General features: G+C 37.9%; 1 protein-coding gene across 1 annotated transcript; it reads right to left on the reverse strand.

The window, feature by feature from the left end:
* Positions 1 to 22,606: 22,606 nt before the first annotated feature.
* SLC6A3 (solute carrier family 6 member 3) lies at positions 22,607 to 119,435 on the reverse strand. The gene is made up of 15 exons (XM_020976729.2): positions 119,282 to 119,435; positions 116,184 to 116,511; positions 108,394 to 108,525; positions 97,801 to 98,032; positions 84,476 to 84,614; positions 81,795 to 81,929; positions 73,873 to 73,976; positions 69,868 to 69,992; positions 44,065 to 44,177; positions 42,603 to 42,731; positions 41,261 to 41,360; positions 37,015 to 37,115; positions 32,926 to 33,093; positions 29,647 to 29,718; positions 22,607 to 25,701 (listed from the first exon to the last, which is right to left on the reverse strand). Exons 2-15 carry the CDS (start codon positions 116,431 to 116,433, stop codon positions 25,678 to 25,680), a joined length of 1,824 nt encoding a protein of 607 aa, XP_020832388.1. The 5' UTR covers positions 116,434 to 116,511; positions 119,282 to 119,435; the 3' UTR covers positions 22,607 to 25,677.
* Between the last annotated feature and the right edge of the window lie 2,461 nt (positions 119,436 to 121,896).

The raw sequence follows: 121,896 nt of genomic DNA on the forward strand, positions 1-121,896 counted from the left end.
TGGTCTTCTAAAACCAAGCCCCAAAAGCAGTATCCTTCACATTCCAAAATGTCATGCTTCCTCACTAGTTCCAGGCTCAAATGTGCTGACTACCAACTTTGATATCTTTCTCCTCTGATACTTCCAGCCTGAGAGAGTGGTCCCCATTTATTTTGGAACTAATCAAGAACCTCAATTCCTCTATAACTAGCAACTAGATGGGATTGTTCAAGTCATCCGAAGAGGCCAACCAACTCTGCTAGTCGTCAGCACTGCCTAATGTGTTTTCCCCTTTCCTCTTGGGCAAACTGCATTCCTCCTTGGAAAGAGGGAAGAGGGAAAGATCCCAACACCTATTATATGGGGAATCCTGATCCACCTAAAGAAAGTCTCTCTGTCCGTCTCTCTCTGTCTGTCTCTGTCTCTCCCCATAATCTCAGGGAAAATTATTTAAAACTTAGGTTTACCTCATGACTAAGATCTCCCCAATGCAGGGAATATAAAGATATAGAAATATGATATTCAATGTACAATGTAAATCATGTAGGGCACTGCTACTTATTTCCTCCAAATGAAAAAAAAATGCTTAACACACAGATTTATAAGTGCTCAATGACTGAAGACTTAAAACAGAAAACAGTACCTTATAGCTACTATCGTACTTTACAAGGAAGCTCTTAAATTTCAGAACATGAAGCAATTTGTGAGACCTCTGCATAATTTCACCTTGGCTCTGCCCTATCCAAAACAGTCTCCAGGTCCATGTCTTCTGGAAGTCTGGCCGTGAGTTGAATTCTGCTTTTCAATGATCATCCTTTACAATGCAGAAACTAATACTTGGGAGTGCTTACCAAAGGGTCTAGAATCTCTGAACCGCTAAAATTCACAAAGTTGTTTCCAAGGCTAGACACATTTTTTTCAGAATCGTTGGTGTTCAGTCATTCAGTCACCTACCATCAAAGAAAGAAACAAAAAGCCAAAAAGGCAGTCAGGAGTCCCAGGTCCAGTCTTAGCTCACTTAGTTCAGTACCAGTTTTAGCTACCACATTCCCACAGTTACCACATTGCTAGAGTAGGAGAAAGGGTGCTGACCCTGACCCATTACTTCATGCAACGTCTATTGGGGAACTGTAACATTAGGCAAACTAGAGAACTGGGGGAGAAAGGGAAGAGGAAAGGGAAGGGAAGAGGAGGGGAGAGGAAGAGAAAGAAAAGAGAGAGAAAGGGAAGGGGAGAGAGAGAGAGAAGATAGTTCTCCTTTTTAACTGATGCAGCAACCCCCTTCCCATCCTATCCTTTCTTATCAAAGATATGGAGGAAGATCAAGGGACTACCTGAGGTTTTCTGTTTCATATAGAAGTGCCACGTCTTTTCAGCTCTTAACCGCCTATACAGGCAGGGCAGCTTAGTGTATGCTCAATGGAGTGCAGCCCATGTCACACTTAAATAGAATAACTTCCAAAATTTACCTCTTTGACCTCAAGTTGAAATATAATGTACAATTTTGAACAGCTTTTTTTACCTTCAAATTATAATTTTTCTGCTTTATTTCATCTGTTCTGGGTGCACTGAAACTGAGTCAGGAAACCTGGTTTCTAGTTCTGACATTATTCAACTAGTTGTGCCAAATTAGGGATGTTACTCCCACTTTCTGGATTTTAGTTTTCTCATCTGTAAAACGTGTAATATCACAGCCCCCACCACCATCCAACTGCCATCTGCTTGAGAGGGTTGCTGTGAGGATAAAATGAGGTTATGATGTGAAGATGCTTTGAAAAAGCTGAAAGTTAACAACAGATGCAGCAGTAGTAGCACCATTTTCTCCTCCCTGGTGCTTAGGAGGGCCAGAAGAGTGCTTTGGCACTTCCATTTACCTGGATGGCACAGGAAGTAGCTCTGAGTAATTTGAATAATCCCACCCACTAAGGACCAGAGAAACTCACAGGCTCAAAGGTACTATTGGAAGTGAAAATTGGGCAGTACTGCTAAATCTCTAGACTTTCAAAGAGTGTTGTACATTGCCCAGGTGTTGGGGAAAGAAGACACTAGACTGTGAAAATTCCTCTGAACCAACATAATATTAAGCATGAAGATCAGCTTGGGATATTAGGGGCAGAATGTTCCTGGCTAGTGGCTTTACTTCCTTGAGGTTGGAAGTTGGCAGGAGTGAAAGAGAGAGATAAAGCCTTAATCAATCAAATAAATAACTGTTTATTAAAAACCTACTATGATCAAGGCACTGTTCCAGACACTGGCAATACAAGGGCAAATAATGAAACAATCTCTATTTGCAATAAGTATACAGAAAATAAGTATGTATAAGTATGTATGGGCAGCTAGGTGGCACAGTGGATAGCATGTCAGGCCTGGAGTGAGGAAGATTCATTTTCCTGAGGTCAAATCTAGCCTGAGACACTAGCTGTATGACCCTGGGCATGTCCCTTAACCCTGTTCCCCTCAGTTTCCTCATCTAATAAAATGAACTGGAGAAGGAAATGGCAAACCATTCCAGTATCTATGATAAGAAAACCCCAAAAAGGGGGGTGGGTCACAAAGAGTAGAATACAAACTGAAAAACATCTTGAGTACATATACATATGCTTATATATAATAAATATAAAATGAATAGATACAATTATATACAAAGCATTTAAAAATCATTTTGGGAGGAAGAATGCAATTATTGGGGGCAGGGGGTCAAGAAAGTCTTCATGCAGTAGATAGCATCTGAGCTGCAGCCTAAAGGGAGAGGATCTCTATGAGGTGGAGGCAAGGATGGAGGGCATCCTAGGTGTGGGAGATGGCCAGGGCAGAGCACAGAGATGGTAATAATAACTATCATTTATATATTGCTTTAAGCTTTACAAAGCTCTTTTAAATGTTATAGCATTTGTTCCTCACAAGAACCCTGTGAAGTAGGTGATGTTATTGTACTCATTGTACATATGAGGAAACTGAGGCTGAGAAAGATTTAAGTTATTTGCCTAGCATTGCATAGTTAGTAAGTGTCTGAGGCAGGATTTGAACTCAGGTCTCCCTAACTCCCAGTCCAACATCTATCCATTAAACCACCTAGCTATCTATTGTAATATAAAACTTTAAGATCTACAAAGATGGGAAATGCAGTGTTGTGTGTGAGGAACAGATTGGAGCGTACAAATATAGGGGATGATTTATAGGTATCCTGGCTTGTTCTTCTATCCTGTGCACAAAGGAAAAAAGTCTTCCTTTGCTGACTGCTCATGCTATTCTGCCTGGTCAAAGGAGAAAAATATTTTCAGGCTATTAGAAAAAGCCTGTGAGATTATAAGCAAAAAAAAAATGCTTTTGCTGTGGGACTATTAAAGTAAAGACACAAAGTCTCTATCAGAAAACTAAACCACAGCCTTTTTGTTAGCATGAAAATCATTAACCACAAAGCAACTGCCACCTTCACTGTGGCAAACTCCATCTCTCTCTCCTCATTTCAGTTCCTTTATTCTCAGAGGATAGTGCTGTTTTATCTAGTGACTGTGTGCAGAGGCATTCTACTAATAAAAACAAAAGCTGTTATTCATGGATAGTTGTTTATAATGTTCATAATGGTTATAAATACCTTTCTTCATAAGGACCTTTGTGAAGTAGATTGTAAATCTCATTATCCCCATTTTAGAGATGAGGAAACTGAAACTCAGAAGAGGTTAATTGACTTCCTCATGGTCACACAGCTAGTTAAGTGTCAGAGCTGGGATTTGATCCCAGGTGTCTAGTGCCCTTTCCACTATGCAAAGTTGCCTTCCTGTAACAGCATGTGCTCCAGGGGCATTGCTGCTTTGTGTTGGGGCATAGCAGCAATTGAATAAGAGGCCCAGCACACTCACACATAGTCACACTACTGCAAGGGAGAACACAGGGATGACCTGGAGGTCATGGGAGGTGACTATCCGAAAGCTGTAACCCGTCCTAGTCTCAGTTCTGAAATCCCACTGATTTGCTAAAACCTTCTGTCACTAATGTCAGAATTAATTGAAAGGAAGCCAACCTGCATTTAAATGGGTAGTGTTTGATTTGTAGCCTTGGTTGTAGATGAAATTGCCTTGAGAATCATCTATTTGGGGCTAATATTCTGCCAATGCTAGTGCTGCAGCTAAGGCACAAGCCCACATGTTAAAGGCCTGTTGGAAGAGCTGACAAAAATCAATGCTTTCTATATTGATGAGACCTGAATTTTGAGCCCAGGATCTTAGAAGTGCTCCTTTAATGAGCATTTTTAAGAGAAACATCGGTTTGAAGCCCAGTTTCAGAGTAAAGTAGCAAACAGCTATAGGTGTGGAAGAGTTGTTCAGAGAACACCTGTTGGATTCTACAGTGAAAGGAAGTCACTAGCTGGGTCACTCTAAAACCTTCTTCTTCTCTTCATTAAAAGGGAGCCAGGTAGCTCAGGGAGCCTGCAGAAGAAAAAAGATTCTAAAAAAGAGTTAACTGAATTTTCCTCATTTCACCCCACCTTACTCCAACCTATGGAAGTCAGATAAGGACATCTTGAGAGGCAGCATGGAGCAGTAGATAGAGGGTCTATCCTAAAGTTAGGAGGTCCTAGGTTCAAGGCATGGCTCTGACACATTCTGGCTATCTTAATCTGGGGAAGCCACTCTTGTAATTGACCTCTTAGTGCCTTGACAACTCTCTGACTTTAAGTTACAGATGATTTGCTAATTTGCATTGTTGGAGGGAATTTCCATAATGGGAGTTCACCACTCTAAGGAAATCATAGGTTCATATCAAACAAACAAAATTTAATGGCCCTAAGGGGGAAATGGGAAAGTCACTCTCCTATATTCTATAATTAGTGCACCATGAAACAGGGCTGGTTTTATCTCTGGGTGGATCATGAAATTTACAGAATCACAAAACCTCAGAACTGGACTTCAGAGACCATCTGGTCTAATACTTAGGTAAAGCATGAATCTTCTCTGTAACTTATCTGACAAATGCTTGTCTTAACCTCTGTCTGAAAATCTGCAATAATGAAAGTACTTTTTTTTTTAAGGCGATTGAGGTTAAGTGACTTGCCCAGGGTCACACAGCTAGTAAGTGTCAAGTGTTTGGTCTGAGGCTGGATTTAAACTCAGGTCCTCCTGACTTCAGGGCCAGTGCTCTATCCACTGTGCTACCTCACTGCCCCCGGGAAGTACTTTTTCATGGGCAGCTTATTCCATATCCTAACACAGGGCTAAAATATGGCTCCACCCATTTTTCCTATTCTGCTCTCAGAAGAGACAGAATTGTTTTAGTGTCAATGGTCCTAGAATTGACTGAAAGTTAGGAAACCGGCACTACTTCTGCCACAAACTTGATATGTGATCTCATATAGGTAATTTTGCCTTCTAGACAACTGTTTATTCAACTGAAAATGAGGTTCTGACTACCCTTTCTGAAGAAGAATTGTACCTCCTAGGACTGCATAGCAACACATGAGAAGTGATGTATATTTCCTCAGGGGACAGCCTGCATAGTAAGTGGAACATAGAACCAGAAACAGGAACAGGAGTATGCTGGTAAATGTTTAACAATCATCTTTCTGAGAAAAAAATACTGGGACAGCTAGGTGGCACAGTGGATAGAGAGTTCCTGCCCTGGAGTCAGGAGGACCTGAGTTCAATCTGGCCTTTGACACTTAATAGCTGTGTGATCCTGGGCAAGTCACTTAACCCAACTGCCTAGCCAAAAAAAAAAAAATGCACATGACACACTTTTAAATGTGATCTGTGTTATTAACAGCTCCTTTTATTAACAAATAGACAATAAATCAAATAAATAAATAAATAAAACAATAAAAATAAAAAATAAAAATAAATTTAAAAATCAAATAAATAAAACAAATCAAACTCTGGTTTGTACTTTGCATATTTCAGAGGTGTAAATGCTTATACTGAAGTTTTAACAATTAGCTCTCTGAAGCTGGTTGGAGCTGGCTTTAGCGCTCTTGCTTAGGAAAAATGAGTGATGGTGGAAGTAGAGTAGAACTAGACCTCATGACTCATGGCAGAAAGCGACTTCTACCACCACACTGCTTCCTTCAAGAATCGATATTTCTAAGAGTGAAGCACAAAAGGAGGAGGGCCCAGTCAAAACAAAAGAATCAATCAATGAATGTACAAGAGAAAAGGAAATATGAGGGGAGATCTACAAATGAAATCACATAGAAGTGGGATAGAGCAGGAAGTTCAAGTTTGGCACTACAGAAGCTTTACCTTCATGAAGGATATAAAAAGAATGAAGAAGGGACAAGTAAAGGGATAAAGAGCAGACTAGAAATCCAAATAGCCTAGAAGGGGAGGGAAACAAGGAAGAGGAGGACAAAATAAATGAAAGCCTCTTGGAAAAGAATGTTGTTTAAGACTTTGCAAGGTGGGGAGGGAGGGGGGAAACCTATGGAAGTAGATTAGTATCAAATTAATTAATATCAAAGTAATATAAGCAAAATGAATTGTCAGAATAATGTGCTGACTTAAAGAATATTAATACATATTTTCTGAGATACACTTTTTTCCTCTGACAAGTGGTTTAGCTATATTCCAGATTTTCTTTTTATTTGTTGTCTTATCATTGTTCCCATATTTGCTAGTTGTTTCTGTAATTTGTTCTATAACCTACTCTTTATTCAGGATGACATCATTAGATTTCTATTTAGATTTCTATCTTTTATGAAGAGGGATGGGGATAAAAACCAGAAAAGAAAAAAATAGAGGAAAACACAAAATGAAAATTGAAACCTTATGTGTAAATGAGTTAATTTTAAAAAAATTTAAAATTGGCAGAATGGATAAGGAAACAAAACCTGACAGTTTATTACAAGCAAGAAACACCTAAAAAATACATAATGAAAATGATAGGCTGAAATAAAATTTACTATTCAGCAGGTGATTTAAAAAAGCAGGAGTTGCAATCATACTACCAGAAAGTGAAATAGAAGTTCACCATATTCAAGAGAGATGAATGGGGAGACTACAATATGCTTAAAGACACTACAGGCAATGAAATAATAACAGCATCAAATGTATATACAGCAGATGGTAAAGCATCTGAACTCACAAAATAAAAATGAACTGAATTGCAAAAAGACAAATACAGTAATAATACTTGCAGAAGTCTTGAATCTTCTTTCCTTAGAGCCAGAGAGATAAACAGAGAGGAAAATACAGAACTGAACAGACTATTGGAGAAGTTTGAACCAAAAGATATGACTTTTTTTGGGGGGGGGTGGAAATAATAAAGAATAAATATCTCAACATCACATAGTAGCTTTACAAAAACAGATCATATAGTAGAGACATTATAAGTAAATATAATAAGGCAAAAATATTAAGCAGATCCCTTTCAGACTATAACATAATACCAATTTTAGCTAATTCAGGAAACACAAACAAAAGTAACAAATCTAAATGGAGATTTAATAACATCCTGAATAACATGTGGATCAAAGAACAGATCATAGAAACAATGAGCCAGTGTATGAAAGAGAACAATAATGATGAGACAACATATCAAAATTTATGAAATGCAGCTGATTCTAAGAGGAAAAATTATGTCTCTGAAAACATACTTTAACAAATTAAAAAAAGAGGATTTATGAGCTGAGTGTATAATTTTTAATAATTAGAGAATAAAAAACTTAATAAAACCTAAATAAGGATATTTAGAAATGACCAGTGTTATAAAGTAGAAAACAAAAAGACTATAAAATTGATAAATAAAACTAAAAAGTGGTCTTTGAAAAGACTAACAAAATTGATGAAACTTTAATCAAATTGATTTTTTTTTGAAGAGAAGAAAATCAAATCATCAAAACAAAAAAATCCAGTCTTTTGGCCATTCAAAGAGACTTTGTATTGATTATGTAATTTGATTACTGACTCTGGCCCTGGTTATGTGCTGCGTTCAGTTTTTATTTTTTCACGTACAAAACATAGTTTGGTTGGATTGGATATACTTCATTTTATGGCTCATTCATCAGGAAAAACATTGACCAATTATTGTAGGTGGCTCTTTGTGTGTGTGTGTGTGTGTGTGTGTGTGTATGTGTGTGTGTTCTAATCTTCTAGTTAATTCTTTCTTCTGGAATAGGGAGACAATGATTTTCCCCTAGTGAAGCATTATATTTGCTCTTCAATGTTATCAAAATGCTTTTTGCAAAGGCATACCCACTTCCAGAAAAATCAGATAATCATTTCCATCTGAATCTGGAGAAATTCACTGTGTCCTGCCACATTCTGGCAAAAGAAGACAATAAATAATGTAAATAAGCAGGTCCCTTAAGTAGGGTGACCCTTAAGGTTAAGAAACTTTGCTCTAGAATCATAGGATGTCAGCACCAGAAAGAACCTTACCCATCATCCAAGGGTCCTTAACCTTTTTTTGTGACGTGGAACCTTTAGCAATCTGCTGAAGCCAATGGACCCCCTTCTCTGAATAGTATTTTAAATGCATGAAGTAAAACACAAAAAAAGGAAACCAATTATACTGAAATATAGTTGTATAAACATACATATTTTCAAAAGTTCAGAACCTCTGGAGAGTTCAATGCCTTTGTTTTATAATTGAGGAAACTGAGGCTCAGAGAGTTAAATGACCTGCAGTAGGCAGTGGCAGAGACAGGATCTGAATAAAGGTCTCATGGTGGCCAGGCAGGTGCTTTTTCCATTACTCCACACTGTCTAGCATCCTTTTTTGTAGAAAATTTAAAGGCGGCACCATAAGCAGGGTTTGTTAGTGTTCTGAGGCTCTGCTGTGTACCTTTGCTCAGGAGCCTATTGTCTCTTCCAATAGAATATGTGCTCCTTGAGAGGAAGGATTGTTTCGTTTATGTTTTTGAATCCCCAGCACCTGGCAAATAGTAGTACTTTATGCTTGGTCATTTGAAGTCATATTCCTAAATTCTTGTCCTGATTTTGAGGAACTGATGACCATATTACTTAGGGTGTGAGCATCAGTATTGAGTAATTTATTCCAGCTATATCCACAGAATGTTTATAGGCTATGAGATGCCCTGGAAGGTCAAGGAAAAACTGTTAACTCCATAGTGCAGCTGCCTGAAATGATCTAAGCATCCAAACTATGAAAAATTAGAAAAAGCAAAACCTTGTGGTCATCCAGAATGCAACAGAAAGAACAAAGAGTGCCAGCATTTTGGTGAAACTGGGAATGAGAATCAATAGCTTGTTGTATGGTAGGGGTTAAAAGTGTTGGTGGAATTGTAGTTGAGAATCAATAATGGTATTACCTTTAGTAAGAGGTCCGGGCAAATTAGAATGTGCTCCTATGTGAGTAATATAAAGAGGACTGGTATGAGACTGAATAAGGGTTTGTAACTGTTGAAAAAGGGAATAGAAATTGGGGGACAATATGTGCTTTAATTTTGGTGTTTCTATATGTTGACAAACATACATAGAATGTTTACTCTCTGACTACATTAAGAGGTTGAAAAAAATCTTGAAAAAGGAGTATCAAAGCAAAAAGTTCTGCCTTCTGGGCAGAGGAAAAGGAAGTTTGAATTATTTTGTGACAGTGTTGAGAAATATAATAACCAGCTTTTCCACTACTTGAGCTGTCAGTAAAAGCAGTGAGCATTTGGGGTATAGGGGTGTATTGTATGACGTTTGGGAAAATCCAAAGATAATTAGTGAAAAAGAATAATATCTTAAGTGAAGGAAGATGATTATCAAGTTTACTCGTAAATATAGAGAGAGCAACTTGACAGACTTCAGAGGAGGCTATTAGGGAATTAAGCTGTTGTTTATTGTAGGGCTGATGAATAGCGGGAAAAAAATGTCCTGACAATCATAAATATCTTTTTGACAGTCATTGAACTAATAATGCTACTATTGTAGTATAGGAAGTAAGTGAACTAGGGAATTGGTGAGGGAGATAAATCTACTCAATTACACTAGCAGTTTGAAATAAGACTGTAGTAGGAGAAATAGGTGTGACTAATATAGCTGTTTGTACTTTTCCTGGGGATTAATACAAATCAATTGGGCTTTAGTTATCTTTTATTCTATTAGTTTAAATTCATCTTTTGTCTGAGGTGTAAATATTCTTGGTGAGGTGTCTGAGGGTGGTAAAAAGATTAGGTAATTGATTAGTGGTGATCTGCAGGCTGAAGCTAATTAATATCTCTAAGAAGTTTTTGAAAATCATTAAGAGTTTTTAAGGAATCTTGACTGAGTTGTAACTTTTGGGATCTAATTATAGACTCTGAGACAATATGTCTAAGGTAAGCAAAGGGTGATTTCTTTTGTACCTTTTCAAGGGCAATTATGAATCTATGAGACTGAAGGGCTTGTTGAAGTTCACGCATTAATAAGGAAAGTTCACTAGTAGTATAACAACTGCAAAGTATATCATCCATATAATGAATTATTTTTGTCTGGGAATATCTCTAACAGGTTTGATAGTGCTATGAACAAAATTTTGGTACGTGGTGGGAAATATTCCTTCTTAAAGGAACACAATAGGGAAAGTGAGCCAGGAGGATCCCATTCTAGATTTAGGCTAAGATTGTCCTCACGGTTTTTTCCCAAATGAATTACATTCCCTCTGAGTAAACAAAATTAGTTATAGTCTCAAGAGCCTTTTACCTCAAACAGCAAGTTTCACTAATCACAGCTTAAAGTCAGATACAGTTAATTTTACTCTCATGGAGTTGTAATAAGCAATAAAGATTTAGTAGGGCTCACATAAGAGATTTCACTTAATGTCAATTTTTTCGCAAATTTAAGGTTGTTTTGGTGTAAAAGCCAATCATTAGAAATCATTTCTATACATTTGCAAATTCTTAGCAAGCCAAGTTCATTATTTAGGAACTCTATAACGCAAACAAATTCTTTTCTCAGGGCAGATGACCTTGCCCATACAGATGGTTTCCAGGGACCTTGGCAAGTTTATAAAATAAACTTGTGCCCCTCCTTTTCATACATAAGTAATTAATTAACAATTCTAGGTTTTAACATTAAAACAGTAACTTCAAATAACTTAATTAACAATCTGGTAATTTTCATAAGTGATAGTCAAATTATTTTAGCTATAAGCCGTTTAATTACAGGTAAAGGTGGAAATACCTGATTTTCTAATTGACAGTTATAAAACATCATAAGACAGGATTAGCAGGGCTTGATAAAGTAATTTAACTGGTTTTACACAATTTTCTCACTGTCTTTTAGTTTCTTTTAGTTCACATTTTAATGATATCCAAATTATGAAAAACTGATTGACATAACTGATAACAAAAGTTTACCAATTTGAAACAATACTAAATGTTTAAAACTTCAAACAACTACATTACCAATCAGGTGACTCCAATTCTGTTGAATGCATTTCCAAATTTCCTTACACAGAAAATCAGGCATCTCTTTACCATTGACATTGTATACTGGTCACATCTAATTAAGGAACTAATAATAATAGTTAATATTTATAGTGTTTGCATGCTGTTAGGCATTGTGTTAGGCATCTTTTAATCATATGAGATAAACTGAGGTAACTTGCTTAATGTCACCCAGTTAACAAATTTCAGATCTATACATTTTCCTAATTTACTTTAGTGACAAACAATATAATAAATTCTGACTTAAGCATTAAATTAAGAGCATCACATTTCATTTGAAATATTACCAGAATGAACTAAATTATCTTTTGGTTGTGTTCCAATACATAAAAACTTTTCTTTTTGATTTGAGGGGAAAAAATTCACCCTTCTTTCCTCTTTGTCTTTCTCTCTTCCACATTCAACAACTTGGCCAAAGCTGGAATGCAGGAGTGAGGAAGACAAAATTTTCCAACAACTTTTCTTTCTTGTCTTTCACTTCACATTCAAAACTTGGCCAGAGCTAGAATGTAAAGAGAGAGAGAAAAAAAAATTTCCAACAATTCTTTAAAAGTTTCCAAATCTTTTACTCTCAAAACCTCTGTTCACACTGTTCATGCAAACAGCTTATGCTTTTCTTTCTACCCATACTTCTCTCATTTCTACATGCTTAAACTTTCTTGCCTTTTCTTCTACCTACTTATCCCTCTGATGGACTTTGATTAAAGTCCCTTTAAAACTGCACAAATCTTATTTCTTTCTAATTCTGATCTGATACTTCGAGGATCCTTCTCAACCTGCTTTTTACCAATCATATAACCTAAATAACAAAGTATTTTTCTCTCTTTCTCTCTCCTCTGAGGTGGCTGGTATTAGGGAGGGAGAAGGGGAGAAAGAAAGCAGCATTCCAGAGTCCAGCTGCAGCCCTTGGAATGCTATTCTTGCTATGTGGTTACAAAGGGTATCAGATTACACACAGACACTCACTCATACCACACAGACAAACACAGAACAGATACACAGTAATGACAGGGAGAATCCAAAAGCTCAGAGGGACTTGTTAGAAATTCCTTGCACAAATCAAACAATTTTTTCTTTTCATGGTTCTCCAGATGTTATGGAGACCAGGCAAAATTTTCCTTAAGATCTTGGAGAGTGAGCTTTCTCCAGGGAGAACACACTTTAGCCAAATGAGAGGAAAGAAAACTTGAAGGTATTTGCTCTCGATCTTTAAGTTGAATCTGACCCATTCTAAAGGAGAGCAGAAAAATCCCTGAATAAGCCTAGTGTCGTGTTTCTTTCAACATGAAATGAAATTCCCTTACCCTCTGTCTCTTGTTGTAGTGGAGCTCTGATCCGGTAAGGCACCACTGTGTCATGTTCTGTCTTCAATCTTCCAGGTTAAGTGGTCCCCGTCCAAGGCTGAAGTGGTCCTTGTTTAGGCACCAACTGCCAGCAGCTGGCATGATGTAGGACAGAGCAGTGAGGAAAAACGGAGAAAGAAAAGTTGGGCTAGGTGAGTCTTAGAGGTTAATGCTCAAGACTAGTTTATTTCAGGAGTTTTCTCATTATACACCCATAGAAAAACAGCTTTGTACCATGAGAAATGATCTACAAGTGCTAATTAATAGCAAACACAAACTAAGCAACTAAAGATCCTTATTTTCTCATGAGAAAGTAGTTTTAATGCCAAAATTCATATCTATTGTTTCCCTGCCCAGTTCTTAGTATTATCTGTCCGAGTCAGCCACCTGGCCTCAAGGCTGGGCATGAGTTGATTAGAATCAACAAACTGAATTGGGGCAAGAGTCATGGTAGCGTTTATCTCGAGGCAAGCCTCTATAAATCCTGACCCCTTAAGTTCATAAGGACTTAGAGATTTTCCATAAGGTCTCGGCTCCCAACAAATGAGTGAAACTCCTCAATAAGATTATTAACTCCTTAAAAGTAAGGATATTCAACTCTTTGTCTTTGTATGGATAGCACTTAGCAAATTCCTGGCACAGGGTAAGCACTAAATAAACACTTGTTGGTTGATTGATACATTTCATGATGGCAGGCTGTTATCAACAGTCATGCTAGGTACTAGTATGGCAGAAAGACAGACCCTTTTAACTAACAGATTGAATCAAGCCAGGTCATAAACAGCTACTCTTAGGTCTAAAGAGTCAATGAGGCCCCCAAAGACCCAATTATTCAGGAAAAGATGGAATTGGTGTTCAAGATATTCTGATATTTAGTGGATTTGTGTTCTCATGAGGAACACAGGTCTGAAAATAAATTTTCAGTGATGAGAACTGCTATCATTTTTAGAAGACAGTTGGCATGATAGAGGGCCTGAGTTCAAGTCTTGCCTTTGATGCATTCTGGCTGTGTGATCCTGGACATCAATTAACCTCTCAGTGTTGCACACAACTCTCTAAGACTAGAAGCTGCAGAAAAGGTGTTGCCTTGCATTGGTAGAGGGGGTTTTCTCATTTCAAGGTCTCTGTATCAGTGAAACCACAGGTCTAGTTCCTTGGCCCTATCCTCCTATTATCTTTAGAAAATAAGATGGACAAAACTACAGATACAACCTTTCTACCTTCATTCACTGGTTTTGTAAAGAAAGGACATTAGATAAACCACCATGAAAGAGGACAGTTCCATAGGAATAGTGGATATACAATTATTGGGTGACGGGTCAACATGATAACACATCCATGACATTAGTCCAAAACAAAAACGTTCAGGACAATATTAAGGGGGATATGCCAGCACATGTTGTTGAGGATGATAGTATTTTAATAACTTCATTCAATGTTTAGCCAAAACGGGAATATGGAAAGAAGGAAGTAGGTATTTGGGAACTGGGAGCCTTTCCAGGAAAGCCTCAGATCATATCAATTAGGTTCATAGCTGCCGAATTCAGTGAGCCTTGCATATAACACTAACATAGGATTTTTAGAGTTGGACAGAACATTGGGGATCATTTAATTTATGAGGTTGATGAACTTGGAACTTTTAATATTTTGATAACTTTATTTCAATAAAATTGATTTCCTTTTTAATCCTATGCATTTTACTTTATACATTGAAAAGTGTAATTTCGAGGACTCATAAGCTTTACCAGATTGCCAAAGGGATCCATGACAAGACAAAGTTAAAACCCCTGCTCTAATCTAGTCCTCTCTTTTTCAAGATGACTTAACTGAATCTCTGAAAGTTAAAGTGATTTGTAGAAGGTCCCACCTTCAGAGTCAGGATTCAAAGGTCTTTCAAAGTCAAACTCAATGTTCTTTCCACTACACCAGGAAATATGGGTGGATAGCAGAGGGAAGTACTTAGAAAACCCAGTTCAGTATCTTTAGAATTTTCTTGGGTGGAATGAAACCATATAATTTGTCTTGGTTCTTTTTTCCCCCCAAGGTGGGAGAGTAGAAAATTTCCCACACACACAGACACACACACATACACATATACAAGTAGAGATTAATTATCAACTGGCAGTGCCTCTAAGTGTTATTGAAATGAATGCTTTGCCATATCTGAGCATAGTTGGAAAATAGCTATCACCTAGATTATTATTATGGGGAGAGTACAAAATTAATGCTATTTTACCATTTTAAAAGATATAATTTATATACTTCTAGATTAAGTTTCTCAAGTTTTAGAAATTTCAAAGGGTTTTAAAATACTTAAATATGTATATTCCTTTTGTCTATCATCTATAGATTCATTCTTCTACTTATATATTTACTTATTTGTGTATGTATGCGTGCATGCATGCATGCATGTATGTATGTGACTCTCTAGCTGTTTGTCTTTGGGCTAGACCTGCGGGCATTTTACTGATGTGGGGAGTTGTGGGATTGTTAATGTAGATCAACAATTCATCCTTCACTTGCAGTCTGAGAGAGTTGTCAAGGTTAAGTGACTGAGAGGTAAAGTGATTTGCCCTTGGGTCATACAACTATTATGTATCAGAGTTAGAACTTGAACCCATGTCTTCTTGACTCCAATACCACTGTACTATACTGTATCATTCCACAAATTTACTATGTATGTATGTTTTACACATCCAGAATTTGAACTGTGTAAGATTGTTGCCCCAAATATTAACATTTCTGATGAAATGATATGAATCACTTGTTAAAGCCAACTGTATTGTGAGATTTAAACCACAGCAAAAATATATTAGCGACTATGCCCAGCCAGAGTGTGCATATTAAAGTAGCTATTTTTATAGATCTGAAACATAGTGTAAATACCCCGAAACACATAATCCTCAAGTCTCTTAATAGTTATGACTAAGCATAGCTTTTGGAATTTAATAAAAAAGAAAATAATTGTCCATCCCATTGAATCTTTCAACTCTATAACAAACAACCTTCCATAAAAGGAACTCAAGGAAGAAAGTTTTTAGACTATTAGTCACTACTCTACCTTATTGTTTCTCTCTGCCATTGCCCATAGCAACTTTTCTAAACCTTCTCCTCTCTATTTAATCCTCCAATAGCAGCTCCTATTGCTTCTCAACACATACTTATGACTGAAGGTCAATTCTCCCACTTTATACAGATTAAAGTCATTCCAGCTGACCTTTCGTATGTCCCTTCCTTTACTCCTTAAAACTTCTTTGTATATTTTTAATTCTTTCCTATTTTCTTCCCATCATAGAGAAAGGTGTGTGTGTACATACATACATTCACACATACATACATGTACATGCGTATACACACATGTATGTGTGTATACCATGTGTATACACACAGAGACACACGCACACATACACAGATCTTATTACTTCAGGTCCACAGTGAATAATTATGCCCTTGTTTATAAGAGGTCAAGGGATGCTCTTGAAGCAGAGTCTTATATTCAGTTCCGAGTACCAAATGCAATAGGGGTGCAGGTCCTATTACTCCCAGACTCAATTTCATTTGCTTATATGTACAAATCTCTCTGGGATTTCCTCTTAGATCCTTAAGATTGTTCACAAGTAACTAAGTCTCAGATTTATAACTAAACATTTTAATTAGAATCCAGAAAATCAAGAAGCATTAACTCTTCATAAAATGTGACATTCCAATCACTCGTAAGTTACAACCTTTCTTTCTGGTTGGAGTCTATTTTCAGTCTCTTCAATCTCACAAGTTACAAGAGAGACATAGCCTGGAAAAACAGTATTTCTTTTTGTAAACCTCCTGTATTCCAGTAAAACAATAAGGGGATCCACTGTTAACTCATAACAGGCTATCACACATGAATCGTAATTATTATAGAAACTTTAGGTGATCCTCTTGGCTATAATTTCAAGGGCAAATAAGACAATAGGGTGACTGGCTCCATGGCCCTATGTATGGCTCTAAATCTAAAAATTATAACATTGTTGTGGCTTGTGCACCTGCCTAACCCTGTAATAGTTTCATTGAAAAGAGACAGTGCTCAGATATACATGGACTGTCACACTTCTAACCCATGGGGGATAACTGGTAAGGGTGCCAATTTTTCTCCTTTGGCTTTGTACACCTTCACATACAAATTACGTAGCTTAAACAATTAAAAAACAAAAACAAAACCAAATCACATAGCTTGTGTCATGCCTGTGGAACCGTTCAATCTAAACTCACATCCTGAGATATTTAGCATTTTAGGAAGAAAGGGAAAACCAAGCTATATAGAAATATCAAAGTCTTAGCAAAGTATTTAAATATTCCCTTTGCACTGTAAAGCAAAGGGATATGAGGAAAAGAGAACCTGGTCTGAGTCCTAAGCTGAGAGAGTCAAGTGAAGCCTGATCTGGGGTATGCCAAAGGTTTCTGGACTATCAAGTCCAGAGAGGGCATGACAGGACTGGAGTTTGACTTAGCTGTTTCAAAGGCATGGAGGTCAGGTCAGAGGAAATAAGTAAGGTGGTTTGTTTTTCCACAACTTCTCCTTCCAAGATAGCATTCAGACATGGCAGAAGTATGCAGCCTGCTCTTCCATGGTGCCATACACTCCTTGGCATCTTAGCCTTTTTTTTTTTTAATCATTTGGTGAGAATGGACTTGTGGCTCATGGCCTTTACTAGAACACCTGTGGGATCTTCATACAAACATGGGTGGGGTAAAATTAGAATTTTTAAGTCAATAAAATGGGAAATAAGTGTCAGATGAGCACACTTACCCTTTGAATTACTTATTCCATTGATATCAAACAATTATTAAGATGGATTTTCCTTCAGGAAGTATTATAAGGCTTTGCTTGATTTTTTCCTGTTAGATTTTAAGTCTAAAGGTCAGACTCCTAAAGGTGTAAAATTCTATGTTAAAATGTAATGTGGACATTAAGACTAAAGCCCGCTCTTCAAATAGGATGAATGATGATAAATGGGCAAGATACTTCCTGCATTCATCGCAAGCTTATTTGTTCATTGTGTTTAATATGAAAAGAAGCATAATTCTTTGGCCAGTATAAAATTAACATGTTTTATTTATCTGAAATATCCCTCTTCTAGAGAGCAAATACCAGACGTACCATTTCTTTGCCTAGCAAGAGAGGAGATTGCAGGTTTGGATTAGAATTACATGAATGTAAAAGGGACATAGGAAACAAGACTGACTTCAGAGTCTAAGGACTTGTGAATTCCAATTTTGCTGCTCTCTACCTCAGTGACTTGGGTGAGTCTCTGGGCCTCAATTTCATCTTCTAAAACTAAGGGTCTGGAACAGATATTTTATATCTCTAAATTCTCTGATCTCATAACTTCCCTGGCAATGTAGAAGATTCTGTTACAACATCTTTGACAGGTAGATATTCAGCCTCTACCTGAACCTTTCCAGTGAACAACAATAACAATGATAGTAGTAATAATAATAGTTATTATTGTTATTTAAGAATCCTGAAAACAAAAGAATACCAGAAATTATTGATAATCTCAATTATCATAGGTGCCAACCTGCATTGGTATAAAAAATACTCTCACCTGGGAAGTTCCCTGTGCAAATGAAACAACAGTCCTGGTCTCTATCCCTCAATCAACAATTAATATCAAAAGACAAAAGATTAAAAGAATACAAGCAATTAAGGCAATTCAAAGAACAAAATAAGCAATTCAACATCAATAAATATTATATAGAAGTTTGAGAAGCAAAGTAATTATCAGAGAGAAAAAACTGAAGGAGGAGGTGACGAATTTATTTTTTTAATATCAGTGGTCTGAAATTATATTTGGTTATACACCCCTATCAATAAAAAACCCTTTTTAAACACCCTCCAATGTGTTTATTTATTTATTTACAAATTATTGAGACATACTATTATACTGATAAATGTCTATCAAGACATAAAAAGGGAATCTAAAAATGATGAACTAAAGATGAAATGTTTTAAAATAATATTTATGAATAATACAAAACATTTTTACTCACATCATGAATAATAGTATTTTTAGCAAGAGCAATGGTTATAAATATGCTTTTAAAATATCTTTAACATATTGTGATACAGTGATTCATCAAAGGCCTGGTACCATTTAATTTAAGACTTGGTTTTAATTGCTGTTATAGTTGAAAAAAGATAACTCACAAGGATATGAGATCTGTTTTGGAGGTGCTGAATTTGAGATGCCCATTGCTCGTCTAGTTAGAAATGTCTAGTAGGCAGTTGGTGATACAGGACTGGGGCCTGTAAATTGCATTTCTTCTCCTTCTTTTCTCTCTGTCACTGGATGGCAAAGCTATCTGTCACTCCAGCCAATGACAGCTTCCAATGGTGTTTAACTAAGTGGCCCGCTGCTGGTTGGAGGAATGCTAGAGGCCACAGACAAATTGACAGTTTGCCCAGCAGCTCCCTGATCACTGATAGAAGCAGGAACAAGTTTAGCTGCTCATGATTCAGAATAATTGCCCAAGACGAAAACTTAGATTCAGTTTCATCATTGCTTGCCCCATACTGGTATGTGCTGTACTGGGGGTTGACTGGGGAGGAGGGTAGGGGAAAAGGAGGGACAAGCAATTAAAATCACAAACACTCCCCTTTAAGCAAGTACCACAACAGCACATAAAAGAACAGTTCTAGAACAGCTAGGTGGCGCAGTGGATAGAGCATCAGCCCTGAAGTCAGGAGGACCTGAGTTCAAATCTGACCTCAGACCAAACACTTGACATACTTGCTAGCTGTGCAACCCTGGGCAAGTCACTTAACCCCAACTGCCTAAAAACAAACAAACAAACAAAAACGGTTCTATAATCAATCTGAGGCCCTGGTGCTTTCCAGCCTCTGTCCTCACCCTTAATACCTTCACTTGTCGGGGTATGCCTGCAATTTACCTCCACGGAATCAAGCTTTCATCCTACACATTCATTCATTTTGCACCTCTCTATCCTTTCTTAGGTTATTGCTTAAATGTATACCCACTAAGGATGCTCTGAACCTGCTTTCTGGCTAACGGTATAGCCAGAATACATGCTGGCTTTCATTTCTCTTCCGTTATACTGTACTGACAGCACCCAGGCAAGCTCCAACCACCTCCAAACCAATTATGCCAGTGTTCTACTCACTTCCTGATGCTCCTAAATAAAGCCAAGGGGACTGCAGTCTAGTGCACCCTCTTGAAACCAGCCCTACTAATTCTCATCAGCTGGAGATGAGAACCTTCTCACACAAGGGGCAACCCCCTTTTCTTATCCCAGCAGCCTCCTGAGGTTCTGACAGACACTTTCTCCTCTACCATTTCCTGTTTGCTGTTTTAATACAAGAAGAAAGTTCTAGTACAAGAATTCTTAGTCTTGTGCGTGTGTGTCTGTGTGTGTGTGTGTGTGTGTGTGTCTGTGTGTCTGTGTGCCATGGTCCCTTTGGACAATCTGATGAGGACTATAGACCTCGTTTCAGTATGTTTTCAAATAATTGAAGGAAATATAAATTTCAATTAGAGGTTAGTGAAAATAAAGATATAGAGATATATGTATATGTACATATTTTTCCCCATTCATATTTACCCCCTGAGATCTAGCCACAGACCTCCTGCACTCCCAAGTTAAGAACTTCTAATCAGTGATATCATGAGCCAGTAGATAGGACAATAGACTTGGAGTCAGGATTACCTGAGTTCAAATTCTCTGACATTTACTAGCTGTGTTATCCTAGACAATGTCTTTGTGTCTTTCTTTCTGTTTCCTCATCTGTAAAATGAGGGGGTTGAACTCAATAAACTAAATCTGTCTATCCATCCATCCATCCATCCATCTCTCTCTCTCTCTCTCTCTCTCTCTCTCTCTCTCTCTCTCTCTCTCTCTCTGTATGTGTGTGTGTCTCTCTATCATCTCATTACTCCAAATGATGTTAACCAATTTAAAATGTATCATGGGAAGAAAGATTACTGTTAGAGCTGTTAAAGATCCAGGACCCCTGGGGCATCTCAAAGAGATGTTGGGGACATTAGAGAGACCCTCTGGTAACCACTGGGAGCAGAGGACATTCAGCTGGTGAATGGCTGCCATGTAGAACAGTCACAGCAGGGCCAGCCACAGGGGGTTAGGGAAGGCACTCTGTAGGACAGCTATTACCTGGATGGAGGTGAAGCAGAGATCTGAGACATTTTCTGGAGCAGCATAGCATCGGGGAGTTTTAATATTGTATTGTTTACATTTCGCAGACCATTAATTACTCTATATGCATACTACCTCTAGTGAGTGTACATTTTTTGGGTCACTTGAAGTTGGGAAGGTGACAAGAGTCTTAATGGGATGGGGATAAGGTGAACCAATTTGAATTAATTTATGAAATACTGTAGTATAATGACATTTGAATTTTTAAACCCTACACTGACCTGAGGTAAAACTGGAGCAGGCACTGGAAGGCTAGGAAAGCTTTCTGATAATTGCACAGAGGTCCAAGCAGGCTGTGAGGGAAGAAGGTGGGCACATCTGCTTACCTACATGTCTTTTAAGTCCAGTACCTGTGTAAAGGCGAGTGTTTCTGTTTAAGGGAAATGTACTTCTACCACTACCAATTTACATGTGGGTAGAAACTCCAGTCAAATGATACTTCTGCTTTGGTTAGCAATTTTACACCTCCTGCTCTTCTAATAATTCCTTGGATTCAGTTTCTAGCTGCTGACATACATCCTCCCCATCCTGTCCGCCTTCTACCACTGACTTCCATTACTTCTATTTTACATCTGCTTTTGTTGTTGTTCAGTGATGTCTGACTCTTCAAGACCCTGTGGACCATAGCACATCAATACTGTCTGTGGGGTTTTCTTGTAAAGATACTGGAGTGGTTTTCCATTTACTTTTCCAGTGAATTAAAGTAAACACAATTTAGGTGACTTGCTCAGGGCACACAGCTAGTAAGTGTCTGAGGTTGAATTTGAACTCAGGTCTTCCTGACTCCACTGAGCCATGTAGCTGCCTCACCTCTGCTTTACCTCTCTTTAAATACTATCTTGCTCTGCCTTCTTCCATTGTGCCTTCTTCAATCTATGTCCCTCCAGCCTCTCCCTGTTCATTTTTTCTTCCTTTTAAAGAACTTTTAAAAAAGTTTTTAATTGACTTCTTTTCCTTACATCACCATAGTTATTCTGAGTACTTCTCCCCATCCTCTCCCAGAGGTCATCCCATATAACAAATCTTATTTTAATTTTTTTAGAGAGGAAAAAAAATCAGCACAACTGATCAATACATTGAAAAAGTTTGCAAACCTGTGCAATGGGTAACACCTGTGGACCTCCCACCTCCATAAAGGGGTGCACTGGGGTTGTTCTCTCATATCTCTTCATTTGAAACCTACTAGATCTTTGTGATTTCATTACATTCACTTTTAATTTCTCAGAAAGTAGTTGGTTTTTTTTTTCCATTTACATTGTTGTGGTTATTGTATAGATTATATTCTTGGGTCTGCTTACTTTACCCTTACTTCACACCCACCCACCCATCTTCATTCTAAAGTTAACGAATTTCCCTTCACTTTAGACCTTTTTCTTTTCATACTCCTTCAGCTCTCCTAAATGAATCTCTTCCATAGGTGCACTGGGCCAGGAAGAAGCACACTTCCTTGCTCCTTCCTCACTGACACTGACTTCCTCCCTCTGCTGCCAAGCGTTTTCCTTATTTAAGCTTTCCTTCTTTTCAAAGAGATCTCATTTTAGTGGAATGTCCTATATTCAGGTGTGGACTATCTTTAGTTACGTGATAGTATCAAAGGCCTCATGGTTTACTAAAAACTCTGGTTAACTGAACTTAAGTGAGAATCTTTAGGCATAAGAGAAACAACAAAAAATTGAATCAACAGAAACAAATAGTACCCATTTTCCTAAGACAGTTTTTCCAATTTAGGATTTTATTGTTAGTAGTGACCCGTACAAGATATTTATTGAGTAGTGAAATGTGAATCAACATTTATGACATCAAGTTTTCTACATAAAGTACACAGAAACAATCAACTTAAAATTGAGAATATATAAATTGGATTCCCCTCTACCACAAGCACAAAACAAAGTTGTAGACAACAAACTATGATGTCACACAAAGTTCTACAGGCATTGGTCAGACTCCATCTTCCACGTGCATTAGACAGCTGAGAAATAGACTCATGGGTTCAGAAATCCACAGGTAAGACATAACTAGAAGTTGCTTAAAAAAAAGTCATTGGTATTTTTCCACATTCATTAACAGCACCTCGATTTTCAACAGCTATTGTTCAAATCCTCATAGACACAGTACAGACTCAAAAGCTTTCAGCATGTGCTTAGAATAATGACACATGTATTCCTCCATGGAAAACGTCACATATGATGTCCAACAATTCTTGAAAAATTTCCTTGATGAGACATTTTTGTTAGGGACATTTAAGTAAATAAGGATTGGAAGCAGCCATAATTAAGTGCTAAACTTTTAGACCCACCAAATACATTATGTATTATTTCTGCCTGTTTAATATGATTTCTAAAAACATTCTCCTAATATTAAAATGAATACTGTTGCCTAGTGTGTATATTTAAAAGAAATAAAATTAATAATTATTACCTTTCGCCTTAAGTCAAAGCTGTTTAGTCTAGAATAGAGGTTCTTCCTTCCTTCCCTCCCTCCCTTCTTCTTTCCTTCCTTTGTTCCTTTCCTTTTCCTTCTTTCTTTCGGTGCAGCACCAGGATGAAGTATTTTTAATACAAAGGGTTCTTTCCATTACTAGTTATAAGGTAGCATGTTCTACCTTTAACTGTGTTAGAAGCCAGCACTACTCACAAATCAATGAATAATGGGCATACAAGTAAATTATTTGGTTCTCACAACTCTGAGAAGTACTTGTCCTTTGTCATATGGGTGAGACTCTGGTTATAACTTATTAAAAGTTCACAGAATAGCAAGAGATACAGCATGAACCTAGAATCCACGTCTTTTGACTCAATACAGATATTCTATGGTATCCCATATTTTGGGTGTGTTCTAGGATTGCTTGTTTTTTATATAGTTATAATATATGAATGTATTGCTCTTTAAGAGTCATTGTTCTCCTATGTCAACTTTTTTTCTTTCAGATCTTAGAATCCAGTTTTCGTATGTGGATCTGCAACATGATGTGATGTTCTGTGATGTGAATTGTGACTAGACAATAGAGGTTCTTAACCTGGATGCATTAACTTGAGAATTTTTTGATAACTGTATTTCAGTATAATCTATTTCCTTTGTAATCCTGTGCCTTTTATTGCATGCATTTAAAAACATTCTACGAAGGGTGCCTGTAGGTTTCACCAGACTGCCAGAGGGATCTGTGACACAAAAAAGGTTGAGAACTCCTGGTGTAGAGCAACATGAATTACATGGGCTCTGGCTTTGTTGTGCATGGCTAGATTATAAGGCATCTCCCAGTCTCCTGGTTGTCCTTTTAGTTTGCCCTACAACCTGTCCTGACTCTCCAATGTGGATGAGTCTAGGGTTGGTTAACTCGATCACGATAAAACCATCTTAAGACCAGCATAAAAAATCTTCAAGCTAAATTACTGCTCAAGCAATAGAGGATGAAAATGTACTTCTAAGCTGTCAGGCATAAACTGATGGCGGATAGCTCAGTCAAAAAAACCCAAAACTATAGGATATGAGCTGCGCTATTCTGGGTTCCTTGGTGGGATCTTGGCACTCAGTGTCAACTAATGATTTTTACTTCATCTCTGAAAGATAACAAAGTCATAATTTCAGACAGGCTCCACCAATCAAGCTGAATTATTACAATACAATAATTTTTAATCAATACACTCAAAAGGTGAAGTGTACTTATGTGGCATTTCAAGATTTTGTCTCATTCCATCAGCAAATTAAAGCCTGTGGCATGGTAACAATACTGTTACAAAGACAGACATGCAAGGAATGAATCAATCAAAAATGGAACCCCATTTCTGAGGAGAGGTTGCGGTTGGGAAATCGAGACACGTTAAGTGAGCAGTTAACATTCTAGAACACATTTCTTGCTACATTATAAAACTGGGCATAGACTGGCCGGCCACTTCATAATTAGATGGTCCTATGATGATGCACAGCTGTCCTGAATTTGTCAACTGCATGCCCCTTCTGGTCCAGAAACTCTTGCTGTGTCCATGAGGATGCTCAGTAAATATGACTTGCTGCTCTGTCAACTCAGTTCAGAGACAAGCCATATTGGATTGTTCTGGCTTCCTCAACCTACCAGATATAAAGTTGGATAAAGCTAATTCAACTTATCTTTTTCTCTCAACTAAATGAAAATAAATTTTTATCCATATCATACTTAGCATATGTTTGACCTTGATGGCTTTCTACATACCACTGTTATGTTACACACAACCGTATTCTTATTTTTTGTAGCCTTAACTTTGAACTAGAGATTTTTAAAGTGCTCTAAAATCAAGAATTACTCTTTTGTTTGTTTCACATTCTCCACAATTAAACAAAATGGAATACTTGGTTTCTGTAGGTGAGCAGAAATCATCTAGGAAGTTGATAACAGACAATCAAATTTGCCTGATAGCTACTGACTAGGACATTCCTTTCTCTCCAAATTCACTAAGAAAACATAAACAAAATGCTGCCGGTTATGTTCCTGTGACCTTAAGTGAAGGGCTGTGCATGAATAGCATGAAGTGATTTACTCTTTCCTCTTAGTAGTGATTGAGCATTTGAACCAAAGAACTCACCACACTAATTGTATGCTATATTTAACCAGCACAGGACAATGACAATAACTTATCCCTTGGTGCAGACGCTGTGTAAACAGTCAGAAGAGAAAAGCTTTTTTCTTTTTTTCCTCTTTGCAGTAAAGAAGAGGTTACATAATAAAAATAGGCTTCCTTTCTCCATCAGTTCATGTTTTGGGTCTTCTCCTTAAGCTAATCTTCACATTCCTTCTTTCTTCATATCAGTCTACACCATTAGCCAATGGCGGAGCTGGGAAAAGAGAAAATGGATTTCCATTGAAATTGAACAGCGCTTTACGTAGGGACTCTAACGAGTGGATGGAAGTAGTTGGTGCCAATAGTTCTCAATCTTTTTCAGTCTATAAACCATTGCAGCAAGACTAAGCACTCAATGGGTCACTTAGCCCTCTTCCATTCACTTCCCCTATTCTGCTCCTACTTACCAAGTGCAAAAGAAAACTCATCATAAAATCACAGAACATTAAAACAGGAAGGGACCTAGTCAGGGGAGTGTTGGTAAATATTTAACAACTAGTTCTCCAGGAAAAAGAAAAGGACCCACTATGCCCTTTTAAGTTTAATCTGCCTGATTAATATTTTCTCCATCACTTTCTTAAGTCTCAAGCCCTGTTTATGGCATTTGCTGATTTCAAAGATACAAAATGCTCACACTTGCTCATAAATGCCAATTGGCTTGCTGCTAGAAACTGGCTTCAGCATACCGGTTCAAATCCCTCATTCTAGAGATGAGGATATGGTGGTCCAAAGAGTTCAAAGGCCTTTCCCAAGTATGGAAAGACTTTCTTGTTTTGTGCCTCTGCTGAGTGGGATATTAGGTGCCTTCACTGAGGAAGAATGGCCTGGCTATGGGGTTGGAGCACAGCAGAGGATGGGATGATATCCACGATTCCACTGCCAGGGGGAAACTTCTCTTTGCATCCCACCTTCTTTCCCCCTTCTTCCCTTTCCTCTTCAGCGACTTCATCCAATGTCCTCAACTCAGGGGAGGCTGGTGCTTTAAGATAGCAAGGAGGCTGTTGGTGTCAGAAGGTTTATCAAAGCTCTTACTGCCTGAGGGAATGCTTTCCTGACCTAGTGGGGCCAGTTGCCATGGTGATTATGGAGCTGGAGAAGAGAAGCATTTTATATCCTTTTAAACTAGGAGTTGTATTCTTTTAAATTTTTTGTGATCAGTAAAGTTGTTTTTAATCACATTTTATCATATATGAGTGCCTCAGAAATATTATCCTGATGTGGATTAAGCCTGGCCCAGAACACCAAGGTCACACAGCTGAAATAAATGGAAAGACTAGCATTGTTTTTGATGGGATGAAGTAACAAAAAGGGGATCTTTTATTTATCGCAGCCAAATGAAATACACACACACATGCATATGTATACACACACATACAAAACACATATACATACACACATAATACACACATATTTTACATATATTTTAATTATGCATATATACATATATAAGTATTATGGAAATGCCAGTTATTAATTCATAAACAAAAACATATGGATCCTCATTATAAACTTGTGACAATAGACCTCTTGCTACCTGTGTGACCTTAGGTTAACTTTTTTTGTTTGTTTCTCAAGACAATCTGGATGAAATAACTTGACCCGACTCACACAGCTAGAATGTGTCTGAGGCTGGATTTGAACTCAGGTCCTCTTATTTCTAGGGGTTGGTCTCTATCCACTGCCACCTAGCAACGCCCACCCCTCTCCTTAGATTATCTACTCTTGGTCTCAGCTTCTTTATCTGCAAAAAGAGTGTTGGACTAAATGACCTCCAAGGCCCCTTGATTCTCTGAGCATTCCTTGGATCACTAGCCCACAGACCACATTTTGAGAACCCCTAGTCTACTGAAAGGCATACATCCTCAGGAGGTGGCTGATGATAATAATAATGATAACTTAACATTTACCTAGTACTTTAAAGTTCCTGAAGCGCTTTGCAAATATCTCATGTGATCCTTACAACAACCCTCAGAGATATATGCTATTACTATTCCCACTTTACAGCTGGAGAAACTGAGGAAGACAGATATCAAGTGACTTGCCCGGGTTGATATAGCTACTAAATGAGGCCAGATTTGAACTCAGGTCTTCCTGACTACAGGAAACCAGGTGGTCCAAATCTGGCCTCAGACATTTACTAGCTGTGTGACACTGGGCAAGTCACTTAATGCTGTTTCCTTATCCCTAAAATGAGCTGGAGGAGGAAATGGCAAACCCCTTCAGTATCTTTGCCAAGAAAACCCCCAGTGAGGTTGTGAAGAGCTGGATACAGCACTCTGAATTTGCAGTCAAAATAGAGACCTGGGTTTGGATCCCATCTCTAACATTTCATTACCAGCACGGCGCATCATCTCTCTGAGCCTCAATTTCCTTATCTGCGCACGAGGATACCAATATGCAAACCTCCTATTCCACAGGGTTGCTGTAGGAATCAAATAATAATTCTTGATCCAATTTTGTCCCGACTAGTCAAATAACAGGGCTGGTCAGTTACTGTGTGGCTGGGAGCTTAGGATTTAGGCCTTGAAAAGGATTTCTAAATCCTCAATCAGATAACAGGAGAGGCTCAAAGTCTGTATCTCTATCTTAATTTTATGGATTAAAAAAAAAATCTCAGGCATACAAACCAGTGACAATGACTCTCTGCTCGCCTGTTTCAGTTTCTTGAGATGGATGCATTTGAACAAATAGCTATTTAGGCTTCGAAGGACATGTCATACCCTATTATTATGGCAGTTCTTGGTTTGGTCTAATTTTGAACCTTATCCAGTTGACAACAACCGTGTCGTCAGGACCTCAGCAAATCAGCACGTGCACAGTTGTTGGCTAATAATAGCCAGGATTTCTATAGCACCTACTAGGTGTCAGGCACTGTGCTAAGTGCTTTACAAATATTACAAATATTTGATTTGATTTCATTTGCTTTACAAATATTATTTCATTTGATTCTTACAACAACCCCAAGAGGTTATTTTCCTCATTCTACAGGTGAGGAAACTGAGGTTAAATGACTTGCCCAAGATCACACAGTTAATGAGTGTTTGAGGCTGGATTTGAACTCAGATCTTCCTGATTCAGGCCTAAAGCTTCATCTACTGTAGTACCTAGCTGCTCTGGCCACAGGAATGTTTAAAGCAGCAGCCATGGCAAACATGAGGATAGCTGATCTTTCTCTTTATGTAGAACCTAAGTTTATAAAATATACGTTCATCCTCTCATGCCTTAATTGGGGAATAGAAAGGGAGAAAAATTCTTGCTCTTTTAGTAATAGTGGTTTAATCCAAAATGGCTATCTCTGAAGTCAGGAGGGTGGTATCTGTGTACAATTCTGTCGTAAATATTAGAAGTCTTCCAGAGTGACATGTGTCCCAGTTCTGCCTCTAACTCAGATGTGTCACTGCAGCTTCTCTCAAGAGGTTAAAATGGAGTGTTTAAGTCAAGGCAATGACAGGGTAAATTTCCTGAGTTTAAACTGCCCAGAATTGTTTATCCAGTCACAGGAATGGAAAGTTTCTCAATAATGAGCAAGCTAGGTCATTACTCTTTCTAATTAGTGCAGCTATTATTATATGTGTAAGTGATTCCAGAAAGATGTCTGGTAGCTCTGATTTGACATGTTGCTCTTCTAACATGTTCAGTATATATATAAAACATTGTGGCTTGTATAGGTGAGCATTAAAGAATGTTATCTATATAAGGGAATTACATTCCACTTCAAACAGTTGAGATTATGGATAACTAGTTACACATTTTTAAGAATTTTATCATTCTATTTGATCCTACGTAAACATACTTTTATTAATTTAATATATAATCCCAGCCCCCTCTGAAGCTTCATGCCCCATGGTGGGTATCTTAGAAGTGATCTTGGGTTCTCAGAGGCACACAACTTCTGGCAGGTCCTACCAAGCTGGAAAGGCATTGGGTATATGTCTAGCGATGGACTTTGCACCTGTTACCTAAGGCTCAGCCTAACTGTGGATAGGTTTGTCATCAGAAAGTAGGCCACCAAGCAATGTGTGTTTTCATCAGCAGTACTTAATGAAAGTCAGTAGAGAGGCTGCTACTGTGTCAGTACATCCTCAGGCTCAGGAGGCACTGAAACCTCTGCCACTGCCCAAGGTGAAAATCCCTTCTCCTCCAAGCAGTGATTACTTACAGTGAATTGGCGCACTTCTCCATTCTCTACCAGGCCATGTTCTTTCTCAGGAGTGATTGCATAAGCTAGTTTCTGAAAGAAATCCATGGAAGATACTAGTTAGCATTAGAAGATATCCAGGACTGGATTGAGATTGGCTCAATTTTTATACCAATGTCTTTTCTGAAAAGGCAAACAAAAGATCACGATGATCTATGAATTGATCAAATTAGTAGATTGTCAGCTTCCCAGAAACAGTTTAATGAATTAGAGGTCCATAGATTTAGGGCTTAAAGGGGCTTTATAAGACATTTAGTCAAAAGCCTTCATTCTATAGATGAAAAGCTTGGGTCAAGAGAGGATAAGTGATTTGCCCAAAGTCACATAGGTACTAAGTGGCAAAACCAAGATTTGATCCCAGGTCCTCTAACTCCAGGGCTGATGGATCTAGTTCCTTGTACAACTCAGCTAATTATATTTAAGACTGGTCCTACCTATAACTTTTCTTTTTAACCTACATCAAGATTTTACAAATATTAGAAATCATGTTGCCTTTTCTTCATTTCGTAGGTAAAGTGAAACATTTTCTACTATACTATAGTACTTGTAAGAACAGAATAAATAGCCATTCAGATAGTTAAAGTTTATGACTTCTGTTATCGGAATACCTTCCCTACTAACCTAAAATTCTGTCACCAGTGACACCTGACTTTGATTTAAATAGCTTTCTCCAGATATTTTGTTTAAAAATGCTAACACCTCTTGGCTGAGAGATTGTCACTGACATTATCAAGACTATTAAATAAATACCTGTAAATTGATAGGCCTGAAACAGAATGAAAACATACAAAACAATTATCACATTGACCAATAATTGGATTTTTGTAGAAAGAGTTGTGGATTGTTGGAGGAATTCAAAGGAACCCACCCAAGGGCCTCCCTTAATCTACTATCTACTACAATCTAGCTGGCCTAGATGATTGTTTTTCTCTGGTTAAGGGTTCCTGGGCTCAAAATGAGAGGAATGCATACTAGAAAGCACTATACATTATCTTGTGTATCACCATTACCACAAACTGGATATATATACACAATAAATCACAAAGCAAAGCACACACTTCCATTTGTCAGACTTTGTGAAGATTTTTCCAGTTTTCCCCTTATACAGTTCTTTGGAAATGACAGCTGTCTTGCCAAAAACCTTAGTCTTCTGAGGAAGAGGCAATTACTCTCCCCACTTTTCTAGCAAAGCCAGACATGGCTCGACAGTGACTTCCCTTGCTAAACAGATGCAAGAGTGGCAGATTCTTAAGTTCATAGCTTTCTTCTTATTTCTGTGTAATCTTGGACTTGACCTTCTTGAGGCCCAGGTTTCCAAACTGTAGTGCTTGTCATTCACCTAAATCATGAAGAATCATGACAGGTACCTATTGGGTACATAAAGTGCTTTTAAAATCAATAATTCTTCAGTGTTGTTCCTCAATTTTGATATCTCTCTCCCTTTTATAAAGTGAAGGCAGCATAATTTTTGAGTGACTGTGTAATAGCCATTGATCTCTTTCTTTTTCTTTCATCACAGTACTGCTTCCAAACTTATTTGTTTAGGAATAATAGTAGGGAAAGGAAAAGGTGGGAAGAGTATGTGGAAGAGACAAGTAATTCCCAAGAGGATACTCTAGCCACTCCAGATCAGTGTTTCCCAACTTTGATTATACTTTGGTCTGGTAAAATATTTAAATTTTATGGTGTTTTATTCCTTCCCCATTTTAGCTTCAGCATAATGTCTCTCTAGCTGTGTGTGTATGTATTTATGAAGGGGTGCAATGATTGGATATGGGGACCAAGAAGAGAAGGAAGGCAGAAGTGGGATAAGCAGAATTCATAGAGAAGGAAGAATCTTTTTTTGAGTTCGTAGGTTTTTAGAAGGTCCTTTAGCAATAAAAATTTTGTTCTTGTTGTTCAGTTGTATCTGATTCTTTGTGACCCCATTTGGGGTTTTCTAGGCAAAGATAATGAAGTGGTTTGCCATTTCCTTCTCCAGCTTTTACATATGAGAAAACTGAGGTAAACAGGGTTAAGTGACTTGCCCAGGGTCACACAGCTAGTAAGTGTCTGAGGTCACATTTGAATTCAGGTCCTCTGGACTCCAGGCTTAATATTCTATCCACTGTACCCCTTAGTTACTTCAAAAGTTTTGTAGATTGGTATAAATTTGCTACAAACCAGAACTGGCCCTTGCACTGGTGATTTGAAACCCTTGCTCTGGACAGCTCTGTCACCACATACAGTTTAACCCATTCAGTTTGTTTTTCCAATAAAACTTCAAATCAGTTAAACAAAAATGAAAGTCACACAAAACAGTAACACAGCTGTTTCAACTCTATATCAGCTGGTAGATGATTAAAGTAATTAAATACCAACCTTTGGGACACTAAATTTTAGTTTTAATCTTTATAAACTAAATCTAAGCCCCACAAGAAACCCACTGGCCCTTTAAGGAGGCCCCTTGGGTCACTGCAATTCTTGTCCCACTTCTTCTCTATTCCCTCTCTCCTCTAGAGACATTATCCCACCATTTGTCAGAACCGATGTTGAGCAACATTATTTCAATGCTCACTGTAATTTTAACAATTTCCAAGAAATATCACAGTGTGAAAATTCAGGATTATTTCTAGGAATCTCTAATTTTCCTGCATGTTAAAATGGGTTTCATGTTCCTTTAAAGAGAATATTGGGCCTCAATGTTGTTTTTTCTCCTAAGAATTATGTGTTCATAGAATTTTAGAGCTGAAAGGGATCTTTGAGATAATTGGAGATCCATTCTGCTCAACTGGTAATAAGTGAACTGAAGTCCAGGAAAGTTAAATAATTTGCCCAAGAGTACACAACTGTCAGAACCAAGATTAGAACCCAGTTTCAGTCCAAGATGTGTTGAAGAATGTTAGTGTTGAAAAATGCATATATAGAATTCTCCAGACCAATGTTTCTCAAATATGTTTCAATCTGTGCCATACCAATGGACCTGCTAGAGGGTGAGGTGGTGATCGATTTCCTTTTGCTCTCACCTGCATTCAACCATCGGTCTATCTATACCAGCACTGCCAAATTCATTTTACACACACGTATGCATTCTATATTCCCCTCCATGAGCATTCCCTTCTCTTTCTATTATTTCAGTCATCTCCATTCTTTATCTTCCTGACCAAAGGGAGTACTGAAACCCAGGATATGAAGACACACCATGCCCACATCTGGAATGTACCAAAGTACCCAGTGCAGTGCCCCAGACCAAATACACACCTCACGAAAGGATCCAGGTAAGCTGCAGAATTTGTAGGTGGCATAAATTGGTACCATTGCCATGGAAGAAGTGGCTATTATCCAGCCCACTACATTGGCCCAGTCTGGAAAGATATATGTTCCATAGTTGGGTGGCCTGAACGTAACAATGCTGACGACCACCACAAACTGAAAACAGGGGAGGGAGAGAGGAAAAGTCAAGAGATAACCAATTTAATTTAATTCAACTAGCATTTATTAGGTACCTACTGTGTGCAAGACACTGGAAAATATAATAAATAGCTGACTGTCACTTTTTGAAGTCTACATGGTACTTTACATATGTTATCTCATTTAAATTACATGATAATCTTGGGGGAAAAATGGTGTTTCAGGTATTGTTATATCCCCATTGTACAGATAAGGAAACTTAAATCAGAGAGGTTAAGTGACTTTTCTATAGTCACATAGCTATACAAATCAGAATTTGGTCTGCCTGAATCAAAGACCAGAACTGTATCCAATAGGTCCCACTGCCTCAGTATCTGATTATTTAGCAGGAGAAAATCACTTTACTTGCTAGAACATGTTAGATTTTTTCCTTAAGCAAATTTTCAACAATCAAGGTATTATTCAGTTAAATATACTTCGTAAAAAAAAAAATGAAACCAAACACTGGTTCTGATAACTAGGTTTGTTCCTGAAGAAGAAAAGAGAAAATACACCATTCTCTGTTCTTTGCAATGCTGAAAGACTATGAATGTGGAATGTTAGTTACATATGCTGTCAAATTCAGGTTATGAGTTACTTAGTTTTGCTGAACTTCCTTCCCACCCACCCCTCTTTCCTTTTAAATCTCTGTTACAAGGAATGGCTCTTTGGATAGGATAAAGAGAATAGATACATTAAGAGAGGAAGGAGAAGAGATATATTTTAAAAATGAGCATCATGCAAAAACAAAAGCTATCAGTAATATTTAAAAGCAAAATATCTTTTTGCTGTTCATTTCTTAACAAGACCACCTACTCAAGCAATCTATACAGGAATCAGTTTTTCAAATTGATCCTAGAAATCCTAGAAAGTTATTTATAAAATATAAAAAATAATGAATAGGAAAATTGGTCAGGAATTCATATGTGTTTTATGATGACACAGAATAATGTGAAGTGTGTATGAAGCTGGTACTACAGGTAATATTATCCCAATTTTACAAAACTGAAGCTCAGAGAGAATAAGTGTTTGACCTGCAGTTGGCCAGCCAATATCAGAAATGGGATTTGAACTCAGGTACTTGCTGACTCCAAGGTCAGCACTCTTTCTACTATGTTAACTATAATTAATCTCATTTAACAGATGAAGAAATTAACATTCAGTATGGTTAAGGGACTCATCCAAAGTCACACAGCTTAGAAGTGACAGCCTGGGATTTGAATCTAGGTCTTCTGATCTTAAGTCCAGTGTTCTTTGCCGTATACTATGTGGCTGTTTGGTCTATATCAAATGCTTCCAGATTGATAACAAAGGAAAATAAGAGCCCGAGGAGCTTGCTTGGGAGTAAAGTGCATGAATTTTAGTGCCTGGACTTTGCAATTATTTTGGCTGCTCACAAGCTGTTTGGGCTCATTTCCTTATTCTTGGCTATGTTCTGGATAGATGAGGTTATGGTACAGCTGAATTTCACATCAGTTGGTAATGTAACAATTTTTCTTGGTTCATTTGACTAGTTACACCCATTAAGCATTACATTTATGAAAAATAACTGTTTTCAGCAGGGCTATAATTTCACATGTCAAACGGCTTTGATCTGGTATAAATTATCTTTCAGATGAGTTGCCAATTGTGACTCTGATTGAAGTCAGAGAAACCATCTGGGGGAGACTTGTTCCACATGTGCACCATTCTCAATAAGTTTGATTTTTTGAAAATCTCAAATGATCGGCCACATAAAAATTATAATAAACATAGAATAACAATGATTTGTTATCCCCTTCTACCACACAGCAATCATGTTATTATAGAAAATAGTATTGCCATGGACTGTAGTTTCAAAATTTTGTGATATTTTGTCTACAACAAGTAAAATTATTAAGATTTCTTCTAAGTTTTGAAAACGAATAGCTGATAAATTCATCCTGTGAGGCTTACCAAAACCTCCTGATATTGTCTTTCATGTGCCTCATAAAGTGTGACCTGAATTCTGTCTCTCACAAGGGAAGATCTCCTTGATCTCAAATAAGTCTCAAAAACATTACTATAGCTTATCAAGTATTGAAGGGTTAATTCTTAAAGAGGACAGAAAAGCTCTGTCAGGCAAAAATCATCACATTTTAAGAGTTTAGACTGAGAAATACAAAGGAGAGTTAATAAATAGGGAAGGAAATTTCAAATGAGAAGTTTTAGGAGTATTTTACTCTTCTTTTGAACTTTTCTAAAACTAGGGCAGCCAGGTGGCACAGTGAATAGAGTGCTGGGCCTGGAGTCAAGAAAACTTGAATTCAAATCTGCTCTCAGACACTTACTAGCTGTGTGAAACTGGGCAAGTCATTTAACCCTGTGTACCTCAGTTTCTCATCTGTAAAATGAGCTGGGGAAGGAAATGGCTAACCACTCCAGTATCTCTGCCAAGAAAACCTCAAACAGGGTTATAAAGAATCGGACATGTACGAAATGTTTCAAGAATAAAACAATGCAGGAAAATTTAGAATTATTCCACTAATTATAAAATGGCTTTTAATGAAATTGCTTTGTTTTAGAAGTAAAATTAGCATGCCTCTGAACTACCATCACATAGAGCATTCCAAAGTATTCACTCACTCACTCACTCACTCACTCATAAATACTTATTGGGTGCCTCCTATGAACATGTTAATATGCTAAGTTCTATGGGGGAACACAAAAACAAAGATAATCCTTGTTCTGAGTTGTTCCCTAATTGCTTCACATATGTTAATTTTATTTTCCTGACAGTGTAAGAATTTTCCTTTGAGTCCCCTTAGAACTTAGCATAGGGTTGAGAATTTAGGTGACTGACACTAAATAAATACCTTACAAAAACAACATTAATGACTCATTAGCAGAAATATGCTCTGAGTTATTTTCATGATGTTGACAGGTTTACCCTCTATTGTGACCCCCCCTTTGTGACCACTGGATGGACCAGGGTTAAAACTCCATAGGGCAGCAGAGGATAAAAGCATTTTGTTATTTGCATAAATCAAACTGGACAGTACCAGGACTGAACCACTGACCTTTATTTCAATAACCACAGTGAAACTATGGGAACTAACCTGCACTGACAAAAGGAAATGATAAAGGTGTTGAGTTTTTAGAGCTACTTATGCATTACAGGATGATTTTCCAAGTTTACTATAGTCCATTTTGAAGATTTAAATTCTTCTATTTTGATCATAAATGACCATGTTTTGGGTACTCTCCCACTCTGTCCCATCTCTTCCCCAATGACAATTCAGTATCAGTTATTTCTGATCAAAAAGGAACAAGGACAGATGGCCAGTAACTACTAAACAAGCTTATCAGATTAGGAACGTAATCTCTTTTAAGATTTAAAAATTTGTATTCTTCTAGGTAGGAACAAAAGGAAGAAATTAGAAAATAAAAGCTCAGAAGGATCCAGGATATATGGCCTTTAAAAAAATACTAATACTGCACCACTTCTGGAGATATCACTAAGAAAATGTGACAAATTCTACCTATAAATTCCTTTCTTTCAAAAGATCCCTGGTAACCCTTCTAAAGAATGCTCCAAATTCCTTCAGTTTACTTATTAGAGAATCGGAGAGTTTATAGCAACTTTAGAGATAATTTATTCCAATGTACTTATTTTGTGGGGGAAGAAATGGAGGCCAAACACAGTTAAATCACTTGTCCAAGACCATAAAGTCAGTATCAGATCTTGGACCCAGGTTTACTGGCTCTCTAAATATTCTTTTCCCTACATCAAGCTTGCCTCCTCTTTAAAATCCAAAGGAATGTGTCTATTTGTGGAAGGCAATGAAGAAGGGTAAATGGTAAAGACTGATAAAGACCTGTGAAGAATGAAAAATTGTCACATAATTATCCTTTAAAAGTGTTAAAAGAACATTATTTTACCAAAAGAAAACAAGGGCTGACAAACTTCCAACAAAGCCGCCAATACAAGCCAGGTCTCCGACCGATCATTTGTTTAATGTCATCACTGAACTGACCAACTCCTGAAGAAAAGAGAAAAACATTTGATAATCACGGACATCATCATGAGACATGATGGAGGTTCACTGGGCCCATCAATGATCATAGTGCATGTGAATTTGGGGTCATGAGATCTGTCCACTTTGGTTGGGGCCCTCTAAAGGCATGTTGGACCTCATCCTTGACTAAATCTAAATGAAACTCTTCTGGCAGCTCCCCATGTTTTGGGAGAAGGGAAGGATTGGGACAGGAATGACCCAGGGCCAAACACACCTATTTATGAATTGAGTTGGAACAGATGACTCAGAAATTAATCAGCTTGTGGTGATAAGAGTGTGCAGTACATTTCTTCTGCCAACAACTACTTTATTTGGAGATCTTAAGTTTCTAAGTTTCTAAGATCCTCTCTGAAGGTGCCACTCAGTTTTTCATTCTTCCTCTGAGAGGCAGAATAATGAGTCTATCTCACAGATGCAACTCTGAGGCAAAATTGTGAAACAGGCAAAGTCTATCTTTAGCCCTCCTTTATTGCCTTTTATGTATTTTCTTTTGCCATTCTCATCTTTTACAAGAATCCAGAACCCTAATGCTCACCTCCACCTCCCTAGGGCTGGCCATGTGAGATTCCACCAATTTGGGAGGGTCCTATGCTCTGAACTTTTCCTTCACCTCTCACCACATTAAATCTTACCTGCAACATGTCCCTTCCCATCAATTAAATCCCATCAGTGACTGGGTCATTGCAATCCAAACACTTCCCTTCCCCCCCCACAATTCAAGATAGTGGATCATATGGCAGCTGTCCGAAGAGTTAAGTTTAGGTTTAGTCAGAGATTGAGTCTCAGAAGTCATTCAGAGGTCTCAGAGGGCCTCTATCAAAGTAGACACTTATGACAACCCCAAATTCATGGTGACTGCTGATGGGATTAAATTAGTCAAGTAACTAACAATCAAATAATTCAAACTGAGGTATTAGTATCTTAATGCATTCTCTCTATGGCAACATTTGCATTTCCTTATAGCTTTAATCCAAGGATTAGCTAATGACAAGAATTTCAGGCACAGTAGAGAGCATATTCAGGGGGTCTTTTTGGAGGCCCCAAACCTGCCACTTGGGTTGCTATCAAGTAGTCCTAGGTTTAGAAGTATGCAAAACTTTTAGTGTTTAGAGGTCCTATATCTTACATTTTACAATGTTCTTATAATCCTAATCAAAACAGTAAATTCACATCATTACCAATCGTACGTTTCTCTTAGATATTCTAAATGGCATTTTAAATTGTAAATTATGATTGCTGCACTCTAAGAAAAATAAAACATTTTCTCCCCAAAAAATACTGATAAGATGAAGTAACTTCAGTGGATTTAGCATCTAGAGCAATATCTTTTGGCAAGAATTTTTCTCTTGTTGTTTTATGGTGGAAAGCTAAAGAGAAACACCCTAGGCACATGGCCTCAATATGTCTGCATCATGTATTTACCTAATCAATCACTCGTAGACTTCCGACTGGCTGAGGTGCAATTAGAATATATGTAACAGGCCTGATTCCTTGGTGTATTTAAGCTTTTATTAACGTAAGGTGCTGCTCACATGCCAATCTTTAAGGGACCTTGTGTGGTAGAGTCCATTTGAAATGTTCTGAATTTACTGATGACAAGATAAACTACAGAAAAGTGTATTGAGTTAATGTAGGAATATATTATTAATGAGCAAGAAGTCTAAGTAATATTTTGGAGCCAAAAAAAAAATTACTGCCCATACCCAATCACTCTTTTTCAAATGAAGATATTTATGATCAATCAATTAATAAACATTAATCAAGCACCTACTATGTGCTGGGCACTGTGCTAAATGCTGAGCTTAGCATGAGGTTAAAACAACTATTTTTCCCCCAAATGTGAATATCAATTATTGCTGAATTTGAAAGTGTCGGTAAACATCAAACATATTTATATAACCTTTCTTTGAAGAGGGGCAGAGAAAGAGAGAGAGAGAGAGAGAGAGAGAGAGACAGAGAGACAGAGAGAGAGAGAGAGAGACAGAGAGAGAGAGAGAGAGAGAGAGAGAGAGAGAGAGAGAGAGAGAAGGAGGAGGAGGAGGAGAAAGACCTTTGGCAGTTTTTCTTCACACACAAATTCAAAACACAATTCAAATTCAAAACTACATAAATGTTGCTGTCCTATTGTGAAAGTTTTGTCCTTGAAATATGGGGAAAATCAGAATAACTTCTCTGATGCATCAGACATATAAATATTCTGGTCCATTTTCTGACTGCTCCTCAGAAGCCATATTTATTTCCTTAAAACGTGCAAGGGCTTTTTAGCTCTATACATATACTGTAAGCTAAAGGGAAAATGAAGAGAATGGACTGTGTCAGGAAGTCAGAGAAGGAAAATCGTATTTGAAAGCAAGATCTTATTTTCTGTTATTTTTCTCATGTAAAGGAAGAATCTCAACCTGTTGCACTACTAGACATATAATGGGGACATGAGCCATTGACATCTCAGTAGCTGTGAGCATTCACTAGGGGTTCAGGTTTGCCTTTTCCCGTCAGATTTTTCCAATGATACTTCTTGGACCATCAGGGTAATCATATGACATGGGCCTAGTGGAGGTTGGGGATGAAGGGAAAAGCAATTGGAAAGGAGGGAGCAAGTGTTTTCACCTAAAGTCAAAAAGATTCAATGGAGGATAGCACCATGAAGGTTAAGGAGATGGTCAACCGACTGCACCCTGAGTCTGGAGAAAAGTGAGAAGAATGAAGTCACCTAACTTGGATAGGAGTGAGTTTTGAAAACCATAAGTTGAATCAGGTGAGCCCGGGGTCTTAGCTGCCTTGGGATCCACTTGTCTGCCAGCTAGACATTTGTTAACTAACTCAGAGGCAGGTTAGTGGTGGGGGAAGGAGCTATAATTCTATTTGAGAAAGTCAGACAATTGGAAGCAGATGGCAGCTACAGATATTTGCACTAACAATGCAACAGAGTGATGAGACCTTGTCACTGAGCTCTACATGATGGCCCCAAAGAGAATGATACCGTGGGGGGCTGAAGGCAGCCGCAAAGTAAGTGAAGCACAATGAGGCACAGAACCACAAAGAAGAGGAGAAAACTCAGACTGTGTCTTTCACTGCTGCTGAGTCGTGAGGGCGGGACACATCCAGGGGAGAGGAATTAACTCTGTAGAAACCCCAAATTCTTTTCCCATATGTGGGGACCTCAACCTTAACTCCAGGATAGCATTACAAGCTTGGAGAAATTACAGAAGTCTTTTGGGAAAGGGGCTCAACAGAGAATAAATTGCCTAACTTTTTGGGAATATTTAGTTCTTTTCCTACATAGGGAAGCTTCAAACCCAGGGTGATACTCAGAGTGTATATGTGGCTCCCACTAGAGGGGATAGTTTTCTTGGTTAATTATGGGATAGAAACAAGTCCTTTCTGTAATTTTTGCTTATTAATAACTCATTCAATGTCCTATGCCTTGGAAAGCTGATGATCATGTGGGAGCTGGGAACCTTTTTGGGGAACTGTGAAACTTAAATTCAGAGGGAAACCTGAGTTACAGATATCACTAATTATGAAGAAACCTCTAAGAGGTTTTCTCCAAACCCAGTCTGTTTGAGGTCAGAACTGTGGGTTTTGAGCTAGGGGTTATAAATGGTAAGCTAGAAGTTACTGTGAAAGTATCCCCAAGCTGGCTTAGAGTTAATGAATAAGAACTTTTAACTTACTCTTTTATAGTTTCATCACCTCCAAACTTCCATCAGTATTTATAGTTACATTTTCCCAAAAAACTGTACTTGGCATCATATTTAGGCTGTTGATATAGCACAAAGTTCAGTGGAAAGTTAATAATTATATGGGTAGTTTGATCAATGTAGTAGATTATTTTTGCATGCCTTGATTAGCCAGCCTCTTTATACTGATTTAACCTAAGTAAACAATTGCCAGGTCTACACTCCGTCATATTCTAGGGAATCAGAAACTAAATTTCATGAGCTAACATTTATTTTATCTTCTGGTTAGCTTTGTCAATGAAAACATCACCACAACTAATAAACATGCTGAAGGGAGCTCAGCCCTGGTCACAAAGAACTCAGGGAAACTGGTTTCCTGACCCATTTCCAACCATACATGCCACCATAGAATGTGGTATCTCTCCTTACCATAAAACCATGCAACCCCAATGGCTTCAATGAGTACTCCAAAAAGAATAGAGGTCCCTGCAGCAAAATGGTCCAGCAGTGTAAAGACATAAATGCCACCCTGGGGAAGAGGTAAGAGACTTTCAGAGATTCAAGATATTCAGAACAATCAATGGCCAATATCTTAAATACTCAAGGGTACAAGTATATCTTGCTTTAGGTACTGTACTGAATATGGATTGAGAGGAAGTTATAATATAATGGCTAAAACACCAAATGTGAAATCGGGAAGACCTGGGCAGATACCTACTTCACCTCTCTTGGACTTAGTTCCTTCATCTGCTGAATGAGTGTAAAAATGAATGCATCATGTACCTCACAAGGTTGTCATGAGTAAACGAGATATAAAATTTAAGGTGTTATAAACATGTCAGTTATTATTGTTTTTGTTAGAGATCACAGAATCTAAGGACTTTGGAGAGCTCATTCTCCAATTTATGTATGAGGAAGCTTGGGACCAAAGAGGTTAAATGTGTTGTCCCAGGCACAAGCTACTGCTAATAAGTAATTGAGTAGAGCCCAGAACACAGGGCCTCTATGAATCCATTGTTTTTTCCAGATCATATTGCTGCTGATTAGCAGGTGATTACTCATTTCACAAGTCACTATTTACTTACAAAAGGATTCGTAACAGATTGTCATTAAACAGCAATCCACACTAATTAAACCATCATTCAGCTTATAAGAACTCAATTTACATGAAACTTTTTAGAACAAAGATATTCTTCAAATTGAGTTTTACCTGCACTATTCTCTCCAAAGACTTGAAATTAAATTTAAGAGTAGAATGGGCCAAATGCTATGAGGGCTACTTTTTTTTTTAATTTACAAATATTTATTTTCCCTTGTATCCTCTTCCAATGGGGGAAAAAAAAAGAAAAACAAAACCCTCATGACAAATATTCATAATCATGTAAAACAAATTCTGTCATTGGCCATGTCCAAAAATGTGTGTCGCATTTACGTCACAACAACTTGACTCTTTGCCCCAATCCCTCCTAAGCCCTAAAGCCCAGAGAATAGACTTTAATACAGTGCACTTCTCAATAAAATGACTTGCTGTTAAAGTTAGTTCAGACCAAGTAAGATGTTAATGAATGGTATGACAAGTCACAGGCACTTTAGAAGTTGCTGCTTTCTGTAAACTCTGGGGCTTAAATTTGATCTGGCAGAACAGAATGTAATATATAAACACTGTGTACACAGGAAAGATACCCTCATGCTTAAAGGGGGCTCTCATCAGCAGAAGACCTAGTTCAAGAATCAAGTTGGCAGATTAACATTTAGAGTGTCGGTGACATACATTGGTGACGCAGAAGAGGGAGGTTAGAAATGTTGACAAGACAATGAATAGGGTGAAAAGCTCTCGGTGCCGGTGGAGAAACTTAAATTCATCAATCAGTCCAGTGATCACAGACTCCATTCCTCCCATCTACAATGGAATAAACAGAACACGAAATAAATTAATATGTGAAGCTACCTGTGCCCCACAGGGTTTACCTTTTACATACTAGATTTGAATAGAAATGATGAAAACAGAATTATGCAATTCTGTACTGACCCATGGTTGTCTGCCCTAAGGCAATGGAGCTCCTTCTTCCTCCTTATCACCCCAACCCTCAACACTGCCCCTTTCCCCCACCTCACTGCTAATCTTACCATTTACTCAATTCAACAAATATTTAAATGCCCTTTAGGTACAAAATGATTGTGCAGTATGTAGGCACATGATAATAACAGGTTTCTCAGTTGTTTCAGATGACAGGAAAATTTGCTTGAGTGGACAAAAATTAGTTCACTGATGGAAAAAATTTAGTAACTATATGCCTGATCAGATCATAATTGTTCAGTTTTGTAGCTGTTGCCTGATCCATTTAAGTAAGGTTCCATACACACGTGCACATACACTACCCATGCACACATACAGAGTTCTGTTTTGTTTTCCAGTGTGGTACTAGCCCAGTCATTGATACATAGTGACTATGGACCAGAGACCACAAAGCATGGTGGTCTCAATTTTGCTAGTGTTCCTTCCCTCCTTCAATATTCCTAGAGTCCTTGTCTCATTTCTTCCTTGTCCCCTTCCATCCCTACTGTGTAATATACTTAGCTGTATACATGTGGTATTGTCCAAATAGAATGTGAAGTGTTCAATAGCAGGGACTGTTTTTCATTTTGTTTTGTGTTACTATAACTTCAAATAGAGCCTTATTCATAGTAAAGGCTTAACTGGCATTGAACTTAACAACATTATGTTATTAATTAACATCAATATTATTTAAATAACATTGAATTGAACTTCATTAGTCTCCAAGATCCAGGATAACAGATGATTAAGGCAAAAAATCAGGAAGAGGACAGGCAATCTTGCACAGGGAAAGGGCATTCTCTCGTTAAGGCTTATAAGAACTCACACATGATGAGCAGGATCTAAAGGAAATCTTCCAGAAATAATCTATCTTACAGTGTTATTTAGAGATATATAGTCTCTCTGAGATAAAAGCACAGTAGGAAACAACCAGCCTCAAATGTGATCAATATAAAATAAACATAAGCTTGGGTATGATAACATAATTATGAAAGTATACTGTAATGACAAAGCATGATATCGTAGTGATCAAAGGACAGCAGTCTTTATGGAATCTGAAGAAAGGGTGCCCTAATCAATGTAAATTCTAATTCCTCTCATATGGGACTGGTAAAGCTTTAGTCTGTGTTAGCTTGCTAGTGCCCTATCTCTGAGTGTGGTACTTGAGGTTACTCACAGCACTGTCAATTCCTAATGTGAGCAGCATGATGAAGAAAACCACAGCCCAAGCAGAAGACAAAGGAAGAGTAGCAATTGCTTCAGGGTAGATGATAAAAATAAGTCCAGGTCCTAAAGAGAAGGAAAAATGGTCATTGAATGATAATCTTTCCTCTTGATTTCACCTACACCATCCTGAAAAAAATGGACAATATCTTATTTGTAAAGATTTCCAGTTGAAAATATTCTGTATATAGTCTTTTTTTCCTATTCTTTGTCATTCATTCTTTTTCCCCCTTCCCTCCCATTCTCCTCATCTCCTTACATTATTAAGAAATCATTTTTTAAATTTCTCCAGCTATAATTTCTTCTAAAACATCACACTGAGCTTGGGGTAGGGAAGAGGAGTTAGAATGTTTTTTTGGATCACCATTAATTAGGACTAATGCTCTTCCACCAAACTACATATATAGAATCTGGAAAAGGAAATGGATTTGGGGTTGGGAATGGACTTCAAAGAAAAGGGAAAGAGAGAAGAAAAGGAAAGAGTAAGGCATACTGGCTGGAGGGTCATCCTCAGGTCATTTACATCTATTTAAAACTGGGAAGTGGAATTAAATCTACAAAAAAAAAAAAAGGAAACGAGTGCTTCCCCTCCCCAGAACTAACCACCACCCTTTCTTTGCATGAGACTTTTCATTTGGGAATTTTTCCAAGTTAATACATTTCTGTTTCTTTAATCTCTCCTATATATCCTATTTTTTCCAACCCTTCAATTGTCATCATTTCCTACAACTTAAGCCTTCTCTTAGATGGTGGAATACATACTGAACAGAATACTCTAGGAAGGGTCTTATGAAAAATAATATGATGACAGAATGTATACTTAATAGAACAATTGCAGATTCTAACGAACTCATCTGTAATTTACAAGGAGAAAACAGTCATGTATTTCTAACGTTGAGAAAAATAATTTATTGGATCAGCTGGTCTAAAATTTCCAAGTATCCAAATCATGAGTCTTGTTTTACCTAAGCACTTCCTCTCCATCATGACTTTCAATACCTCCACCCCTTAGCTTCAAGCCATTATCCTTCCTCTGACTTCACTTTCCTACCTTACCAACCTGGACTCAACAGTTAATCAGTTCAACTCTACTTTGGCCTGGACTCTCAAATCCCTGGCCCCCTCATCCTATTGTTACTCACGACTTATCAAACTTTAATCCTGTTCAACCCAAATTGTTCGCCTATCTGCAAGTCTGATAGGTAATATGTTCCACGATCTTGAAATTTTCTTGTAATATCTCTCTTTATATCTAGGTCATATATCCATCTTGACTTTATCTTGGTAAATGGTGTAAGATGTTGGTCTATGCCCAATTTCTGCCAGACTGTTTTCTAGTTTTCACACCAATTTTTACCAAATAATGAATTATTATCCCCCAAACTTAAGTCTTTCACTTGTCAAACATAAAGTTACTAGATGCGCATGAAATAATGAAGAGCAAAACGAGCAAAACCAAGAAGCATCGTATACAATAGTGGCAATATTATTTTAAGAACAACTTTGAGTGACTAACTCATTTTGACTATTATAAATACCCAAATTAACTACAAAAGACCTATGAAGGAAGATGCTATCTGCATTCAGATAACAGCCTTCTCTATGGTGAAGGGGCAAGAGAGAAGAAAAAAAAGGAAAAAAGAAAGTTACATTACATATTTAAAAGGAATAGCAAGTTGTACATAATAGATTTGCATATCATGTACAATTATCTTTTTTTCTATTCTACTGTGTTATGTAAATGCTTGTTTTATTTCTTAAGTTCAGAATAAAATAGTAAAATTTTAAAAAAACAAACGTTAAATCTTGGATTACTTCACTATGTGTCTCTTTTGTGCCTACTCACATGCTGCTGAATGAACCTAGACGACGTCATCTAGTCAAGCTGACTGGGTCTATTATAAATTTATGTTATATAAACTCAGTTGGATCCTATCTACAGCAAGGCAATCCTTTCTACTTCTCCCTAATTTATTCTCTTTCCTACTTCCTGCAAAAATTGATCCAAGCCTTCACTTCTCTACTCAAACCTCTCACACTTTCCAATCCCTGATCCTCTCAGTTGGGGACCTGATCCCATACTTTATTGAGAAAATAGATTTTGTGAGCTCTCTCTTCTCCCCTTTATTGCAAATCCCCAATGACATAATTCCCCACTCTCTCCACCTTTGCTCCACTCTACTAAGAGGGTAGGCTGTGTTTTTGCCAAGGCCAATACCTCTACATGTACCCTTGATCATATCCCCTCCCATCTTCTTAGATTCCTTAGTCATCTCTTTACCTCTGTTATTGATTCTTTCCCTATCTACTGGTTCTTTCCTGCTGCCTATAAACATTCCCCAATCTCCTTCATCTATAAAAAGACTTTCCCTGGATCCAATCATCCTTTTAAATTATTGTCCTATTTCTCCCCTCCATTTGTCAGTCAAATCCCTAGAAAAAGCTGTCTTTATTCATTGCCTCCATTTCCTTTCCTCTCACTCACTTTAATCTGGCTTCTAACTAAAACTTTTTCAAACTTATTGATGATCTTTTAGTTGCTGAATCTGATAGTCTTTTCTCAGTCCTCACCCTTCTTGAGCTCTCTGCAGCAATTTACAGTGACCACCATCTCTTCTTATGTATCTCTTGTCCTAGTTTTTGTGATTACCAGGTTTCTCTTCAGTTCTTCTCCTTGTTGTCTGGCCATTCCTTCTTATTTTCCTTTGACTGCTCTTTTGTTATATCACATCCTCTCAACTCTTGGTATAGCCAAAAGTTCTGTCCTGGGCCTTTTTCTCTCTCTACATAATATCATTTTTTGTATCATCTTAGCTACTATGGACTTAATTAGCATCTCTATTGCACAAAACTCCTAGATCTATATACCTATAGCCCTGGCTTTCTTTTGAGTTTCATTGCATCACAAGCTCTCTATTGGACATTTCAAAATGGGCATTCTATAGACATTTCAAACTCAACATACCCAAAACAAAATTCATGGTCTTCTTCTCTCCCCCCAAAAAAACCCCATCACTCTTCCAAACTTTCCTATATCTGTTAAGGACACTTATATCCTTCTGGCCAGATAGATTTTTCAACCTCAGTATCATCTCTGACTTCTTGTTCTACCTTACATACACACATACACACATAAACACAATCCAATTAGTTGCCAAATCTTACTATTTTTACCTTCACATCTTTCCCAAGAATTTTCTTCTCACAACTCACATAACCATGACCCAAATTCAAGCCCTCATTGACTCTTGCCTCAACTATAGTAATAGTTTCTAATTGATCTACCTCCCTGCAGACTCTCCCTATTCTAATATGTCATCTTCACAACTGTCAGAGTGACATGATACTTCATCTTCCTTCTCTGAAACTTTGCACTGGATGTCCCTCATGTCTGCAATGCATTCTGAAAGAAAAGGCATATCTTTTTAATACTAACATTTTATTGGCGTTGTTATATGACAGCAAGACATAGAATCCAAATGCCTCTGAAAAATGAAAAAGGAGTGTAACACAGAGTAAAATGGAAGATAAGTGGGGAGTGTGAGCAGGCTACAGCGTATGATTGATAAGGTGCCCTGAAGAAGACCCAGAGTAAAAGATGTCATCAAGTAATCCTATGCTGAGCAAAGATGATGGATTGGTTATGTGGCAAGTACAAAAGATGACAGGTAGAAGGAGGGAAGGGAATAAGTATTTATGTAATGCTTAGTCATTGTACTAAGCACATCTTATCTCATTTGATTCTCACAACAATCCTGAGAGATGGGTGCTATTATTATCTCTATTTTACAGTTGAGAAAACTGAAGCAAACAGAGATTAGGTGACTTACCTAAGTGTCTGAATCCAGATTTGAACTCAGGTCTCCATGAACCTCTATCTACTACAACACTAGCTAGTTCTGAATAGCTGGAGTATTCCACTAGTAACCTTACAATATCAGGAGTACCAAAAAAAGAAGAAAGGGCTCCAGCATGAACCAGAGGTGCTCAAGATGGGCAGGTATACATGGGTTGTGATTCACATCATTGGAGGGAACTTCTGAATCAATGAGATCAGAGATCCATTTGAATTTTTGAATAACAATCATATATAAAATCACTCTAAATCATTAATAAGAGAAATGTGCAGGAAAAAATAAGCAAGAATGTCAAAAGATGGAAACAGTAAATGTTGAAGAAGCCTCAGAAAGATAGGTACACTAACACTGTTGGCAAAACCATGCATTAGCTATCCATTCTGGAAAGCAATGTAGAATTATACTATAAAAAAGGTGACTAAAATGTCCATACCCACTCAGAAATCCCACTGTTACACATCTATGCTAAAGAGTTCAAAGACAGAGAAGTCCCATATACACTAAAACATTCATAGCAACACCCCCCTTTTTTATTTGTAGTAAAGAAGTAAAAATAAAATGGATGCTCGCTGAAAGATAGTTTTTTGTACAACCTGTGGTCTGTGAATACAATGGAATATTACTGTGCTTTAAGAACAAATAAGAATAATTCAGAGAAGCATTAGAAGAACGAGATAAACTCATGCAGAACAAAATACATAGAACTAGGAAAACAATATACACAATGACTACAACAAATGAATGAATAAAAAACTTGAAACTGAATGCTCTAACATTGTTCATCACCCTCTTCTCCTTGATACTGTTCACTACATGTTCTTGTGACATTAATCCTATTTCTCCTCCTACCTGTTGAAGCCTTCCTTTCCAGTATCCTTTGCTGAATCTTCATCCAAGTCACATCTGCTAATGGTGGGTATGCCCCAAGATTTTGTCCTAGGATCACTTCTTTTCTCTCTACATACCTTTTCACTTGGTGATCTCATCAGCTCTCATGGATTCAATTATCATCTCTATGCTGATGATTTTCAGATCTACTTATCTAATCCTAACCGATATTCTAACCTCCAGACTTGCATCTCCAACTGTCTACTGGATATCTCAGACCAGATGTCCCATAGAAATCTTAAACTGAACACATCTTTTTCCCCAAGACCTTTCTATCTTTCCCATTACTATAGAGGGTACCACTATCCTCCCAGTCACCAAGACTCACAATTTAGGAGTCATCATCAACTTCTTTATCTCCCCCACCGTGATCTACCCTCACTCCCTTGTCCAATGTGTTGCCCATTTCTTTCAGTTTTGCCTTCATAGCATGGCACATAGTTGGTACTTAATAAATGTTTGTTTATTCAACTTGACCTGTGTAATTATAATTACTAAGCTTGTCTTCAGAGATGAGAAAGCGTATTTTCCTCCTTTCTTTACAGAGGTAAGGAATAAAGGATGTGAAACATTGCATTCACTTGCTTGGTTAATGTGTTGATTTATTTTGCTGAACTGCTTTTTTCTCTTCATTCTTTTTAATTCTTTATTGGCTCATTGGGTAGCAGAAGAGTAAGTGATCTATTTAAAAATTAAGGTAGTGTAAATAAAAATAAAACATTTCAAAAATGCTATGTCACTGATTACCTCCAATTCTCTGAAAAAATGAAAATAAATATCACACAGAGGGCAAAGGAGGGGCATATAGTAGGCCTAAGAATCTAACATATAACAAGTAGGAACTTCAAAGAATGGAAATAAAAGATGTCATAAGGAAAAAGATTGATAGAAAAAGAAGCTGGGATGATTACATGGTAAAGGATTGAGGGATGACAGGTACACAGCCTGAGTGATCCACTTTGTTGTTGTTTCAGTCTCTTCATGACCCCATTTGGGGTTTTCTTGGTAAATATACTACAATACAAAGATGGTTTCTCATTTCCCTGTCCAGCTCATTTTACTGATGAGGAAACGGCAGCCTAGAGGGTTAAGTGACTTGCCCAGGGTCACACAACTACTAAGTGTCTGAGGCCAAATTTGAACTCAGGTCTTCCCAACTCCAGGCTTACCTCTGTGATGCCACCTAGCTGCCCCAAGTGACTCACAGGTGTATTCTTGATAGCAGTATGTATCTAGGAATACTTTCAATATGTCAAACATTGGAGAACATGCATAAGAGTCACCCTGGATATGTAAGTATATATGGGCAGTATAGGGAATAGCCAAATCAATAAGATCACAAATCCATTTGCCTATTTGAGTTAAGCAACTCGAACTTCATTCAAAAAAGAAAAAAAAGTGCTATTAAATATGTGGAGGGCAGATAGTGAAAATTATTAGTTTAAATATCTGTGGTGCACGTGGGCAGAGTCCAAGAAGAGTAGATGCATAGTCAATGAATAACGAGTGTATCATATACATTCACTATCTATTGCCATGTAACAATATTATCTGGTATTGGCCATTTGATATACAGAACTGCAACACTGTACTACCAGGAAGATTCTTGATGCCACATTGTTTTGATGAAACATGACAAAATTTTAATATAATCAACATCTGGCAATCTATGTTGATGGAAGGGGACTGAGGCATAGGTATGCAAAATAGCTGGTTGTTTTAAAACCACATATACACATAGTGATATTTTGTTTAAGATGATGTTCAAGTAAATCATAGAATTTCAGAGTTGGATGGGACCTCTAAGGCAATCTAGTCCAATGCATCTATGAGAATCCTTTCTATATATACTTAACAAATTGTTATCCAGATTTTTCCTGAAAAAAACTTAAAGGACAGGGAATCTTTTACCTTATAAAATAAGCATTTCCCTTTAAATATCTCTAATTTTAGGAATCTTTTCCTTTACATCAAACTAAAATCTGCTTATCTGTAGTTTTCACCCACTGCTCCTAACTCTTCCAACCCAAAGCCAAGAAGCAGAAGTAGAATCTCTCTTCAAAAGACAGTTATCAGGGACCAATGAAGTTTTCTCTGCTCAGGGCAGCTAAGCGTTGCAATGGATAAAGCTCTGGACTTGGAGTCAGGAGAACCTGAGTTCAAATCCGACCTCAGACACTTGACACTTACTAGCTGTGACCTTGAATAAGTCACTTAACCCCGATTGCCTCACCCCCCCCAAAAAAAGGGAAGTTTTCTCTGCTCCAGGCTAAATAGCCTCATGGCCCTTTACCACCCTACTTACTCTCCACAGAACTTCTGGGTTGTGAGGCTCAAATGAGTAATGGATGCAAAGCACATTGCAAACCTTAAGGCACTGTATAAATACTAGTTTTTATTATTATTGTTAGCCCACAGTGACCAGACCATCAGCCTGGTTAGGACTTCATTATCTGAGCTTTCTACTGATGAACTGCAGCAATGTTTACAGAGCAATACAGGGGGATGCAGGTAAATGTTTAACAACTGGGTTGAGGGTGGTGGTGGTATGCACAGGCATAATTTTTTAGTTTAAACTACATTATTATCACTTTCTTAAGTCTAGGTAATAAAAAAAATAATAAATCAAGCCCTGATTTGTATTGTTTACGGATGTCTGAGGTATAAATGTTCACACTGAAAATTTATAACCACCTCTCACAAGCCAGTAAGAGCTGGCTCCAGCACACCTCTGCCCAGGATCCTCTTCATCTTGTTAATATCCTTCCTGAAAGATGGTACCCAGAACTGAAAACTATGCTTTGGATGAGATTTGAACAGGACAGGTCAAATGGCACCTATACAATGGGATTGTCTCTTTCAACATTGTAGATATTACATTTCTTAATATAGTCTAAGATCACGTGAGGTCTTTTTTTTTTTTGGATACTAAGACACACTGTTAATTCCTTATGTCTTTTCAGACAGAATGGCTGTCTAGCCATGCCTCCTTCATCTTGCATTTTAGAAGTTGATTTTTGAACCCAAATGTAGGACTTTACATTTATTTCTATTAAATGTCATATAGCTGGCAGTATGGCGTCATGAACAGAAAGCTGGCTTTGGAATCAGGAAGACCTAGGATTTCTTCCTGCCTCTGATGCACATTGGGTGACTGACCCTGGGAATATAAGTTAAGCTCTCAGTGCCCCAGGTAACTTTCTAAGACATAAGTTGTAGATCAGGTGCCAATCTTCATTAATAGGGGAATTTTTTTATTTATTGAAAGTCTCTTATATCAACGAAATCTTAGATCTGGTTTTAAAAATGCCGTATCAGTGTATTTGGCCCATTATTTTGACCTTCCCCGGGGCCATTTTGTAACCCAAGCCTGTCATCCAATATTAGCTATTCCTCCCAGCATTTTGTTATCTTCAAATTTAATAAGCATGTCATCCATGCCTTTATATAAGTTTTTGATTAAAAAAAGTTAAAAAGCATAGAAGACATAAAAGGTATTATGGAAACCATTTTGATCAACTATATTCCAATAAAACTAATGATTTAAATGAAATAAATGAATATTTATAAAATATTAAATACCCAAATTAATAGAAAAAGAAATAGTTTAAAAAATTTCAGAAGAAACTGAACAATTCTAGAAAAATTCAAAAAACAATTAATTCTAAATATTATATAAATTGTAAAAACAGAAAAAGAAAATTCTTACCAAATTCAATTTATGACACAGATATGATCTTAATATATAAGGCAGAGTTGAAACAGAAAAAAAAAGATAGACCAAAATTCCTAATGAACATTGATGCATACATTTTAAATATTATCAAAAAGGATAAACGCACCACAAAGATTATACATCCACTCAGGTTAAATTTATGTGAGGGATGCAGGGTTGTTTAATATTAGGAAAACTTAATTAGCCATATTAATAACAAATATAATAAAAATAATATATAATTCTATCAATAAATAAAGAAAATTTTTTTGACAAAATAAATTTCTGATAAAAAAAACACAAGAAAACATTGGAACAAATGCATCTTTCCTTACAATGACAAAAAGTACATATGTGAATTCCAAAAGCTACCATTACATGTAATGAAGATAAACCAGAATCCTTTCCAACAAAATCAAAGAGTAATGAAACAAGGATGGCCATTGTCACTACTTCTATCTGACATAATACTGGATATTTTGGCTTTAGCAATAAGGCAAGAAAAAGAAATTTAGGGAATAAGCATAGGCAAAGGAGAAACAAAGTTATCATTTCTGCAGATGATATGATAGTGTAGCTAAAGAATCCATAAATAAATAAACTAAAAAGCCTAGGGAGCCAAGCCTTTATGGAAAATCTCTTAAGTCCTTCTAGACTTAAGACGTCAGTATGTACAGAGGCTTGCCTCAGCATAAACGCTCCCATGACTCTTGCCCCAATTCAGTTTGTTGATTCTAAGTTCTCACTCATGCCCAGCCTTGAGGCCAGGTGGCTGACTCGGGCAGATAATACTAAGACTGGGAAGGGAAACAACAGATATGAATTTTGGTATTAAAACTACTTTGTCATGAGAAAGTGAGGGATCTTTAGCTGCTTAGCTTGTGTATGTTATTAATTAGTGCTTGTAGATCATTTCTCATGGTACAGAGCTGTTTTTCTATGGGTATATAATTGGAAAACTCCTGAAATAAACTAGTCTTGAGCATTAATCTCTAAGACTCACCTAGCCCGACTTTTCTTTCTCCATTTCCCCTCCCCATTTTCTTCACTGCTCTGTCTGGCACCATGCCAGCTGTTGGCAAAAAAGTAGTTGAAACAATAGCTTCAATAAATTTGTGGGACAAAAAAAAATCTACAGAAATTATCAGCATTTTTATGTAATACCAATGAAATTCAGCAGGAAGAAATAGAAAGTTAAATTCCATTTAAAAGAACTACAGATTATAGAAAATACTTTTTTTTGATAATAAAATAAACAAAATAAATAGATAGATAAAATAAAATAAAATAAAAATATTTGGGATCTTACCAAGGTATGCTACAGCTATATAAATATGACCACAAACAACTGTTTATAGAAATAAAGACAGACTTAAATATTGGAAAATATATTAATTGTCCATGGGTAGGACAAGTCAATATTAAAAAAAAATGACGGGGGGGCAGCTAGGTGGTGTAGTAGATAGAGCACTGGCCCTGGAGTCAGGTGGACCTGAGTTCAAGTCCGACCTCAGACACATAATGCTTGCTAGCTGTGTGACTCTGGGCAAGTCACTTAACCTCAATTGCCTCACCAAAAAAACAAAAGAAAAATAAAAATGACAATACCACTTAAATTAACTTACCTATTCAATGAAATACCAATCAAACTACCAAAGAATTACCTTGTGGAATTAGAAAAAAAATTTTTTTAAATTTCCTATGAAGGCAAAAAAGTTCAGGAATCTCAAGGGAAAAAATGAAACAAAGTAAGAACAAAGGGAGTCTAGCAGTTCCAGATCTCGAATTATACTACAAATAAGTAATTCTCAAAAGAATTGGTACTGGCTAAAAAATAGAAAGATTGATCAGTGAAGCAGATTAGGTTTACAACCAACAGAAGAAAGTACCCTAATAATCCGTAAATGCAAAGACCTTAGCTATTAGGATATGAACTCATTACTTGACAAAAACTCCTGGGAAAATTGGACAGGAATATAGAAGAAATGAGATTTTGACCAATACCTCATACCTTATACTAAGATAAGCTATAAGTAGATAAGGGACCTAGATATAAAACACATTATAAACAATTAGAGAAACATAGGAAAAAATTGCTTCACAGATCTACAGACAGAAGAAAAGTTCATGACCAAATAAAAGATAGAGAGGACCAAAGAAAATAAAATGGATATGGATATCTATATCTATCTATCTATCTATCTATCTATCTATCTATCTATCTATCTATCTATCTATTTATCTATTTTTTTTTTGGTGAGGCAATTGGGACTAAATGAACTGCCTAGAGTAAGACAGCTAGGATGTGTCAAGTGTCCGGTCTAAGGCCAGATTTGAACTCAGGTCCTCCTGACTCCAGGCCTGGTGCTCTATCCACTGGGCCCCCTAGCTGCCCCAAATGGATAATTTTAATTACATAAAATTAAATTTTTTTTGCACAAAGAAACGGGACTTCTACTTTCCAGAGCCAAGATGGCGGAGAAAAAGGTAGTTGCTCTCACCCTCCCCTATCAACTTTTGAAAACCCAGAAAATATCACCCCAGAAAAACAAAACAAAACAAAACAGCTGAACTAGAAGACGGGGAACAGCAGTGCAGCAGCCCAGCAAACGGGTCTCCCAGTACCTCAGCAAAAATAAGGGAAGCAGGACTACAAAGGGCCCCAGGCAGATAAGCACCCTGCAGCATTCATCTGAAAGGAGCTGAAGAAAGAAACTTAAAATGTTCCTAAAGTCTGAGCCTTGCTGATTCCAGCCCAACACCAGGTAAACTGTCAGAACCTCCAACTGTCAACCAGGAAGAGATCCTGAAGCGCAGGTGGTAGAGCAGGCAAACACCAACACCTGGACCTCCGAGTGCCTCAGTGAGGAACCAGTGGAAACCAGCTCAGAAAACCACCAGGTGCCTCAGCACTCTACTGCAAAGGAATCTCCCAATGCATTAGCAGAAACGAGGGAGACAGCACTGCAAGGGGGCCCCAGACAGATAAACATCCTGCAGCAGCCATCTAAAAGGAGCTGAAGAAAGCTAAAGGAAAGGAAAAACAGGCAACCTAGAATTGCCTGAAAGTTCCAGCCTTGCTGATTCCAGCCCAACATGAGGTAAGCTGCCAGAAACCTACAGCCTCCAATTCCCAGCATAAGAGGCCCCAGCACACAAAGCCAGTGACCAAGACCTAGGCTCCCAACACAAGAAGCTTGGGTCAGTACCCTCTGTGCCCCAGCAGGAGAGCTCAATCTCCTTAAAGGCCAGGGAATAAAGAAACAACATGAGTAAAAAGAAATGTACCATAGATTGATATTATGAGAAGAGTGAAGAACAAGACAGAAATTCTGTATTTTTTTAAAATAGGATAGGCAATGGGGTTAAGTGACTTGCCCAGGGTCACACAGCTAGTAAGTGTTATGTGTCTGAGGCTGGATTTGAACTCAGGTCCTCCTGAATCCAAGGCCGATGCTCTATCCACTGCGCCACCTAGCTGCCCCAAGACAGAAATTCTGAAGTGGACAACATTGTCAACAAACCCACATCTGCAACATCAAAAGGGAATATGAACTGGTCTGAAGCCCAAAAAGCCTTCTTAGAAGAGCTCAAGAAGGACTTTAAAAGTCTAATGAGAGAGGTAGATGAGTCCTTAAAAAATACAATCGGCCAATTGGAAAAAAAGTACACCGAAGAAAACAAGTCCTTAAAAAGCACAATTGGCAAACTGGAAAAAAAGTACACTGAAGAAAACAAATCCCTTAAAAATACAATTGGCCAATTGGAGAAGGAAGTACAAAAACTAACAGAAGAAAAATATCTGTTAAAAACTAGAATTGGACAAATGGAAACTAATGACTCTATAAGACAGCAAGAATCAGTCAAACAGAAACAAAAAAACAAAAAAATAGATGAAAACGTAAAATACGTCATCGGTAAAACAACCGACCTGGAAAATCAATTCAGGAGAGACAATTTAAAAATTATTGGACTACCTGAAAATCATGATGAAAAAAAGAGCCTGGACAGTATCTTTCAGGAAATCATGAAGGAAAATTGCCCTGAAGTCCTAGAACCAGAAGGTAAAATAACCATAGAAAGAATACGCCAGTCACCACCTCAAAGAGATCCCAAATTGACAATGCCAAGGAATATAATAGCAAAATTCCAAAATTACCAGATGAAAAAGAAGGCGCTGCAAGCAGCCAGAATGAAACAATTTAAATATCATGGAACCACAATCAGGATTAGGACGTTGCAGCTTCTACATTAAAAGACCACAGGGAATGGAACATGATATTCCGTAGGGCAAAGGAGCTTGGATTACAGCCAAGGATCAACTACCCTGCAAAAATGAGCATGATTTTTCAAAGGAGGAAATGGATATTCAACAAAATAGGGGACTTCCAAGTCTTCCTGATAAAAAGACCAGAGCTCAACAAAAAATTTGATCTTCAAGTACAAGATTCAAGAAAGACACAGGAAAGGTAAACGGGATAGAAAGATACAATATGTTGTTAATAAGGGTGGACTGTTTACATCCCTACAAGGGAAGATGACACTTGCATTTCTTGAGCACTCTATTGTTATTACACCATGTTAAAGGAGTATACATAAAGGGTGGATATTAGTTGACTTTGATGTAATGATTAAAAAAAAACCTAATCAAGTGGGTTAAATGGATCCAAGTAAGTGGATCAGTCTGATCTTAGAAAATGTACTGAGAAAGGAGGAGGCAGACAATGATAAATTACATTACAGGAAAAGACAGAAAATCCTATTACAGCAGAGGGAAAGAAGGGAGGGGGGTGAGCATTGTATGAACCTTACTCTCATCAGATTTGGCTCAAGAAGGGAACAACATAATCAGTTAGGTATAGACATCTAATTTGCCCTATAGGCAGTAGGAGGGAAAAGGGAAAAGAAAAGGGAGGAGGAAATAGAAGGGAGGGAAGAAGCAGTAAGGCTAAAGGGGAAGAAAAGGGAAAGGGAGGGAGGGACTGAGGGAGGCAGTAGTCAAAAGCAAAACACTAGTGAGAATTTGTACTTACAACTTCACTAATGTGAAAATATGTTTAATAGTAATGTATGTAAATGTATAGCATATATCAGATTGTGCGCCATCTTGGGGAGAGTGGTGGGGAGGAAGGGGGAGAACAATTTTAAACTCAAAAGCATATGGAAGTGATTGTTGATAAATCAAAATAAATTAACAAAATTTAAATAATTTAAGAAAATTAAAAAATAACTGTTAGCCTAAAAAAATTTTTTTTAAAATAAATTGGGAAAAATCTAGCAAGTTTCTCTTATAAAGATACATAAGGTACTGATTCAAATTCATAATAGTAAGAAACATTCCCAATTGAGAAATGATTTAAGGACATAAACAAGGCGTTCTCAAGGGAAGAAACTCAAGCTATCTGTAGGCATATAAAAAAATGCTCCAATTTATTACTAATTACAGAAATCCAAACTAAAAATGATTCTGATATTTTATTTCATATCCATCAAATTGGCAAATATTTTAAAAAAGAAAGTGATAAATGTTGGAGGGGCTATGGAAAAATAGGCATATTGTTGATGGGAGATACAGCTATTTTGGAAAGCAAATTTGGAATTATACACAAAATATTATGAAAGATTCACCTATACCATCGCTATTTCTATTCTCAAAAGAGATCGAAGAAAGAAGGAAAGTTGCTTTATGTAAAAAAAAAATTGTAGCAGCTCCTTTAGTGGTAGCAAAAAACTGGAAATTACGGAGATGTCCATCAATTAAAGAATGGCTGAATAAGTTGTAGTATATGAATGTGATGGAGTACTAATGTGCTGTGAAAGGAAGAAACAGAATATTTCAAAAATGGAAAGAATTATATGAACTGATGCAGAGTGAAGTAAGCAGAACTAGAACAATTGATACTGTAACATGTATATTATAAAAACAAACAATTTCAAGGACTTTTATAAACTGATGAAGAATGAAATGATCAGAACCAGAACAATTTATACAATAACAACACTATAAAGATAAACAACTTCGAAAGCTGTAAGAACTATGATGAATGCAATGATGATTCATGTTTCCAGATGACTGATGGTGAAACCTACTACTCACCTGACAGAGAGGCAATAGATTTAAGGTGCAGAATGGGACCTAAATATTTTTGTATGTAACCAATGAGAGAATTTGTCTGCTTGACTATACACATTTGTAACAAGGAATTGTTTTTCTTTTCTCTTTTATTTTCAAATGGGATGGGCAGTGCGAAGAAGAGAAAATACATTTTTGTAATTAAAAACATTTAAAAATAGCAGGTGAAGGGTGTGCTGCATGCAGATGCATGTATGTTACATACACTTTCAGATGAGGTCACTTTTTTTCTTAGTTTTACTTAATTGTTTTTCTTTGTCATAGGACTTCTCACAGAGTGAAGTAATCTGTAAATGTTTAAAATGCAAAACCAAAACATGTTAATTAAAGCATTTTAAAAAAAAACCATCACAGGGGCAACCACTGATGCCCAATCCAACTGGAGACTTCTTTTCAGGTAATATGAATCATTCATGGCAACATATTGGGCCTAATCATTCAACCCATTCCAAAACCACCCAACTGTACTTTGATTTGGTCCACATCTCTCTATCTTGTTTATATGAGTAGTATGAGAGATTTTGTCAAATACTTTGCTGAAGCCAAGGTAAACTCAATCAACAGGATTCCCCTGATTTACTCATTTAGCGACTTTGTCAAGAAAAGAAATTGAAATTTTCTGTCATGACTTGTTTTTAATGAAACCATGCTTCATGGCTCTTAGTGATCACTTTCTAGATTCTTAGAGATCATATATACTACAATTCAGAATCTGGCCAGAAATCAAGTTAATCGCACTTGACTACCGTAGGCAGTCTTCACACTCCCTCTTTAAAAATCAATATGTTTGCTCTTCTCTAGTCCTATGGTACTTCTCCCATTCTCCATGATTTGTCAGAGATTGCTGTCCCTGGCTCAGTAATCCATTTACTAATCTGTTCAGTAACAGAGTATCCAGCATGGTGTCTGGCTCACAGTATGCACTTAAATAAATACTTGATTGATTGATTTTCAGACAACATCTTTTTATTCAGCTGCTCACTTTTCAAATCTGATTTTCTTTTCCAAAGCCCCTGTTTTCAATCAGCAGCAGTGAAGGAAAAAAAAAACAAAAACAACAACCCTGGTTCTCAGAAAGCTTTCGGTTTTTTTCCTCCAAGACTTCATAATCCCTAGCAATAGTTTCTAGATTTCTTTTGACAGTATTATTTATCACCCACCCCTTGAATCACCAGTAAGCAGTGAATAATGGTTATCATGTTTGACAAATCTTGGTGGGGGTAGGGGTCAGGGTGGGGGAGTGCTTCATCACTTCCCAGATATATGCCCTAGAAAAGAGCAAACTTCTCATCATCAGGTTGACAAAGATTTGCCTGGTATTAATCCTTCAGCAGAGTCACCAACCACCACAACTCATCTCTTCTTCCACTAACCCTTTCGGTATCATCTCTCTTTTGATGATACCTATGAGTCCATAATGTCATTTTAAAGACCGCAAGTAGCTAATTTTTCCTTAGGAGAAAGGGTTCAACTCCTCTTTCTACAGGAAGAGCCTACCAAATACATTTAACTGCAAGTGCTCAGTGGTCATACTTTTTTCCTTTCATTCTCTGTGTTAAATTCTTTCACCCTTTTTACCATAAAGTTCATTCATTTTTCTTTCTTTCTTTTTTGAGGAACAACTATTTTTTTCCCTAAAAGTCTGGAGAGTAGAGAAATATTCCTTCAATATTTTTATTACATTTTTTCCTAGAAGGGAGAAACATACCTCATACTAAGCCTAGAGAGCAGTCATGTGGTCACGGTAGAAAGGCACAGTATACTCTATGCAGTTCACGTCAAAATTACCCTTGCCCTTCATGCTTGCTAGAAGCAAGATTCTTTGTCTTCTCTTATTCTGGTTGGCAGAACTTGTGGCCAAGTGGTGGAGAACTGATGTGATAAATTTTCTCTTGGTACCTACCAACTGTTCTTCCCCTGTGGATTCCTGACCTATGACAGTCTTCTGGACTTTTCTCAAGAGATGAGGCTAACTTGTCTGACTACCTTTGATTGGCCTTTAGCAGCCTCCTGCCAAAGTCACAATTCCAAGAGCAGCTGAGAACAGCTGCCTTCTAGGAGGGGTTATCTAGTCAGTTCTCAAACATTTGGGTCCTTGTCCTCACCTACCTTCTCCTTTCTCTTTATGAAATAAAGCAAAATCACTTTGCATTTCTTGCACAAATACTATCAGCAGAGGAGGACAGAATGGTTCAAGGTGGTGGGGGGAGAGGAAACCAGGCTGGGATATAGGCAATATGGAAAGCTTATGTCTTTTGTGACTTGGGGACACTAGTTCACAATTTCTTTAAAATTAACGAATATTTCATATATGAACTATGCTAGAAACAAGGTAATATAAAAGACACAAGGCACTCTCCTTTTCCTACTATTTCTTTTACGTATTTATTGTGTCTGGCAATTTAAATTTATTCTTATTTTGAAATAAACACCAACCACGACTCATCTTTCAGTCAGCATTATTTGTTCAGATGTGTTTACTGTTCTTGGTATTATTTAAACAGCTGGCAGTATTTAGCCAAAATAATAAATTGTTTTCCTGACTTTCAAAAATATTAAAAGTGAATTTGACAAATAAAATGGAGGCTGCTGACTATTTCAAATGACTATTAAATGAGATTAGACCCAACAATCATTGAAATGATCTAATTTAGTCATCAGCTCCATTATTAACCTCCCTGTTCTACACTCCTTTGCCTGCCTCTGACATTGATGCTCTTCCTCTCCAAAGGCAAACATCTCCTCCAGTTTATTCAAGTTGTAGGCAGAATAACTATTTTACATGAGCAATTTCACTAAAGCTAAGCATTAGTATTTAGCATTTACGGTCATGATAACAGTTAAAAAGTTTCTCTGACATATTTATTGATATACTGAATTGTTATTGTCTGCATAGGAATTAAGCATAAATAGTAAGTAGTTCTCACAATTGTCTGTAATTAATAATACTTTCAAAAAAGACAAACTAAATTTTTAGTTCTTTTCTTATTCTGTTATTTCTCTAGTATCTATAATCATTCAGTCAAGTATTTTTCTTGAAGCTATGTACCATTTAATTATTGCCATCATGATCATTACATAAGTTGACACACATTGAAAGACCAATTCAAGTTATCTAATCTCAGCTAGGCCATTACTGCTTAGTGGCAATCCTTTTATTTTTCCCTGATTAACTGGGCTCCTCCTTTGTCCTTAAATCCCAGATTTCATGTCTGCTCCCTTGTTCTTCCCACCTCCCACTTTACAGAAAAACAATCTATGGCTACCTATCATAAGCTCCCACAACATGCCCAATTCTATGCCTCAGTATCCCACTATACCTTTTCCTTTTGTCTCCATTTTTGTTCCAGTCACTAAGGAAAAGATGTCAAAACCAATCTTTCTACCCGTGTCCTGGTTTCCAACCTTCCCCATCTATTATAAGAGCATGACCCATCAATCATCCCCCACTGTCATCTTCAATCTCTCCTTATTCATTAGCTATTTCATTGCTTTTGATGTTGCAAGCTCTCAAAATACAAATAAGAGCCATATAAGCCATGTTTATTTAGCGCATTCTTCATGCAATAAGTTTTCCACCAAAAAAAAAAAAGTGAATGAGAGGTGAGGAATGCATTAGTACAGATGACTCCTAGGAATTTGGCTGTGAAAGGAGTAGAGATATAGAATTATAGCTCGAAGGCATGACATTATAGGTATTTTCAAGAATTTGAAGGATTGTCACCTAGATGAAGGATTAGATCTGTGTGGCTTTGCCCTAGAAGACAGAGGTAGACAGTTGCAAAGAGGCAGATTAGTTCTGATATACGGAAACACTTCCTAACAATTAAAGCTATCCAAAGTGGAATAGTCTGCCTCAAGAGGTGTGGACTCCTTCAAACTGGACATTTTCGAAGCAAAGTTTGCGTGACCACTTGCTAGGTATGTTGCAGAGGGGATTCTTTTTCAGGTATGGGTTGGACTAGACGGTCACTGAAATCTCATCCAACGCAGACTCTGTGATTATTTGAATGATCAAGGCGGCAAACTCTTGGCAGAAATGGGAGGAGATGGGATCAAGGCACAAGGTGCTGTTGCCTGTGGCAAGGAGAAGGACTCTATATTCCTCAGACACTGGAGCAGTGAATATTGGGCAAGGAAAAGGGGTTCTGAGATGACTGAGAATAAGGGAGAAGGACTACAGGCCAAGTCTTGAACTCCTCCAGAAAGAAGCCAGAATAGCCTGGAAGTCAGTAGATGAAAGAATCATTTTTTCCTGGGGCAGCTAGGTGGCACAGTGGATAGAGCTCCTACCTTGGAGTCAGGAGGAGCTGAGTTCAAATGTGGCCTCAGACACTTGACACTTACTAGCTTCTATGATCCTGGGCAAGTCACTTAACCCTGATTGCCTCACCAAAAAGCAAAAAAAAAAAATAAAAAGAATCATTTTTCCTCAGGCTGTATTACTCTCAAACATCTCTGACTTCTCTACCATGCATGCCTCTATGGCTGACACCTTTGTGGGCCCTTTCCCTTACTTTTCAGCTTCCTTTCATGTGTTGTCTTCCCCTGTGAGATTATAAGCTCCTCAAGGGCAGGGGCTGTCATTCTTTCTCAATATTTGTAGCCACAATGCTTAGCACAGTGCCTGGCATATAGTAGGGGCTTAACAAATGTCTACTGACTAAGACTATTGGCTGGGTGACTATGACAAAGATGGATGGAATGAACCTCTAAGGAGGAAAAGTTGTTGATGGATGATAAGGAAAGGATGGTAAGGAGGCAAAAGCAAAACACAAGGAAAATGATTCTTTCTAGCCAAGAATTTTGAGGCGGCATGAGAGACTTGTAGGATCATTTATCTAGAGCTAGAAGGGGACTGAGTGGCCATTTAATCCAACTCCCTCATTTTTACAGAAGGTGAAACTGAGGCCCAGGGAAGTTAAGTGACCTGTTCAAAGTCACACAGGTAGTAAATGTCAGGGATGGATTTTTGAGCCTAGATTCTCTAACTTCAGAATAAGTCTTCTTTCCACGGTACCAGGCAGTCTTCCCAAGGAATACCCAATACTAGAGAGGGTGGCTGGGACCGTATTATCTTCTGGAGGGATCTCTGTTTCTACAAGCAGCAGAATACAGAAAAGGTGTCATTAGAAATGAATGCAATAATTGTGACTCTCCCCCTCCAAGTTCAGAACACCAGTCATCTGAACTCCTGGTTATAAAGGTGAGGAAACATGACCGCTAATCTTTTCCAGATTTTCTCAGAGTATCAACACCCTGGAGAACCATTATCACATAGACATATGCCCAGGAGGTAGCAGCTTAGAAAGCAATGGCCTGACTTTGAATATATGGAAAGGTGGGCCTGGAGGCAAAGCGAGGTTAAGGTCCGTGTTAGAATAAATATAACACCATATTCTTGTACTGCATTTTTCCTTATGTTTCTCCTTACTCTCTATATAACAGATCCGTAATTCTTATTTGGAGTCACTTGACTTGTGACGACAAGGGCCTGGGAAAGGGAAATTTTGTTCCCCATATAAGCCTACCCAAGCCATAGTAAAATATGAGATTAAGTAAGCAAGCTTCCCCTTTTCAGACCGGGAAACAGGGTGGAGGAGAGTAAAATCAGGCTTGATGGATGGCCTGCAAAGCCCTTTGAACTCCTGGTAAAAAGGCAAGAAATATTAATAGTTAACCATTATCTACTTTAAGTTCCCACTTTGTGAAATGGGGATAAATGTACTTGTCATTCATCTATTTCAGAGCTATTGTGAAGATTAATTTAGATGTGATTATTAGTCATGGACAATAGAAAACAAAATGTAAATGCTACATGAATAGTTCTATTCTCTACCCTTAGCCAGTGCCAAACAACTCTAAAAAACCCACAACTTTGCCTCTTTCCAACTCCTCCCAACTCCAAGTTGACCTATCCAGTTCTACAGGATAAAAAAAAAAATCAGTGTCTTTATCATATAGATATTTTTCCAGCTGTAGCCCTGGCTCCAATGGAATTCAAAAGAGAATCAGGGCTTGAGCATGGGCAAGAAATACAGAGCACATACTTTCAGTGATTCTCTGAGAGTGAACTGTAGGCTCCATGCTGAATCTCATTTGTCTGAAGGAATCAAAAAGAAGTATGGCACAAATAACCTCAAATAGAAGAAAATGCAATTATCCTTTTTTTTTTGGATGTTTGGTATAATTTTTGGGGTATAATTTAAGAAAAAAATCTCTCAAGTCCTTCAATGCCTCATCATGGCATGGAGGTGATCATGACTTTGCAAATGAGGTGATCAAATGAGATAATGTTTGTAGAAAGCACTCAGCTAGTGCCTAAGACATAGTAGGCACTTTGTTGTTGTTGTTCAGTTGTATCTGACTCTTCGTGATGGGAATTTCTTGGCGAGGATACTGGAGTGGTTTGCCATTTCCTTCTCCAGCTCATTTTACAGATTGTGGAACTGAGGCAACTAGGGTTTAAGTGACTTTCCCAGGGTCACACAGCTAAGAAGTGTCTGAGGCCAACTTTTCAACTCAGATCTTCCTGATTCCAAGCCCAGCACTCTATTCATTATGCCACCTAGCTGCCCCCTAGTAGGCACTACATAAATTCTTATTCCTTCCCTTCCCCCTTCCTCTCTTCTTGAAGTCCATATCAATAAGTCCTAGGGAAGGCTTTGAATACAGGCTGCTGAATAGACTCTGACTTTTGTCTAAAGACTAGCTTTGATTCAACAATAGAATGTTGGTCACCAGATGATGAATTTTTTAAGGTCCAACAACTCATGAAGTACTAAAATCAAATGAAGTAATATTTGTAAAAGTATTTAGCACAGTGCCTGGCACATGGTGGGCACTGTATAAATGCTTATTCCCCTTCCCTTTCTCTCCCCTTTTGCCCACTTCCCTTATTTAAGGCATAGAGAAAGCAGATCCACCAGTTATATCACACATCTTTTCAAGGATTGAATATTAGGCAATTAAGTGGCATAATGGACCAATGTAGGACTAGAAGACAGAAAGATCTAAGTTCAAAATCTGCCTTAGACACTTATTAATTATGTGACCCTGCCCAAGTCACTTAACTTTTCTTTGTCTTAGCATCCTCATCTGTAAAATGGGGCTATTAACAGCACCTATCTCCCAGGGTGTTTTCTATGTAAAGCACTTTGTAACCTTCACAGAGCTACATAAATGCTAACTATTTCTAATAAATTACACACATACTAATGGATTAAAGGGGAAATGATTAGATATATCTAAAGAAGCAGAAGTCAAACCAGGATGCAACTTAAACCCATGGATAATCCATAGAGCAGACAGGTTTTACCAAAGATAATTAAAAAAATTGACCATAATTCTAAAATGCTTTTCATACAGAGAGCATCAAGCCACCTGGTATGTTTTTAGTTTTTTCAAAGATATATAGATTCTAGAAGGAGTGTTTCTCTATTTCAAACTTTCTCAAACCTAAACATGGTGCTGCAATTTAGAAGTGGAAGGAACTCAGAGGTAAAAAATTCCAAACTTCCTTGTTTACAGATGAGGAAAGTGAGGTCACATAGGTTGGAAGTAAGAGAGCAAGGACCGAAACATAGGTCCTCCTTTCAGAGCTCTTTCAATGTACCAAACTATCTCCCCAAACTGAACAAGTGTCTGCTGGAACACTAAGTCATTTCATTTTCTTCCTTAAGAACTAGAACCCACACTGATCCATCTACAGATTTCTGAAGCCTACTATTAGGAGTTAAGAACAGGCTATAATGTCATTCTAAACTAAGCTTTCTCACCATTCCTGATTTAACAGAGGCACATTTTCAAATAGAGTCTTTGCCTTTCGACACCTCTACGGATTCCAAATGCCACATACGACGCACAAGAAGAGACCAGCAAGCTTTGCAGAATGTAATATCAACATCCTCTTCTTTCATTTCTTTAGGTGGGTTAATATTTTCTGGAGAATTAGAACCATAAATGACATTTACTTTACTTGTCACTGTAGCAGATGGAAGATTTTAACCTTTACTATCAGGGGTTAATGTAGGTTTTTGTAAGCACTTCTATTTATCATAATAAAGGGCAAAACCAGCAGTAAAAATGCAGACATGCAATGGTAAGTAAATTCCACCACCCCAGTTTTGGTTTTTTTAAAAAATTACTTCTTTCTCTTACTCTGCCCCAGGATTTTTAAATTTTCTATGGTTTACATGAACACAGCATTACTTATTCAGGGGCCTCATTTAGCTACAGAGTACTAATTGAATTTAAGGTGGAAAGAATTATCTTTGCTACAAATAGCACCTCAGGGGAACAGCCCTGAAGTGGACTTTGAAGACTGTCAATGAGTAACAAGCACCACAGACTAGAGGAATGAGGGCTTTAAGGCCATGCCTACACTGGCAAATTAGTGGTGACATGAAAAAAAGATGTCCTAGAGTGAAATCAGCCTTAGGATTACCTGACCTCATTATCCAACTCTCCAAAAGCAAATAAATTATTCAAGATGCAACTGAATTTTTGAGAGACTTTCTGGAACTCCAAATTAAGACATGATTTTGGGCTACTAGTCCTACCAAACCACTGTATCAGAATATGCTAATTAATAACAATGTTATCTTTGGTGTCTTATAGAAATGGTGGCTTTTTCCAAGGCTTGGTGTTTTCCCTTTCACGAAGTGCTGGTGGAATAAATCATGCCGGTGGACATTGTGTTTCTTCACATATACAAGTGAAAACCTGATATACAGTCTCTCTTCTCCTTTTTTCTCAAATTATACCAGAGATGCATAGATTGTTAAAGATGGAAGGGAATTTAAAGCTTGCCTCAATCAAACAACTCAGGCCTTCAGATTCCAAGCCTAGTGTTCCATCCACTTGACCAATCTAATTTTCACCTGAGCATATAAAGAATCCTCCCTCTCCTGCCATGACCTTCTAGATTTGCTGTGGTTGTTTAGTCATTTTTCGGTTGTGTCCTGAATTTTTGTGACCCCATTTGGAATTTTCTTGACAAAGATACTAGAGTGGTTTGCCATTTCCTTCTCCAGCTAATTTTACAGCTAAGGAAACTGCGGCAAACAGAGTTAGGTGACTTGCCTAGGATCACACAGCCAGTAAGTGACTGAGGCCAGATTTGAACTCATGAAGATGAGTCTTCCTGATTCCAGGCTAGTATTCTGTCTACTGTGCCACCTAGCTGACCTTCTAGATGATCGGAGGCAAAATTTGAAATTCACAGACATGCTTTCAAGTGACTTCATCTGGAATTACATTTAATTTTGAACTTTTCACCTGGCAAAGAATTTGATCAGATTTACTCTGGGCACAACATCACTGGAATCTATTGACATGTCACTCTCCTGTCCAGCTAATGCCTCCTTACCACCTCTAGAATCAAGCACAAACTCCTTTTTTTGTTATTTTAAAGTTCTCCACAACCTGCTCTGACACATTGCTTCATGCACTCTGAGGTCTTGCCTCACTGGCTTTCTGGCTGTTCCTCATACTTGAAATTCCACCTCCCATTTCCAATGCACTTCACCCCTGCTCCACCCTTTAGAATGCCAAGTTTCCTTCACAGCTTGTGTCTGGCCTTTTGTCATTCTTTCATTTAATACTGCCTCTCTCCTGAAATGAACTTGTAATTATTTTGTATGTGTGCATGCATTGTTTCCCCTTTATGGAATGGAAGCTCCTTGGGTGGAGGGCAGAGACTGTTTCATTCTTGTCTTTGTATGCCCAGGACCTACCTAGCACTGTACCTGGCACATAGTAGGCATTGCGTAAATGCTTGTTGATTGGCTGATTGATTGAATCCCTTTTATCTGATCCTGTTAACCCAAACAGTAGAATCCATTTAAAAAATAAAGTATTCTCATAGTATGGACGTCCCATTCTATGGGAACAGTCCTGAGCCTCTGTTTTCCAATACAAAGTACAGTACAGGCTATTGAGGAATGGACAGAAGAGGCCATTATCTTTAATAGTATTCAACCATGCTGCGATTTGAAAGTATTTTAGGAGGGCTTGCAACCATTCTAATGAATAACTCAAAGACCCTCTTGTCACATTAAAAATTTTCCCTCTAGAAAAAAAATTATATGTAGATAGATAGATAGATAGATAGATAGATAGATAGATAGATAGATAGATAGAAGGCACAGGGTGAGTTGAAGATTAAGGGGTCATATCTGGAGAATAAAATTAAGGGATGAGAGAGGATTATACTCAGAGAAGAAGAAAGGGAGAGGTAGAATGGGGTAAATTATCTCACAAAGAAAAAACAGAAAAGAAAAGTCTCTTACAGTGGAGGGGAAGCAGGGGAAAGTGAGAGGGAATGAATAAATCTTATTCTCATAGGATTTGGCTTAAGGAGGGAATAACATACACATTCAATTAGGTATGGAAGTTTGTCTTACCCTACAAGAAAATAGGGGGAGAAGGGGACAAGAGAGCAGGGGGATGATAGAGAGGAGGGCAGATTGGAAAAGGATGTAATCAGAAGTAAATACTTCTGAGGAGGAACAGGGTCAAAAGAAAAAATAGAATAAATGGGAGGGCAGAATAGGATTAAGGGAAATAGAGTTAGTTTTTCACAACATGTCTACTATGGAAGTGTTTTGCATAACTGCACACATACAACCTATATTGAGTTGCTTGCCTCTTTAATGAGGGTGGGTGGGGAGGGAGGAAGAGAGAAAATTTGAAACCTAAAGTTTTAAAAACATATGTTTAAAAAAAAACTTTTCATGTGCTATCGGGAAATAAGAAATACAGGAAATGGGGTACAGAAGTCTATCCTGCCCTACAGGAAAATAAAATAGAAGGGGAAGAGAATAAGAGAAGGGGGGAGAGAAAGAAAAGAGGACAGACTAGGGGAAGGGATATTCAGAATGCGTGCCATCTTGGGGTAGGGGAAGGGTGAGATGGGGTGAAAATTTGAAACTCAAAAACTTGTGGAAATGAATGTTGAAAACTACAAATAAATAAATTTATATTAAAAAAAAAGAAAAAAAATTTCCCTCTAATTTTGAGAAGTCTGTCACCTTCCTCTCAGGGTAGTTTACAATGAGATGTCCACAACTGAGACCAAGTGTGTCAGGACAGGATTATGGCTGATAAATCCGGGCCAAAGCCACTTTCATGTGTTAGAACTGGTAACTGTCACATACTCACCATCTTTGGCCACATCACCAATGGGCACATTGTGTTTCTGTGACATGTAGCCCAGAAAGGAGAAGATGACAAAGCCAGAAAAGAAACTCGTCAGGGAGTTGACAGAGGTAGTGATGATCGCATCTCTGGGAAAACACAAAACAAGTCATCATGAAGCAGAGGAAGATTATGGGAACAGATGTAATTTTCAACTCATTATTTTTAATTTACTGGGACTTGAAGAAGTGGGGCCAAGGAGGAGGGCAGGGCCATTATTTAAGGCATTTTTGTAAAGGAGCCTGTTTTTTCAGAATGAAAATGATCAACCTATCTACTCTGGTTAACAGAGCAGTTTCCTGCAAGCTTTTTTATCCAGGGCAGCTCTTCTGTCCTTAGAGTAACCCCACCGAAGACCAATGCCAGTCTCACCTCTAGGGGCCTCTCTGACACCTCTGACCCTCAGATGAATATACTCAACTGGGTTTCTGCAAGCAAGAGTCTGAGCAGGTCAGGTTCTCTTGGTCCTGTTTGTTACTTGGTAAGGGGCAGAAGAGGAACTCTTCTGCACAACATCCTTATGTACTGGCTGTGTAACCCAGGGCAATTCACTTAAACTTTCAGTCTTCTGGGCAACTCTCTAAGACTCTAAGTCCCAGAGAAGGTGCTAACCAGTATTCATAGAGGTAGTTTCCCCACCCAGGAGTTCCCTATACCAATGAAATCATCATTCCAGTCATTATCCCTATGCCAGGAGCATGATACAAAAGTTCAAATCTCTGACATTTAAACCAGGAGTAAAGCTAGAAATTCCTGAATTGATTTAAATCACATGTCTGGCACATAGTAGGCACTTAATAAATGTTTATTGATTGAGATAATAAATTAAAGGATTTTAATGGCATTCAAGGAATTGTATGATTGGAAGAGAAAAAAAGCTAGTCCCATGGCAAGAGTGAGGGAAGACAGGGGGCATGCATCTTAATTGCTGGAGGAAACTCCCAAATTGGTGAGATCACAGTTCCATTTGAGTATTTTAATGTATTCAATGTATATATTTATACCATGTTCCAAAAATAATATTTGAGTTGTTATGCATTTCTTAAATGAAGTTTCCAGAATTAAATAATTCATTCTACAAATAGTACGGGAGAGATGGGAAGGCCCAGAAACATGAATCATAGAATCAAATAGTTATAGAGTTGGTAAGGATCTTAGAAGTTATCTGGTCTAACCCTAAATTCAATGCATAACTTTCTTCTATACCATCCTCACTCAACAAGTGACCATCCAGCCTCTGGTCAATCACTTACTTGTATGCTGCGGGGAAGGGTATAAAGCAACATTCAGGTTCATAGGAAGAACTTTGGTTACTGATACCTGTCATCACCATTATTATTTGGGCACATTATGTTATTTTTATTTAGCTTCTTAGAAGGCTAAATACTGTTGAGATGAAAATCCAAATATGACAATTCAAACCAAAAGAGGTTTACTTAAAAAATATAAATATATGTACACATACATACACATACACAGACATATAGTCTTAATACCTAATTTGCAAGGAGATTCTGTGAACTGATTGCTAACCATTTTTTTGGAGGGGGGAGATTTTTTACCTTAATACAGTATTGTTATTTTAAGTTTTTACTCCATAAACATTCTTTAAAGCAATCACAATGTTCAGAAATGGAGCTTTGATTTTTCCTTCGTATTTATTTGGTCTCCCCATATTCCTGTCTACAGTATCTTTTTTGATACAAAAGAAGGTAAATAATCAGCCTATAAAGGTCAAAGACACCAGTATCTCCACATAAAATCCCTGGGTTATTTTCAGTGAGATTCTTTGGCCAGAGAATTCATGTCAACAAGCTGCATATGTCACTTTTTATAGGCAACACAGCCCAAAATGAGCTTACCCAACTGCTGCTGGGGAGAAAAGAAGGGAAGGGGGAAAGGAACAAGCATTTATTAAGCACCTACTATATGCCAGACAGTGTGCTAAGGGCTTTACAATATTATCTCATTTGATCATTACAGATATTCTCTAATTCGACTTCATTGGAAAGAAGAAACACTTGGTGATTTGTGATAGAAGGCAGTCAGATTCTCTGTTCCATTTCACAGACTTGTCCAGGGACATGTGTAGTGCTGCTCAGAATTACTCAATGCTTTTTTGAACATATTTCAGATTTTCCTCTGCAGGAGTGAACATAGTAGAAGAGATGGATGAATAAGAATTTAAAGATTATTTTCATAATATGCTATGAATATATATTTTGAATGCTGTCAAACTCTGTAATTTGGTACACGCTTTCAAATTAGCTTCAGATTTTTCTAGCTTTACTCCTTCAGACTGAGGTTAAATGTCATTGGTTTTAGTTTCAGATTATATTTGTTTCATTTTTGACTTTACATCCCCAGGCGCTGGTACTGTGCCTGCCACACTGTAGCTTAATAAATGCTTGTTGATTAATTGGCATTTGATCACATATCTGTGAGTTAGAAAGGGGGTGGGACAGCTGGGGAAAACACTTAGCAATGACAAGAAGTGGGAGCTAACATCAAAGCATGGGCCAGGGAGGGCACTTAATGTAAGAAGAATGATCCCAGAAGATATCATTGTATTATATGATTATCTTACCTGTAACACTTAGTCTTTAGTAAAAGGTTAAATTATGTTTAGAATCATTTGTTTAAGAAGAGAGTGAAGTGTGTCAGATTCCAATCCTTGTTTTAGGTTTCAATCTTGGCTCTGCTACTTGCTAGCTGTGTGACCTTGGTCAAGTCACCTAATCTCTCGAGGCCCCAGTTAAATCACCTTGTAAAATGAAGAAGCTGGACTAGATGACCTGAGGTCCCTTTTAGCTCAAATACGGTCCTGTTATCCATAAGAGAGCTTGTCATTTAGTTGTATCTGACTCTTCATAATCCCATTTGGAGTTTTCTTGGCAAAGATACTGCAGTGGTTTGCCATTTCCTTCTCTACCTCATTTTCCAGATGAGGAAACTGAGGCAAACAGGGTTAAGGGAATTGTCCAGAGTAACACAGCTAGTAAGTATCTGGGACTGGATTTGAACTCACAAAGATGAGTCTTACTGAATTCAAGCCCAGTACACTGTCCACTCAACTACGTACCCGTCCTAGGAGAGATCTATATGAATGTAATGATGAGAGGCTGCTGACTATTATTAAAAAGTTGTTGTTTTTGTTGTTTGTCCTTCGTTCTCAAACAGGACCATGACATCATGGAGGTGATGCCATGACATGAAAATGAATTCGATTTAAGTGAGGGAGGTCTGTGCAAAGTCAACAACCTCACTTTCTCCTACAGAGCTATCTGGGTCCAGCGGCCAGACACACATCAGGACAACTGGAGATAGCCCCCTCCATTAAGAGGAAACTTATCAGGAAAATGTAAAGGGTTGAAAGTGATGGGGAAAAGGGAAGAGCTTGTAAAGGAAAAAATTATAGGTCTTAATAGAGAATTTTTAAATAAAATTTTCAGTTCCTGCACATGGGTACCCTCAAGTCTCATCTAGACGTTAATTCTAAAAAAAATGAAAATCCTACAGAACTAGAGAGGTCATAACAATTTTATTCTTTGTTTTACCTATTTAATGTATGTATTTTAGTCGATTTTAGACAAACCTGTTCTATCCTTATTCTACTTTTACTTTATTCAAAAAGTCTAGCAGAGTTCTGACCATGAGGTCCAAAACTTTGTGTGATAACTGTATTTCAATATGATTTATTACCTTTGTAATCCTATGGGCTTTTAAAAATTTTATGCATTTAAAAACATTACTCTGAGGAATCTAAAGGTTCACCAGCTTACCGGAGTCCACAATAACCAAAAAGGGTAAGTTGAAGATCTAGTTTCTGGGTTTTATAAGCAGTTTTCCCTTTCTCTTCTTCCAGACAGTGACTTCTGTCTCAGTTGTTTAAATATCTCAATAGAAAAAATAAATGACCCACCATTTGATCATTTAAACACTTTCAAAGATAAAGAGTTCAGAGCTTACCTATAACAGTTGTTAGTAAATTTATTGTAACTGGAGAATGCTATTAGCACACCAAACCCAACACCAAGAGAGAAGCATATTTGAGTGGCAGCATCTATCCAAACCTACAAACGGATCCAGAACCAGATACACAAAAGAAGAGAGAGAGAGAGAGAGAGAGCAAGAGAGAGAGAAAGCTGTTATTAGAGATAATTGCAGGAAACTCATTCAGCCCAAAGATGAAAGATAAGAGCTGAATACAAGGTAATTTTGCAAATTACTGCTGCATGCATGCATGTACCCAATCCTGCCCCTCAGATTATTGTTTTCAGTTATGATGTCCCGAGTCCTTGCTGAGGGGAATTGTGCCTGTCCCTGTGTCCTGTTCTTTCTTATGGAAAACAGCATGAGTTTAGACTCAATTCATTATCAAAAGGAAAATGGTATTCAAAACATGATCAGTAGCAAATTAAGACTTTAAGAAATAAATATTTTTTATGGCCTTAGCATAAAAGAGGATATTCTTAAAAAGAGACATCTTTTCTTGGTACCTTCAATTGCTATTTTATCCCTACATAAAGTGCTATTAAAAATAGGTTTCAAAAATAAAACTGTAATACAATAACATTTGCAAGAATAAGAATTTATGAAACCCAGGTTAGCCTGTCCATTCAGAAACTGAATATACACGTCCTAAAAATCTGAATGAGATGCTTTTCTATGGCATCCTTAAGAAACAGATAGTCTATAACCAAGACTGGCCCAGAAGAGATATGAGCAGGGGAGTGCTGGTAAATGTTTAACAACTATTTCTTGGAGGGGGAGGAATGAATACACAACTCACTATTAACATTTCTTAAGTCTAAACAATCAACAAAACAATAAAACAAGTCCTGATTTGCAGCTTTTGCTAATTTCCAAGGCGTAAAGGCACATATTGAAAATTTAATAAATGCTTCCAGCTGGCTCCAACATACCCCTGGATATGAGAATACTGTCCCTCTTAATTCTTTACAGAGCTGGTGGACTATGGGTGTGGAGCATGGCATATGATGCTGGATTTGGCCGATGTGCTGGTTAGTTTTGGCTTTTTTTTAAAACTTTCTGTTTTTATTCTTTGGTTATGTGTGTGTGTGTGTGTGTGTGTGTGTGTATAGAGGGATATATTCAGAAATGAAGATGACATAAAAACAAAAGTAGTAATAAAAATATGTTAAAAAGAAAAACGTGGTCTAAGAAATATATTAAAACATTTTTTCTAAAACCCAAGTTAGCTATGGATCACTCTTCTAATGATACCTTCCTTCTCTCTTTTGTATTTAGCCTATTCCCCAATATATAGAAAGTTATTTATTTGAGTATCTTTTCTGTCATGTCGTGAGCTCCTTGACAGCAACTACTGCTTTGTATATATATTCATATCATATCTATCTTGCATAGAATAGAAACTTTAATGCTATACTTACATGAAATGTCTGTATACATCAAGAGATATTGTGTGAGTCAAGGATAACATGCAAGGATAACCATGCATGTCATGGATCAATTTCTACACTGATAGAGTGAGTTGTGTTACTTACAAATATTCTCAAGAATTTGGTTCCTAACCAAACACTAGTGAACTCTTCATTATCCACGTGAAGTTTGTCCTCATTCTCTACATCAGGGGTTCTTAACCTTGCTTGTGTCCTGGACCCTTTTGGCAGTCTAGTGAAGCCTATGGACTCCCTCTCAGAACAATGTTTTTAAACACATGAAATAAAATTTATGGGATTACAAAGGAAACCATTTGTAACAGAATACAGTTATCAAATTAAAATGAAACAAAACACAGGGTAAGAACTTTCACTCTCTGTGCAGAGCTGACCCTGTGGTTGAGCCTTCTTCCCAATTCATCCTCTGCAGATAATTCTTTTTTATGTGGGGTGGGGTGGCTGAGGAAACTGGTTCAGACCTCTTACTTTGTCTGCAGACAATTCTTTCCTGCCCTAATGCAACTACATAAAGACCCGCACGCTTACTGCCCATCCACTGTCCTGGCCTAAAAACGCATGGAGTCCACTGGGTGGCTAGAAGACTGGGAAGGAGTAGAAGGAAGAGACCAGGAAGCCTTGGTAGCAAGTACTCTTCTAACCTCCTTCTTCAATGTTCTTCTGGAGGTGACGCACAACTTTTCTCCCTCAGTTTATACCAAAATGTTCGTGACTTGTCAGTCAGGTGGTGTCATTTTCCTCAAACGGAAAAGTGATTGCTGGGGGTGGTAAGGAATGATGGCAGCAGCGACAATGTTCACAACAGTCCTGAAGGGACCTGTAGCAGAAATAGTCCTTCCCTTCTCTGGATCCAAACTTACTTCAGCTTGACATTTCTCAAGGCCAATCACAATCTGCTAGGCATCTCCCATGTGTGTTAACAGGGGCAGGTTTCTCTTCAAGTCTGACTCCTGGGTGGATCGCTAGTCAATTATTATTTCCTTCTGACATGTCCAGCTTCAAGTTTCGCCTTGGTTCTTAGCTGGTTATTGTTGTGCCTGCTTCTTATCTTAGGACTGACATAAATTTCTTCAGCTCTCCTCCCTGAAAGACTAAACTCAGAGACCTGCCAACCTCAGGCTAAGGACCTTGGCCTTTTCTTTCAACAGCTCTTTCTGCTTAGGGTGACCTAACCAGTACACTTTTTCAAACCTTATCTTTGCAGGCTAGGTAGGTCATGACTAAGGCAATAGCCATTTGCCCAATTATCACCAAATAGCCCTGGGGTTCAAGGTTCCCCAGTTGTATAAACTCTAAATTTTTCTTACAAATCCAAGGAAATAAGGCGGTGGAGAAAAGGTATAGAGGCAATCCATGACTTGGAGGAAAGATCATTGTATCTGCTGATTGCTCTGAAGCTTTCTTGGCCTGTTTGTATGGAATGAGCTGCTTGAATCCTCATATCCACTACTAGGGTCAAACGAGCCTGCTCAAAGTTTTATGCCCCCCTCCAATCTGAAAGGGGTTCACCCTTTGTGAGGTGAAAATGATCCCTTTCCTAAATGGATACTACCCCTATATCAGTATTGCAACTAGGAGAAGCTAGAAGACCAATCAGAATGCTTGTGAGAGATTTTGCTGCCACTCCAACATGAACCAGCAGTTTGTAGTGGAAGGCATTGAAGGAGGAGGTATTCTGGTTCCATGTATTTGTGGACGTGAGAATTGCCACAACTATCTTCGGGCAGAATTGGAGTAGTAGCAGAGAGATGACTGAAGGAAAAGTCTTGAGGATGAACACAGCCTCTTCCCGTGGAAGCTCTTCTTAGTGCTCTACTCTGTGGGGTGACTGCCTAGGAAAGCAGCTTCAGAGGGCAGAGAATGTGATAATTGTAGTGTGTCTGTGTCTCCTATGAGCTACTATGGTGTCTTGTATTCTCTGGCTGTACTTGGTGTCTGCTTTCTGGTCATTAATGTCAACCCAGACATAAAATGGTATTCTCAGCAAAGGTGTTCACTATCATAAAGGAAGATGATTGTATCATATTTTGCAATTGGGGTTTAGTGACTTGCCTAGGGTCACACAGCCAGTGTCAAGCATCTGAGACCAGATTTGAACTCACGTCCTCCTGAGTCCAGGGGAAGAGGAAACTGAAGCCCAAAGAGTGGCTTAGCTTGTCATCTAGATAGTCATCAGTAGACCTGGTATTCAAGCCCAGATCTTTTCTCTCCAAATCCAGTCCCTTTCTGCCTTTAATGTCTTTCCCAAGATCCAAATGGAAGAGAGATTCTCACTTGACGGTGAGGTTCTCCAGATCCTCCTTTTTATAGATAATGTTGGGCTAATTGCATCAAGTCCCAGAACATTACCAAGCTTCCTCCATGTGCTCAAAAGAGATTGGCCCAAGAATCCACTTTCTTGGATGAAAAAGGCCTATTGTCCAGACTAGGAATTGCAGTTGAACGACAAGTTCATTGAAGTCATATGGTGGTACAAATACCCAAAACATGCACTGCATATGGATGTATGAGTTACGGCCAAAATGAAACACAGGGATGAAAGGGCTGGATTTCATTTAGAAAATGGGCAGTGCTTTTTAACAATCACAGGCTGCTGCTCAGAGTGAAAACACATCTTTAAAAAATATATATATTCTCACAGAAATGGTGTACATTTGAGAACCTTGGATTACCATAATCTTTGCAAGATCAAAGTTGCACATATTCCAAAGAGCCACAGAGAGGAACACAGTGGACATAGGTAGGCTGCATCATTCTTCTAGTTATGCCCCCTATTTAAAAAGTGGTAAAATACATATATCAGTGAGGAAATGTATAATCATCAAAGGATGTGGGCTCATCCTGTTGGGCAAACAAAAGTCAATAGATGGAGAGAGCTCAAGTGCTGCTTTGACATACATTAAATTGAAAAAGACCTACAGGAAGGACAACAGTATTATGGGTAGGCCCTCTGTGGAGGAACTATAGATGAACATGGACAAGATTCATATAGGACAAGAGATGGGTTTCATTTTTTTTTTTAGTGAGGCAACTGGGTTTAAGTGATTTGCCCAGAGTCACACAACTAGGAAGTATTATGTGTCTGAGGCCGAATTTGAACTCAGATCCTCCTGAATCCAGGGCTGGTGCTCTATCCACTGCACCACCTAGCTGCCCCATGGGTTTCATTTTGAACTGATAGAGGGAATTCCTGCAGTGATGGGATCACTTTCCTTAAAAGAAGAAGGCAATTGATAGGGGGAGAGGGAGGAACTTTGTCTAGTGTTAATCATGGTGCACAAAACATTGACTCATAATGATGGAGATTTTGCTTCCTGAGAAGATCAAACTTGTCACAATATCTTCCCCTACCATGTTGATGAGTATGGTACTAAAAAATCTTTCCCAGCCAAGGAAATAAGACATACTTAAGAGATAGTTCAGCGGCACAGTGGATAGAGTGCAGGAAGACATCTTCCTAAGTTCAAATCTGACCTCAGCCACTTGCTAGCTGTGTGACCCTGGGAAAGTCAATAACCCCCTTTGCCTCAGTTTCTTCATATGTAAAATGAGTTGTAGAAGGAAATGGAAAACCACTCCTGTATCTCTGTCAAAACTCCAAATGAGGTCACAGAGAGTTAGACATGACTGAAAACCAACTTAACAACAAGAAAGGAGACTGCCAGTAGCCACAAAGGATAAGGCAGCACTTCTGCCATCTAAGAAAATGTTTGCAATTGCCTTTAGTGATTCTGAGGAAACTTGTAGGAAGAGAGTAATACACCTTAAAGTAACTAGACACACTGAAAGGCTTAGAGATTTGCCTGGAGATGGAGATGTTAAGTGACTCATCACAGCCAGTATGTCAGAATCAGGATTTGAAATCAAGCCTTAATAATTCCAAGGCCAGTTCCTTATTCATTACAAAATGCTGCCTTTATAGAGAAGTTATTATGATAGTCGGGATGGTTGGTAAGATGAACTTATACTAGTGCGGAGTCAATGAGATTAGAAAAGAGGGGATAGATGTGAAACATATAGACATAGAACTGAAGAGTACTTGGGAGCCAAGTGGAGATGAGAGGTGAACCTAAGCTTCCATACTATTAGAATTGGGCCTGACAAAGAAGGTTGTGGACATAGCATTGAAGGGCATAGCTACATCTTAAATAACGTATTGAAAATCCTAGACTCTATGATAAGACAGGAAGATGCTTCCCAGGTTCCCAGAGGTTGGATGTTGGATTTTGTATCTTGGTCCAGAAAAAAGAAAGGAGAAAAGGTCATGGTTATCCATGGATCTTCCTTCTTCCTCACCTCTCAAATCCAATCAGTTACCAAGTCCTCTTTAATTCCATGTGCAAAATATCTCTTGTATCTAACTGCTCCTCTCCGTTCCCATTGACACCACACTAGTGTAAGCCCTTTTAACAACTCTCTGAGCTGTTCAAATAACTTCCCTATAGATGCAGTATGGCATAATGAATTAAAAGCTGATCTTAGGGTCAGGAAGACCTGGGTTCAAGTCTCAACTCTGACACAGCAATAATATGACTTTGGGTAAGGCACTTCCTTAATGCCCCTAAGCAATTCTCTAAGGCTGTAAATTTCAGAAAAGTTGATGATCTTCATGGATAGAGGAAGTTTCTTCGCCAGGAGTTTCCTCTACCAATGAAATCATGGTTCTGGTTCCAAACAAATATCTATTATAATATCTATCTGCCTATCTATCTATCTATCTATCTATCTATCTATCTGTCTGTCTGTCTGTCTGTCTGTCTATCCATCCATCCATCCATCTACCTACCTACACAAACACACATATGTGTGTATGTGTAACCAGGCAACTTTTTAAGACTATTAGTTACAGGTGAGTTACCAATCTGCTATTGTGGAATGAGCCTTCATACTGGAAGTTCCCTATACTGATGAAATTACATGTGTGTATGTATATATATGTAATACAGTACATATTTATGTGCACATATGTATATGCACATATCTGCATACACACATAAATTTATATACATGTACATCACATATATGCATGTGTTATGCATACACACAGACATGCGTACATGTACATCACATATATGTGTGTACATGTTTATATGTGCACATATATAATATGCACTACACATGTGTGTGTGTCTACACACACACACACACACACACACACACACACACACACACACTTTTATCTGTATAGAACAACAGTTTAATTGTCAAACCCTATCCTGTCCCTCTAGTTTTACTAAGTAACACTTCAGGAAAGACAATTTTCACAGGCCAAGATTGTCATCACAGGAGTTGAAAGAAGTAGAATTTTCTCAATCTAAGTTAAATAAGGCCTGAACTCACAGAGCAGCAGCTTAGAGAGAATCAAGGGATTTCAAAGTAGAGACCTAAAATGTTAGAGTTCTTCAGCTCGTCAATCGGTGTCACTTGTTGGAATCTATGTCTCCAAAGAACTTCAGAGAGCTTCTAGGGCTATAACTTATAGAACACGTATTCCCTCCATACACAGTTTGCCTCCATGCACATTTCCCGTGTGTGTGCTTCTCCAAATGTGTTCCTTGGTGGTACATGTTCATTATGTGTATCCTTTCTCCCACTTGTGCTATAGTCACCTGTAGGAGAGCATAGCTGTGTATTTATGTGGAGAATCTTGTCCATGATTGTTCTATTCTGTTTAAGTGTTTTTGCTGTGAACTACTATATCCTCTAGCCAGTCTAGTAAAAGAATCCCATCAGTGGGTCTTAGGATCAATAAATTTGAATGTCTGCTGATCCATAAAATCCCTCAAACCTGGGGTCATTTCACTTTCTGTGAGTCATTCGGGGAAAGGCACCCTACATACTACATTTGTATAGACAGTTATATTTATCTTGCTTATAACACCTAACACAGTGGAAATAACAGTACTCTAGGGTTGTGTGATTGCTGTTTATGATGCTAACAAGATTATCAGGTGATTTATACACGTTTGTTCTGCCAAAATGAATTGTTTACTATTAATACATTCCCCTGAACCAGCATTAATTTGGGTTAATAATACCTAAATGTGGAAAGCCTAAATTTACTAATAGATTATTTGGTTAAATACTAATGTTATTTTCTCTTTAAGGATTGTGACCATAATCTCTCCTTCCTCTGCTCTCCTAGATTCTAGAGCACTTAATGTTTCTAACTCTTCTAAAGAATTTATCATCTACATCCTTTTATTATAACTCCCTGTCCATATGCCTTAGATACTCAATTAGATTATAAATTCCTGTAGGGCAAGGATGGTGTCATACTTTTTTGAATTTCCTACCTAACCTGGTCTCTTTTGTATAGTTGGTGCTCAACAAATATATCGTGATGAAATAAGTAACATACCATCATCCTGCTTCCCTTATGAATCGTTAGCATAAATATTCTAGGTGACAAAAGACAAACTCATAAGTGAATAAGGAACACACACTCACGGATGCCTCACAGAGACGGTAGAAATCAACACTCAAATAGGCCTTAATGCCGTCGATGGCTCCTGGAAGGGTGACCCCACGTAGTAGCAAGGCTGTGAGGACTACATACGGCATGGTGGCTGTAATCCATACCACCTGAATGGAAAATCATGGTAATTATCCTCCTTCATTTCATTCTTGGTATCACTTTAGTTTCTCTCTCTCTCTCTCTCTTTCTCTCTCTCCCCACATCCACACCCACACATTTTTACACACATACAGAGAGAGAGAGAGAGAGAGAGAGAGAGAGAGAGAGAGAGAGAAGTATAGTGTATACTATAGGTATGTACACTCACATCTTGGCCCACTGAAAACAAGCAGGCACCAAATTTATGAACACAATATCCCAAAATATTTTGAAAGTGAAAAAAAAGTTTTTTTACATTTAGTGAATATTAAGATGTCTGACATATTTTAACTGAAAAAATATATATAGGATTCAGCCACATTAAGACAATCAAATAAAGGCAATCATTTTCCCCTTTCATCTTGCCTCTCATTCTCTATGACAGATTCAGAGGTCTGATTCAGAGGCATAATTAATTGCTTTTGTTTTAACTATCAGGATTTTTTTGGGGGGTTAAGATTTTATAAATGATGTCTTTATAAATAACATGCTTAGACTCAAGCAATCTCAGTTTCCTCCCCCATGAAACTACTGACTAAATCACTGCAATAGATATATGCATCCTCCAACAAAAACATGGGATTTTTTTTTTGCTTACGTTTTTGTCATTTTCATTTATGTGAGTGCCAAAAAGCACGTTTGACAAAATGTTTTGGTCAGGAGCAGACCACAGATTTCATTTAACCACTCATTTCCACTATATAAAGTTGGAAGTACATGGTAATTTCTTAACTCTCCCTTTAAAAATGTTGATGAATTTTGTTTTGACTAGAGGAAGTATACAAGGTTACACTGGGCCTAGTTATCAATATCAGTTAATCAGTCAGCTAGCATTTATTAAGCTCCTGCCACATGCCAGGCACTGTGCTAAGCACTGGTGATACAAAGAAAGACAAAAGACAGTCCCTTCCTTCAAGGAGCTCACAGTCTAAGAGGGGACACAACATGAAAATAGTTTTGTCAAAATAGGATGTGTATAGGGTAAATTGGAGGCAATCACAGAGAGAAAGCTCTAAGATTAAGAAACACTGGAAAAGAGTTGGAAATGTTACCATAATTAAACAATCTCCTACTGTCATCACTGTGAGGCCAGTATACTACACCCATTTGCAGATGGGGAAATTGAAGGGCATAATATAAATAAAATGAATGAAAACATTTGATGTACTTTTTCCTCCAAATATCTCTAAACTGTTTTGAGTTTTGATAAAATTTATCAGTTGTCCTTTTTTAGATTTAAAGCACTTACACATAGAGGGAAATATTCCAATATAAAAATACTTTGTCAATCCAGGATTCAGTTATACTGCAACCTTATCTATTCAGAACATGGTGAAAATGTAGAGAATACACAAAAATAGATTTTCCTGGCTCCAAGGTCAATGTTTGCTTGTGTTCTCTCATCACCAAATACCAGGATAATTTCCACAACATGGAAATATGATTGATGCAGTCATTTATTAGGGTCCTCTTTACTTTTTCTCTCGCATGTGAAGGATAAGTCATTGGTTTGTTTTAAGTAAAGCTTCCTTCCTTCACTAAAGCCATTGGTGCTTATCAACAAAAAGAATCTGTTTTGATTTTTATACTCAAATATACAAGTGGATCTGATCTTTCCAAGGAGGCAGACAAACTATGACTCCATCCATGCTTGCCTGTCCTGTAAGACTTTTATTCTAATCTCTCTTAAGTTCACCACACAGGGGCTACCCAAGGTATAGGGGAGGGAGAAGACATTCCTTCTTAACACATTAAGGATATGAGTGGACAAAGTCTGACCATTGGTTAGTTTTAGCCCTGACTACAAAACCAGCTCAGCTTCTATTTTAGATCTTAGATTTCTTTGATACCTTTACTTTGGTCCCTCTCTGTTGCTTTTTTAAGTCTTGCAGCCCATTTACGCCTGCCACATGCCTCGTCATTGCTTCAGGTGATATTAATTTTGAATTCTTTGGAGATCGTAGTGTTCCATGACTCCGTTAATATAACATCATTGATACAGTGTTTATACTAAAAAGGTCGGTCTTTTTTTCAAGAAGAAGTTTGGGTTATTAAGGGAGGTTTGTAATTTCCCAAAAGTAATCTAGCTTGCTGTCCTCTTCCTGTTTAATTCTAAGCCCCAGATATGATCCATCTGCAGTGCTTGTCCAAGATATACATGCTAATGAACAAGCCATATAGGTTGTCCATCACAGAACTTAATAACCTAGACAACAGGCAATTCTTTAATATTTTCTCCATGCATAATTAGGTAAAATTCTTTCATTTCTATAGGCATATTTACATTTCCCATGTCTTTCATTTCAGAGTATATTTGTTGATTCAGAAAATCCTTTCTCATACTGACATTTGTAATGAAGACATAGAGTCCCACTTAAGCTAACTAATAATCACCTTTCAAAAAATAAAACAATACTGAATCCTGGCTCTGACTTACTATCCTGTTACTATCAAAAATGTCTTGAGATTACGTGCATCTTTGATTCCATATGGTCCAGCTGTTGATGAGCCTTACCTTCCCAGATGTCTTCACTCCTTTCCATAAGCTGAAATAAAGCAGCACGATTACAATAACCAAGCAGGAGGTTAGCTGCCACCGAGGAAGGCCCAAATCATCAATTCCTTTGCTCTGGTGAAGATGCAGCACTCCTCGTCTGAAAAATCAGGAGGAGAAAGACTGTACACAATTCCATTGCTTCTACATTGGCAAAGTGAAGGATCTGGAGTCAGATGACTTGGGTTTTTATCTGAGCTTTGGTATTTAATGGCTGCATGAAATGTCAACAAGTGACAACCTCTCTGGGTCCCAGTTTCCTCATTTATACTGAGCCAGCTTGGCCCCAAAGAAGAGATATGAGAAGGAATTTCCCCCATACCTTCTCTGCAGAACTGGGAGACCATGTATGGGAGGTATGGCTTTATATAAGGTTGGACTTTTTCCTATGTTTGTTAGTTTTACTAAACTTTTCCCCATTCTTTTTTATACTTCGTTTTAACAGAAAGTTCTCTGGGAGGGGATGTATTACAAAATGTGGATTTCCTTGCTATAAGTAAAAGGACTTATAGTATATGTGCATATATATATATATATATATATATATATATATATATATATGTGTGTGTGTGTGTGTGTGTGTGTGTGTGTGTGTGTGTATATGTATGTGTGTATATATATATGTGTGTATGTACGTATATATATATACACATATGTATGTGTGTATGTATGTGTGTATGTGTGTATACACACATACACACACACACACACATATATATTAGTACATATAAGACTTTCCCCTCTATCTTTGATCTCTTTAAGACATATGCCTAGTAGTGAAATTGCTGGGTTAAAGAGCAGCCACATTTTAGTGCTTAGGAAGGCATACCTCCAAACTACCTTCCAGAATAGTTGGACCAATTCTCAATTCTCCTACTACTATATCACACCACTCTACATAACAATGAGATATAGCAAAAGCCTGATATGTAAAATGGCTAGTCATTTAGTGTTAGTCCAATCCCGAGCTCATAAAAGGGTCCCCAGATAGATTAGAGTTTATTGTGTGAGGAGCACCGAGTTACTGTGATTGCTAAGATTACATCTCTAAGACACCTAGAAGGTTTTGGGGAAATAAGTATTATGGCTATACATATATATTTACACCAAATATAGCTATACAGTACATAATTGCTATTGCTGTACATTATAGGCATGCTGTGCACCTTTTGCTTCCCTTGTTTGCATATCCATGATTGAGATCGGCAAAAATTGAGAATTCCCAAGCTTCTTCTCTCCTTGCCTTCTTCTCAGCAGTTATCTGTATACTTACTCTCATTGTGGCACAAAGCAAAGACCATGTATTGGCTTAGATAAAGGCCAATATGAAATGGAGGCTCAGAAAAGGCTCTGCTATTTGCTACCTGTACAACTTTGAATAAGATATTTAGTCTTTCAGGGCTGCTAGGGCAGCTAGATGGTGCCCTGGATAGAGCATGAGTCTGGAGTAAGGAAGATCTGAGTTCAAATTCAGTTTTGGAATACCTACTAGCTGTGTGACTCTAAGCAAGTCACTTAACTCCTATTTGCCTCAGTTTCCTCATCTGTAAAATGAGTGGGAGAAGGAAATGGCAAACCACTACAGTATCTTTGCCAAGAAAACCCCATGGCCAAGTCCATGAACAACAACAGATGCACTGGAGATACAAAGACAAAAGTAAAATAGTGTTTGCCTTCATGAAGCTTAGATTTTATTGTGGAAGAGGGCCCTAGAAGTCTGGGAATCAGAAAAGACTTGATGTAGAAGGTAGCACTTTTACCAATTGAAGGTAATTAGAAATTCTATCATGTTGCTTCTTACTAAGACCAACACTGACTCAGAAATCATTGTAAACATGTATTCCTGTTTCTCTTTTAATCTCTTTGCTGTACTTTGCATATCTTTACCTTATTTAGGTCAACTAAAGAGAAAATTTGCTTAAGAAAATACCTGAAGAGTTTTTAAGACTTCTTCACTGAAACATGTTCAATGAGTATGCAGGCTCCTCAATTAACATAATTGGTCAGTCTTTATAATTACCATATTGACATTTTAATAGGATAGATGAATATCATAGTGACTTTTGTACAAACATACATGTGAGTGATACAACTGAACCACATGACATTCATCTATTTGCAAAAGGAGTATTGAAAAATATGATTTTCCTCTACTTCCTTTTCTGTGTACATCTTGGAGTGAGGGGGAGCTGAGTGGTTAGAAGAAAATTGTGAGCTGGCATATCTGTAGATATATTTTTTTTAAAGCTGATTAAGCAAGAACACAACAGTGATTTTTCATGATTCTCTGGATTAGTTAACAGCATAGCTTCCTTTGCTTAATATAGTGATATCTCTCCAGCTATCACAGAAATGACAAATAACTTATGGGGATTTTAAAAATCAGAACAAATGAAGGTTGGGTATTTTTTTTATTTTGAGAGTTTCATAACAATCCTTGAGTGAATGAGGCACATTCCAGGGAGAGATGCTGTCATCCCAAGGTTGGGAAGTCCCTGCTATGTGTATGTTTGTTTCTGCTGCTTCCAATATGGTAATCATAGCTCTATGTCCCTTTAACAGTACAGTAATTAACCATACAAATTAGAAGGTCCAGGACATAAAGGAAATTAAATCAGCCCACAGATCTTAATGAAATCTAGTTGACCTAAAAAAAATTTAATAAAAATGACCTTTCAAGTCTTTTGATTAGATTTTCATATGAATTTGTGAACATGGGGAACTCTATGGTAAAAATAAGTTACTGTTGTGTTAACATATACTATTATTTGGGAATTCCCTATATAAAGGATCAGGGTAAAGATTACTTCAATATCCCTAAATTAACGTTAGTTAATGAGTATTTAGCATGCATTTCCTATGTTCCAGGCGGTGAGCTAAACTCTGGGTATGTAAATAAAGTTAAAAACATGGCTTCTCTACTCAAAAAGCTCACATTCTAATGGGAGAGATAACATTCAAATAATTATGTACAGATAAGATCTATTCTATACAGTGTAAATGGAAGGTAATCCCAGAAGAAAAAGCACTAACAATTGGGGGAAAAGAGGAAAACTAGGAAAAGCCTTCTGCAGAAAGTGTGACTTGAACCGAGTCTTGCATGAAGTCAGAGGAGGAAGAGGTGAGGAGGGAGAGAATTCCAGCCAATGTGAAAACAGGTAATCAGGAGATAGAGCATGAGATAATAGAGCACATGGTGAGGAGTAAAGCATATTATACAATTGGAAAACTTGGAAGCAGCCAGGTTGGCAAGGGCTTTGAATACCAAACAGAGGATTTTATATTTGATTCTAGAAGTAATAGGAGTAGGGGTATGTGACATGATCAGACTTGCACTTGATTTTACTAATCACCTTGGCAGTTGAGTGGAGGATGGACTTGAGTGGGGAGAGACTTTAGGCCAGGAGAGTAACCAGAATACTATTACAATAATCCAGGGTCATCATGGAGAAAGCCACTGAGATCCCTCACCTTCATTCCGTCATGTAAATGCTTATTCCCTTTCCCCCCATTCTCAGGTATTGTTTGAATAAACTGGCAACGTGAGAATAAAACCAGTCCTTTAGAGGTAGAAATGTTCATATCATTTACTATCCTCTCTCTCCCAAAGCCCAGTATAGGCAAGATAACCATAACCATACCACTACGAGGTCAGTATCCCAAAAGACATTAAAAAAAAGGAAAAAGAACTATACGTACAAAAGTATTTATAGCAGTTCTTTTTATGATAGCAAAGAATTGGAAATCAGGGGGATGCTTATCAATTAGGGAACGGCTGAAAAACTTGTGGTATGTGATTATGATGGAATACTATTGCACTCTAGGAAATGATGAGCAGGATGCTCTCAGAGAAACCTGGAAAGACTGGTATTGGCTGATGCAAAGTGAAATGTACTGTGTACAAAGTTAATAGCAATATCGTAAGATGATCAGTTGTGAATGACTTAGCTATTCTTAGCAATACAATGATCCAAGACAGCTCTGAAGGATATATGATAAAAAATATTATATCCATCCTCAGACAAAGAATTAATGGCGTCTGAATGCAGATTGAAGCATACTTTTTTTTACATTAGTATTCTTGAGGAGTTTTTTCTGTCTGTACTCTTTCTCAATATGAGTATTATGGAAGTGTTTTGCATGACTACACATGTATAACCTATATCAACCCACTTACCTTCTAAATGGGGAGCAGGTGAGGAAGAAGGAAGGGAGAAAACTTGGAACTGAAAGTTTTAAAAATGAATACTAAAAATTGTTTTTACATGTCACTGGGGGAATTTTTTTTTTAAAAAAAGGTTAAAAAAAGATAATGCTATGCTAGCGCCCCACTCTCATGAAAATCTGTATAACAATCCAATGAAAAAGAGGAAGCAATCAAAGAGAATACTTCATTAATGTTCAGTGATCCTCCCTTCCCACCCACCCCCCACCATCTCATGCTAGAAAAGATGCTACCCTAAGTGAGAGCTTTGAGAGATTCTCTTGCTTCATCCTGTGAACTGATTGGATTTTTCTCAGTCTTAGCCCCTACCTTCCCTTGACTTTTATTCAGTATTTGATACTATTGACCACACCTTGATAATGTGTCCTCCTTGGTTTAAGACACACTGCTCTCCTCTGATTCTCTCCTTCCTATCTAACAGCTCCTCATTTTCCTTTACTGGTTTATTTTTCTCTTCTGAACCCCAGTGTGGATGTCCCTTAGACTCTGTCTTCGAAACTATTCTCTTCTCTCTATATACTTTCTCCTTCAGTGGTCTCAATATGCTACAAACTGAACTCATCATTTCTCCCCCCTTTCCCCACAAAGTCTTCCCTTTCTTCCAGCTTCCCAATTTCTTTTAAAGCCTTTTTCAATCTTAAGGAGATATAGGAAATATGAGTTATGAATTCCATCACCATTCTCCTAGTCTCTCAGGCTCTGTAGAAATATGAGTTGTTATTTCTACCACCTGCTTACTTAGGCTTGAAACCTCAGTTACCTGTCACTCTTCCCTTTCCTCTCTCACACCTCACCGACTCTGACCCAATGCTTTAGGGAACCTCGGAGGGAAAATCTTTTGTTTCTCCCTAGGAATCTTCTCCACCCCAACATCACAGCTTTCTCTTTTATTGATCTCCAGTTTCTCCTCCTACTCCCCTGGACTTTATCAACCTCACCACAGCAGCTTTTGCTCACCCAGCAAGTTCACTTTGCCCCTGAGGCCCCCTCTTCATCCCAGTATTCTCACAACAGAGGAGTACTCTGCCCTGGGGCCCCATCCTGTGTTTGGTGGGCTCCTTTCCAAATCTCCATTTAAAGGGAAGTACTCAGGCCAGCCATGTCTTCATTCCTCCCAGGCTCCACTCCTGTCTCTCCAGACCTTTTCTACCACGTCCCTTCTCTTCTCGATTTTCTTCTGAGCTTTCTTTTATGTGTTGTATTCCCATTAGAATGTAACCTCTTTGAGGGGCAGCTAGGTGGTGCAGTGGATAGAGCACTGGCCTTGAAGTCAGGAGGACCTGAGTTCAAATCCAGCCTCAGACCAAACACTTGACACTCACTAGCTATGTGACCCTGAGCAAGTCACTTAACCCCAATTGCCAAAAAAAAAAAAAGAATGTAACCTCTTTGGCTCAGATTCTTAAAGCCTAGCCAAAAGCTCACTAACATTTAGACTCTTTAAAAGTCTGCCCAATGTGACACATGTTCTAATAAACTTTGTCTTTAACTGGAAAAAAAAAAGAATGTAACCTCTTTGAGGGCAGGGATTATCTTTTTTCTTGTATTTGTGTAGAACTAGAGACCTAATTTTAGTCAATAGTCTCAACTGGCCCTCTAGGCTAGCAAACAAGTGGTAGAATTGAGATTTGAGTTTTGTTTGCTTCCCTTTCACCTACCCACACTTTGGAGTGAAGAACTAATGGACCATAGCCAGCAGGCAAGAAATAGGAAGATGTATTATCTTCCACCTCTGGAGGAAAGGTGTTCATCTTGTATCACATAACATGCACCCGATATGTACATATAGCACACATAAAATGTATGTATGAATGGCATTTTAGAAATCATAACATGTACATAAAATATATCTTCTATCCTAGGTATTTGCCACGGATTAAATGTCTACATGGGGAGTCATTCTAAGATGAAAGGGAAACTTTCTAAAGACATAGAGGTAAACAATTCCAACAAGAAGGAAAAATGAAAGTTGTTTGAAGAGACCAATGTGCATACCCAGAGAATTTTGCAATCAGCTTAAATTTTAAAAAGGAACGTACAAAAGATAGAAACAAAATCAGGTAACAAGAAGAGAAATATAAGAATATTACACAGTCGTGTGAAAACGGCACCAAGAGCTAAGATCTGAAGGATTAACTTTCCTTTCCAAAACAAGTTTGGTGTTTTTTTTTTTATTAAGCTTTACTGAAAGGAGGCTCAAAGAAGTGATGTAACCTTTGATTTGGGGTAGATGTGGCAACTTCCAAAAAAGAGAAGGCAGAGCTACTAAATTATTTTGCTTCTGTTTTCTCTGTCAAGGAGAATGACCTCTGTGCTGGAAATGGCAGAACACGGATGTCTAACAGGGAGCTGATGTCCATGATAAGTAAGGAGACAGCAACAGACCACCTTGATGCCCTTGACAAATTCAAGTCACCTAAGTTAGATGGGTTATGTCTTGAAAAAACTGGCAGATGTGATTGCTGAGTCAGTCAGCTGAGGAAAACAGGGAGATGTGCCATAAAACTAGGGAATTGACTTAATTTTCAAAGAAGTGAAGAGATTGATCTGAAAATTACAGACTACTTACTGATTTTGACCTGGCTTCCTAGGAAAACTCTAGCATGGATCATTAAAGGGACAGTTAATGAACATTTAGAAAGGATAGTTGTGCTTACAAAAAAGGAACCATGGTCTCATCAAGAACAAGCCATCCCAGACTAACCTTTTCTTTCTTTTTTTTTCAGAGTTGCTGAATTGGTAGATAAAGGGAAAACTGTGAACATAGTTCATCTAGATTTTAGCAACTAATTTCATAAAATATTTCATGCTCTTTTTGTAGAGAAGATGGAGAGATGTGGCCTAGATAATACATTTAGAAGGACCCAGAATTAGTCAAAAGGCAACACACAAAGAGTAATAGTTTTTTCAAAATTAAATTTTTTCAATTATCAAGTATTTAAGTTTCTCCTTCCCACCTTCTATCTCCCCTCCTCCATCTTCACTGGAAAAAAAAAAGAAAAATAAAAACCTTTCAATGAATAAGAATAGTCAAGCATAAAAAATTCCCATATTGGTCATGTCCCAAAATGTATCTGCTTATTAGTCCATCACTGTTCTATCAAGTAAAGTTGCATTCTTTATCATTAGTCCTCTGGAATCATGATTGATCACTGTGTTGATCAGAGTTCCAAGAGTATTTGTAAATGATTCAGTGTCAATGTGGAAAGCAATCTTCAGTCAGGGACCACAGTGATATGTGCTTGGCCCTGTTCTATTTAACATTTTGATCAATGACTTGGATGCATTTTGATAAAATTGAAAAATCACACAAATCTGCGAGGAATAGCTAACATGCTGTATGACAGAAATACATCTGGATAACTAAATGTGATATTTTTTTTTTCCTGATCATCTCTTTAGTGACTCCCTATGAGCTGGATGCCATGAATCAGTTCCTTCAAGGCAACCATCAGGTTTTACTAAACCAACATCAGAGGGGAAAAGATTCATCTTGGAAGGATATTCTTTTCTTCTCAGCACATTCCTTGGGGGCAGATAGCCCTTATAGCAAAGAGGAGGTGAGGTCCCCCTCATTTTTCACCTTCCCTAGTCATATCTGTTACCCTGGATTCATTAAAAATACAAAATCTGCTTGAGAAGTGTAAAATTTATGAAATACAACTCTCTCTCTGTATGAAAAAAGTGGTCCATTTTCACCTGGCAGGATGCACTCAAGTGAAGAACAAAATGACTTAGGGCATTAAAAAACCCCCCATAAAATAAATTTTAAAATATTTCATTAAGTTAAAAAAACTCAAAAGGAGTACATTTTAAAATAAAATTAGTTTAAAACTTTACTGAGTTGATGGCAAAATTAGGGGAAAAAACAATAAAATTAACAAAAAGCACTTATGTTGCTTATAACAGGGAAGTTATTTTGTTAATTTTTAAAACTCTGTGATTTTCAACTCTAAAAACTTTTAAAACTCACCTCATTTTTTAAAAGTCCTGAATCAAGTTTTTCTTCGTACGTGGATAGGTCCTATCTACCGATTTGAAAAATAGAAACATTTCTGCATTTGGCAATTAATAAAATACAATCAAACAGACCCAATGGAAGCTGATTCAAACAAACTACACAGTAATATAACAGGAATCAAGCGGAGACAAAAGATATTTTTGGGCGTGGTAGGATTCTTGATATTTTGTAACTAGTGTTGCTTCCTGGTCAGAAACCATACTTTTTCATTTGGAAAAGCGGATCAAGACCAGCAGGAATCTTGAACTCCCTACCATAGCATTCAGTTTATATTAGTACAATATCAAAAAGAAATGCCATCTTTTTATAGTATCAAAGAAATTGAAGATTTCTATTGGAATAATGCAAATATCATGAAATTTTCAACAGGTCACTCAAGCTCTCTGTTGCAAAAATACCCTGAATCCCTCAAAATATTATGGATGCAGATTTTGATCAAATCCAAGCATTTACACATTTGTAGAGAAGGATAATTCCCAAACTCCTAGGACCAAATGATGATTGTTTAAAAAAAAACAACACTATGTTAATGTATTTTAGATATCTAGGAATTGGATGCAATTTTTAAAATATTTGTTGTGTACAAGACCAACAAGATGAAGATAGTTTCCCCATTCCCCACTGACTCTCAAACACTGTCATAAAGGGAATTTACAGGCCAAATGTAGAACAATTACAGTTGAATCCACAGGCCAAAAAATAAAGAGAACCAGGACAAGATAAAATCCTTATGAATGAACATAGAGAATGCTAATCTTTACAAAATGCTCAGTCAGCAGCCGTCTCATACCACCAGCTTCTCTACTCCAGGCAGGGACAGACAAACAATCACAAATAGACTAGTATGGCCTACTTTTGGATAGTCTCTTATTGCAAATGATTTGCCAGCACACTTTTTACCCCCTACCCTGTCCACCCCCTACCCTGAAACAAGTAGCAGACACTGGTTTTGTCAAGCCACATGAGAAGAAGAAAAAGGAAGTATGCTATCTCCTACTTGGGGAATTATGTTATAGAACCCCAGGAATGTAGAGATTCTGCCAGGAGTACCCCTCATGCCCTTTCCCAATCCCCAACCTAGTGGCAGAGACCAACTCAGACCAGTCGGGGAAGGAAAGGTTGATAGCCAAGAGAGGAATTGAGATGACATGAGTGGCTGTGCTGGGAGAGAAAAAACACTGACTGGAGCCAGTACTTTCTTTCCACAGGTTACTAAGGGTAGTTAGAACCAAGGCCAGTAAAACCCAAATCATCCAATGTGGGAAGAGAGTGATGCAATTTTGTAATCTGGTCTCAGTGATGCACCAGCAAAGGAAAAGAAGTCAGGAAAGGAGTGATGGAAAAAAATAAGGGAAAAAGGCTGAAACATTAAAGATTATGAGGAAGAAAACTCAGTAAAAACCCTGAGCACAAGCAGATAAATAACAGAATAGATACTAAAACTAGGATGAGCATTAAACACTCAAAGAGACTACAGAGCTCTCAACAAATATTACAATACAAAGGAAAGTGAATCAATGCCTGATGAATCCTGTGGAATCCTAAGAGATCATGAAACAACACAAACAATTTCAAAATTATTCAAAAGGAAAAGAAAATCTATTTGTGCATTGAAATCCTAAGAAATTAGTAATGAATGTGTGACAAGTTTTATGTGTATATATGTGTGTGTGTGTGTGTGTATATATATATATGTATATATATATATGTGTGTGTATATATATATATATATATATATATATATACACACATATATATATACATATATATATATACACACACACACACATACATATGTATATGGAGAGAGAGAGAGAGAGAGAGAGTAATTTTAAAAAAACCTCAATTAGAAAACTAGAAAAATCAAATCAATGGTAGAAAGCTTCACCAAAGAAGGAAAAGAGAGAGAAACAGATTTGCATTACAAAACACTAAGGTGGAGGAAAATGTGGCAGAAGGGAAGCAAAGGACAATATCATTAAAGGAACACATGATCTCTCTACAAGGCAAAGCCATAGATCTCAAAGAAAGGAGGCAAAGAGACCACTTAAGTGATTCAAAGTTCTCTCAGAAGAACATGACAAATCAAAATCCCTGAACAGCCTAATGAAGGCAACAGTACAAGAAAACTGCACAGAACTTTTGAATTCAAAAACGAAGTATTAATAAAAAGAATCCATAGATTAGCTCAAACCCCCCCAAAAACCCCAACAATCTTTATGCTTCAAACTCTATGACAACAGTGGTTAAATTAAATAAGTCCAGTGATAAACAACATAGAAGTTTCTCCAGTAAATACAAGAGTAAAGCAAAAATGTCCCCTCACTGTGCAGCTATTTGATTCATTTCTAATTATACCAGTAATAGCAATAAGAAAAAAGCAAGAAATTAAAGGCATAAAAATAGACAAAGAGGAAACAAAATAAGTCTTATTTGATACTATGATTTACTTAGAAAAATATTAGGTAATTAGCAAAGAAACTATTTGAGACAATAATGTCATAGATTTAGAGCTTGAACTTTTTATTTTCACAGATGCAGAAACAAAACCCAACGAAGTTAAATAACTTATCTAGGGTCATACAGTTAGTAAATGTTTAAGGCTGGATTTGAATTCAAGTCTTCCTACTTGGAAGTTCAGTGTTCTATCCACTAATGCATCTAGTTCCCTCTCAAAAATAATAATTAACAAGTTATTAGACTGTAGTCAAAATAGCTTTGGTAAACTTGCTGTCCACAAAATAAATCCACAAAAAGCAATAGTATTGTCATATAGCAAACAAAAATCAAGGAGTAGTAATAGACATGTAAATCCAGGGGTGTGCTGGGGCTGGCTCTAATTGACTAATTATTAAATTTTCAGTGTGAACATTTGTACCTCAGAAATTGGCAGTCACTACAAATCAAGGTATGATTTATTTTTTTGTTGATTGTTTAGACTTAAGAAAGTGTTAATAACATAGATTATACTTAAAAGTACGTGCATACTTTTTTTTTTTGAGAGCTCAGTTATTAAACATTTACCAGTATGCCCCTGATTGTTCTATAAACATTGCTTGAGCTCAACAGGAGTGGTAGGTAGAAGGCACAGAGAATGAAGTCATAACCATACTGGATACCTAGTGACCGTAGGCTAACAATAATAATAATAATAATTATTATTATTATTATATAAGTATATATTAATATATTATTATTATTAGCATTTGCATAGTGTTTTAAGGTTTGCAAGGTGCCTTATATCCATTATCTCATTTGAACCTCACAGTATTCCTGTGGAAATCCCATTCAAAATAACCATAAAATTAAAAAAAAAAGGAGAATCAATCTACCAAAGCAATTCAATATTGCATGGACATAAAATGTTCACTAAAGAAATAAAGAACAACTTAACTAGATGGAACAGATGGAGAAATATTCGGTGCTCATGGCTGGGCTCTGACAATTTAATAAAATTGCCATTACCAACAAAGTTAATTTACAGATTTAGGGCTATATTAATCAAACTATCAAAAGAACACTTGAGAGAGTTAGATAAGATAATAACAAGATTCATTTAGAAGCGTAAAAAATCTAGATTATCAAGATAAATATTTGTTAAAGGTAATAATGAAGGTAGGACAGCATTTTCAGATCTCAAACAATATTATAAAGCAGTAAATAACAAAACTACTCAGTACTGTTTAAAAAAAAAAGATAAGTAGATCAATGGAATGGAGTAGAAAAAGAAGAACTGGAAATAATTGAACTCAATAATCCAGTATATGATAAATCCCCAAACATAAACTACTTAGGAAAGCAACTAAGCAACTATTAGTTTTCCAAGGACTGCTGTGGAAACTAGAAAACAGGCATTTCACAATAAATTCAAAATCATCAGAATCTGTAAGAGGAATAGATATAGGTGGGGTGTGTGTGTGTATGTGTGTATGTGTGGAATCCCTTACCAAACAAGGGATAGAAGCAATTACAGAAGTTAAAATAGATCATTGTGATTACACAAAAAATAAAAAATATTTTGCATGAACAAAATCAATGTAATTTGTATAAGAAGTCAATAGGTCAACTAGGAAAAATATTTATATCAAATATCTCTGATAAATATTTGCTGTCACAGATGTAAAGACGAGTAATAGAAATATACCACCAAAAGTCATTCCTCAAGAGAAATGGGCAAACAGCTCACAGAAACAGCTCACAGAAAAGCTACAAACTATTAGTATCCATGTGAAAGGATGTTACAAATCGCTAGTAATAATAAAAATGCAAATCAAAACAATCCTGACATTTCACCTCTCGCCAGAAAATTGGTCAAGGTGACATATTTATAATGAGCTAAAATAGAGATTGCTATTTTCTTTAAAAGAAACAAGCAAAAAAAAGAAAAGAAAAAAGCACAGGAGGAGAGGGAGGGGAGAAAATATAAAACTCAAAATCTTATGGAAGTGAATGTTGAAAATTAAAAATAAATTAATCATTTAAAAAAAAGAAAAAACACACAAGAAAACTGTGGGGGCAAAAAGATAAACTAATCAATGACTATCTTGAACATGGTAAGAGAAAGGATAGTATCAATTTGGAGAATATGGGGAAAGGCTGTGAATCCAGAGGAACAGTCTTTGGAGGAGAAATATTCCTTTGTTGTTCAGTCATGTCCAACTTTTTGTGACCCCATTTGGAGCTTTCTTGGCAAAGATACTGGAGTGGTTTGCCATTTCCTTCTCCTGCTCATTTTACAGAAACTGAGGCAAACAGGGTTATGTGATTTGCCTAGGGTCACACAACTATTAAGTGTCTGAGGCTGGATCTGAACTCAGGAAGATGAATCTTCCTGACTCCAGGCCCTGCACTCTATGCACTGTGCCATTCCTTAAGTGGTAGCAATGGAAATTTAAGGACCAGCTAATAGCAGTTAAGAAATCAAGTTGGGACTGAGGGTGAGAATTATTTTAGGGACTGTCCCATTTTGTCACACCTTCCTGTTTCCACAAGAGGAAAATGAAGTGTTTTGCTCCCAGAACCAGCCACGCTATTACTTACTCAAAATATTCTGCAGCAGGAGTGGTTTTATAAGTGTCATTGATGTCAAAGCTGTCACTGGAGTTGGAAAAACGAGTGTCTGAGCAGTTCAAGCTATTCCACGTGTTATTGCAGTGTATCCAGGGAAGATCCATAGTGAAGGATGAGAAAAAGTAATGGAGAGCCCAGGCAATGATGACGTTATAGAAGAACCCGACATAAAGGGATATGAGGATAACAGTAAAGCCCACACCTAAGATGAGGAAAAAGGAATGAACGTTCAGTCCTTTGAGTCTACTAGCAACTTACTTATCTCACCAAATATCTTCATTACCCCAAGAAATATAATGCTGTAAATGTTCTCTTTTCTCACAGAAAAAAGGAAAAGCCTCCACAGTATTTTTTATTGAGAAATTTATATCACAAGAAATTTAAATGACCAAGAACATTTTCTATGTAATATATGTAATATTTTAGAAGAATCCTACTTTGATAAAAAAAAAAACCCACTACATTGTTGTCTTACTGTTGTTTTTAGACTCTCTGTGACTCCATTTGGGGTTTTCTTGGCAAAAATACTAGAGTGATTTGCCATTTCCTTCTCCAGAACATTCTACAAATGAAGAAACTGAGGTAAGTGTTAAGTGACTTGCCCACAGTCACAAAGCTGGTAAATGTCTGAGGCCAGATTTGAACTCAGGAAGATGAGTCTTCCTGACTCCAGGCCTGACATTCTATCTACTGCACCGCCTAGATACCCCAATACACTACTATTTTGATTTAAATATATTGCTCAAAGCAAACTCATTTTAAACTCTCCATATCCATTTAATCTGCTTTTAATTTTTTTGAGCAACCTCCAAGTTCCAAGAATTTCTAAACTCTAGAATCTCAGACTTAGCTCTGATTTTTGAAGCAGTCAGAAACTAAAGATTTTGCACAAGGAAACTAAAATTTTCTTAAGTCTTTATAGTAACATATCCTTCCAGAATTTATCTTTCATACTAGTTAGAATTATCCCAAAATACTTAGTATCATAGAACCATAGATTTTAGAATTGGAAGCAATCTTAGAAAACATCCAATTCAGTCTCCACATTTTATAATAGGAAACTGAGGTCCATCTAGCCTGAATTAATTTCCCTTCAGGCATATAGACATTGGCTTTTTTTTTTACCCAAAGTCTAATTGTACTGATTGATATCTGCTTGTGAAATAGCCTACATGATTACTTAGAAATGGCTGGAGTTGCTACAAATTCAGTCATATACCTATCTATCTATCTATCTATCTATGTCTATGTCTATATCTATATCTATACTATATCTATACCTGAGTAGCATAATTTTGATAAGTGTTTCTCAGGAACTCTTTCTGTTTTAAAAAATATCTCATTATTGGCCATTTGAGTATAAGTACTAATTAAAGGAGGAGGCAGGGCTGTAACTAGGGTGGAACAACCAGTAGTTTGTTTCAGGGTGCTGAAATTTAGAGCGTACTAATAGCACTTGCACTCTATGGTATAGAAACCATTGGGTTTAGCACCTAGTTAGCAAGAATAATTAATTAAAATAGGAGGTTATCTGAGAGCTGTCTTTTTTGGCCAAATTCCAGCTTATCTCCTTTTTATTCCCCTAGTGTTAGCCTCCACAGCCTACAGCCTCATGGTCTATGCTCCTAGTATCCTGGGGTCTTTGTGTCTCCCTAACTGAATTGCTCTAAGTGCCAAATTACTAATTATGGTTGGGGTTAAAGGATGAAGATTAGGCCAGTTTTCACCTAGATTAGAATTTTTAGCATGTTAAAGGACAAAGGGTAGGAATTTTTAGGTTTTTCAATTTCTACTTCACTCCAGTCCCCAGATATGCTACATTATAGAGAATTTAAGTCATATTTTGGCTTTGGAAAAGTTTGGAAAAGAAAAATCAATATAATAACTGCCTTTGGGGCAATAACAAATTTAATACAATTGTCACATTGACAGGAAGCCTGGCATAGTGAGTAGAGAGCTGCTCTTAGAACCAGAAGGACCTGAGTTCTGATCTTGTCTCTACATAATCATTGTTACCTGTGCAGGTCATAACCACCCAGTGCACAGAGAATTCTCTAAAAGTTTAAATTACAGAGAAGATGAGGATATGTAGTGGTAAAGAAAGTTCCTCATTCCTTACCGATAGTTTTCAACACTAATGAAAAAAAATGGTACCCATAGTTTGATGAATGTGTGGGTTTTTTTTTAATTTTGGTATGTGCTTTTCAAGAGAAAAGTTCATTAAAATAACAGCCTAAATATATATTTATATTTCCATGCCTGGATGATTGTTTGATTATTTACAATCCATTAAATCATAGGGATTGAAGAGTGGGAGCAACCATGATACCTTTTCAATTAAATGCTGCCCAGGTCAATTACTCTTTCTGAATTCCATTTGCCTCATTATGCAATAGATATAACAAATTTCTGTAAACTTTAAAGTGCTATAAAATGCAAGATCACCAGGGATAAATAAAAATACTAACATTTTAGTTTCTGTTTCAAAAGAGAAATTATCTACTAAGTATTTCAACCAAATTGATTTTAAATTTTAAAAGTTGTCTCTTTGGATTTACTGAAAAATGATGGGTTAGATTAGCCAATCTCTAAGATCCCATCCAGTTCTAACAATCTATAATCCTAAATAATGTTAATGAATGTTTTCTCAAAAAACATTCCTGCTTATTATTGTAGCTAACACTTTACAGAACTCAAGATCCAGATTGTCTCAGATTCTCTTAACCAGTCTCAAAATGCTTTCTTGACAAATTTTCATTTAAAACCATTAGACAATGACTTTTTTATAAAAGTTAACAAAGAAAACAAGCTAACCATGAAAATAAGCAGGCTGTTAAGTGTCTGGAATCCATATTTGGAAGGAAAGTCTTCCTAATGTCCACCTCCCCATTCATTCTCTCACTAATCTCACATAGTACTCTTATGTCATGTTTCAAAGTAAAGTACTAAAACACAAAGCATACCATGTGACTTTCAAGAGTGACTATTTTTCTCAAATCGTTTGATGAACTGAAGCAGATGCCCCTAAGAAACCAATGGTTTCTCTTCCACCAACTGCTTCTTGACATTCCATGAAATGCTACCTTTGGTGGCCATGACTTTGCTTACTAGTCTGGTCTCATAGAAGCAGCAAAATTAGAGGCTGGCTGAGAAGACTTGGGTTTCAGTCCTAGTTCTGTCACTTGCTATCCAGATAATCTTGGGCAAGTAACTTAAACTCTTTGGGTTCCAGAACAGTCTTCTCTGTAATGAAGAGGCTGAGCTAGGAATCAGGGATTCATCCCCTGAGGTCTGTGCACTTGTTTTCACAAATATTTTAATAATGATTTCAATAGAATTGGTTTCTTTCTTTTTTTATTTTATTTTATTTCAATGATTTAAAGATATTATCCTGAAAAGGGGTCATTGACTCCATCAAACTGCCAAAAGAACCCATGAGACCAAAAAGAAGCTAAGAACTCCAGAGATAGGTGAACTCTAAAGTCCTTTCCAGCCTCAAATCTATGATTCTAGATTTGTAAAGATACAGATTACAATACTAAAAAGAGCAAGATGGTAGGGAAGACAATTGCCTATATATGGGAAAGTAAAGACAATTGAGAAATCTGAGTCCTTTGACAGGGATTCTTCTGTTTCCATGGGTTTTATTCTCTCCTAAGGACAGTTTTTAATTTAAGGACAGCTCTCCTTTCAAGTCTCCTTTTGGGGGTTCTCTGAAAGTTCTTTTCTCTCAGACTTTTTTTTTCTTTTTTGTCAGGCAATTGGGGTTAAGTGACTTGCCCAGGGTCACACAGCTAGTAAGTGTCAAGTATTTGGTTTGAGGCCGGATTTGAACTCGGGTCCTCCTGACTTCAGGGCTAGTGGTCTATCCATTTCACCACTTAGCTGCCCCTTTTTTGTCCTTTTAGAGAGTTGCCTAGAACACCAAAACACAAAGTAACTTTGCTCCCTCACCAAAAGATCTAGAAAATGTACCTGAAATTCATGACAAAGTCACAGTGAGTCACTTTTCTAGCCCAGTTTGACACAGGAAGACAAATAGGTATGTAGACACTGGGGATGGAGTCTGGTACAAAGCACATTATAGGCTAAGGACTCCAGCACACAGCTTTATACTAATGCAAAAGTTCCCAGAACCATACTGGGCACCCCAAGACCCATACTGGGGTTCACTGACATGGACTGATGCCAACTGGCAGCTTTGTCACCCACTACTACCCAGTTCTGGGTTATAGATACAGGTCAGGCTGAGGAAGGGCCCTGATCTCTCTTTCCATTCCAGTCTGAGAGCAGGTCCTATACTGTGTGCCAAGGGAGGAGTAGGTTCAGTAGAAAGCAGTAGTAGTGTGTCTCTGAAGATTATAGATGGAAGGAATTCCAGACCAAAGGAGAACCTGTATTTCTGTCACTGAACCAACAGAGCTTCCCAGTCTGTATACTGCTATTCACATCCAAACACAGGTCAGGAAATTGCAGAGCTCAGACAAGGACAGGGAGCAACAATCACACTTTATCCTGGATCAGACCACTTTGAGAATACCTAAAGCTTACAAGTTTCTAGACTGAGTTGTCTCTGAAATTCTGGAACAATGCAACAATCAATACTCCAAGAAAGTAGCAAAAAGACCAGATGATACTTTCCCTCCAGAAGTATACAGGGTCTGGCCCTAATATCAAGTCTAAAGTCATAAAGTAGGCTGGAAGAATGAGCAAACAAAAAATCATCTCACCATAAAAAAACCTATTATGATGACAACATGCTCAAGACAGAAACCCAGAAGAAGAGAATGACTCCAAAACATCCACAAGTAAAAGCCTTAAAGAAAAATGCGGCTTGGACACAAATTTAACTAAAATTTCTGGAAGAAATGAAGACAGAATTTTTGAAAGTTTAAAATGGTTTTTTTCCCCTTAGGAAATGAGTATTAGAGAAAAAACAATTTAAAAAACTATTAAAGCTATAGAAGAAAGAATTGAAAAGAGAATTAACAGTTTGGCATAAGAAGTTAAAAACATTGCCCAATGAACAAACTCCCTGAAAATTAGAATGAACCAAACAGAAGTTAATACCTTCATGAAACAATGAGAAATATTAAAACAAAGTCAAAAGACTGAAAAAAGTATTCCATTACATTCATATACCACTTGTTCAGCCATTCCCCAATTGATGAGCATTCCCTCAATTTCTAATTCTTTGCCACCACAAAAAGAGCTGCTATGAATATTTTTGTACATGTGGGTCCTTTTCCCATTTGTTTGATCTCTTTGGGATATAGCCCTAAAGTGCTATTGCTGGGTCAAAGGGTATGCACATTTTTATGACCCTTTGGGCATAGTTCCAAATTGGTATCCAAAATGGTTGGATCATTTCACAACTCCACCAACAATGCATTAGTGCTCCAATTTTCCCACATCTTCTCCAACATTTATCATTTTCCTGTTTTGTCATGTTGGTCAATCTGATAGGTGTGATGTGGTACCTCAGAATTGTTTTGATTTGCATTTCTCTAATCAATAGTATATGAATGTAATGGAATACTATTGTGCTGTAAGAAATGATAAGCAGGCAGGCTTCAGAAAAATCTGGAAAGACTTGTACGGACTGATGCTGAGTGAACTGAGCAGAACCAGAACATTGCACACAGTAACAGCCACGGTGTGCAATGACCAATGTTGATAAACTTAGCCCTTCTCAGCAATGCAAGGATTTAAGACATCTCCAAAGGTGTCATAATAGAAAATGCTATCCACAACCAAAGAAAGAACTACGGAGTTTGAATGCAGATCGAAGCATACTACTTGCTGTTTTTTTCTTCTGTTTTGTTTTGTTTTCTCTTTCTTGTGGTTCCTCCTATTGGTTCTACTTCTTCCTTACACAGTAATGTGAAGATATGTTTAATAGGAATGTATATGTATAACCTATATCAGAGTGCATGCCGTCTTGGGGAGGGAGGGGAAGAAAAATTAAAAACTCAAAAGCTTATCGAAGTGATTGTTGATAAAATAAATTAGTAAAAAAGACTGAAAAAAAATAGAAGAAAATGTAAGGATCTAAAAAACTGACCTGGAAAACAGACTGATGAGAAAGAAAATGAAGAATCATTGGACTACCTAAATGCCATGATCAAAACAAGACTCAAGACCAAAACATCATAATTCAAGAAACTAAAAAAACCTTCCAGATCTCTTAGAATCAGAGAGCAAAATGGAAATAAAATAGATTCTATCAGTTACCTACGAAAAAAAATCCTCCAAATTAAAACTTCCAGACGCACTTTAGCCAAAACCCAAAGCTTCCTGGTCAAAAAAACAAAACATGAGACATTGCAAGCAGTCAGAAAGCAAAAATTCAAGTAACAAGGAGCAAAAGTCAAGCTCACAAAGGGTTTAGCCGCCACTACTATCAAGGGTCAGAGAGCTTGAAATACAACATTCCAGAAAGTAAAGGATATAGCCTTACTTACAGTCAAGAATAATTTACCCAGCAAAATTGAATATAATCCTAAAGGGAAAAAAAAATCAACCTTTGATGAAATAGGGGGCTTCCAAGCATTGTTGATGAAAAGACCAAAGCTATGCAGAAACTTTGAAGTTCAAAGACAGGAAGTAAGAGAAACATTAAAAGGTAAATACAAATGAACAATGATAAAGGACTAAATGAGGATAAACTGCTTATATTCTGACATGAAGAGATGATACCTGTGCCCTCTCTGAACCCTAGCATCATAGGGATCATAGAGGGAGTCTGTGTACCTCACATAATGAAGATGTGCAAATAGACATCTATTACCAACAAGGAGGAAGGGGTAAGGGGAGCAGTTGACTCTTGCACTGCACGTCTTCTGTACTAGTCAGAGGAGGCAATATCTCTCTCTCTCTCTCTCTCTCTCTCTCTCTCTCACACACACACACACACACACACACACACACACACACACAGATGGGTACAAATATATATCTCATTCAATGGCAAAATAGGGGGGAAAGGGAAGAAGGAGGAATTAGTGAGAGAATAGTTCAATGGAGAGATTAGTCTTAGGCAGAACAAAGTCTAAAGATATGCAGAAATATTTATAACTCTTTGAGATGGCAAAGAATGGGATTCTTAGCCCATAAACTGGGAGATGGCTGAACAAGTCATGACACATAAATGATATAGAAAATTATTGTAAGGAACAATGGAGGAGATAATTTCAGAGAAACCTGGGAAGACTTATTTGGGGAAAGGGAAAAGAAGAGAATAAGTGTTTATGAATCACCTACAATGTGTCAGGTACAATGCTAAGCCTTGTACAGATATTATCTTAGTTGATCCTCACACTAACCTGTGAAAATAGGTGCTATTATGATCCCCATCTTATAGCTGAGGAAACTGAGGCAGACAGAGGTTAAGTGACACACATCTTCCTGACTCTGGCCCGGTGCTCTATCCATTGCACAAGGTAGCTGCTTCATTTGAACTGATGCAGAATGAAATAAATTGAGCCAGGAGAACAATTTATAGGGTGAGAGCAATACAGTAAAGACAAACAACTATAAATGAATTAGGAACTCTGACCAGTGTAATTACCAACGATTCCAGAGTAGTAATGATGAAATACACTACCTGCCTCCTGATAGGGAGACAAAAGATATCAGGGAGATTTTTTTTTTTAACAAGACCATTGTGAAAATTTGATTTGCTTGACTATGTATGTTCTATACATGTATAGAGGATTTTGTTTTTCTTTTGTTCTCAATTAGGAGTGAGGTTGGGATGGAAGGGAGGGCAGATTTCTACTGATTTTTTTTTTAATGCAGCTTTTTTTTTTTTAAGAAAAATTTGTCAAAAGACTATACCTCATCTGATCCTGGTAGTTCTGCTGGCTTTTGTGGTGCAGTGGCTTGTAATTCTAGGCTCTGAAATGAAAGGAACTTTAGCCTTTCTTACCAAGGAGAGGCTTACTAGGGCCCACAGCAGATGAAAGCAGAGGGTAGTAGATGGCTTTGAAAAGGTTAGACAGCTGAAGACCAGCAGATGGTAGCAGAGGGCAGCCCACTGACCATAAGTCAAGAGAGATGCCCAGCTCAGAATGAAGATGAAGTGCTCAACAGAAAACAGAGGAGAGTAGCATAGTAATATCACCAGGAATACCAGTCTTCAGCACTGAATGAATGAGGTCAGTGGTCTAGCCACATGTACATAATGGTAATGCATGATCACCCTGCTGATGACAAAAAACTAGGAGGGTTAACATTCGGGTTGGATGATAGGCAAAATCAAAAAAGAATCTAGCTAGATTCTAGAACCAGCTAGAACATTGGACTAAATTAAAAAAGATGAAATATAAGAGGGGAAGTGCAAATAAAGCCTCACACTTGGGTTCAAAAATGAATTTGAGAAGTATTAAATGGGAGACATAATGACTAGATAGTCATTGATTAGAAAAAATAATTGAAGATCTTAATGAACTGCAAGTGCAGTGTTAGCTGACAGTAAAATATGGCTGCGCCAAAAGCAAATGCAGTCTTTGACTACATGAAGAGAAATATGATGTCCGTGAGTAGGGAGGTGATAGTTCTGCTATACTCTGCTCTACATGGATAATATCTGGAGAACTGTATTCAGTTTGAGCCACCATATTTTAAGAAATACATAGTGTACAGAGAAGAGTGACCAGGATGGACTTTAAAACCATGCCAGATTAGCTTAAGGAAGTAGAGATAATTAGCCTGAAGAACAGAATCCTAAACAGAAATAATCAACCCATCAGTCATTATTTATTGGGCTCCTACTATGTGCCTTTTTGCTCTTCTGATGATCACATGTAATTTTTGGAATTTCTCAGTAAATATACATATTGATCTTTGAAAAATGCTCATCTTTATTAAAGTGGGTAAATAGTTCTAATAAATAATAAATAGTTCTAAATAGTTAACACTTCAAGGGCAAGGAACAGCGTAATCTCAGGGAGCTATTATTCAGCAAATTGGGATATTAAATATAAGCCCCAGATGTTTATTCATTAATTCAGGTGAAAGTAGTGCTAGGGTTGGTGTTTGCTGTTAGATTGATCTACCTCTGGAGTAGAGGATGTCCATCCCCAATGATAATACAGTATCATAGGGTTTAGAACAGAAGGGAATCTTAGAAATCACTTAGTCTAAACCCCTCATTTTATAGAGAAGGAAATTGAGACTCAGAGACTTTAAGTGTAAATGACTCACCCAAGGCCATGTAAAAAGAAGTGGAAAACCCAGAAATTTTTATTCTTAATCCAGTGTTCCTTCCACTACACCACACTACTCTTTTGATCCTTGCATTTGTCCCTTGGAAGCAGTTCTTGGAAAGGAGAATGACTATGAAATTGTCTCCACAGAAAAAAATTGAGGTTTGAGGCAACAATGTTCCCCTATGGTCACCTAATGCTCTGGAGAACTGGCCAGTGTGAATTCTTTCTGCTTCATGGTTTCCTTCTGTATTGCTCTTTTGGTTCTCTCCCGTAATGGACCTGATTTCCTTATTTTACTTTTGAAAAGCAGAGTTTATTTAAAGGTTCTGGGTACAAAGTCAGGCAATTTGGAAGCAAATTGTACTTTGCTTCAAAGATCAACAAGAAACCCACAACAAATAAGCATGTCTAACTTGGTGTCCCAATAAGCAAAGCTGATGTGGACTTTTAAGGGATTGGAATCCTGGAGAGATGTTAAATTTTTTAAAAATAGGGCTAAAATAATTGGGTGTACATGTAAAATGGAGTTAAAAATTTGTGCTTTTTAACTACCACAGAAATAAATGTTAGATATTTTTATTGATTGCAAAATGGCTTCCTGGACCTGTTCCTGACCTCCAGACTCAAAACCATACCTCTTCTGCTGTCTCATCCTGGCACCTCCCTCAGCAACTGGGCTTCCTTGACTGGCAACACCTGATCACCCCTATGAGATGTTTCTTTGCAAGTCTTTCCCTCTTCTCCCACTGGTAAATTCCTCCTGAAGCCTCCATTTTGTGGAGGAGCCCAAGCCAGCCTTCATCCCCCTCCTAGCCCTGCTTTTGACTTCTGGAATTTTATTTAAACTGTGCCTCCATATTCATGGCTTTCAATCTATGCACCTTCCCCAATTCTCAGCTCCCTTTTGGGTCTTGTTTTCCCCTATTATACTTTAAGCTCTTTGAGGGCAGGGACTGTCTTTCTTTTTGCTCCCCAGCACTTAGTACTGTTCCTGCACTTTAAGTGTTTAATCAATCCTTCTTCTCTTCTTCCTTCCCTCCTTTTCTCCTTCCCTTACTTTCCTTGCTTTCTCCCCCTCCCACCATTCCTCTCTTCTTTTCTTTGTTACTTTTCTCCCCTCCTTCCTTCATTTCTTCCTTCCCTCCTTCCATCTCTTCTTCCTTCCATCCCTCCTTCCTTTGTTCCTTCATTCTTTCCTTCCTTCCTTCCTTTGTCCTCTCCTTCCTTCCTTCCTTTCTTTCTTCCCTCCTTTCCTTCCTTCATTCTCTCCTTCCTTTGTTCCTTCCTTCCTTCCTTCTTTCCTATGTATTGAAATAGGATTTTCATCCCATTCCCCAAACTGCAGCTTTACCTTTTAATATTGGACAGATTTTCCAGACTCCAGCAGCTCCTTCTCTATTGAATTGTCCTAATGCCAATTCCATGTAGAAAAGTGGCATCCCAGCAATCACCATGAAAAACAAGTATGGGACCAGGAAGGCTCCTGTAAAGGAAGGATAACATGTGATCACCAAGGCGATCGATATGCTGAGATGCCCATCATTAAAGCAATAAGCTCACTTTTTTTTAGTGCCTTCAGGTTTACCAAATGCACATTCCTTACAAAAATCCTATGAATTAGGTATTACAAGAGTTCTTGTCCTTATTTTACAGGTAAGGAAATTGAAAATTAAACAGATTGTGGGACCTGCCTATAATCATATAGTTGGTTAGTGTCAGAGACAGTGTTAAATGGCATCAACGTCGTTGATTCTAAGATCATCATTCTTTCCCCTATACCATGCTGAATGAACATTCAGTGAGGTTATTCGGGTATTTGCAGTTCTCATCTATGTTTTGCCGTACTGGATATAGGCATATGAACTAAAGGAGAATTTGAATTACTAAAAATTCTAGAAGTCAGGCCACCAGAGAGATATGCCAGGGTTGAAACTTTCTGGGACTGGTGGAAATCTATGTGTTATCACTGGTTTGTGGAGATGGAGGCATGGGTCATAGCCATCTGTGTCTAGAGCATAGGCTGTGCTACAGATTAGTGGTGTCAAACTCAAATAGAAACAGATCTCCGAGGGCCACATGTTGACTTAGAAAACCACAAATTAGCATTATCTATGTTGAATTTTTATTTTGTTAAACATTTCTGAATTACATTTTAATCTGGTTTGGACAGCACTTGGGAGTTTTGTGGTTGTGGCTGAAAGGCCTTAAGTTTAACATCTCTGCTATAGACCACCATCACCAGATGTGAACATCCTCTAGGTTTTCAACAAGAACTTGATTGTGCGAAGTACATCATTTCATCAGCAAGACAGTTCCAGTAATTTTGACTTCATGGATGTATTATGAGTTATGGTATATGTTATGAGTATATTAGGAGTAGAAGCACTAGTTAGTGCTTCTCCAAGCACTCTGTAAATACAAAATAGGAAAGTGATATTTGAGGATTGTAGAATTGAGAAGTTGAATCTGTCTCTTTTTGACCTTCCAAAAAACTAGATAGTATTGTGAATGACCATGGGTAGACTAGACATTCTCATAGTCTCTAAAGGACTATGAGGAATTTTATTTTCCATTAGAAACTTTTCTCCTGTTCAACTTGCTATAACCATATCCTATTAATGTTCCCAGGACAGAAATATCTAACTTGACCTTGCACTTCCCTCTCTCTTACAACTCTGCACTACCCACATTTGTCTTCCTATCCCAGTTTTTAAAAACAGCTTTTTTTTTTTTAGGCAATTGGGCACTGGGCAAGTGACTTGCCCAGGGTCACACAGCTAGTAAGTGCAAAGTGTTCGGTCTGAGGCCAGATTTGAACTCAGGTCCTCCTGACTTCAGGGCAGGTGCTCTATCCACTGTGCCACCCAGCTGCCACTTCCTACCCCAGTTTAGAAAGAAAGTGAGCACATAGAATAGGGTGATGAATTAGATGAATAGGGTGAGATGGAGGGATGGGAGGTTATGGTCAGGATGAAGAATAGGTTCAGGGAGAGTGAGACAGAGAGAAAGATGGAAGAAAATAATTTATTATCAGACAACAGAATTTCCTAATAAAAATAATGTGGTAGCACAGTTATAGGTGATGTGATCATTTCTACAGGTGGCTGAGGTAGAGTGAAGTAGGTTATGGAGTTGAGAAGGTTGATGAAATAGGAGGATAAAATTTGAGCCTGAATATTGAAGTCCTTGAGTATGAAAGCAGATATTGGGGTGGAGAGGAAGAATGTAAGCTAGGTACAAAATTCCTTGAGATAAGAGAGAGAATGAACTGGAGACTAATAGATCAAATATTTGGTCTTAAAAAGAGCACTAGACTCCATTTACCTAACCACCCTCATTTTACAGATGACGTCTAGAAAGTTTAGATGACTTTCCTGAGATCACACAGGTAGTATACAGTGAAGCTAGGATTCCAAACCAGATTTTCTGACTCCAAATTCCAGCATTCTTTCCAGTGTACAATTCTGCCCTGGAATTTTGGCTGGGTGATATGGACAGATTGAGTGAAGCTCAGAGGAGGAGATGATGCTCAATAATGGGGGAAATGAGTCTGGAAATGGCAGTGAGAAGCAAAGAGTATGTCTTCTCTTCTTCCTGTTCTAGGTTGTTGGGTAGCAAGAGAGAAAGTGCATCTGGTACCAGGGAAGACAGCAGGGGATGCAGTGTCTTTTAGAAGGCTTCTGTTAGCTCCAGATCATGGAACAAGCATATTTTTATGAAAGAAGACTCGGAATGAAGGGGAGTCCATTAAAAACAGAATGGGAGTTTCAAAGGGCACACTTCAACATGAGAGGAGAAGAAGATATGGATTGCGCACATTTATGATTGAGGTAGATGAGGTATGTGTTTATGGGGAGAAGTAGGAAAGTGAACAGAGTTTTCTCTCGGTAGATGGCAGGGACAAGGGGAAATGGAGTTGACAGTTTGCCTGCCATAATGTGGGAGAAGTAACAGTTGATTTGGTCCCAGGGTACAGAGATAACTCTATACAGTATTAGTACAGGATAGTGGCAGGGAAGCTAGGTGGCACAGTGGATAGAGGGCTTGGCCTGAGTTAGGAAGACTCATCTTTGTGAGTTCTAATTCGGCCTTACACACTTACTAGCTGTGTGATCCTGGCCAGGTCATTTCTCCCTGTTTGCCTCATTTCCTCATCTATAAAATGAACTGGGGGCAGCTAGGTGGTGCAGTGGATAGAGCACCGGCCCTGAAGTCAGGAGGACCTGAGTTCAAATCTGGCCTCAGACACATAATACTTACTAGCTGTGTGACCCTGGGCAAGTCACTTAACCCCATTGCCTAGCCAAAAAAAAAAATAATAATAATAAAATAAAATAAAATGAACTGGAGAAGGAAATGGCAAAGCACTCCAGTATCTTTGCCAAGAAAATCACAAATGGGTCCATGAAGAGTCAGACACGACTGAAAACAACTGAACAACAACACAGGCAATGTCATGAGTTTTCACGGATGATCACTGGACACATAGGGAAGCAAAAAGTAGAGGCCCCCAGAAGTTCTTTCTTGGCATCTAAGGAAGTAAATAACCTAGTTCACACAGGGCCAGTTGATGGATGAAGTGATTCTCCTAGAAAACACTTCATAGGTGAGTAAGCTGTCAGCTTCCAGTCTTTGAATCTTGGAAAAATGGGCATAATGATGGCTGTAATATTTATTTAACTGGGTTGTGAGAATCAAATGAGATGATGTACATAAAACACTTTACTAGTCTTTAAGTGCTATTTAAATATCATTCATATACTAGTACTAGGCTATTGTTGTCACAGCAGTGTCACTGCCGCCATTGCCAGAAGACACGGAGGCGACTTCGGAAGAGCTGGAATTAAATTGGTTCTGTGAGTAATAACCCTGAAGTCAGGAGGACCTGAGTTCAAATCCAGCCTCAGACACCTACTAGCTAGTTATGTGACCCTGGACAAGTCACTTACCCCTCATTGCCTCTAAAAAAAAATAAGATAAATCAGTTCTGTGAGTTTATAAGACAGAACTTCAGGAAGAAGTAGGGTTCCTCCCAATACAGATCAGAAAATTGAGACAAAGAGGTAATTTCCCTAAGATCACATAGCATAGTATGGCCCTTAAATTTACAGTCCAGTTATTTGCTGATTACAACATGAAACTGGAAGTTCAGCCTAAACAGTCATTTTGTATGTTAAGTCTCCATTTGATCTTTTGGATGCATTCCTCACCTAGGGAGTGCCCTTCTAATTGAAAGTAAAGTTGAATATATTTATCTTTTAATGAAAACAAAATAGTCATTGCTGCAAAAAGTGATACCTCTATTGTGAAATCCAGAATAAAATTCAGACAGTTTAAAAATGGTGGTTCTCATATCAAATTGGCTTGAATATGATAATATAAATTAGTCTTTATGATTGAAGGTAAACTAGTACACATACTAGAATTTTAATACTTTCATTTCTTATTGCTATTAAATATCTGATTAAAATGAGGTTGGGACTTTGGGGGGGATCATACATGCATATGTACATATGTGTATATATGTGTGTGTATGCACATATATATGTACATATACATACACTTTATATACAACTGATGTCTGTGCCTCATTAGTTAAACTGGTTATTATGCCTCACCAATCAAACCATGATCAGTGTTTAATCCCTATGAGACATAGATTACATTAGTTCCATGTCCAAAAACTGCCCCCATACTGGTGCCTTCTGCCATAATAGTTAACAGAGGAATCAGCTTCATACTGGGAGTAAGGGATCCCAGTTTCTAGAACTGTAAGATTTAGATATGTGATAGATCTTAGAGATCTATTATTTCTGCTCTCTCTCAGCTTATGTGCATGGAAATTACGGGCTAAAGAAGTCAAGTCAAAAGCATTTATTAAATATCTATGATGTGCCAGGAAATTTAGTACATGTCCTAAGCACTGGGAATACAAAGTAAGGCAAAGGACAATCCATGCTCCTTAGGAGCTAAGAGTTTAATAAAGGAGATGGCATTCAAACAACTATGTATGAACAATATGTATATAATCACTCATACCCACATACCCACACATACAAATATACGGGTATGTCTGTATATGTTTGCATATACATAAACACATATATGTGTGTGTATACAAACATACACACACATATGTTTATGTGTGGAGATAGATGGATGGATAGACAGATAGACATACAGATAGATGGATAGACAGGTAGACAGATGGGTAGATAGATGGATGGATGGATAGATAGATGAGTGGAAAGATAGGTGAAAGATGAATGGATAGATAGGTAGATGGATGGATGGACAGATAAGTAGATAGATGGATAGATAGGTAGACAGATGAATGGATAGATAGATGAATGGTTAGATAGGTAGATGGATGGATGGATGGATAGATAGGTAGACAGTAGATATAGATACAGATGTAGATAGAGAGTTTCAGAGGGAAGGCACTAGCTTTAAGAGAGACTGAAAAAGGCTTTTTGTAAGTTAGTTTTTAGCTCCAGGGGACCAAGAGAGAAGAGTAATTGGGGGATGAAATTTCTTGTGCAAGGAACAGCAAGGAAGCCAGTGTTAATGGACAGGAGAACATGTAAAAAAGAGTAAGTTATACGAATACTGGAAAGGTAGGAAGGGACCCAGTTATGGAGGGCTGCAAAAACAGAAGAGAGGATTTTATATTTGATCCTGGAGATAACAGGGAGCCCTTGGAATTTTTTGAATAAGGGATGTGACATGGGCCAAACCTAAGCAGATCAATTTGACCTCTAGGAAAGGGATGGACTGGAGAGGGAGAGATGAGGCATGGAGATGAAGGGGCAAGTTATTACAATAGCCCAGGTGTGAGGTGAGGAGGGCCTGTACCAGGGTATTGTCAGTATCAGAGGAGAGAAGGGGCATATATAGAGATACAGAGAAGGTAGAATGAAAATGAGGTGGCAGTTAAATGAACCATATAAGGTCACATAGGTAATAAACAATGGAGTCAGGATTGAAAAGATACAGTGCTTTTGCCACTACACTATGCCTCCTCCCTGATTCTAAGTAGGAAAATACAATTATTATTACCTAAATATTTAGTGAATATTTATTATAGTTTACACATTAGTTTGAAGTTGAATTTATGGCAAAGAGAAATGAGCTAGATGGAACCATGGTTAGAGCTGAGTTTAAATTTGGCCTTAGACACTTACTAAACGATGTCAGCCTGGGCAAGTAACCTAACCTCTGACTCAGTTTCCTCATCTGTCAAATGGAGAAAATAATTATACCTACTTTCCAGAGTTGTTGTGAGATAACAAGTAACAAATGAGATAATATTTTTGAAGCGCTTTGAAAACCTTAAAGCACTTTAAATTTTAAATGCATGATGATGATGATGATGATGATGATGATATAGTAGAGTTATTGTTGTTGTTCAGTCATATCCAAATCTTTGTGACCCCACCTTGGGGTTTTTCTTGGTAGAGACACTAGAGGGGTTTGTCATTTCCTTCTCCAGCTCATTTTACAGATGAGGGAACTGAGGCAAATAGAATTAAGTAACTTGCCCAGGGTCACACAGCTAATAAATGTCTGAGGCTGGATTTGAACTCAGATTTTCCTGACTCCAGGACCAGTACTCTATCCATTGGGCCATATAGCTGCGTGATATAGCAGAATACTAATTTTTATCTTTATTCTTATACTTTATAGGTGATAGTGGACCTTTATATAAGCAATCATTCAATCCATCAACAATCAATCGTGTGGTTATAACCTCCACAATATTTCTAGAATCTACCTCCTCTCTACTTACAAAGCTACCACTTTAGTTCAGGACTTCATTATCTCTTGCCTAGACAATTAACTTCCTAATTGATCTCTCTGCCTCAATTCTTTTCCCATTCTTATCCATCCTGCACATAGCTGTCAAAGTGATTTTTCCTTTAGTAAAGATCAGACCAAGTCACTCCCTGACTCAAAAAACTCCAAAGACTCCCTATCGGATAAAATATAAACTCCTCTGTTTGGTTTTTAAAGTCCTTCACCACATGCACCCAATATTTCTTTCTATCCTTCTTCTATATTATTTCCCTTCCTGCACTCCACAATTCAGGCAAACTGGACTTCCCTCTGTTCCTCATTCATGGCACTCCATTTCCTATCTCCCCATGCATTTGCACTGGCCAACCCCTATGGCTAGAATGTGCTCCTTCCTCTACCTGCCAGGATTCCTCTTTTCCTTCAAGACATGACTTTCCCAATCCATCCAAATGTTAGTGGCTCTCTTCCTTAGCTCCCTTGAATATAGTTACCTAATACTAATTTTATATTTATTTTGTACATATTTCTTCCGTAAATACTTACTTTATATATCTTGTCTCCCCTGATAAAATATTAGCTCCTTAAGAGTGCAGATTATTTCAGGGTTTTTTTTGTATTTGTTTCTAAGCACTTGGCACAATCAAATACTTGACGCACAGTATGTAGTGCTTAAAGAATGTTTGTTGATTATTTTTATTTGCATATATAATTTATTATACAGTGGGCCCTTATGTAATCAATATGAACTATACATTTATTCCAGTTTTATAAGATTTGGAGAATAATTTTTATAAATCAAAATAGTCTTGGCTCTGCTATTAGTTAGAATCTTCGGCAAATCACTTCATCTCTCTGGGTTTCAACATGATCTGTAAGGTTCTTTTCATTGCTAACATTCTGAGATTCTAAAACTATAGTGATCATCACAAATCTATCCTCTTTCCTATAAAAATAATTCAAAGTATCCTAGCACTTTGATATATAAAAATAGCCTCAAATATGCCCTATTGATAACGGGTCAGAAGCTTCAAAGAATTACAAGGGTTCAAATTGGAAAGAACCTTAGAAGTCATCAGGTACTGTCCCACCATTTTATAGCTGAGAAAACCAAGACCTCTAAAAGTTAAGTGACTTGGTCAAAGTTGCAAAGCCAATTGGTGAGAGATCCAGGATTTGAACCCAGTCTAGTCCAGCTCTCTTTCCATTACACCATTTAAATGGCATTATGTTTTTACCAACAAACCATGTAAAACTTATGAATGTCTTGTATCTATTTACTCTTAGCCATTAAATACCCAAGTTATAGTTATTAGAAATGCACAGAACTATTGTCCTGGGCCTTACCGCCTCCATTTTTGTAGCAGAGGTAAGGAAATCTCCAAACATTAGCAAGGTCTACCGCAAAGCCAATCACGGACAGGAGAAAGTCAATCTTTTTGCCCCAAGTCTCTCTTTCTTCTGTTTCAATGCTGGTTTGGGCTGGGTTAATGAGGGTTGAATTGGTGAATTGCATTCCATTTTGCTCTTTAACAAGAATGAGCTCCATTTCCTTGGGGCCCATGGCATTGGATTCTTTAGCCACCACTGAAGACATCTGTTTCACTGGGGATCTAGCTTTAATTATGCACAGACTTGGGAATGATGAAATATTATGAAGCTTCTCAGCTTTTCCCTGTGTGGGTCATCAATGTAAAAAAAAAACAGCAAACAAAGAAAATTATTTAACAGGCAAGAACCACTTGTAGATATACCATGTATTATGTGGCACTTAATATGATGGAATAGAAAAGGGAAATAATGGAGAATCAAGCTATAAAGCACATTTTAAAGGGAAATATACATGTGTTCTTTATATTAAAAACAAAGTGTAACTCTCCTTATTTGATGTTCCAGTACCATAAACTTTCCCTGCTTTGAGTACAATAAAGTTTGTTTATTGATAGTAATTTAATATTCATCAAAATCATGCAGCAACAGACCTCTAAAAATAATACACATTTATGTTCATTTTGAAAATACAAGGCAAAATATAGATAAGCAAAATCATTTGAAATGGATATAAAATGTAGCTGTCTGTAGAACACAAAATCAAAGACACATCAAACCTTCCTTCTATGAATGCCTATTCATATAACATTCACCCTATATAACCTCTTACATTCCTCCTCCTCTAACTCCCCTCCCCAACTACCAAACATTAAAGAAATGTGCACATGGCTTCCTGATTTATAATATCAACTACCAATTCAAAGAGAGGAAAACCAGTCACATCTAATATTTCCAGAAGCTTCACCATATAAGTAAATTTTTTTGTAACATAGTAAGAGGGCACTAAAACACTTCAGTTTTACTCATGATTAAGGCAATACCTCATACTTTAAGCTTTCCTTAATATTATATATTTTTTTCAATATTTATAATCCAACAGGAAAAGTTGGGTTAAAATACTCATTTGTTCCAATTTCCAATTAGGATCATAGCTTTCATGCTCAAACAGACATTGATAAGTCATCCATTCAAGCCCCATTGGAATATTCCTTTTTCAAAGATAAAACTGAGGCCCAGAAAAGTTTCGACTTCCACATGGTTATGTGGGCAAGTAGTAGTTTTTTAATCCAAGTCTGACCACTCCAAACTCACACACCTTTCATTCTACCCTGCTGCCGCATCCTGTAACATTTTTGAGCACAAGAACATAGAATTGTAAACAAGATGGTCACCTCTGAAGTGATGATTTCCCTGCAACTCTTTTCAAAGGAAACCACCTTAATGTCAATTATTTCCTTTTTGTTAAACATTTTGCAATGTTTGATTCATGGCTTCCCCAAGGGCAAACTCAGCAAATACACCTCTTAGATTTCTGTTGCTTAAAGCTGCATTTAGTTTAGGAAATACATAAGAAAGAATACAGTAGAAGGTGGTATTAATCTGCCTAGACTTCAAAGCTTTGACATTTGTGCTTTGCAAAAGGTCATTGTTTCTTCTTCAGCCACCTATATGAACTTGAAATGAAAAGTACATCCATTTAACACATTTAAAACATACACACACACACAATTTGTAAGTAGGTAGACAGACACAAATTCCCAAAGTAACAGCTGCCGAAGGTAAATATTTTTTTCTCTTGTATAAAGTGCCATGGGTGTCCAGCTTCATTGCCCGATAAAGAGAGAGCTTTCCACTAAATTCAGTTGAGAGAAGGTGGAACCGGACACGTTTTCCTTTTGCTTCACTGAGTACTGACACGGAAGCAAAGATTTCCCCAGCCAGGAATAGTATTTCTCATAAAGCAGACACTCCACCCTAGCCCCCAATGAATCATCTTTCTTTACAAAGCTCCTTAGACAGTGTATTTGTTGAGAAAATAATTTTTTGGACAAATATTGGGGGATATGCTTGCCGATCACAGGTCCCTTTATGTCTTTGGGAGGAACGAACCAAACTCATTATGTACTGTCAGGTTCTCTGATTCTCTAAAGGAGGAATCGTGACATGAAACCAACATCAACAAACACATATTGGCCGCCCACTGTGTGGACCGCACCGAATTCTAAGGAGACCCACCTGTTTAAGGAACCAAAAAAAATAAAAAGTCAATGCCCTGGGTAAAATGGACGGGACTGTTTTCTCTGGATCTACGGTCTCCCTTTAATTTGTGACTTTGCAAACTGCAGCAGCTCCTTCCAGTTCACCAGTGCTTTAGAAAAAGCAGAACTGAGAAGAACGAGGTTGCTCAGGGGAGGTGAGCAGTGAAGTGCCAGACTCAGGAGCCAGGGATGCTGCCCGAACGCCCAAGAAATGAGAGTTTCTTCGGAGTTTGGGAGGGGGCTGATTCTCTTAAAGAATTGGCTCTGGCTTCAAAGTCCCGAAGCGCAAAACAAAGACTTCTCTTCACTTATTCCAGGGGCGAAGTGGCTAAAGAAACAGTGCAGAACTGCTTGTCTAGTTGATGTCAAACATGCCCATTCGTGCCCACGTTTATGTTTTTCAATAATTCCGAGTTGCACTTTCAATGCTAACTCTTCACAACATTACTTTTCGGGATGTGGGGGTGCTTTCCACTTAATACCGTCTCTAGCAGTCTCTTCTCTAAATCGCTGCCTCTGGTGACCCTCACCCTCAAACCCTCGTGGAGACAGGGATGAGAATTCTTGTACCCTAAGGGACTCCCTTTGCCCTTGACCCCCAGTCATGGAGAAAGCTCTCCTCAAGTCAAGCCGGAATGGTGGGGGGAGGGGGTGCAAAGTCCCTCTCCCAAGAAAGGGGCTGACCCGAAGGAGCAGCGGGAAAAGAGAGCTAAGAGGGTAGATGCCGGAGTTTGGATGGGGGAGGGTTGGAATCCGGAAGACCCCAGGGCAGAGTGGTGGGTGGGCAAAGGTGCCGCCAGGTAGGTACCTACCCCTAGCAGGGGTTAAGGGCTTCTCCCCGAGTCGCTTCCTTACCTGGCTACGGAGGAAGCTGGCCCTCCAGATTAATATTTTTCCAAGACTCAACTGGTTTGTCTTAGTTTCACCTTCATAGAAGGGCTTCCAAGTCTGCGGGGCTGCCTCGCAGACTCCTCTGAAGACACGAGCTAGCGGGACCGGCCATTGGCTCTCTCTGGAACTTCAATGCTTCTTTCTGTCTCAGCTTAGGGCTCCCGGCTCCGCGAGTCCTTCCTCCAGCCCCGCCCCGCCCCGCCCCGCCCTTCTTCACTCCTCCCTCTCCACGCCGGGGGCCAAATTCCTCCTCTCTCTCCCCCCACCCCCAATCTCCACCTCCCTGAGCGAAGCAGTTGCCTTCTGACCTCCAACTCCGTAGCGGGAGGTCCCAAGTCTCAGGCTCCTAGAGGAACACTGAATTCAAGTGGCCAACTCCCCACCTCCATTCCGCCCTTCTTCGCCTCCCCCTTGCTGAGGAGGAGCTAGTTTCTGGAGAAGGGGAAGCTAGAAGCAGAGAAGCGAAGAACTAGCCCACCCAGCATACCCCTGCACCCTGATGTGGGAGGTGGTGCCAACTGCAGGAAGATCCTTGCCTTAAAGTTCAGTTCCAAATTTTTAGGTAATTGGCTAGAGCTTCCGCACACGGCAAAAAAAATTTTTTTTTCCTAGCCCCTCAGTCAAAGCCCTGACCTCATGCACCGGACCAAGCAAATTCTTGGCCACAACGCTACGGTCTCCCACGGTCTCTCGGGGAACCAATCTTGGTAGCTGAACCACATCCCCTGCTTTTAGCGGATAAGATTAACCAGGGCTTAGGCCCTTCGGTGCAGTTTGTGAGGGTGGAAGGTTTGTGGGAGGAATGGGTTAATCAGGAAGAAGTAGTATAGATGGACTTCATTGGAACTTACTTCCCACTCACCTACGTAGGTGGGAAGATTGGTTTAATGGAAGAGGGCTGAACTTGGAGTCAGGAAGACCCCTTGAGTGACCTAGGGTAAATCACTTAATCTCTCTGGGCCTCAATTTCCCCATCTGTTTGTTAAATGGGAGTGGGTCGAATAGATGGCGTCTAACTAAATTCCTTCCATCCATAAATCTACGACTTCTGAAGGCTATTTTGGACACTTACTAGTTACGTAGCCCTGGATAATTTTTTCAACCTCTCTGCGTTGCTTCATTTGTAAAATGGAAAGAATAATAGCACATCAGGATCATCCTGACTTCAAACAAGATAATATACATAAAGTGAATTTCAAAACTTAATGTAAATATGTTAACTATTCACAGACTTTTTTTTCCCTTTGCACAAGGCTAGGGAACTTGGTGAACTAAATGGTTTGTCTTTTATGTTTAAGAAAAGCTGAGCAGTGTTCTAGAAATGTGTTAAGTTGTAAAAATTTCTATTATTACGAGTTCTAGTCAAATCAGAGCCAAGTCTGACCTAAACAGCGAGTTCTCCTAACTACAATCTCTCTCCTTTTTACCCTCCCGGATTCAGACAACATTAGATCTGGAAAGCGCTTTAGAGTTGATCTAATTTAACCCCTTCCTTTCACAGATAAGGATATGACAAGTATACAGATAAGGAGGCCCAGAGGTGACTTGGCTCAGGTAAAGTGGCTGGTGGCACAAATAGTAGTTGGTGGGTGGCCGCGTTAGTACTGGGGCTTCCCGAATCTTCCCGGTACTCTTTCCAGTACACCACTGTTGACTTCATTGGGACCTATTTGACCAGCCCGAGAAGTTAGGACAGAGCTTCTGAAAGGCCTGTGCTGTAGTCCCGATTTTTAAAAAATTACTTATTTTTCCTTTGTCTAACTCACCATGGAACAGCCAGAGCATAAGATCCAGCAGGATTGGGGCACATCTGGCAGCTTCTTGCGCAGAGGGAATCAGAGATCAAAACGACCCTTCCGGGGCACTTACCTCCCAGGCAAACCTCACAAATCTTTGCGTTGAAGCTAAGCGGGGCCCTGTAGCATATCAGACACTCCAGCGCTCAGTTTCAGCGTCCCAGCTCAGGATATTTCCATACAGATGCCTGGTTCTCCGCCCCCATTCAGGCTCCGTTATCTATCCAAGATTATCTGTTTTCTTTTCCTGCTGAGCTATCTCTGGTACACGGATTACCTTTAACCCTCCTCTTTCCTCTGTTTAGCTGGGCACCTCTACTATCAGTTGACTCGGAGAGGTTGGCGAGAAGCTCTGTAGCCAGCCTCTTCTTCCTCTAAGCAGATAAAGTGGGAGCACAATGTCGAATGGAAACGCGTTGCATCCTTCCTTCCTTTGCTCACCCCACTACCCTCCACCCCAGCTCGCAAAGATGTTTGCTGAAGAGGGAGCGTGCTCTCAGTACTTCAGCTATTTGTCTGTGGGGCTAACTGAATTGGTCCAGAAGACTGGTTGTTGTAGCGGCTGCGATGGCTGGATGCTGTCTTTTCCAAGATAGTTGCAATTAACTGAATTGCTTGGAGTCACTAGGGCTGAACTAGAACTCTGAAATAGACAACTGGTTTAGAGGGGAGAGTTTCCTTACACTTTACAACAAAAACATTCACTTCAACTCAATTAAATTCCACAAACATTCACTAAGTCTTCATGCACCCAAAGCACTGGGCATAAAAAAAGTTAGTCCC

Source organism: Phascolarctos cinereus, unplaced genomic scaffold, assembly GCF_003287225.1.
Source record: "Phascolarctos cinereus isolate Bilbo 61053 unplaced genomic scaffold, phaCin_HiC Scaffold_4;HRSCAF=312, whole genome shotgun sequence".
NCBI classification, from domain to species: domain Eukaryota; kingdom Metazoa; phylum Chordata; class Mammalia; order Diprotodontia; family Phascolarctidae; genus Phascolarctos; species Phascolarctos cinereus.

What these genes read in the sequence shown, in the direction of transcription:
- SLC6A3 (XM_020976729.2), bottom strand. Translation starts at nt 116,433, where the DNA reads ATGTCTTCAGTGGTGGCTAAAGAATCCAATGCCATGGGCCCCAAGGAA. An exon ending in CTGCTACAAAAATGGAGGCG is followed by an intron (nt 108,526 to 116,183) that starts GTAAGGCCCAGG and finishes CTTCCTTTACAG; the next exon opens with GAGCCTTCCTGGTCCCATAC. An exon ending in ACCGTCTCTGTGAGGCATCC is followed by an intron (nt 73,977 to 81,794) that starts GTGAGTGTGTGT and finishes ATCCGTTTGTAG; the next exon opens with GTTTGGATAGATGCTGCCAC.